Source organism: Anoplolepis gracilipes, chromosome 4 (genome assembly GCF_047496725.1).
Source record: "Anoplolepis gracilipes chromosome 4, ASM4749672v1, whole genome shotgun sequence".
Classification (NCBI taxonomy): domain Eukaryota; kingdom Metazoa; phylum Arthropoda; class Insecta; order Hymenoptera; family Formicidae; genus Anoplolepis; species Anoplolepis gracilipes.
The window spans coordinates 4,811,232-4,955,410 of record NC_132973.1 but is presented as its reverse complement, the minus strand read 5'-3'; the positions used below and the strand labels follow the sequence as shown (position 1 = coordinate 4,955,410).

Below are 144,179 nucleotides of genomic sequence, written 5' to 3'. Positions count from 1 at the left end.
TATATTTAACTACGCTATTTTTCATATCAACTACTTTTCACTTAATAGTGAAAAGAAAATAAAACAAACTTATTGTTAGTAAAAAAAATACAAGTAGAAAATTGTCCTGGACACTATATCTATAACTTTAGTGTTACTTTAATAAAATTTGAGTTATATATACAAATTTATGATATAATAATGTTGATGCAAGAAAGTATTCGGTTTACATTCTATCAATTCTTTAGCATTCTCATCGCTCAGAAGAGGTTAGATAACACCGATAAGATGAATGGACTACAATTATGTAAGCAAGCTATTCATAAAGATATTAGTAAAATCAATATCAAAGAATGCCAGGCGATGCAAATTATACGTATACGAGATTGCTCCAGTTGCATTCACAGAAACGATAATTAATTAGTATCAGTATACGTCGTATATCTTTCGTGTCGGGACGAAACGTTGCAAATTCGCACTTTCTCTCTGGCTCCCTCCCTCTCTCTCTCTCTCTCTCTCTCTCTCTCTCTCTCTCTCTCTCTCTCTCTCTCTCTCCCTCTCTTTCTTTCTCTATCTCGTGACGAGTATCATTAGGCGTCACAAAGTTGCATCGACAAATACGATGATTCGTGCCCGCCATTCGGAAAGATGCCATCATGCTTCCACTGTCGCGAAACGTGTGATTAACGTTATCATTGTTAATACTGGGTGTGCCGTCATGAAAACGTGCGAGCTACATTTTTTTCGATATTTCGATCGTTGAAATAATTGAGTACAAAATTTTGAAAAATTTCGAAAATTTTGTCTGATTTATTAAAAACCTTTTGACTTGCATTACACATTTGGCTCTTTTATTTGATTATTTTTCATTTTTTCCAGAAAGCTTTGTTCCTTCTTGAAATCTTTCTGAATTATTTTGTCTTTTTTTCATTTAAAAAATATCTGAAAATTCTTTCATTCTATTGAAAAAAGAATTTTTTTAAGTTAAATTACGTGATAACATTTTCAAATTATTTTATTCGAGCTTTAAACTAAATTTTTGCAATTTCGTTAATTTTATCTGCAATTAAGGTTTTTCACGTACACTAACTTTTTATATTTACTAACATTTTCGAGTTTGATTGCTTTGAAAGCGATTAAATCAATTTGCCGTAAACATACGTTTGAAAAAATATAAATTATAAATTTGATTAATACACTACGCAAAAAAATTAAAGAGCCACTTTCTTTCATATAAAAAAAAGCCAATTTTCAAGTTGTAACTATTTTAAAAATAATCGGAATAAGATCAATAAAAAACCGTTTCAAAGCTTGAAGTTTCTAGTATTTAGAATCTTTAAATGAATTTCAATTCTTTCTATTCGTTACAAAATTACATTGTAAGAAAGCAACGTCCGTCGATTGAACAATTTTTTCAAAAATTCGTCCAAGAATATCGAATTAAAAAAAAATCCTAGCACGATTTCATTAATTGACTGTTGAAAAGCAGAGTTTAAGCTTTAATTTCTTTTTTTAATGAATATTCTATGATTTTTTTGCCCGAGATATTCACATTATTAAAGCAAAATCGAGCTATTGACTTTGAACGCTAATAAGTAGTGAAAAAATGATCGTACTATAATCATTTATTAAGTTTTGAAATGTACAGAAAAAAAATTTAACACTTCGGCTTTTTGTTCGAGTAACTGGAATGCTTTTTACTTGTAAATATTGCAGAGTTCATGAAAATTTTAACGTTATTTCGTTAACTTTCATTGATTTAAATAAAAAAAAGATAAAAGTGCAATTTTTATTTGATTTTTAAATAATAATTACGCTTTAAACATAAATAATGATTGGGAAAACGATAGAGGCATTTTAAAGTGCTAACTTTTCTCTTTAAATTGTTTTTTTAATGATCATTGTACGATCATTTTTCACTAGTGAAGCGTTCAAAGTCATTAGTTTGATTTGGATTTAATAATGAATATCTCGTCGAAAAAAAATCATAGAACATTTGTTAAAAAAAGAAATTAAAGCCAAAACTCTGCTCTTCAACTTACAATTAATGAAATCGTGTAGGATGTTTTTTTAATTCAGTATTCTTGAACAAACTTTTGAAAAATTTAAAGGCCACTTTCTTCCATATAAAAATAGGCCAATTTTGAATTGATTTTGAAATGATTTTTAAATAACAATTACGCTTTAAACATAAATAATGATTGGGAAAACAATAGAGGCATTTTAAAGTGCTAACTTTTCTCTTTAAATTGTTTTTTTAATGATCATTGTACGATCATTTTTCACTAGTTAAGCGTTCAAAGTCATTAGTTTGATTTTGATTTAATAATGAATATCTCGTCGAAAAAAAATCATAGAACATTTGTTAAAAAAAGAAATTAAAGCCAAAACTCTGCTCTTCAACTTACAATTAATGAAATCGTGTAGGATGTTTTTTTAATTCAGTATTCTCTCTCTCTTGAACAAACTTTTGAAAAATTTAAAGGCCACTTTCTTCCATATAAAAATAGGCCAATTTTGAAGTAGTTTCAACTTCTTTAAAAATAGTCGCAATAGCTTGCTTTTGCTTTAATAATGAATATCTCGGCGAAAAAAATCATAGAACATTTGTTAAAAAAAGAAATTAAATCTTCTTTAACATCCAATTATTGAAATTGTGCTAGGATTTTTTTTAATTCGGTATTCTTGGACAAACTTTTGAAAAATTTGTTCAATCGACGGACGTCGCTTTCTTACAATGTAATTTTGTAACGAATAGAAAGAATTGAAATTCATTTAAAGATTTTAAAACTAGAAACTTGAAGCTTTGAAATGCTTTTTTTACTGCTCTTGTTCTGTTTATTTTTAAGGAAGTTGCAACTACCTAAAAATTGGCCTTTTTTTACATGGAATAAAGTGGCTGTTTAATTTTTTCGTGCAGCGTATGAGGACCAACGATTTCATTTCTTCAAAACGCGGTGAAAGTTTGCCTGACTCATTCGTTACATCTATTCGGTTTTGTACACATTGTATAGACTCACGCAGGCAGAACGGAGGAGACTTCCCTCATTCGTAAGGAAAGAGACGAAGGCGAAATAGCGGGAGAAGAAGAGAAGGAGGACGGGCTCGTCAGGCGTATCGTAAAAGTGGGTAACCACCGGCCGGAACATTCATGCTCTAGTGAAATTAAATACTAGCGAGAAAGCACACGACAAGCGAACCACCTCGCGGCTATTTAAACCGTCCGGAGGCGATTACGCTCGTCGGTGGGCTTTTCTTCAGCGGCATAAATCTCGCGCGAGACGTCCCGCAACCACGTGCGTACGCCTCGTACGATGCGATATCCTATCGCGAAATCGTTCTAAAAAGATAGGCAACGAGACTAAAAATACAGTCTAACGCCATGCGAAATATTCGTAGAATCTCTGAGGCTGCTTTATACATATTTTTAATTTCTATGATTCTTCTGATCTCAAAATATCTCCAAAAGCAATTGGAAATTTCGAGAATTTGCAATACGTTTCTTGAAATGCATCTCTCGACAAATATGTGGTATAAAAATAATCTTTATAAAATAAAAACATCCGCTTTCCCTTTTAATTGCGAATAAGTAATTTAAATTGTGTTTTGACATTTTGTTGATGAATGAAGTTAAAACTCAAACGTAGGAAATTAAAAAGTTGAAACGTATCATAAATTCTCAATTTCACTTACAAGGAATTGTTTACAATGAATGAAGGTCTGATGATAGCGCGAGATACGATGGTGAAAAATCGAACGATTACGTAATTGAAGGTTTGGCCGCGCGAGTCAGGCGATTCCTCTTTTTTTTCGACAAAGCGAGTTATTTACTGCTATATGTGTTGGGTGAATAGTAGCTCGTCGATTGATGCAAGAATCAAATATATGCAGATAACTGTGTAGTGCGAAAAAGAAAATAAAAATCCATGGTTACAAAGATTGCAGTCTTAATCGTGGGAGAATCAATTAAAATCTCTCTGCCTCGTTTTTGCATTTAAAATTGAATATACTTGAATATAATTACAAAGCATCTACATTATTTACCTGTTCGTTAAAATGAAGTTAGTTTATTGTTAATTTTTTAAACGTTTTAATTATTTTGCTTCTTTATTCATTAATTATAGTTTATATGGCTTTACATCATTTTTGAAAATCTTACAAATTATATACATATATATTTCCGATTTAAAACATGATTAGAGATTTACTAGATATTAAACTTCTACAAAATAAAAAAAAATTACGCCGCTTGATAAAACGGATTTATCTCTGATCCTTGCAAGTTGACTTTCAATTTCCATATCAGACATCGTTTTATGATCAATAGAAGAAGAATATTAAAAAAAAAAAAAACAATTATATAGATACGCTAGAATTAGATCGATTAAATGCTTGTGAAAATTAAAATTGATGTCCGTACGAAAAATTAATTAAACGAAAAATAAAAAACTTGGAAAACAACTTTTTCTTAAAACTTAAAATTGTTTTAATAATATCTCGAGATATTGAAAAAATGTCTGGAATTTCTAACAATAGGAAAATCTCTCCTCCTATCTAATTAACATAAGATAAAAATCATCGAAAAAAAGGTCGATAGAAGAAATTCATACCACTCGCTCGAAACTAATTGCTACGTCAATGTCATTACTGGTATAATACTGGTATATCATTTCGACTCTCCAAATTTTTCTACCAACGGATACAAACGCCATAGGAATCCTGTTGAACGGCAAAAGAAGGCACATTTCCAACTCCCATGTTTCCAACTCCTAGTAGAAAGCTCTACGATCTCGTTGGTAAATTTTTAATTTTGTTTTTTTCTTGCAGAATAGTTTTTAAAATAATCGATTAATGTTGGCATTAACTATTGTAACCAGATATTAACAGTGTATTATTTCATTTTTACATTTATTTAATATTAAATGTGATCATTAAATATGAAGCTTTATCTAATCTAATATTATATGTATTTATATTGATAGTCGCATCGAATGTAATTTTCTGTTTTATCAGATTTAATTTATATATTTCTATCTATAAAACTTATTTCTTTCTATTTTTTTAAGTAAAAAAAAATGAAAAAAGCACATATATATGTTTTCCATTTTTTTTTTACGTTAGTTTTATAGATTACGCTAATTACAGAACAAGCAGACATCATAAATGTCAAATGTCGGCAAAACTCACGTGGCCATTTAAAAATTAATAAATGTTAGCGATCTTTTCGCTAACATATCTGTACAACTCGATAAATGTCAAACGAATGCATGTATCAAATTATAAATCAAATCGTCATAACTGAATTACAACAAGCTATTATTACATGAAGTTTTCTTTCAAACAAAGTTTGTTAAAGAGATGATGTATCCGACGCCGTAATAAAAAAAAAAAAAAACATTACTACATGTGTTTATGAGTCTGATTTATTTCAGAGAATCTCATGCATTTCACGGCGAGTACTATCGTGCACGTATAACGATGCACTCGCACCGTGTCGTTTGTCATACCCCAAGTTATACGCACGGCAACATCCGGTCGCGGAGTCGCAACCGACCGTGGTCCCGTAACAAACGCCGCGTATCGTCGCGTACGCATTGTGTAGTAAAAACGTAGTAACGCGTAAACGAGGCGAAACTCCACACGGAGCTTCCATGCATCAAGGACATTCCTAGCTCTTACGTGGCTCCACTCCCACTTTAAACCTCTCCTCCTCCCTTTGAGTCACAGCGGGTCTCCCAGGACCCACCTTTTTTTTCGTAGTTTTTTATTGTTTTAACTACTTTTTTATCAATAAATACCGGATATTTTGTTTCTATAGTACAGAGTCTCTAGAACATCAATAAGTGTAAAAGAAATATAAACAGTCATTAATTGTTAATTGTAAAAATACCAGATATAAACAAACAGTGAAAATTAGTACTTTTTTACGAAAAAATGCATTTTCTACTAATCTATTATGACAATAAATACGGCAATTTTTTTATAATCTTAGTACACTCTAAAGTATTTTTCAGAATTTTTTTAGAATTTTCCACCGTGTTGTTTTTGTTAAATCCTCCTTTTTTCCCCAAAAATCTTTATATACCAAATTTTATAAAATATTGACAATTAGAAAAATTCGTGACTTAATTCTCGCTCGTCTCACAACCGATCGCTCCAAATTATTCACCGAAAGAGATCCTTGCTTTTTTTTTGGTACATATCCAAGGTTTCACAAGTTCATAGGGGGAGTTTAAAAAAAAAAAAAAACATTAAGTCATATACAAGATTTGAATCTTATAGCAAAGCTGCGTATTAATTGACGTAATTATGGAAATAAATGCAGAAATATTTAGACGTATTCTTCTATCAAGTGTGAATTTTAAACCGTTTTCTTCTCATTCCTGTAACGTTGCGATTTCGAATTTACACCTTTGTGTTAGGTTACGAAACTCTCGATATGTAAGAAGAATTTTTAAAATCAGCTAGTAAAAATTTAAGAGTTTTGAAAAATTCAACGAGGTTCGATTAACATGTCAATGTATAAAGATAACTCATAAACATTACCATTCCTCTTGTCGGATTCGTCGAATATTTTCCACATATTTTCTCGAGAAGAATATCAAAAACTGATAATTTTGTTAATCTATAATCGATTGAAAACAATAGACAATACTTGTAATTATCTTATTATATTGTTAGATTTGATTTTAATTGTCAAAATATTTTATATTAAGCAATAATTTTACGAGAAAAGAGAGTGTGAAGATCTAAAATTATTAATAAATAGATATTTTATTGAGAAAAAATGAATTTTTAATTTGCTTAAAATAAATATTAACAAAAATTATATTTTTTAGACATAATTAAAATTATATTTTTTAGACACAACTGTCTCTTTTTATTTTTATTTACGAAAACTGCAAATCCATTCAAATAGTTGCTTACGATAGAGGCTTCAGTACGTTAATAATTTGAAGAGACAGGAATTTTGCTTATGAAGCAAATTTCTTTGGAAGCAGGACACAGGTAAAAAAATCCCGTTTCTAAATAACGTTATTTAATTCGATACTCTAATTATATGTTTCCCAGAGTTTCCTCGCATTCATTAAAAAAATTAATTTTTAATGAAAAATATCACTTCGTAAATACCGTACACGTATGGACGAACAACACATGTAATATCTTATTTTATAAAACTATTTTATTCGAGTTTTTAGAAAAAAGTATTTTAGGACAACCTGTGTGTCTTTAAAGATCTCCTGTCCTTGATTATTTTGATTCGAAAGAGCGACGACAATGAGAAACGAACTCGCTAAGAGCCAAGCCCGGAGAGAGGCCTCGTTGGCGAAGAGCAACGTGGAGGAGCTTCAATGTCTCGAATGAACGAACGAAAGCGAATGGGACCGAAGTTGACCGAGCTGCTTCATTCGTTCAGTGTCGGGTCGTATTCAAACGGGGCCCCCAAGGCCGGCAGAATCGAGCGAGAGAGTACTAAAAAATACGATATTTAACTTTCTCACGAAGAAAACGCGCGGCTTTGCGAATATTTCTGTTACGACAACTATTACGTATGAAGCGCAAAAATGATAAATCGATTATGAGAAACAGAAAACTGGCTTTTCAAAACTATAAATGACAGTTAAACAGGCTTTTACATAAAGTTGCATGAGACTTGATGTTTAACATTTTTATAATATTTAAGATAATTTTTTATAACACGATGTTTCTTCTTCCTTCAATGTTTGGTGAGAATATAAAAAATGCATAATTAAAAGATAATATAAAATCTATGATTTATTTAAGAGCCAGCTTAAATTGCTGATCGGCAACATGTTGACAGGTAAAATCATTTACATGTAAACGCGTATAAAACTTTTTCTTTTTATACCCCAAATTTAAACTTAAGACAAATAATGTAAACACATCTTAAAATAAAAAGTGTTTAATTCTTTAGATTTGTAGTCTTTTTTAATTATCATATGATTTACCACTTTATTTGCGCGAAGAATCAATCATGATGTTTCTATTTTCTATTTTTTATTCCTTTTTTCTGTTACATATTTTTTATTATATTTATTAATATTATGTACATTTCTTTTCATTCTCGTATATTTGTATACTTATTTCTTATTTTTCTTTCTATTTCGTCTTATTTACTCTAATTCTTTCTACATTTCCTTTGTTTTAGTCTCATTATGTTATCTTATTTCAATATTACATTACTTTACTGACATGAGATTACACCTTCTATATTATTTGTATTTTTAGAGAAATATATATATTATATATACATACCCGGAGAGATCAAAATAAACAACTAACTACACTTCGAGTACAAAAGTTTTAAATGCAATATTCAATCCTTTCTTCTAAAGAGTTCATGACTGAAATTAGATGCCAAAAATAGTATCGTATATAATATACTTGTAGAAATGTCACATAGAAACAGAGTAGATTTTCATCTATAATCGAGGTTTTCAGAGATGTCGAATGCGCGGGCATGATGTAATAAAAAAAAAAAAAAAAAAAAAAAAAAAGAAAAACCCATCCACCCCGCTGCACCGTCGTTCGGCGACTGAACCGGCGCCACGAATCGCGACCCACGACCCACGACCAGGCTCGCGTTCGCCGGTGGGGGGGAGAGACAGTTAACGTTTCACGTGACACGCTGGCGCCGCGGTGGTGGGGGAAACCGGCAGCGGTCACGTGATCAGCTGGCGCCCGCACTGGTGGGGGCCGCGGGACCGGCCGTCTCTGCCGTCTTGCGTGCCGTACGACCAGAATCGCCGGCATTCTGACCTGTTAAGTCGTCAGTGTTGGATCGTGAGAAAGTGGAGAGGGATCCTCGCACCTCGTAGGGACATTTAAATCGAAACTTCGGACCGCAGGTAGACGGACCGAGAACGGATCTGAAACAAAAAGAGGAAAGCCGCTTTCGCTCGCGCTTTTGTCGGTCTCGTGTCACAAACACAAACACACAATCGCCGTCTCTCCTCCTGTGCACCCATCCAAGCTCTCGCCCTCTCTATCTCTCTCTCTCTATCTCTTTCTTTCTCTCTCTCTCTCTCTCTCTCTCTCTCTTCTCTCCTCATATGATTTCCCCGAGAAAATAAACGAACTAGTCTCGCTCGTGGACTCGACAATTACGGATCGCGCGACGATCAAGTGCCGAGAAAAACCTTCCGTAATAACAACTACGCTTATTTATTAGGATCCTCGAAACGTCGCGCGAGGCATTATTTATTATTCGTTTTTGTGATTCGCGGAATAAATTCGTGTGACGAACGAGTAAAACGAATTGTAAGAAACAGAGGGAGAGAAGATATTTTCTCCGGAAGGGGCGAGGAAAATGTGTGAGTAAGAAAGTAAAGTGAGAAACTGATCGAACGAACGTGCACAAATACACGTGTCATCGTCGTCATCGTCATCGTTTCGCGAGGTGAGTGATCAGCCTCGTCCGGTGTGAAAAAAAAAAAAAGTGTTGAGTGTCTCCTACGCCTCTCTCTCTTTCTCCCTTCTCTTCTCTCGCGTTGTGGAATTTATCTCGAAAAGATTTGGAAGAAAAATTCCCCGAGAGAGTGTGAACACGTGGACAGAAGACATTCCGAGATTCCGAGAAACGTGGCGAGAAAATCGATTGACACGTCTCCCTTTTTTTGTGAGCCATCGCCATGGATCTTCTGTGCTGCGAGACCACCGAGAGTGAATGCCGAGCTTACGCAGACCCTGCCCTCCTCGGCGACGATCGGGTTCTGCAGAATCTTCTGCAGACCGAGGAGCGCTACGCACCCAGCAGCTCCTACTTCGAATGCGTGCAGAGGGACATCTCGCCGCTCATGCGCAAGATCGTCGCCGAATGGATGTTAGAGGTAAGCGATTGTTTCCGGTCCACGTGTAAATATACATATGTATATATCGCGTTCTCGCTTTGCGACCCGGCCGGGTCGGGCGATCGGATCAGATTATTCTACGAAATGTGTAGACTGCCGACTCGACGCAGCGTAAATCTTGCCAACTGGATAAGAAATATCGACAGGATATAAAGATTGATTTCCAGCTTGATTAATTTTAATAACCTGTAAAGGTCACATGATTATCGATATTTCAACAGTCGAAGGTGTTAGTCATTTTTTTTTAAATATTTAAAAATTATGTTTTAACTTTTCTTCAACATGATTATTTTCTATAAATATTAAGGAATGTATATAAATTTTTTTTAAGCATTTTAACAGTTAAAACTGCGATTGTGATCTAAATGTCATTAAAAACAAAGATGTTAGTGGGATGATAAACGGTGACGATTTTTAATTATAATATAATGATTTAAGTGCTATTTTAGAAATATTTATAATTATAATATATAGATAGAATAGAATAATAGCACTTTAACCAACTGTTTTTCAACTGTTTCTCTATCTCTTTAAAGATAGGATCTGCAAAGTGATAGTGAGACAATTGAACCACGATTAAAGTTAATTCGATGTTTAAGAAATCGATTCCGAGACGAAATGATTATGTATTTTTGACAAAGTCGATTTACACAAGGAAAAAAGTAACGGCAAGCTAAAAATAAAATCGACGCTGATGACCTATGATCTGACAGACTGACGCCAGTTTTTTTTTTTTTTTTTTTTTTTTTTTTTATATAGACAAAAGAGAAATTTTTTCTTTTTTATTACGCAGTAAAATTATCATTAAAAAAATAGGAATAGAAAAGAGACTCAAAAGAATTACCTAATAATAGATACACACATACACATACACACACACACTAAACTGTCTGAAAACTGTTAGAAAGGATTCGTCGCGGTATTTTAAATTGTTTCCACTACAAAGTTAAAAGTCTCGAGCGAATGTTGTGGTTGTCGTTCGAAAATCTTATTCTTAGACATGATCGCGCGCGACAATGTTAATATATATTATTCGTCGAATTAAAAACTTAACAAAAATAACACGGCTGATCGGTGCTCTTAAAGAACAAATTGAATCGATTTAGATCCAAATATATATATATATACCTCAGAGACGACTGAAGGTCAAGTTTGCGAGACGTAAGTTTCGAATCGCAACTCGATGTCTGTTTTTTTTTTCTTATAATCCACAAATTAAATGTTAATCTTTCATATTACGTCCGACGATAAATTAATTAGTAAGTTGAATTTTCTAAATTTAATTAGAGAATCTATTAATTACTGGTTGGCAGGGCTTCGGGATGAAAATTAAAAATTAATGTACATAGGTGTACAGGCGTTTGCGGCATAAATCTCGTAGATATCTCTTTTTGCGTATTTAAATGCCTCTTATTTTTGTCGATCTTTTCTCGCGGGCAATGATTTTTTTAATTTCAACTCACAAATTAATTACGCTTTAAAGATTAGGAAATAAGATGGTATTTTTTTTTATTTTTATCTAAAATGAATAGCTGTCTTGGATTTAATAAAAAAAAAAAATATATATATACATATATATATCATGAGACGAAGCTTGGATAGATGGCGTGAGCGTGAGTGGCACGTGTGTATATTATAATGAGACTAAAAATATTAGTCAAGATTAAAAGCATTCGATACAATACATCGATTCTTGTCGAATGTTTCGCTCGAGAATCTATTCGATCGCTTCTTTTGTCACGAGAACATTAAAGTCCCAAGTTTACATTTTTACAAAATTCTTTGTCAATATATACCGAAACATAATAGATGTTATTTATATTGTTACATAATGTCTCTTTCAATCGATCTGTCAAATGTGAAATATTTTTGTACGCGATACGGATCAAAAAATTAATTCACTTTTAAATTTAAATATTCTCAATATATAAAGAAATTTTTTAGATGTCATCACAAATGTTTAGATTTCAAAAACTAAAAATATATGTGTAAATTGTGACTTTTTCCAACCATTATACGCGAATTATTCGTTTCGAACCATCAAATAACATTGACATTTGTGAGATCTTATAATACATTAGAATTTGCGTGTACATCAAACTTGTAGGATGAATTTCTCTTTCCATGCGTATTTTATATATATTATTATTTTTTACCGTAAATTTGTCACACACACAAATGAAATTCTTCGCAGTGAATTTAGAGGAAATCAATTTCTTTGGCGATGCAAGCACGTAATATTTTTGATATTTGCTGTCATTGAGCAAGAAATTCGGGCCATTGTCGATAAACCCTTCTCCCCTGTCCTCTCGTCTAACTTACGTCACCGAAGCTGCCGATAAGGGAATTGTATTCTGTCGCGATTGACATCATCCACGGCACATTAAAGAGCAGAAACGGCAATCGTGCGAGCAAGTACTATCTACGTGCTATCGTGCGGATATCGAATTCTTAATCTAATAATGACGATTTAAAGATAGACGTGCATATAACACACAGTTATTAAACGACAGAGGTATTTATTTAATACTCATAAGAACACAAGATACATTCTTGTTTGTTTTATTCTCAATTTCTCTTTAATGATAACGATATTGCAATGCCACATCGAGTTATCACGGGTCATTTGTGTGGTTTAGTTTAATTACATTCGACAAAATTAAATATATTCTTAGAAACTTGACATTAAACAGGCCCCTGCGTGATAACGATTTCGCAATTCATCAATTTAACTGCAAATCGAGGAAAAAAACTACACTAATCATTTATGTCAAAGGTAATAAATATCTAATACATTTCGAGATTCATAAATTTGATATTGATAAAGCATTTTTCGCTTTTTAAAATATAAAATTAATAATTGATTTGTGAGGCAAAGTAAAGCATTAGCCTTGTACAATTAAAATTTTCAGTTTTATAAATTTTTCGGTACAGTCACTATAAAAAGTTTAGTTTGATATAAAATTATATTTTACAAATCTTTCCTTTAACTCACAAATTAAATATTAATTTTGTATGTGAAAAAAAACTAATCTTTTGCGCAAATGTATATTAACTTTTGACAGATGATCCGTGTAGTTTCCCTTTAAATGTCCGAAATCTTCAAAACACAGTCAAAATAACGTATTCTCAATAAATAAAACTAATAACAAAAATAAATAGAATTCGGTGACAGCTGAATTAATTCCCCCATCTCTGCCCGCTTAGACTTCCTCATTCGTCGGATATGGTAATGAATTCCTCCGCTTCCGGACCGGATTCTCGTGTCGTTGTGTTCCTTCGGCATCCCGCTTTACCTCGCTCTTGTTTAAATCAAAATCGAAATGACAGAGATACGAATATATCGCTCTCGACTCACGCACCGATAGCGTGTGCGTCGCTCGATACGCACTCGGCTCTTTCGCCCAGGCACAGAGGTCTAAATTGTTCCTCTGCAGTTGTCGAGAAGCGTCTCCGATGACAATGACGAACGTTTGATAAGTCGGTTGTGTCGGCGCCGCCGAAGTCGCTAACACCTTGTCATCGTTCATTGTTCGATCAGTCATACAATGCGTATCGCGATGGATTACCTGCCCTTTTATTTACAATAATTTATAATTATTGTAATAGAATTATATTAATGTCATATTTTTCCTATTAGCAGAAATTTTTATTATTATATTTTTATTATCGATATTAGCAATGAAAAGCACTATTATAATCATTAGTAACGATATGAATTATAATAAGATATTCTGAACACTTGGTTTAAATCGCGTGAAACGATAAAATTCGAGATGCTCTCTTTGTTACATCACAACTGCCAGGGGACTCTTTCGCAGGCTTTTTTTTTCGTTGTATCGATATCGCGCTCTTTTTTTCTCGAGCATTTAATTGCTCTCGCGCCCCAGACATTTAATCGCAACAACCGAATTCACGCGATGACCTCGACGGCGTGTTCCGTACGGTCGAAAGCGAGTCGCCTGGGTCGCGCACGCCAAGTCGGCAGCGTGCGTGCGTGTATGCGTGCGTGTGCGTATGCGTGCGTGTGCGTGTGCGTCTACACGCGCATCGCGCTTCGAATTCTTCGACATTACACTGGCTCGTCGATCTCCAGCCGGCGCGAATGACAGGTCGTCGTATGCGTTGATGGAACGTATTCGGCTTTTAAAAGCTATTGCTTAAGTTAATTAATTATATAGGGTGTTGTACTAAGCGCTCACTTATTCCAGCTTTCGAAACTAGGAATTTCGAAACTATCACTTTTCGATAAGTTGTCATTTTTATCCAAAGTTCCAATTTAAAAAAAGTACAATTATAATTTAGCTTTATAATGTAGCTTTTATTAAATATACAATAAGTTTGATATATATAAAATCCAATTTGCTAAAATAGTGGGTGGGAACTCTCTTTGAGTTTTGAAATTGATTTTAAATTTGAGGATTTAATCTCATTTTGAAAAGACATGCAATCAACTATTCGATACGCCAAGTATTTAATTTTTTTTTTTTTTTTTTTTTACGAAACGAAGAGAAGCACTTTGCATGATAACACTTCTCACTTATCACCTTGTATATAATTCGCGTAAATGTTGCTGATAGCAAAGATATTAAATTACCGGCTCGCGGACAATTCGCATCAGATTTATACTTATTCCAAACTTCCTTCTTCTTAAAAGTCCTGAATTTTTATCCTTCCTATAAAATAATATTTTTCGATCGAAAAGCCTCGATTATTATCGATGTATATACGAAACGTAAAAGACCGGTCGGTATCGGCTTTATCAGCGACAGTTCTGCTTAATTGGCGCCGAACTTGTAAGAAAGATCAGTGCGTTCGATAAAAGTCACGCAGATAAGAGTAACCAAATTCTGAGGCAAATCATCTCGCAAAGATTCGAGACATCCGTTATCGGTTACCAATTAAAAGCGAATCGCGAATGTAAATGTAGAGCCACGTTTCGGTGCAACAACTTTGTTAATTGCTTCACTCAGTCAGCATTCGATGAATATTTTTCGCGGGTTTTAAGTATCGTTTGCATAAAGAAAATCATATCGCTGCAAAGAATATCTTTTTTGGTACAAATTTGATTCGACTTTTTTTTTTTTTTTTTTTTTTTAAATAAATTTATATTGTTATGTAATGATTACAAGTGTGTCTGAACTTGTAGAAATTATTAAGAACTTTTTATATATTTTTATATATTTTTTACAAGAAAAGTATATAATATATTATACTTATCTAGTACCTATTTTACTTTATCCTTTTTTCTTGTGCTTTCGTAACCTCTTGATGTAAATTAGATTTAATTAAATTAATTTTTTTTTGCAATGTTTGCCACGTATTTTTCATATTCCTTAGCTGATATATAATACGCAATAAAATTCTATATTATTGAAAAATATTATGTAGACTGCAAGTCGAAAAATTGCAAGAGTTTCTTTTTTGATTTGCGGCTCCATTTCGTCGCTTCCTAATTTCGTCTCGTTCGACTTTCGTCGCGATGTTTGAACAGATGCACGATAATTTTTCAAACCAATTTCGTTCGAAGTGTCGTTCTCTCTTTGTCCCCGTCTTTATCGACTTTGAATAATTAATATGGACCATTTGCAGAAGGGCTGGATATGGCAAGCTTTTTCAGACCGTCGTTCTTAATAGCGATTATTTCGCCAAAAAAAAAAACAAAAAAACATTTTTACAGTCGCATCTCTTCTTTGTTCTCTCTTAACAGAACTAATCTTACGTACAATTTTCGATGGTCAGGTTAGCGCGATTATTTTGTTAGGTCGGTACTGTTGTTAATTGGCGGTGGTGGCTATGGCGGAGTAATTACGAGAGGGTACATATGCGTGCGCGCGTGCATGCGTGCGGCCGCGAGGGCTGGCCAGCAATCATTGGTCACGCTCAATAAATTCCTCTCTCGCACTTTGATGATGCACACGATCACACGTAGCCGCTCGCCCTAAGACATTCGAGCAAAATTAAGGAGGAACTGGACACGGATCAGCTACGTCAACAATTAATAAATCTATTGTAATATATTTCGAGATTTATAAATTTTATCGCGTCTTTTAGCCTGTTAAAATACAAAATTAATAATTTAAAATAAAATAAATTTTTTATTTTAAATTATTAATTTAAAATAAAATTAATAATTAATTTGTGGATTTTTAAAGCAAAGATATGTCTTGTAGAATATAATTTAATCTCAAAATAAATTGTAAATATTATTGAATTAAGTCTTCTTTTAATTACTGCATACTAAAATTTTATAGAATGACTGTAGACAAAAATTTATGAAAATAAACATTTTAATTTTACAGAGGGCAAATTTTTAACCTCTACTTTAACTCTGAAATTATTTATTTTATATTTTAAAGGGCTATTAAAATATAATGTCAAATTAAATCTCGAAATGTATTAGATATCTAATTTTTGTAGCTGATCCGTTCTTCGTTAGTTCTATGGTCCTCGAAACTTCAAAAAGTCGTTCCAATTATTGCGCGTTTTATGTAAACATGCAATAATAAACAAGCGGTAATAAACGCGATAATAAAAAACGCGATTCATTCGTTGTTACGACTGCTGATGCATGCGATAAATTATTATCGATAAGATATTAGGTAATGTCTTTATTGTTAAATTATTCTTACGATCGGTAGAAAAAGATTATCGGAAAGGCTATGAAAAATTACAAAAAAATTTGTAAGCACGGAAGTTCGACTAAAAGAGAAATACAAGTGATTATACCTCAAAGATAATCGATTCCTTTTTCCATGAAAAAGAAGTAAAGTTCTACTCTATTCTATCTTTAGATTTTTCCTTTTCCATTAGTTCTTTCAGAGAGATTTTCAAATTTTATGGTGACATTTATACAAGAAAATAATTCCAAAAAAGAAAAATCTTCCGACGACGATCGATATGCAATCACGTTGTGACCACGCTTAAAATACGATCAAAGGAAATCCGGTGAGATATCTGTATCCTACGCCTATGTTTCGAGCAATCATTGCGCGAAAAAAAATCGTTTTTTTTTTCTCTGACACACACAGCGCGTCTTGTAAATTCTTCAAATATTAACAAAATTAAAAAGAAAAAATTAAATAAAAAAGAGAAAGAAATTGTATCGACTGACAATAATGAGTCATGTCTACAAAAAAATACAAAGAAAGATACTTCGGCTGTTATTGATAAAAATCCACCTTTAATCTTTTGCGCACATAACGTTTGATATTTTTACGAGAGACACATATTACGATTTGCAGCGTAACTCTTGGCGATGATGCGGCAGCGAGCTAAATTTGCATCGCGAATCGCTCGTGTTCGGAACGTTATCGCAGCGACGACTCCCCCGATCGTTCGACCTTGGAACGATCTCATCGTTGCCTTATCACGCAAACGTATTTGTTACACACGTCTCTCTTTATCATTTTGCGTATGTCATGTTGCAGGTATGCGAGGAACAAAAGTGCCAGGACGAGGTCTTCCCGCTGTCGATGAACTACGTCGATAGGTTCCTGTCGATCTGTCCGATCAGAAAGTCGCAGTTGCAGCTTCTTGGTACCGCCTGTCTACTGCTGGCGTCAAAGCTACGCGAAACGTCACCGCTCACGGCCGATGTTCTGGTTTTCTATACCGATAATTCCATCACTCTGGACGATTTATGGGTAAGTGGGCGATCGTGAATGTTAGATACATCACATTTGCCGAGCGATTGATATTTTATGCAACGATTTGACGGTTACAAAATTGCGTATCAACTTTTTGACCCATATAGACACAAATCGCAACTTTATCTTATCTCGCGAAACCGTTTAAAGCAACAAGCGAATTATCTATATAAGAGAGGACCACTGCACAAAATATAATAAATTAACAATTTTTAAATATTAATCTACGCTAACGCAAAAAAATGCTCCCTTTCTCTCTCTCTCTCTAAATATTTATATACGAGAAAAAATTAATTTCATGCGTAATTTTTTTATATACACTAGGCAAAAAAATTAAAGGGCCACTTTCTTCCAACTAAAAAAAGGCCAATTTTCAAGTAGTTGCAACTTCCTTAAGAACAATCGGAATAAAATGAATAAAAAAACTAGAAACTTGTAGCTTTGAAACGCTTTTTTATTGATTTTATTCCGATTATTTTTAAGGAAGTTTAAAGCAACAAGCGAATTATCTATATAAGAGAGGACCACTGCACAAAATATAATAAATTAACAATTTTTAAATATTAATCTACACTAACGCAAAAATATGCTCCCTCTCTCTCTCTAAATATCATTTATATACGAGAAAAAATAAATTTCATGCGTAATTTTTTTTATATACACTAGGGAAAAATATAAAGGCCACTTTCTTCCAACTAAAAAAAAAAGGCCAATTTTCAAGTTCAAAAAACTAGAAACTTGAAGCTTTTTTATTGATCTTATTTCGATTGTTTTTAAGGAAGTTGCAACTACTTGAAAATTGACCTTTTTTTAGTTGAGAAAAAGTAGCCCTTTAATTTTTTTGCGTAGTGTATTTTGCTACGAGACCATGAAAATTTTTCAATCGTATATTCTTGTCTGCTGAATTCTAGTTTCTCGTTCTACTTAACACACGCGGACAAATTCGGACGATTTCTTGACACGTGCAAACGAATAAAGTACACGCACGATCCCGCTAGTGCGTATACGCATTGCCTACTTGTTGCATAATTCTTCAAGTAGATGTCTTGTTAACGCTAGCGAGAGATCGAGGAAGCGATTTTCGCGATTTCTACGGGAACGATTGAAATCGGATATGCGATTTTATTATTCTCTCGTACATGTAGAATGTAAAGTGATAACAAATAAAATGCACGAGAAAATCGCGCTTGTACGATCGCTTATCTCCAGATCCATACATGTATCTGGGTTGACGGATTGCAAATATGAACTTCTCTCTCTTTCCCTCTCGTAAATTTAAAGGTATTAGATGTAGATACAAAGATATTTCTGCCGCGTAGATCGCTAGAAAAATATTGAAAGTGACAGTTTTTTTATCAATTAGTTGTCAGAAGTATTACTCCAATACCTGTATTATTAATTTTAATTAGAAAAAATCAAATTTTCCTTGTAATTTGTAATACCAAATAAATCTTCTAATTCCTAGAAATTAATCAACGTTAGAATAACAAGATTCGAGTGATAAATATCTTCTAACAAACACGTGGTATTTGTTTTACGATTTGTTTAAACGATATCAACTTTTCCTTTGCCATCTTGATTGATCAAATGTTTCTTGTATTAATATCATGAAACTTTTATAAGAGAAATTTAAGACACGTATAGTCGAATTTGTTGTCCAAATTCAGGTACGGAATTCACGCAGTTCCCATTTTTTATGCAAGCTATCCTGAAACAGAGCAAAATCATAATATTTGGATTTCTTTAATTCCATTTTGCGGCATTTTAAGAAGAGAAAGAGAAAGATAGAGAGCCTATATTGTTTGTTTTCATGATCATTGATCCGTCATATATACTCATTGTGTATGTACATACTTGAGCTAACAACTTTCCAAAAAAAAAAAAAAAAAAAAAAAAAGACAATTGATTGCTTGATATAACTTGACACGTGCTTGAATTTTTCACGAACGTGCACAATCTTTCTAAAATTTGTAAGCAAACTGTAAATCACACAAGTTTGATATATTTTTAAATCTAAGATATATATGATAATTCAAATAAATCATAACTCGATTCAATTATTTGCGAGAATGGAAAATCTAAGTTTATAATTTCTATAAAGATAACATTTAATTTTTATAAATATCTTTGTCTGAAAATATCAAAAAAAGAATCTAATAAAAAAGGATTAGCTTTTGTGATTCAGGAGACGGAACAAAGGGGCAATTGTTTCGTAGATCATAAAAAAATTATTCTTTATAGTTCTCTTCGATATCTCTAACGAAGATCTGAAAGAAAATTCGAGAGGTTTAATTTCATCCTTCAAAAAACTGGACGCGGTCTCGTAAACCGGTCTTGGAGCACACGCTTGAATCGAAGACGCAAATTTTATATATTAAATGTGCACCTCTCTTGATCGTAATCTCGTTGTTTCCACAATAATCTCAAGTGGGCTACATCGTCATCAGTAGCAAAAGAATTAAATTGCGCGTGTCAACTGCTCCGAAACAAAGATGCAAAAATCGTTGGTCGGAGATCGCGTTCGTTAGAGACGAGCCGTAAGGCTTGTCCAGGAGTACAATTTTCGATGCGAGATGGTCCAATCGACGGTGACGTGGCTTCATGTGGACTATTTTGGGCCATGCCAGGCGGTCTTTGGTTATAATGGGATAGCGATCGTCTCTCGTCTCTCTCTCTCTCTCTCTCTCTCTCTTTTTTCTCTGCCGTCGCACGATTTTTTTGCGACCTCGAAAGTTAAATACCTTCCGTCTCGTACATTTTCACGAAGGTATTCGCGCGTGATCGAATCGTTATCACCGCCAAACAGACGGACCAATTAATCGTGCATTGATACTCTCTCATTGGAATAACTGTTTAAATACAATCTGCGGTTTCCTTGGAAATCATTAATTGTATTGGCGATGACAAAGTTTTCGCAATAATTCCATGCGCCGATATAATGTCAAAAAGGTTAAAAAAACAATTTTGAGACTTGTGTGAATGGATTTCTGAATTTAAATGGATTTTATTCATTTAAATCAGAATGAAGAAAGACGTTGGTTCAGGTTTTAAAAATACACAGAATTCATTATTCAAGGAATTAATACAATAAATAAAGGAATAATAAAGATAATGTGACAAACATATTGTATAACAAAAAGGAATCAAATATATTGCAATTATTAATAAATAACATTCCGAAAAAGAAATAAATTGTTAATTAAAACAATATTATGTAATTTTTTAAAAATTAACTTTAAACAACTCACACTCCTGTTTTATTTTCACTTCAAATTACTCGCTTACAATTTTTGCAAATTATTATTATTCGAAAAGACTTCTGAATGACTGACGTCATTATCATACCACGTAACATCCAGGATTATCCTACTTATTGTTCCATTCAGTGCTCTGATCGAGCACTTTTCGATGAAACGTGAGAATTACATCAGCATTTGCTCCTCCGTTTTACGAAAGTACAAGGATATCTTGTTTAAGCGCTCCTATTGGTTGGATGCCAGATAACTCGTCATCACTTTAGCATCAGTAACGTATCTACCGACACGATCTCGATCCGATCGTTATTTCTATGAATCATTGGCGTCATTTTTTTGTTAACTATAGTGGTTCTAATCGCAAAAAATTGGCGTATCATGCAACGTTTTGCTTCTGAAAACTTCTTAAAGAAAGAAATATCGTAGTATTATTGACCTTGTAACATACAATCGCTTGCTTCTGAGAAGAGAAAAAAATTCTCCACTATAATGAAGGCAACAAGACATTGCTCCTTTTTTTTTCATTGACAGTTTTAAATATATAATATCAGAGATACACAATTTTTTTTCTCTTAAGGTTTCTTAAGCTGAAAATTTTTTAGATTATAGATTAGATATATTTCATTAGAATTTTTAACCAACATTTTAATTAGAAGATTTTGCAATAAAATTTTTAACAAGAGATAATCTCAATTACGTTTCCACTTATTATATTATAGGGTAAACTCGGGTAAGATGACCATAGTTTTTTACAACCCACAAAACATACTTTAATTTTTGTTATTTTTTAATAGTGCTTGGCATATTATCTTCACCGAAGCTTAAATTACGTAATATTATCGAAATTAAAAAGAAAATATTTAATAGAAATTTTATATTATCAAAATAGTACAGCATTGGCCATTTTACACAACTTTTAAGGAAAAGATGACCAGAGTGACGGAAAGATGTATTAATAATATTTATAAAAAAATAGTGAAAACAAAAATAAAAATTATAGGTCATATAAGAATTAACATATCTTTATAATATATCTAACGTCGATTACGATAGCTTAACTGTAATTTATTCGACGTTATAACAATTTCTAGTGGACAAATGAAAAACTTTGCAGGTAGGCAAAAGTAAAAATATGATATAAGATTCACAATATCGTTATTTATCGAATAATGTATGCACATAAACTACTGTAAATATCGATTATCTTTGATAATGACTAAAAAAGCGCACTATATAGCGATTATTGAAAAAATTACAGCCTATGGCCATCATACCCTAGTTTACCCTATACATTACGCAAAAAATTAGAGGGCCACTTTCTTTCATATAAAAAAAAGGCCAATTTTCAAGCAGTTGGAACTTCTTTAAAATTAACCGGAATAAGATCGATAAAAAAGCGTTTCACATCTTAAAGTTTCTATGATTATTGTACAATCATATTTTCAATTATAAGCGTTCAAAGACAATAGCTTGATTTTGTTTTAATACTGAATATCTCAGCGAAAAAAATTATAAAACATTTGTTAAAAAAAGAAATTAAAGCTAAAACTCTGCTCTTTAACACTCAATTAATAAAATCGTGCTAGGATTTTTTAAAAATAATTCGGTATTCTTGGAAAACTTTTGAAAAATTTGTTCAATCGACGGACGTCGCTTTCTTACAATGTAATTTTATAAGGAATAGAAAGAATTAAAATTCATTTAAAGATTCTAAAACTAAAAACTTCAAGCTTTGAAACGCGTTTTTTTTTTTTTTTTTTTTTTATTGATCTTATTCCAATTATTTTTAAGGAACTACTTGAAAATTGGCAATTTTTTTATATGAAAGAAAGTGGCCCTTTAATTTTTTTGCGTAGTGAATAATGTTCTGTTACATTTCTACCGCGATATAAACCGCGACAACAAACCGATTTTTTTGCAGAAATTATAATATCTCATGAGTTCTGGTTACTGTGAAACTCAAGATGATAATCGTGGCGAGTATCGGATATCAACCTACGCAGAATCTAGCCGTTCTCGTCGTATGGTCGCATACCTCAATGAAATTACATTCAATTAATAAAATTATATTTAATTCGTTTAATAAAAATTCAACTGTCTCTTTTCTCTGAAATTTTGTATTAATTTTTTCAAATTCTCAAAGAAGCGGCTTCTAAGTTACTGTCGCATGCATACTGGACCCCTTCCTGTTTTCGTGGAAGAATCCTTGAATGGTAGGTATGCGACGATACTTCTGAGTCATTCTGTATAACTTGCGGGACGTCATAGGGAAACAATGAATTTTCTCACATGCTGCTCGAAAAAATTCCATTCACTACTAGTTGACGCCCTTGTCGGAAGGGCCGATACATCGTCTCGTTTGTGACTTCGGCGACCGTTTCCTCCGTAAATTACATAGTTCCTGCAAGTTGTACAAACAGACTGAATCGACCGACACGCTGTTGTCCACGTGAAGAGAATAGGCTTCGTGAATTTTAAATGCTCGTCCAACACATGATGATACAGTCTGTGTGTATCTACGCTCTATGTGTGTGTGTGTATGTGTACATGTATGGCGACGAATTTCGAGTTTCTCTCTCGAGAAACACCAGGCAGAGAACGCAACAACTCTACTCTGCTCCCGGGCAAACATGCGATAGCCTGAGCAAGCCTAAATAGATAACAGTTGATACGAGAAACAGTTATTTAATTTTCAGTGACTTTCTCTCTCTCTCTCTCTCTCTCTCTCTCTTTCTCTCTTTCTCTTTTGGTCCCGCAACTCGTCATTCGTATATTATATGCCAACGCTCGAGTCTCATTTAAACTGCCATCAAGGTTACACGAAATTCTCCTGCTTCGCCTACTACTGACTTTTGAAGTATCTTCAATCTTCTCAAGTTGCTACCTTTGTTATGTTACCGGTTAAAGTATTCCGCGATCGTTTCGATAAACAGGAGAGTGTAAGAGTATACAATTTCACGAGAATACTCCATACTTTTCTTGCAAATATTTATTAGAAAAATAATATATGTGATTATGAAACGAATAATACTTTAAATTACAAATTTCTAATATTTTATTTAAATTCAATCTTGGGCATCGGAATTTTCTTTTTATTCGTAATAAGTAATATAATCAAGCTCATTAAATCTAATAAAATTAATAAAGAATAAAAATTCGAAATTAGAAGAAATGATATGAATCGCGTGATTTACAAAATTATATTCGTCTGTCGCGTGCGATTGCGGTTGAATCGTTAATAAGATGTTAAAGGGAGTGGAACGATGTTTCGAATATAAGAATGCAGCTGCAGGTGGAAGCAAGAGGGAGATAATCAACGCGAAAAACAGTCGAGGGAATAATTGCTGCTTTTTTTTTTTTTTTTTTTTTTTGAGGGCCATTCAGCGAAGTCGTAAAAACTGCTGACTTTTCACGCTTAATGCTCTCCGAATCGTGCAACACGTGAAAAAAGTGACTAATCATCGATAAATAAACAGGAAGGTGCTAAGGGTGTGACGCACCTGCATCACGGTACTGTGCACACGCGGTTCAAAACACTCTGTCGGAATGAATAAATTTTCATCGAATCCACAGGTATTTAGAATTCGAAAACGCACACTTGTCTGTTCTGTTGGGGGTGAGAATTTCCTAAAATGTATAATTTCTTGTGATAACTTTTATATTATCAATAATTAATAATCTTTAATTTGTATTTTACCCGTGCATTAATAATCTTCGATTAGTATTTTATCCGTTTACCAAATTTACAATGCATCGTATTTGTAAATCTTCAAATTTACTAATATCTTAAATAATTAAAAATTGTTTATTTATTTATTTTTTTTATTCATTTTTTTATTCATAATTAATAGAAAATCAATGACAATAATAACAGAATTTTTAAGAAAATAGAATTTTTTATATTGAAAATAAAAGAATTAATAATCTTTAATTAGTACTTTATCCGTGGATTAATAATCTTCGATTAGTATTTTATCCGTTTACCAAATTTACAATGCATCGTATTTGTAAATCTTCAAATTTACTAATATCTTAGATAGTTAAAAATTGTTTATTTATTTATTTTTTTTATTCATTTTTTTATTCATAATTAATAGAAAATCAATGACAATAATAATAGAATTTTCAAAAAAATAGATTTTTTTATATTGAAAATAAAAGAATTAATAATCTTTAATTAGTACTTTATCCATGGATTAATAATCTTCGATTAATATTTTATCCATTTATCAAATTTACAATGCATCCTATATTTGAAAATCCTCAAATTTACAAACATGTGAATAGTTAAAAATTGTTTTTTTATTTATTTATTTTTATTTATTTATAATTAATAGAAAATCAATGGCAAAATAATAACAGAATTTTCGAGAAAATAGAGATTTTTATATTGAAAATAAAAGAAAAAAAGGGAAAATATAGATTAGAGATTATAAATACGAGGTCGAAGTAATGGATCGGAGGATTATCTTCTTCCCTAGTTTGTTTAGAGGAATCTTCAGAAGTTCACAGGATGTTTGTAGAACTAGAAATATTCTTTGAAATATTCTTTATACTTTCAAAATATTATCAATGCACACAGACACATATGTACGATAGTTATTATCAATATTAGCTTTTTAAAAAAACACAACTATTTAATATTAAAAATTAGAAAACTGCTTCTGCGATTCAAAGAGAAACCTCGTCGTCTTGATTGCGCAAGGAGCGGAAAGTCAGCTGGATGTCGAAATCACGTACCTACCGACGTATCGTATATACAATGCGCGATATTAGAGATCTAGCGCATTATATATATATATATATATATATATATATATATGGCACAACACATATATGTACATACATGACATATCGTCGCAGGGCCCGGTGGATGGCGATGTGTGTTTGCCGCGAGTATTGAGAGGATCGGGAGGGTAGAGGGGAGGGGGAAGCAGGTGAGGGCCAGGTGCGTGCCCGCGGAGTATAGGTCTTTCGAGGGGTGCACCGGGCCCGTGCTCGACGCGACGCCCCGCGGCAGCTGCATCTGCCGTGCGAACCGGTGAATATGCACCCCTTGCCCGAGTGAGAGACCTTCTCTCCCCCCGCGAAGTCAGGAAACCCCTGGTGGAAGAAGCGGCGGGGCCCGTTTTCTTCTGCTCTGAGAGACCGTCTCCGTTGCCTAGATGTATATATATATATATGTATATATATAACGGGCGTGCAACACGTGCGAATTTGTATGCGCGCATCGCGTCGCTCGGAAGTGCACGCGCACCGCCAGGAGGTGAGCAAAGAAACAGAGAGGGAGGGAGGGAGGGGGCATCTTGGTGCAGCTGGTGCCTTTGACCCCTTCTTCTTTTCGGACTTTTGTCGAGAGAGGTAACCCCCCTCTCTTCCTCCCAGGCCTCTTTCGGATCACGCGAACCCCCAAGAAACGTCTCTCGAAGAGAAATGCTTATGATACTCCTGACGGATATCGAGATATCATCTTTTAAATTCTTAAATTTCGACACTTTCAGGAATTATACTCTTTAACCTTGATATTAGAAACTGGATGGTAAATCAATATTACCAATTTTCAATAAAGCTTGATAATATTTCAATGATAATTCTGAGACACTTATATGCAATGTTAATTTATATTAATTCTTAACTCTTGAATTATAATATGACAGATCTTTTTTTTCATTATATTGATTTATTATTTTTATTATTAACTATGCAAAAAAATGAAAGGGCCTTTCTTCCATATAAAAAAAGGCCAATTTTCAAGTAGTTGCAACTTTTTTAAAAATAATCGAAATCAGATCGAGATCAATAAAAAAGCGTTTCAAAGCTTCAAGTTTCTAGTTTTAGAATCTTGAAATAAATTTCAACTCTTTCTATTCGTTACAAAATTACATTGTAAGAAACCGACGTCCATCGGTTGAACAAATTTTTCTAAAGTTTGTCCAAGAATATTGAATAAAAAAAAAATCCTAGCACGATTTCATTAATAGAGTATTAAAGAGCAAAGTTTTAGCTTTAATTTCTTTTTTTAACTGTTCTATGATTTTTTTTCGACGAGATATTCATCATTAAAGCAAAATCGAGCTATTGACTTTGAACGCTTATAACTAGTGAAAAAAAAAATGATCGTACAATAATCATTAATTTAGGTTTTGAAATGTACGAAAAAAACTTAACACTTCGGCTTTTTGTACGAGTAACTAGAATGCTTTTTACTTGTAAATGTTGTAGAGTTCATGAAAATTTTAGCTTCAAGCTTCTAGTTTTAGAATCTTTAAATAAATTTCAATTTTTTTCTATTTGTTACAAAATTACATTGTAAGAAAGCGACATCAGCGTTGATTGAACAAATTTTTCAAAAGTTTGTCCAAGAATATTGATATTTCTAAATTTCTCAATTTTTATCTTATTAAAAATTTATTACGTACATGTGTAACATAATAAAAAACAAACTTGTGGCATTTGTGTTTTACGTAGATAAGCTAAAAATTGCATGAGGGGATTAATATGTGCCTTTATCTGCATCTGCCATCATTATCAAAAAAGGATCTTATCATCACTTGCGATAAGCGCGATTAATAAGAAGAAGAACGAAATAAAACGTGGGCCACTGTTATATCGATATTTTCTCGGTCTTGCACGACGATCTCGCGAAAAAAAAAGAAAAAAGAAAGAAAACGAAAAAGAATTGTTTGCATGCACCTGCCGCGCAACGAATAGACGCAACAAGCGACGAATTCATTTGCTCCGATGTTCCGCTTTGTCTTGCGCAAGCAGAATGTCCAGCGGAAACCATCGCGGCATGACGGCTGCCGCCTTGTTTTTCACGCAACATTTTGCTAGGTCGAAAACTCGAGGGTCCCAGGATAGGCTGCATCGGGTTGCACAGCTGCCCACCTGCCCCTAGTAATTAAGCGAGCACGCGACTTGAGTGCACGCGCGCCTCGCCGCGGTTATTCAGCCCATACTAAAAAACGTTATACGATTGGAAAAAAGAGAATATATTTATTATTATTAAATTATATATATATATATATATATATATATATATATATATATATATATGTGTAGTATATAAATTTATACTCTAAAAATTAAAATAGTTTAAAATTTAATTGACAGAAGCAAAATATATTATTATTTATACAATATTAAAATTTTAAATATATTAACGATCGGAAAAGAATATAGATTTATCATTAATATTATTAAAAATTAAATGTAATAAATAAACTTATGGTCTAAAAATTAAAATACTTTAAAATTTAATTGATGGAAGAAAAACACATTTTTTATTTATACGATATTAAAAATTTTAAAATAATTTAAAATTTAATTGACATATAAAAGAAAAATATATTATTATTTGTACAACGTAAATTTAAATTATATATTCTTAAAAAAATATTAAATTCCATTCTTAATATAGTTTGATCGCTCTATAAAAACTTCAGCAACTCTAAATGGAATCATGACAACAAGGAAACATAACATGTGCGCACAAAATCAGTGTCAAATTAAAAGCTTAATAATTTGCTTGATGTTAATTTGAAATTGTTATAATTCCTATATTTACAATTTACAGCCTAAATAAAACAACACTCTGTTTACATCTCTCTCTCTCTCTCTTTTTCTCTCTTCGTAAAAGTAATATCGAAAATTATTACAATTTAGGAGAGATCGTCCTAAAATATCGTGGCCACATGTTACCGTAACCTGTTGCGTCCGTAGCGTGCACACCTTGCGTCCTTTAATCTACCAAATAACCCTTTCTCGACGTATTCTATCTTAAGATGGACGGAAGACAGGTGTGTCGTTTTTTCCGCAGAATTATTTCCGTTTTGGAAATTGGGACAGACGCTAATGAATATTTCATGTATTAATTCGTGACTTATCCGATATTCAAACTTTTACGAATGGGAGATATGTAAAGAGATAATATCTAATTAACAAATACTCAAACAGGATTTTATTGACGGTCTATCATAATAAATCTTTAATTCTGATAGAATAAATTTCCAATGTTATAGGTAAATTTTATTTAATACATCTCCACAATGAAATTTATTAATATTCCTTGACATCTGGAAAGAAAATGATCATGAAAACCAAAAGAGTTAATAAATAAGTGGAGAAAATTATCGACCATGACCTTCTGTAAAAGAGTTAAAAAATAAATTTTAAACTTTTTTTTATTAATTAAAGAATTCTATTGTTAAAATATTGATAGGTACACAAAATGACTCACATGTGACCTTTAATTAAGAGTTAAATTGCAGAGCAACAGGTGCGTCGCGCGCGCGTTTCCGAACTTCTTTTTCTGACGAAACTCGCAGACAAAAAGCACTTATCTTTCCGGACATCTCTTTTTTTTTTCTTTATTTGATGGGAAGGTTCTTTTTTTCCGCGACGCGAAGGAAACACGATCTTTTGTCCCCGTAAATTGTCGATTTGACCTCGGCTACTTCATGAACTTCGAGTACGACAGTAGTCAATACTTTGAAGATAAATTTTTTGTCCCAACAATTCATTATCAATATTTTTGCATCTCGTAACGTTTTATTGCACAAAAAAAGATAAATTAAAAAATGTTTGCTAATTAAGATTGGTCTCAAAGCATTTTCTTTTGAAGAGTTTATTTTTGGAATTTATTATATATTTGTGTGTGTGTGTGTGTTTGTGATGGGCAATTTTTTAGAAAAAATTGATTTTTTAATCGATCTTGAATCGAAGTAACTGAGATCGATTTACTAAAAAAATCGGACCAAAAGGATCGATTTTCTAAAAATCGATCTAAAAAATTAAAACTACATAACAAAAACTAAAAAGTCTTGATTTTGTAAGATGGATTATATTTGCATAACTATAGTAAATTATGTTTTACTTTAAAATAATTTGATTTATAAAATTATTTGACATTAGTTTCGGAGATACTCAAAAATATTTAAAAAAAGAATAAAAATATTTTAAAACATTTTTTTTTTTTTTTAAATATATTTATTGAATTTTCCATTCGTGCGTAGATTGAAAAGCGCCACTTCTGGCACCACTACGTATAACAAATATCAAATATCAACAGATCGAAATTTGATTTTCTACAGAAAGAATCGATTTTAAAAAATCGATTTTTTGAGGAGAAAGATCGATTTTCTGAAAATCGAATCGAGATCACCCATCACTAGTGTGTGTGTGTGTGTGTGTGTGTATGTATGTATGTATGTATGTATGTATGTATGTATGTATGTATGTATGTATGTATGTATGTATGTATGTATGTATGTATATATCATTTTTTCCCTAAAATATATATAATATATTGATTAAATTAAGTAATTGATAATATCATACATTAAGTTGATTTTTGCTGTCAATTGTTTTTGTCAGAACTTATTTAGTCCAAATTAGATTGTTAATATTATTATTACTTTTTTTCGCTAAATATTTATGCCGAATAAAAATTGACTTCAAACTCGTCTAACTATCATCAATGCCAAAAAGAACCGCGATAGTGCTGACATACCAGATACACAGCGAATTATCTTTTAACGACGTAGTTGCGATGTCGTGAGAACGTTCCACAGGCGGTTATGCAAAGTAGTATGAAACGCCAATGCCAGACAACACTGGAGTCGCACACATGAGACCCTTCGGCGAAATGAGCGCGATGAAGTAATGTCGAGCTCGGTCCCTTGATCGAGTAGAGAATAAATCTTGATATACAGTTGATACGGATTATTTTATAAACGCGTTCTGGATTTCAAATATTAACTTTGCGATGTAAATGATATTTTTTATTTTATTGCCGGAATCGGGAAGGAGAATACTTAAGAATTAATCGTACGTGCAGAAAGGTTTTCCAACGAACGTCGAAAGGAAACCTTGTCAAATTCTTGAACGATAACACCGATGATTTCCAGCTAGACTAGAGAGCTGGCCTTGCGAAAAGCGATGGTTAAAACGGCCTCGAGTCGGTCACCGCCCCCGCTTATGATGCCCTCACGAAGAAACTATGTCTAATGCCCGCACCGGACGAAGTATCGTCATCGTGACATGATGCGACACAATAGATTAAGTGTCGAATTCGAAAGGAGAGTACCTGTGCACGTGTCCGATTCTACGGAAGGATATCCGATCCGCGAGATGTCCTCGTCTATCTCAGCGAAATCAACTGTGTATGAGGAAAAAAAAAGAAATACACTACGCAAAAATATTAAAGGGCCACTACTTGTCTTCATAATAAAAAAAGGCCAATTTTTAAGTAGTTGCAACTTCCTTAAAACTATTTGGAATAAGATCATTAAAAAAGCCTTTCGAAGCTTCAAGTTTTTAGTTTTAGAATCTTTAAATGAATTTCAGTTCTTTCTATTTGTTACAAAATTACATTATAAGAAAGACGTCCGTAGATTGATGCACAAATTTTTCAAAAGTTTGTCCAAGAATGCCGAATTAAAACAAAAATCCTAGCACAATTTCATTAATTGGATGTTAAAAGAGTAGTTTTAGCTTCAATTTCTTTTTTTAACGAATCATTAAAAAAACAATTTAAAGAGAAAAGTTAGCACTTTAAAACGCTCCTTGTAATTTTTTCAATCATTATTCATTTTTAAAGCGTAATTGTTATTTAAAAATCAAGCAAAAATTTCACTTTTATCTTTTTTTATTTAAATTAATGAAAAACGGTAAAACTTTCATGAACTCTACAACATTTACAAGTAAAAAAACATTCCAGTTACTCGTACAAAAGGCCGAAGTGTTAGGTTTTTTTCTGTACATACCAAAAACTTAAATTAATGATTATTGTACAATCATTTTTTCACTAGTTATAAACGTTCAAAGTCAATAGCTCGATTTTGCTTTAACAATGAATATCTCGGTGAAAAAAAATCATACAACATTTGTTAAAAAAAGAATCGATGGATGTCGCTTTCTTACAATGTGATTTTGTAACAGAAAGAATTTAAATTCATTTAAAAATTCTAAAACTAGAAACGCTTTTTTATTGATCTTATTCCAATTATTTTTAAGGAACTACTTGAAAATTGGCTTTTCTTTATATGGAAGAAAGTGGACCTTTAATTTATTTTAACTCGATTAAAGCGTGTCATCTTACAATTAAATTATATTTATGAGTAAAAATTTAAATATTTCTTTTCTGGAAGATTTTTTTTCATATCAGACACACACACACACACATTTTATTATATTGACGATATAATAAAATATAACAACTACAGTGTGCTTTTATCTCGGTACCTTCTAATTCAAAGAATAAACGTGCGGCTGTGGAATGTTGCTCGATTGCAGACATTCGAGGACAAGCGACTCTCTCGCTTTGAACTGACTTTCTAACTTTGTAAGCTAATAATAGTCTGTTTCTTTCATCACTTTTAAATACGGATGCAATAGAAATAACACAATATATTAAGATAATCTTTTCTAATATTAGTCCCTAATTCGCAATAATGCCAACCGATCACATTATAACTAACATTTCCGCTATCGATAACAAATGGAACGGCATGATGATGTATAGAATGACAAATAATAATATTAATTATTATGTAATACACAACAGAGAACATACACGAGCTACATGAATAAAGTTACATCGAAATATTTCCTCTCTACGGTAAATCTGCGTAAATATTGGCCGAGTCGAGGCCACGCGATATGTCACGAGTCGCCTTTCTAACTTCTAAACCAACAGGCGGTCGATTCTTTCGTTGTCGCGTCGCGTTGGCCTCGAGTGCGGATGTGACGTGACGTATCGGTAGCATAACCAAATCCCGCCATGTGTGCGATGCGAAAAAGTCAGAATGAACGTTCGACAAGCCCACGATTATCCTGGAGAATTTTACTGAATTAGCTTTTCTCCATTAACCCTTTGAGTCACAGCGGGTCACCCAGAGACCCACCTTTTTTTTCGTAGTTTTTTATTGTTTTAACTACTTTTTTATCAACAAATACCGGATTTTTTGTTTCTACAGAGTCTCTAGAACATCATTAAGTGTAAAAAAAATATGAACAGTCATTAATTGTTAGTTGCAAAAATATTATATATAAACAAACAGTCAAAATTAGTACTTTTTTTTACGAAAAAATGCATTTTCTACTAATCTATTATGACAATAAATACGGCAATTTTTTTATAATCTTAGTACACTCTAAAGTATTTTTCAGAATTTTTTTAGAATTTTCCACCGTGTTGTTTTTGTTAAATCCTCCTTTTTTTGATAAAAAATATATAAAAAACAATATTTTCTGTTCTAAATTGAAAGTAACAGTTGTATTCTTTTTTAAATATTTTCTCTGAAAGTTTTTTTTTAGATCGCAGAATCTGAATCTAAAGGAAAAAAAATTTAATTTCCAAAATTTAATATAGGGATCCAATATGACAGAAGTAAAATTTTGAAAATCTCCATAAAATGTATTCGTAAATCGGATTCGTAACGGATTCGTAATCAGCGACCCCAAAAACCCTTATATACCAAATTTTATAAAATACTGACAATTAGAAAGATTCTTGACTCAAAGGATTAAACTATACGTCACTAAAAAAATTAAATTAAATGTACGGAGATTATTTTATAGTAAAGAGATATCTTTTATGTGTGTGTTAGAAAGTTTTAATTTTAAAAAAAGTTTTACAAAAGATATCAGTAGATATTCTAATTAAAATCTCTTGGCTAAAAGATTGTTTTATTTTTCTCTTCAAAGAAATTACGTATGAAATTTGTTTAGATTTTTAAATGAATAGCTTGAAGATTTGTATTTCTTGTTTACAATAACACATTCTTGCCCACCCGTTATTTGTTATAACAGTATTTCGCGATATTCCATTCGGAGGCGAGCATGTTTGGATCGTTTTTAATTTCGTTGTGAGACAAATTTTTTGTGCCTGTGTCTGATCCGCTATGCGGGTACCCGTACTCCAGGTACATATATACGTATCGATATTTTCCCGGAAAGCTTCTGACGGGTCTTAATTAAGCCCTGTTTGTGAGTCATATTATTAAGCGACTGTCATGGAACAAATGGAGATTTGTGATGACGTCGTAAATCATATTTGACGTGAACCAAGGCGGCCAGTATGTTTAAGAACGGATGTTACATGTTCCTTCCGGTAATACATAATTTCCGGTAATTTATTAATTTATTTATTCAATTTTTGTAATTACTTATAATACAGCCTTGCTTTTGTAAAAGCAACAATAATACGATATAAATTTTTTAATAAATCTTGCAATAATTTTATTATTATGATATAATCTAAATAATCTGATGTTTTATCATAACCGCGTATATAATAAGAATATTTTTGTATAAATGAATATATAAAAATATATAAAGATATCTCTCTCGTGCACAACGATATATATTCCAAGAACTTACGCGCAGTCCCCGCTCTGTGAATGGAGAGTCAGTAGTTACATCCGGCGCTACGTCAGACGCGCCGAAGCCGATGCCGTGCCTTTCAAAAGCGACTTATTTCACCGACAAGAACTAGTGATGAGCGATCTTGATTCGATTTTCAGAAAATCGATCTTTCTTCTCAAAAAATCGATTTTTTTTAATTAATTCTTTTCTGTTCGATTCTTATACGAATCGATTATTGAATAAAAATATTTTTAAAAAAATGTTTTAAAACATTTTTATTCTTTTTTTAAATATTTTTGAGTGTCTCCGAAACTAATGTCAAATAATTTTATAAATCAAATTATTTTAAAGCAAAACATAATTTACTATAGTTGTGCAAATATAATTCATCTTACAAAATTATGGCTTTTTAGTTTTAGTTTATGTAGTTTTGATTTTTTAGATCGATTTTTAGGAAATCGATCTCAGTTACTTCGATTCAAGATCGATTCAAAAATCGATTCTTTCTAAAAAATCACCCATCACTAACAAGAACACTCTATTTTAATCGATTATTTGTTTCCTTATCAAAACGTAATATATTTTTAATTTCGTAATGTTTATATATATTCATATTTTTAAAATAAAAAAAAAATTTACAATTATTGATAACAGGAAATAAAACTTGATGATTGCAACTTTAAAACGCAAATGTGTATTAATTTATGTCGGTGAATTTATGATTTCTGCGAAAAATTAATAAATCATACAAACAAGTTGTCGATAACAGAAAGGAAAGTTTTATACGGTCATAATTCAGAACCTGAAATCTAAATCGTGCTGAGTCCCAAAAACCCGGATTGAGCTATCTGCAGGTTTTTCAATTTTTTTTATTGCTTCGTTTAATATTCCTGGATTAATTGCGAATTCATTAAATCGTCGGCTTATAACTTCTGTGAAAATTAAAATCCTGCCGGTCGCAGGAGAAAATAAAAGAGGATGAAAACCGGTCATAGAGCAGTGTTCCGGTCCCGGTCCCGGTCGAAGAAAAGGAAGAGAGGAGGTTTCTTATGTGCGAAAAAGGACCCGGGGTACGCTCCGGTAACCGGAGCAGATGTGTCCCGCAAAAGGCGGTTCCTAGAAGTAACCTCGAGAAGAGCCCGGCTTTCATTGGCGTAGCCGACGTCAATTAAATCGAATCTCCCCGGGGTCCTTCGAGGGAGCCCCGTCGTAGTGGAGGACCTCCTTCCTTCCTCCTCTTTCGCGACGGAAACAGACGTTGAAATTTCGACTATCGGCGTTCACCATAATTAGCTTTGTGTGTCGGCGACAACCACTGATTTGCGATTAACTGCCAGACGCATGATTAGATTAAAGGCTACTCAAACAAATGGCGTTAAAATTGTATCCTATGTAAGAGGATAAATTATATATAAAACATTTGAGTTTGCTATAAAATAGAATTATAAAATAATTTTATACACATGGGTTATTTTAAAATATATGTGCGATTCTAAGATTTATTTTTTTCTTATTTATTTTATATAAATTAATAGCTACTACATTTATTGTATACATTCGTTTACACAATAAACATTATTATTTTACTAGAGTTAGCGTTGATTTTTTCTGACATAATTAATCTCACATATACTTTATATTCTTTTTTCTTCTTGCATATATTTAATCTTTTCTGTCTGTCAAACTATATCATATTTATTCTTTTTTTTGTTACATATATTTGATTATTTCTACCGAACAAAAGACAGTCTCTTTATCTAATATATTTACTTATTTATTATTTTTTTTCAACTCGTAGTAAACTCGTTGCAGATAGAAATATATCACTTGCTTTTTGTCTAATCGTAACTAAGCCGAGCCACGCCAATGGCGGACGAGGAATGCATGGACGGTGATTCTGGTTTTTGTTGCCAGTTATGCCGGGCCGAGAGGGAGAGTCCTGGTCTTTGTACTTTATTTTTGGCCAGAATGGTAAACACCTTGCTCTCACACAGGCGCCGCCCTTCGATCCTGCGCCGTCTTCTTCTTTCCTTTTGATTTCTCCTCTATCTCGCTTCTCCTTCAATATAGACACCTGTGAGATTCCGCGCTAATAGAATTTCTCGAAGATAGTAATAGATTTCGGAATCGCATAATTGCATTCCCCCCTCCCTCCCCCTCCTCCGAAAAAAACTTCAAGCGCGTAATGTAATGTCATATTTATCTCTCTTTTGTCATATTGGTAATTTTTAATTTTCTAAAAAAAAACATTTAAAATACCCAAGTGCCTCAAAAATGCAAAATTATATTGAATCATTCATTTATACGATACATATAAAAATTAAAAATTTTTAATTTATTATTTAAACTTATTAAATTTATTATTTAACCTAGAATGCATCATAAAGATTGTAATATTATTTAAAGAATTCCAGAATGAAATAAATTGTAATTTTACTCTTTTAAATTATTAATAAAGCAAAGAAATGACGCGGACACACAGTTATTTAATTATTTAATTTTGATGTTAAAATTCGCATTATATAATTCTTTGACTCATGTTGAAATATAATACATAATTATTCCCTATTGCGTTTTGCCTTGTATCGATCCCTTATTGCGAATCAGATAAATCGAAGGCCCTACCTTCTCAGAATCGACCAGGTAGCGCGGCGCCGACACAATCGCCTCACCTTTTGGATCTTTTCCTACTCCTGTTTGAGAGAGTTTTTGTTTGAAGGAGCTCCATTGTTCTCGCCGCTTGCATAGCATATATATTTTTGATGAACTAAAATTAAATTTTTAAACTATTATTTTAGAATAATTTAGAATTATTATTTTAATTATGTATTTTAAATTAGAATTATTAGTTTATTAAATTATATTTAAGTAAATTAAAGGAAATTATAATTCAAATATGTGTAAATTTACATATTAATGCAGCTATTTATTTAATCTCACACATAAAGGTTAAAGGGAAGCGTCCCTTCTGTCTTAACGAAGGACTACAAAATGATGAATTTTCCCTCACTTCTCCCTCTTCAGCCCTTTCCTCTCTCTCTCTCTTCGGGATATCCGCCGACCACCTGTCGCGGCGATTTCACCACCCACCACCCACCACCCAAAGCCAAAACTGGCATCTGGACGTTCTAACTGAACGAAAAAAAAAAGAAAAGATGACACATCATCCGCGCGGTAATTACGATTAATGATCATAATTACTTACGCGTTTTCGTTCGCGTTAGCCATTATCGCGACATACCATCTTTTTTCTCCACGTCACGATATTCGGCGTACCTAACATTGAAAAAAAAAAGAGTCACATGGCGTTCATCGGAATTATCTTTCTCACGCTCGGGAAAACGGAACGCGATTCAAGGTGCGCGATTCAAACCGTGCGAACGCGATTGCTCGCGCGCGCATGAATGACACGGATAAATAACACCCCATGCTCTCCCCTCATTGATCGTTCGATAGTTATTGACCTAGCTGCTGATATACCAGTTGCGGCGAAATCGAGAGCGATTATAAATTGTAGACCGGAAATGCAAACGTAAATAGCGTGGAAATTTTTATCCTTCAGGTGCAACTTAAGTAAAATATAATCACATTACCTGTATACGGAATTGCATTATTAATATATTTATATTTTTTTATCATATAACATTATATAATAAATTCTTTCTATTAAAAAAATTATATAAATATAATTAATGTACCAAAAATAATTTGGAAATATTGTATAATTAAGCGAATTTTTATTATTAAAAATTTATATTTAATCTAATTTATATTTAAAAAAAGATTTATCATTTTAAAAAACAATAAATTTATTTTTAAAAATTGCCGAAATTGCATATTAAATCTTTTTTTGTGTGTGTGTAAACAAGATTTTTATCATGAGTAGCTAGAATATTCAAAACAGAAAATTAATATTGAAAATTGATTTTCTTTTAATAAAACTTGTAGACTCGAACGAGATACTAATAAATTTATTGCTCAATTTGCAACCCCTCGAGTATTATCAGTTGCAAGGCTCTTCTGGCCCTTATTAGCTTTGTTTTATTCCGACTGTCGTTCATATCTCGAACGCGTAATAAATGGCCCACTGCTTCATTATTCTTTGCTGCATAATATTCTACCGCGTCGTTGCCGGTGCACGTCACATAATATGAATCAACCTTTATCGCGTACACGCGATTAAATTGCGTGTGTTTCACTACGCATGCTTGCGTGTTCCGCGTAAATCTTATCCGCGCTCATATATACGTTTCCAAGCATATGTGCACGCGCTTTAATAAAATTAATCTTCCGATGCATTATTCAGTTCTCTCAATTTATTCGAAAGCAACATGTAATGTACTAAAACAAATAATAAATGATGCATGAATGTAAGAAATCTAGGTAATCATTTTTAAAGTCGATATTAAAAATATGTGCAAAATTAGAAGTTTGGTATGCAAATTTTACATTTATTTCCTCTTTGTGTATTTTATAGCAAAATATACTTCCACGTGCAAAGATTTTAATGTTTTTAAAATACAAATATTAATTTGACGATTCATAAATTTTAAACGAACAAAGAAAGAGAGAGAGAAAGAGCTGTTTGTAATAATTAATAGAATAAATATATTATGTTGCAAATCGTATTATCCGTGACACTTAATGTGCATAATATAATATAATGTAATGTAACGTAATGTAACGTAATGTAACGTAATGCAACGTAATGCACTTTAATGTAATGTAGAAATTAGGTGAGTGATGTATCACAGAGGGTGAAACACGACGACGGTGAATGGACTCTCTTTATCATTAAAGCGACGACGATGCGACGCGAGGCACGCTTATCATCGCTCCGATCGTCGATTCAACAACTATCCCTGAGGTAGATCGTCGTTCCCCTCGTTGTCATTACGTGTCATTACGTTACGTACGCGCATATCGTAGCGTGCGTACACGCGCCGTGAACGCATCATAGACATTCTGCACTCTGCACGAGCTCGATGACATTGCTTGGAACATTTTACCTGCCAGACAGATCAAACGCAGTCATAACATATTTCTCGTACTATAAATATTTACATCAATTCATGTCTCATAAATTATCGATTTTATAAGTATACAGTTTTTTTTCAAATTTAATAGTGATGATAATTTTATAATGAATATATGACAATCATATTTTTTTTCTAGACAAATTATATAGATTGATAGAATTATTTCAATTGAATTGATGTACATCATATAAATAATATAATAGCATAATTATATAATATATAAAAATAATTTTGTTTTAGTTTTAGTTTTAGTGTTAGTTATAGTTGTAATTTTACTTTTAATTTTAATTTGGATTCTGATTTTGATTTTGATTTTAATTTCAAAAATTTTCAAAAATTTAAAATTTTTAAATTAAATTTTTAATTTTTAATTTTTAATAATTTTTAATTTTTAACTCTGATCTAATGTAATGTAATGTGATTTAATTTAATTTAAGTTAATCTTATTTAATGTAATTTAAGTTCATCCAATTTATGTAACCGGAAGTCATCCAAGCCGTAAGGCAAGAATTAAATAAATAATAATAAAAATAAAAATAATATAAAAATAATATTAAATAATATAAATTGAATAAATTAATATAAATATATATCTGATCTCAAAGCAGAAGAATATAATAAGATATATAAAAGAGTATAAAGAGATAATGTTACAAGAAAATAACGGTACCAAACGAATTTATCTACATAATAGACAATAGTAGTTAAAATAAACCAATTGACGTCATCAAAAAGGGCAAAATTACAAGAGTGTGAAATGAAAGTAGGACACATTACAATGATCCGTTCTGCTTAGCAGAATATAGTGTATTATAAACTACCGCTGTTATTCCACATTGTCTCTGTCTTCTACTCTCCGGTGTGTACGAGCCTTTGTTTCATTCACCGGTTTCCCGATGTCCGACGTACGAGAGATGTTTAAAGACGAAAGAGAGAGAGAGAGAGAGAGAGACTTGTTAGAAGGAATGGCGAGCGTACGCACGCACGTACGCACTCGAGCGCGGAACCCCTTCAAGGATGAGAATAAGTCGGAGAAGAGGAGGGACAGACTCCCTTGGTTCATCTTCCTTCGAGCGCATATCCTCTTCCATTTGGCGAGGACTTTAATTTGGCTCGTATGCGATGACTACGACGACTAATAAGTCGCCTCCTTTCCATTCTCCTCGCGAATTGCGAACATAGGTTTTTTTTCGGTACGAATATTATATTTATTCAATTTTTACATGTTATATAATTTACGTGACTATAAATTGTCTGATTTTTATTTGAGAATTATATTTTAATTTGTTATGCAAGAGAGAGAAAGAGATTAGTCATTTTGTGGTTTTAATTTTATAATTATTACTTTAAAGCTTATTTTAAAATAATTTATAATTTTTAATGTAATTTTGTGTGGAAAAATTTGAGGAAATACACATGTATAATACGAGATACATATCAAAATACATAGATACATCAGAGAAAAGGCATATATAAAATATTTATATTTAGAATTCTATCCTGAATTAGGTCGTAAATTACAGATCGTTTAAAATAGGTTTAAACGAAAACCATATGAAATATTCATTTTGTATGGTTTCGAACCATGACTAATATTATTAACATGGGTGCTTTTTAAAATCATATCTTGGACATTTAACAGTTTCCGTTTGCAGTAAAAGTTATAGTAGTTTCATAATAAAATCCATCATAAAACTAAATGACTAATTCTGTAACGTAGATGATATATAACAAAAATGTAACAATAAAATAAAACGATATGTGAAAATATGATAATACAAAATATAACGACAAAATATTTTTTAAAAATTTAGAAATAAATGCAACGTCAGAAATCTAATATATTAAAAATAAATAATGTTAAATAAAGACTTTTTTACATAATTCTACAAAAATTAATAATTATATGATGTATGTATACAGCTAACATTAATTATTATTCTCTATATAAGATATTATGGATCTCAAAATATATATATATATATAAATATATATCATTTATTAATATGTATATATATATATATATATATATATATATATATATATATTCATTAATTAATTACATAGAGAATAATAATTAAACATTAAGTATTTTTCTGTATATAAAATATGGATCTTGTATATATATATATATATATATATGACGTGTATTAATTCTCTAAGATTGTGTGAAACACGCTTTCACGCTTGAAACGGAACCACGTTGCCCGGTTTCGTCACAGCTGAGCGATGGGAAGCCTCGCCGAATTCAATGGACTTTTAATCAAGACGAAGGACACGTAGTACTCGTCGCGCGTAACTCCCGCCGTGTAATTTCACGGTCGAAAGAGAACGGGGGTATTACTACGACGTACTCTAGAGAGAACGGACGTAGTAATCTCAGCGGAGAAAGGGCAAATCTGTCTCTGTCCTTTTTCCTCTGGCTCACTCACTCTCTCTATCTCGTGTTTAACACTTGAAACGAAGAGAGATGAAGGCTGCGTGATTTTTGACGGCGCTGCCGCCGCGCGTGATTCGTTGTCTGTCGCACCTGCGTAATTAAAAACGCAATTATTTCCGCGTTTTTAAAGGGAAGCAGTTGACTCGCGCGTTTTCCATTAATCTACGATGAAAGGAATTATTCTCTTCCTCTTTTCAATGGACGTAAAAGGATCTAATGGTTTTTTTGTTCAATATAAAGCTACATCTTACAAAGTATCTTGCGAGCGATGCGCTGTCACTATCGTGTTATTAATGGCACGCGTGTTATTGTAAAAATACAATACTGTGGGAAACCATACAACAGATATGACATATAATGGCAGATAAAAAGAATATATACGAAATATGCAGCTAATATATTTAAAATTAATTATTCTACTTTTTGAATGTAAAAAAAATAATCGAAACGCACCGATAATTTATACGAGATAATTTTGGTCTAAGATATCGATGCATAATTTACCGACCCCCTTTCTTCGATGATGAGAAAAAAATTTATCCTAATCAGAATCCGCGTTAACCCTTTGAGTCACAGCGGATCACCCAGAGACCCACCTTTTTTTTCGTAGTTTTTTTTATTGTTTTAACTACTTTTTTATCAACAAATACCGGATTTTTTGTTTCTACAGAGTCTCTAGAACATCAATAAGTGTAAAAAAATATGAACAGTCATTAATTGTTAATTGCAAAAATACCATATATAAACAAACAGTCAAAATTAGTACTTTTTTTACGAAAAAATGCATTTTCTACTAATTTATTATGACAATAAATACGGAAATTTTTTTTATAATCTTAATACATACTACACTCTAAAGTATTTTTCAGAATTTTTTTAGAATTTTCCACCGTGTTGTTTTTTGTTAAATCCTCTTTTTTGATAAAAAATATATATAAAAAACAATATTTTCTGTTCTAAATTAAAAGTAACTGTCGTATTCTTTTTTAAATTTTTTCTCTGAAGGTTTTTTTAAATCGCAGAATCTGAATCTAAAGGAAAAAAATTTAATTTCCAAAATTTAATATAGGGATCCAATAATGACGGGAAGTAAAATTTTGAAAATCTCCATAAAATGTATTCATAAATCGGATTCGTAATCAGCGATCCGAAAAACCCTTATATACCAAATTTTATAAAATACTGACAATTAGAAAAATTCGTCACTCAAAGGGTTAAATTGTCACTAATGCAACCGATGAATGTCATCTTTTCGTCTTTTCGATCTTTTCTGTAGAACGAGAATAACAAGTCTATCGAGAAGTTAATCGAGCATCTGTCTCCTGATTTGTTGCAGAGGTGGGAACAGCTGGTGGTCTCTAAGCTAAAATGGGAACTGTCCGCGGTAACACCCGGCGACTTTTTGATGCACATCCTCAACAGATTGCCGATGCCACGCACTTGGGACACCGTGATGGTCCGGAGGCACGCGCAAACCTTTATCGCCCTCAGCGCTCGAGGTAAGAATTAGTTCGTTAATAAAAAATCTAGAAGACTCGAGATATTAATAAGATACGATACTGATAAAATTAATAAGACTATTATTAGACATGTTTGCAAAGAATAATAATTAAACTGGATTAATTCTTCTTTTTATTATCTATTCGTCATTATTATTGCTAAAAATATTATTGACGGAAGAAAGTATTTGTATTTTGACTTCTCTTATTTTCTTTCGTTTCGAATCCAAGTAATTTTCGGTTTCCTAAATATATAAAAGTGTACATAAACCATAAACATTTCTAAGCGGGTCAACGAGCACCTCTTGAAATGCACTTCTTCACACGTTGCACGTGTCGTAATCGTGCCACGCACATGTGTATATGTGCGTGGTAAACAATCTAAGACTTATGTATATTGTTAACATACACATTAATGAATATATGATGCATCGTGGAACTGACGAGGGAAACTGTCACGTAATTGTCAGTTGCAGGAGTCACCTCTTTTCTTTGCTTTTTCTCTCTCTCTCTTTCTTTCTTTTGTTAAATAGGCCACGCATATACATAAAGACGAGGTCACCAGTAACAAACAACGTGACTCGAAACGCACTTTTAAAAGGAATAATTCGTTTATTATGTATTAGTATTGCATATTTTCCATTATCACATTCGCGCTCATTTCGAAAGAGATTAGGAATTTTTTTTTACACACGATGACATTGTTTTTCTTTTCTTATTATTTTTTTATTGCTTTTTATATTTTTTATTTTTGTTAAATATAATTACTATTATATTTCAGGTCTGATTTTACAATATTTGACTACGTTAATAACAGATTTAATAATATTGTCTGTTATAGGCTAATAAAACGTCATAAATAAATACTAATTATTGCACAAAAAGATGTCTATTTTTTCATCTTTCTTTCATTTTAAAATCCAAAAATTTAAAAGCTACGTTTGAGCGAATCACGACGAATGTTGAAAACATTTTGTCTCGATATCCTTAAAAAAGCTTTAAATGTCCATTTAAATTTTAAATGCCCGGTTCACGTTAGGTATGGACGAATTCGATTTCTTTGGAATCCATCGTGGAATTTCGCCGCGTTTTCCTCTCACAATAACTTGCGATTGCAATCTTATGAATCAGCTTGTATTGTGTATTGTCGAATTAATTAAACCACAAATTAAAAAAAAGACAGCTTGTAAAGAATATTAATATTATAAAATTGGAGAATCAATTCGACTTTATAATTTTTGCAATTCATCTACCGTCTATTTCTTCTCAACAAAGATGAATTTAAATGTTAAATTAATATTTTCCAATAAAACCTTTTCAAAAGTCATTTTTAAAAAATTAAATAACACTTATCACATTGACATATCTAAGATAATGCAATAGTCTCATATCTATATAAAAAGATATTTATTTTTCAAGAATTATCATAAGTAGATCCTCAACGTGACTCATATACACACACACACACGTCACGAAAACGAAGAGAAAATAAGCCAGGGAAGTACGCGACAAGAGATAGGCAGACTAAGATAGCGCGAGGCTAAAAAGGATCGCGAAAACGAGTTGCGTTTAAATGTCTAGATGTGTCTCCGCAGCCGCAGGCACATCGTCAGCATAACTTGCTTGAATCTTTCCTTCCTTTTCCACCTACTCGTCTCTGTCCTCTCGTCGATTTTTCATCTGCATCGGTCGGTCGGTCGGTCGGTCGGTCGGCAAAAAGAACGGAAAGGCCCTTCGTCCTTCGTCATCGGTCCTAGTACTTGTGTTGGGTCTCGACAATCCCGACAGAAAGAGAGAGAGAGAGAGAGAGAGAGAGAGAAGAGCAGAGGACGAAGACATGAATCGTTTCTCACGAACCAAACTAGGCTGCGTCTCACTCTTGGATGACATTTCGAGTTTTTTTTTTACAAAGTCAGCGAAAAAACGAGTTGACAAATCGTCTCGAATTTTTCAACGAAAAATCGTGAAAATATTCTCCTCGAAGATTGCATATTAATATTATAATTATTATTTTGAAATTTGCACGGAGATTTTGCTCGTAAGATCGCGCACGCCGCTTTGATTATGCCAGCTGAAAAAAATTCTCTCGTGCGGGATTGAATTTCGGTTTACGCGCAAGTACTCTGGTGCACACACGCGATAATTTCGTCTGATGTTCACATTCCACGGCTATCTACGCCCTACCTCGCCGTCTGTATTCTCCCTTAAACTGGTTTACGTATACATTCACGCTGTGCACGCTCTTAATTTCAACGGTTAATAATCAAGACACACTAGCTTTCTCTCCGAGCGATTTAACCGTCAATCGATGGCTTCAACACGAACAAGTACGTCGTTTGCATTTTTATTAAAGCGTTTTATTAACGGGTTTTTTTTTTTTTTTTTTTTTTTTTTTATAATAGGTTTGTCCAATGTGTAGATTATCGTAAAATTTGGTCAATATAAAATTTTTTTCCTCAACATTAATTAAACACCTTTCCAACAAATTCCCGACCCACTTGATATTTATAACTATTTTTTAATTATTTAGTTCTTAGAAATTAAAACCAAACTTTATTATACGAAAAATCAATTAGCTTACTTTTGGAGCAGTGACAAAATAAAGTTTTGCTAATTAATTACTAAATCTTGCAGAGAACAATGTGTCTTACATAATTATAAAGATGATCACATAGTGTTGCTGAAATAGCTGAGCTCAGTGTTATTCAAACTTTTCTTTCAGTATAAAAACATTACTAATTAAATTACTTGTATAAAATTATTAGATAAATTTATGCAATCTTTATGAAAATAATAATACTATGATATTTTTATCAAGTCAAATTACAACTTAGTGAGTTAAGTTAATGTATAACAAAATTTCAAAAATAAATAATACAATATCATTAGAATTGAAATTTTTTTCTAAAGCTTTTTAAATCTTAATTTGATTATTCAAATTGTAATTTAAATATGCAAATCCTTTTGTGCCTCTGGATTTCAGTCTAAAAAGCACTGACCTAAATGGTGAATTCTCGTCCCGCAGCTCTAACTTTAAGAACTAACAATAAGTTGAAAATCATGGTACCGTTAAAAAAAACCAGATTTAACGACACTTCGACATCCTGGACCCCTCGAGAGAACTGGATTGTTCCGATTTACGTGGCAACATTAGAATCTTTTTGAAGAAACGGTGGAAATGACGTTTCGCGCGGAGACAATGGATCACCATGTTCCTCTACTTCCGCCCATTCTCGTCCGCTTTAAATATCTCAATATTTTCGACTTCTATTCGGAAATATCTGTAAAAGAAGTTCTCTCTTTTGGCGGAAGCTTTGTTTACTAACCCTCGCAGCGTGTGGTGCAATAAATGACGAGAAGGTATGCTTAAAAATGAAATAAATGCTCGTAAAAGTCATTTTTAAAAAAAACACAATTAGCTTGAAATTGTAAATCCATAAATAATTGACAGGAGATACGCAATACCACTTTCTCCCGTAATTTAAAAGACCTTCGACATTGCGTATTAAAATTAATACAACGTGCTCTCAATATATTGATCTCGTACTTTTCTGTGATAATTTTAGTCTCACCACTAAAACGTGAGTGTGAATTAAAGTAATAATAAAATTTATATGTAAATTATTATTATAATATTAATATTATAAATAATATTTATAAATTAAATAATAATATTAATATATTAATATTAATATAATAATGATAATGATAATGATAATACTGTATTATTTTTACAAATATAAATAAATTTATATATAAATAATAATAATTATATTTATATGTATAATAAAAATTTTTTTAAATAATACAGTATTATCATTATCATTATCATTATTATTATTATATTATTATTATTATTTATATTTATAAATAATATTTATAAATTAAATAATAATATTAATATATTAATATAATAATAATAATGATAATGATAATACTGTATTATTTTTAAAAATTTTTATTATACATACAAATATAATTAATATTATTTATATATAAATTTGATATGATAAATATAATGTACACGTCTTTAATGATTATCCTTATTTTATGTGCAGAATACAAGTTCTCCATGTACACGCCTAGCATGATAGCAGCAGCGAGCGTCGCGGCGGCGTTACACGGATTGGACTGGACCGGGAAAAGCGGCTACGGGTTAGCCGGCCTCCTGGACGAGCTCACCCGCATTACGGCTATCGAACAGGTTAGTAGCCTGCGTATCGAAAGAGCATGTGTGAAAAAAAAAGATCACGCGTCCCCCCATCTGTATTATCTCGATTTCGCCGCTGCTTTGCAAGATTTCGATTTGGCGATGTGTGTTGCCAATGTTCCGGTGCCGAGACACCGAGAAATCGGCAAGAAAAAAAAGGATGATAGAAGAGAACTTGCCCTTCGCGCGAGTCCACCCGTGGAAAGACAGACTCGCGGACCTCGCAAAAAACACGACGGGAAGTGCGCGGGAAGAAGGAGATATGGTGGAGCAGGTGCCGGGCACATGTTCGCGCGCGCGCCGAAGTGGTAGGGAAGGGAAAAAAAAAGGGGAGAAAAAAGGCAACCGGGGTCTACGGGCCCCGTATGCGCGTCGAACGATGACACGACGAGTCGCGAGGATGAGCGGGGTGTCTCGCCATTTCGTCTCTTCTTCTTTCTCTCGCGTTCTTCTTTCCTGCTTTCTCCCTCCCTCCCTCTCTCTCTCTCTCTCTCTCTCTCTCTCTCTCTCTCTCTCTCTCTCTCTCTCTCTCTCTCTCTCTCTCTCTCTCTCTCTCCATCTATCGGCCTAGTACAAATAAACGCGAATGAATGGCGCGGCATGGGGTCTGTGACCCGTAAAACGCAATATTTTTAAGAGAGTGCGGTTCACTCGCTCTTTCCCCGCGTTCGGGCCCCGAGAGCAGGAAGATATCCTCGAGACATCCGGTCTCCCTGGACTTTCATTCATGACCTCGGGTCACAGCTGTAGTCCGCGAGACATGTCAGTCTTTAGACTGTCAAGTTCGAACGAGTTTTATAAATATATACTTTTGAGAGTTGGAGGAAATATTCTTGATAAATAATTTTAAAAAATTACTCCGACATTATCAGAAAATTCTTTTGCGCAGGATTATCTGCAAGGCTGCCTGGAGCAGATAGAGGAGATGATCTCGCAGGCCGCCCACGTGAGCACCGACAGTCCTGGTAGCGGAGGCGGTCACCAGACGATGAGCACCGGAGTCACAAGTGCCCCCCAAAGGCCGCTGGGGGACCAAAACAACACGAGTCAGGAGAAAATACTGGAGCACGAGAAGGCGGGCACGCCGACAGACGTCAGGGACGTACATTTTTGAAAACCGCAGTAGGGGGACACTCCGTAGGGGCCGATACACCGGTGAGTCTCACAGCCGAGGAGGAGAGACTGCCCTCCTCCAGCGAAGAGGAGGACGACGATAACGGACAGCCGGCAAAAAAGCAGAAGATAATTCTGGAAGAGCAACGGGACGAGGAAGTTGATGCTGATTGTCCTCCGAAGCGAAAAACTCCTCCCGAAGAATCTCGAGGTTGAACCTCTGATCGCTCGCTGATCGCGCGTGTTTGATTGAAAACTGCGACACGAATTATTAATTATTATTATTATTATTATTACTATTGCAAACCAAAAACAGGTAGGACGCATGTAGGATTCATTTTGAATAAATACGAGGTTTATTTCGATATGTGATTGACGGAACGTACTTATATGCAAGAGAATTTTTATATTCTTGGATTTACGCACATTTCGAGATGTAGTTACGTATGCATACAATATGGACTAAAGAAAAATTTTGGTTTTCTCATAGTTGTCAAAATAGTCCAGCTAATGTATCGATCATGATACATTTTTATTGACATATGCGTTCATCATCGAGATCAAATTTTAATAGTGCTTTAAAAGTTTATTTTTTAAAATCGCTAACTGTGACGAAGAACAAGGTTGGTTCATTGGTTTTGAAAACGAAAATAAACAAAGAGACGAACGATTAAAGGTATGTAGACTCGAGATGATACGAAAAACATTTGAGGGATTGAGAACCACCGGGCGATCCATTTGTGTCGAAAAAATTGTGCACTGTTCCAACGTGTGTCGCCCGTAAAACAAAGAAAAAAAATAAGAATACAGAAATCAGAAAGGCGTGCTGTTTGGGGGAAGGCAATGCAATACGCTTTACGCATTTGTAATTTTGTAATAGGAATGTACATATATTCTTAACTAAGTTATATATACATATACATATATACGTATATATATATATATATATATATATATATATATATATATATATATATATATATAAAACTTAACGTTTAGGTGACGAGATAAGAAATTACCGAAAAATACGACAACGTAATAAATACGGGGGAATTTGCCCTCCGCGTGAGCGCATTAAAAAGAAAAAAAATTTCACTTAGTCATATCCAGAGTCATTTAGCGTTTTGTACATATATAGTATGCGTATGAATAAATGAATATATATATATATATATATATATATATATATATATATATATATATTATATCGAAAAAATTTATCTATATATAGATGTGTAAACTGAAAGAGAGAGATAAAGAGGATGAGATATTGAGAATCGTACAAAATGAATGCACGATAAAAACGGAAAAGTGAGAGATAACAATCGGTAGAAAAGAGATATCGGACCGTGTTGGACGTTTAACACACACAATGAAATAATATTCTAACAACAAGAATTTGAATGTGTGATTTATTTGAGCGAAATGTCAGTGCTAGACAGTCAAAAAATCGCCAAGATCGCTTTATCTTTTTTTAATCTCTACTTCTAAGAGATTTATTCTCGACTCGAGAAAAAAATGCCTAAATATATAATACATAGAATATTTCAAGAATGAATACACGTGCAGATATTTTTTTAAGACAAAGCAAAAGTATTCGTTCCTTTCGAGAGAAAGATGCTGATAAACCGAAACGTGTCTGTGATTCTATCAAATGCGAAATAGAATGTTGTCTCTTGCAGTTTTTTATCGCGCGTTTTTTTGCGATGCAGTTACGTTTCTAATTTTGTGTAAAGTTTTTGTTTCACACTCTACGATTAAGGTTTATCCAAATGATGAGCGATGCGCGAGTCTTTATATTATCGAAAATATTATGAGGCGCGATCGTTCGCTTATCCCGCTCGGTTCCTAAGAAGGGTTGTGCCAACCCCCTCCCCTTCCCCCCCGCGTATGAAATGTAATGTAATGCGAGAGTGAAAGAAGTGAATAAATATTATATGCGTGTACAGCTTTACTACTTTACTAGCTCCATGTGTGCGAAAGGGACGAGAGTGAAGAAAAGAGAAAAAAGGGAAAAGAAGAATCGAACGAAAAACCAAAAAAAGAAGAGAAAAGCTGACTATCTCCCTCCTTTTGAGTATATCGTTGATGTGTAATAATCCGTGGTACATATATATATATATATATATATATATATATATATATATATATATATATATGTCTCTCAAGGAGATGTTCACCGTTTACATAGATGGCTGTATATACGTGTAGGTAGATATAGATAGGTAGACAGTACGATTAAATAAGATAACGTGTAGCGATTTTAAAGGGGAAAAAAGGAAACGAAGTGACAACGAATGGAAGATGTCAAATAATGTGTCGAGAAACGAGAGAGGACACGAGACTCGATGATGATGATGATCGTGTTTTGGAAGAATTCCGTACAAAACTACAATGAAGGGAAATCGAAATCTGATCGATGCTTTCTTTGCTACGTCAAACGCGTATATTGTCTAGAAGAGTACTTTCTATCTTTCAAGGCTGTTGTAAAAAGGATAATCTCGCTCAGACGAGCTGAATGTTTAAGTCCTATGCGAGATTATTGTCACATGATAGATCATCCTGTCTTATGTTAACGGTGATACCTTCTGTGACTCTAGATAATATCCGTAATGACGCAGCAAAGCCTACAATCGTCGAATATCCAAAAAAAGGAAAATAATGGAATTGCTAGTACTTAATGAGAGTCTCAAGAAACCGGTCTCGAACGAGAACAGAATCACGCGTCAAATCAAAAAAGCGACGTCCTGCAACTCCGTGAATTCTCATGTCGCGAGTCGACGCGAGGAGTTTGGACGTGTATACTTATATATATATATATATATATATATATATATATATATAAGTATACACATATATATATATATATATATATATATATATATATATATACTGGAAGAACAAATATCTCGCACAAAGAATGTATATTAAGCATAAGTGTAAGGACTTGTCGAGTTGACCTGGGTGACCGAGCTGGTCGAATCGGTCCCATAATCGGTGAAACGTGTGAACAGACAGGTTCACGTTTGTGCGAACACTTTGATCATCTCTGTACGATCTCGCGAATCGATCCGGATCATTCAAGCGAGCAGAGAAAGCCACGAAGGCCAATAGATTGTTGCGTGGATCGCTCGAGTTTATGCACGAATGTTGTTGCGTCGAAACTGAGGGATTTGACAGAATCCCGAATGTGCCACGAAGTGGAAACTAGTTAGTACGTAAAGAAAAAAAAATTGTTAATTGACCAAATCTTAGTACAATGTAATCGGAGTCGAATAATGTAAAGATATTACACGGGAGATCTGCGCGATCTGATCTCTCATTTTCTTTTCTTCGTCCGTTTTTTCTTCTCATCTTCTTTGTAATCATCGTCGAAGATCGTTGACGATGCATATTTTCATCGCACTTTATATTTTGACGTTAACGTCGTTGACGAGCACGATTAATTTGATTCGACGATAAGAGATCGTGAAATCTTTGAATTGAGAAAGGATAAATAAGCAAATATATTCTTTTTTTTCGAAACTTGAGTTCCAAATAAAAACGAAATTTTTCAATGATAAAAATATATAATTATTCAATTACACACGGAAAAGAGAATCTAGATAAAATGACGTCAATGTATAAAAATGAAAAAAAAACTTTCTTTTCTCAAATCGAAGAAAAATCGTTTAGTATCGCAAAATCACTGCGAAATACCAATTGAGAATTATTAACTGCGTTCGATTTTTATATTTAAGGAAACGACGGGGTGACGCGATTGTATTCACTTGTGTAGTCGCGTGTGTACATATATATAATTAATGTAATTCACAAAGAGCGTTTTTTTTTTTAAGAAACAAGATATTCCCTCGCCGTGCGTGCGATGATTTATTATTGCGTTAATATGTAATACCGCGTAATGTCGCAGGTTCCTAAGAAGAGACAGAGGTTGTTTGAGAGCGAATGAAAGATGTAGGAGACGAGTGTTGATGCGCGTGTTTAGCATTTAAGCAGCGAAATGTATATAAAAAAGCGATAGAGAAAACCGATCTACGAAGTCATTGTAATATTCAGTCCATTCTATTTCATTAACTTTTCATCAACTTCAATCAGACAAGATTCTTTGATTTTTAACAGAAAAAATAGATTTGACAATATCGTCTAAAATAAATTTTATTTTAAATGCTTGAGGAAAACTAATGAGAATCAATCAATAAAAGTCAGAAAATCAAGATCAATGACAAGAAAATTGAAAGAAAAAAAAATTAAGCGAGCTCGATGTAAATAAGAGCGATAGTAAATCAGAATTAAGTTTTCTTTTCTTTTTCTTTATAAAAACGAGAGGATCTCGTCGAAAATTTAAGATCGAGCCTCTTAAATAAGGAAATATAATCTCCCATCTGCATAAACGGAAATTATACTCCGATTATTGATTCATTTATCACAATTTTACGTTTATAAGTAAATACACCCACACGATATATATACACAATCCGTTAGATGTGTATATGTCACGTAATATATTTCCAACTTTTCACCGGTCTCTATCAAGACCAGCCGACTATTTTTTTTGTCTCTTCCTTGTTCGTTTTTTTAATAATAGCGCGCAATAGAATACCACTGATATACCTCAAATCACACTTCGCCCGAGATATTCATCAACTGCCTGATGTATCCGATCATTACCGTTTAGCTTTTACCAAGTCAAAAGAAAACGAGACATTTATAATGTGTTATTTTTAAAGCTAGCACGTAAATTACTTCTTTTAATGCATAGATGAGAATTGTACTACGTTAAATAATCCGACGTCTGTGTACATATCTTACGCATCCTCGCGGCAACGTAAAAGATTGAAAATAAATATCGGTATTTTATACAAATGTCATGTATTTCATTATTCGATCACTCTCCCTTCGCCTTCGCAATTTACTCTCCCTCCACCTTTCTCCAAAGTTTTGAAAAAGGACACAACACAAAAATATAATTTTCCTATAAAGTTTTGTTTGTTCAGTTTTATTCAACAAAATCAAGCAATATAGAAAATCAAAAATATATTTATAAATTATAATATACACTATGCAAAAAAATTTAAAAAGCCATCTATTCTTCCACATTAAAAAGGCCAATTTTCAAGTAGTTGCAACTTAAAAATCATCGGAATAAAATCAATAAAAAAGCGTTTCAAAACTTCAAGTTTCTAGTTTGAGAATCTTTAAATAAATTTCACTTCTTTCTATATACCACTTTATAAATCACCTGTATTTTGACAGTATTATCATGAACACACTGTAGTATGCACGTAAATATTGTAATAAAAACACTATCCGCATATATAAGGCATAAATTAATAGGTCCGTAAACAACTTTCCCCAAATTAATAAAAAATTGAAAAAGAAAAAAGTTATTTATTACGCTCTTTCAAAGTAAAAAAAAAAAATATTTGGAAATAAGAGAGATGATTCCCAAATTTTTTAACTTTCTAAAATTTGGCTTTTAAGAATAAAAATTATTCTATAAAAAAGAGAGAAGAGGGAAATATAGAGAATGCAACTACGAAATAATATACACTACTGAAAAAATTAAAGGGCCACTTTCTTCCATATAAAAAAGGTCAATTTTCAAGTAGTTGCAATTTCCTTAAAAATCACCGAAATAAAATCAATAAAAAAGCTTCAAGTTTCTAGTTTTAGAATCTTTAAATAAATTTCACATTTTTGTTCGTTACCAAATTACATTGTAAGAAACCGACGTCCGTCGGTTGAACAAATTTTTCAAAAGTTTGTTCAAGAATATCAAATTAAAAAATAATCCTGGTACAATTTCATTAATTGAGTATTAAAGAGCAGAGTTTTAGCTTTAATTTCTTTTTTTAACGAATGTTCTATGATTTTTTTTGCCGAGATATTCATTATTAAAGCAAAATCGAGCTATTGACTTTGAACGCTTATAACTAGTGAAAAAATGATTATACAATAATCATTAAAAAAGAAATTTAAAGAAAAAAGTTAACACCTTAAAATGCATCGTTTTCCAATTATTAGTCATTTTTAAAGCGTAATTGTTATTTAAAAATCAAGTAAAAATTGCAGTTTTTTTATTTAAATCAATGAAAGTTAATAATAAAAGCTAAAATTTTCAACAACTCTACAACACTTACTAGCAAAGAGCATTCTAGTTACTTGTACAAAAGGCCGAAGTGTTAAGTTTTTTTCGTACATTTCAAAAACTTTAAAATCGTGCTAGGATTTTTTTATATTCGGTATTCTTGGACAAAGTTTTGAAAAATTTGTTCAATCGACGGACGTCACTTTCTTACAATGTAATTTTGTAACGAATAGAAAGAATTGAAATTCATTTAAAGATTATAAAACTAGAAACTTCAAGCTTTGAGTCGTTTTTTTATTGATTTTATTCCGATTATTTTTAAGGAAGTTGCAACTACTTTAAAAATTAGTCTTTTTTTATATGGAAGAATAGATGGCCTTTTAAATTTTTTTGCATAGTGTATATATTTTTTTTATTTTAATTATATATTTTTGCAGGGTATATTTTTATATCGATATTTAAAATAAAAAAAAGAATATTTGGCAAGCATCTGTTAAACAGAGGAAAAAAATAACGGGGTCCTACCACAGGCTCAATCCTGGGACCTACACAAGTAGGCACAACTACGAAATATGCCGTTCAACCACGTAGAGCATTTTAGCATCCTATTCTTTCTCGCTCCTGGGACTATCACAGCCTCTTTCTTGGTTCACACCTTCAAGATAAACGTTGATCCGAATTTCCACAACGGTTTCAGTTCCAACCCTTTGGAACTATCACGCACCCGTCTTTTCAATTCTCATCCAGAATCCTCAGGATAAGCGTTAATTCGAAATCTCCCTTCTTGAAATCTGTAAGCATGTCCTGAACAGAGGAATAATCCTGGCTCTACACGAGCTCGATCCTCATCCAAAATCTTCAGAGCAAGCGTTGATTCGAAATCCCCCTTCTTGAAATCTGTAAGCATGTCCTGAATAGAGGAATAATCCTGGCTCTACACGGGCTCGATCCTCATCCAGAATCCTCAGGACAAGCGTTGATTCGAAATCCCACTTCTTGAAATCTGTAAACATGTTTTGACCAGAGGAAAAATCTTGGCTCCACATGTGCTTGATCTCAGGATCAACACCACAGTAGGTAAGGACTTTGCCGCTCAACCACATAGGACTCCTTATTAACATACTCTTTTTAATCGCATTTTTTCTGATATATATATAATTTTTAAAATATATACAAATAATTATTCTATTTATTAAATGATTATTTTATTATACACATGATTTTTTTTATTTATTAAAATTCTATTTATTAAATTATTTTTAATCTCTCTATGTAATATTATTTATTCCTAACACAAGTGTTAGTAACAAATGTAATAATAAATTTTTATTTCCTTTTAAATATCGATATAATTAAATACCTTAAAAGTATATGATTAAAAGAAAAAAATATGTGTATAAAATATATAAAAAATATATAATAAAAATATATTATATTTTTAATTAAAAAAATATAAATGTATTTTTCTATTAATAATTTATTTTAAGAAACATCTTTGCTTTATACTATTGTATTGTCTTGATTAATATAAGGGGAGCGCAAAGTATATTTTCATTAAATAATAAAAACAAAGATGAATAAATTCTTAATCCTTTGGATAATACTTTATATTCTACTCTGTCTGTGTACATAATATACCTTACATATATACATCTTATATAACGCATGCTTTGTAAAACTTTTTATACACGAAATTTTAATATAATTCATGCATGTATATATATATACACAATACGGCAACGATTTTACGATAATGAACGAGATGGTAGAAATTACTAAGAATTACTGCAATGAGTATTAAATCGGTGGTTATTGAGCTCGGAAAGTATCGCTGCCGTGGCCTCTTGTATCGTTCTTATATAGATATTGACGTCGCCGAAAAGCTTTATTTTTACAATTTTGTACTCCTCGAGTTTATATTACAAAATGCATATATATTATTTATATAACACTAATGACGAAGGATACATAATTCGAAGTCTACGTATAAAAATTTGTCATGAAATTTCCTGATCGCATGTTTCATATCAATGTGACAAGACGTAATACGCAGTTGCGAGATACAATAAATCTGATTATTACAAAGGAAACACGGTGTATATATTTAACGCAAATAATAAATGGATATATTATTTCTTATTTTTTATCTAAAATGATCACATAATATCGGCTACAAAACGCAAGCTTTCTTTTCAAATAACGCTTACCCATTATTCTAGGAAGAAATTATATTCTTTTACAAAGATGATATTCCGCTTTAAAAGACTTAAGTTATTGTAAGGCTTTCTAGATGAAGAAAGATTTCATTTATTTGCTGAAGGAGACCTAAGAGCCGTCCTTCATACAGCTATCTCTCGATGAATAACAATTTCTTATTTATAAATGTATATACATATGTACATACACATGTGTACGTACAATAAATAAGAAATTCTCACCAAGAAACGATTACGGACTGTCCTTCGCTTTTTCTTAGCAATATTATGTCGATTAACTATAATAATAACGATAACTGAATAATAATTTAATTTTTTTATAAAAAAAAAGATTATTGAAATACAAAATTTCTTCCTTTTAAATAGTACAAATTATAACACTAAATGTATTTAATTACATTTGTAATAATAATGAAAAAATCAGAGAAAGATTATATATACACTTCTTTTATATCTTAAAATATATATTTTTTAAATTTATAGCTCTTGGTGACCTTAACTCTGATATTAGATCCTTTACTTTTTGACATATTGTATAAAAAAAGAGGTAAATTTATATTGATCTTTATACTACAATACTCTATATTTTTTGGATAGCTACAAACTTTGGGATAGACTGTGGAAGAGTAAGATGCAAGGATACTTTGGTATTATGGCTCTAACATAGACTTAAAATAAAAATTTATGTATCTTTTATTTATTATCCAGATATACTATAAAGATACGACATTATTTATGAAGTGACTAGATATATAAATAACTCTAATTGTATAAGATGCATTCTACATATGCAAGATATAAATCTAGCAAAAATTAATTTACTATAATAATTGGAAATAATATAAAATAAAATAAATTAAGATGCTGAATAGGTGATAGTGGATCTTTTTAAATTATCAATTCCTTACATTAAATATATTTCGACAACGAAATTTCAATGCAACTAACAAGTGAAATAGCTAAGTTAATGACACTATTTTCTAATAAATTTCTTCTTTATATACTATTAATTATAGTACAGGATAAGAGAAAATAATAGGAAAAGATAATATAGGAATAAAATACGAATTGTCTCAAGAAACAATATTATATTGTCCTTCGTATAATATCACTCTAGGATTATACGAATTATTTATCAATTTTTTGCAAAATTTGCGACGTCGAGTTTGCACTACTTTTCAAAATAAGAAACTTCTTGTATACACATTTTTAATTTATCCATTTTTTTAGTTTCATAAACTTGCTCGGTAATAATTACATGTCAATAATTATCCTTAATATAATTTTGAATATTGTAATAAAAATATTAATCAATATTTTCTCGTAAATATATTAAAGAAATTTAATAAAATTTTACAAAATAAATATGCAAAAATTCAAAGACACATTCAATTTGGAAACTTCTTAAATCGGTACATCATCCTTGTAAAAGAAGAATTATGTATATAGGATAAATGCAAAAGTCAATTATAATCTCATATTTGGCCAAAAAACTGTTTGATAATTTTTTGCGCACAATATACACATAATTAATGTCTTAATTCTACGATATCAAATATCGAGATATTTATATTATATTAGTTTGAAAAAAATACCAAACAGTTCTTGATTCTTAGATGTCCAATGAAGTTCTGAGTCAATGAGAAATATTTGTAGGATTGTACTTTAGGAATTATTTTTTACAATAGACACAATATTATTATCCCATGTTACTTAGAAAGACCATATATATATCAAATTTGTAACAATAGCTTCTGATCACCACCAAGCAATATTTAATTGATCAAAAAGTTAATTTATCATTTCATGAGTTGTACAAAAAGACAAACAAATTTTTTTTTATTAAATTGTTTGTATTCAATTTTTTTTAAATGTGCAAGAATCTAAACATATGATTACGTCATTTGGTCCATTTGCGATGAAATTCAATAACAGTTCTCCTGTTTTCTCATATTGCGATTACGATTATAACATGAAGATAATAAGTTTGCGTTACTTAAGTATAAACTCATAAAACACCCAGACATACAAAAGAATTTAAAAAATTCATTCTTTTAATGAAATCAAAAGATTTTTACATATATGATTGTAACTTAGAATGTATATATATCTTAAAATTTGTAACAATAATTATACAAAAGAGAGATAGATTAATTAGAGCAGTCATCTGATAATTAATAGAGTTTCGATTCCAGTTCATATACCATCTCACAGATTAAAGTTTAATTTGAATGGGATCATAATATCTCTCATTGAGATAAAAACAAAATCTATGAAAACCGAAGGTGGAACTGGATAAAAAAAATACTCACGAAAGCTCCTGAAAAACAAATCGCGATAATAGAAGAAAACGTGATAATCACTTTTTTTCCCCTATAACATAAAATTGTCATGGTAGTACTCACACGATTAACACAAGTTATATTCAATCTCATAGCATGCAAATATCAAAGCACAGCCATTAAAAAAAAGTATGTAATTCTTTCCTATCTAGTAATCATTGTTCGAGATTCAAGAGATCGTACATATGTACGTGAATATTTTGATAATTTTTTGCATAAGATTTTAAACATTTTGTTATTACAACAAAAAATGATAATTAATCTGCAAGCATTCAAATGACATATGACAATATAATCTCAAAGAAACTTAATACCTAATAACAAAAATTAATATAAACTGATAACTCTAGATAAATGGGATCACATCTTTGGTACATGATTCGTCACTAGTATAAATATTTCAACAAACTCCATCTTTATCGCATTAATAGTTATGGCAAGATAGGGCCAAATATATTTCAATTAATTTTTTTATCCCCGACAAAATATTATATTATCATAAGTTTTTGAAATAGGACGAGATCTATATGTTCTTCTCATTTAATCTTGTTATATCTAACAAATCTCGCATTATTTTTCGTCTATAATTTCTTGTTTATAGACGCATATCGTACAGCTACATCCTCGTAACAGTCTTTAGTTTTACTATTAAATCTTTCTTAATTTTTCTTATTGATAAAATTTGTCGAATCTTTCATCGTCATACGTAATAACAATTGAGTTCCTCATTTGTTACTGTTTAGAAGAATTAATTGGCTTTTCTATTAATTCAAAGTTTGTTCCTGCGTTCCTGCTATGAAAAGCTCTTAGTCATTCTAATTTCGTCAATAATTAAAAATCCCACGGTAACAAATACATTCTTATTATATAACGTTGGAAAGCTTGTGACATGACATTCTTACGATTATAAATATTTCATATAACTCGCAACACTTACCGAAGGAACACAGATTATCTGCAATTGATACCGTTTGGCAAATACTAACATATACTAGAGATTCCATGAGTCAAGCTCTTCTCGAGGACAATGTGAAACTCGCTCAATGGCTCAAGAATATGAATGAGGAAAGTTAATAAAGTAGGATTTCGTAAAAACGAATTTTCCTCGTACATGTCCGCCGTGGAACGAGCATCGCTCATCGGACGCAACATTGGATGTAAAAGCTGTTCTCTGAAAAATTATATTGATGATTAAATTTAAATGAAAAACAAATCAAAGATAGATTAATTTATGTATATATCGTCAAAAATATTCCGTAAATTTACCTCGCCGCTAAACAGATAAATAATTGAAACTTTCCATCTTTCCCTAAAGTTTGACTAAACATATTAATTTGATCGATGAGATGACAGTAACATCTTAAGATAGTAAATCTTTGGCTGCTTTGCGAATATACTCTTCTATCTCGATTGAGTCTTTGAGAATATTCGTCCATTTCCTCCAGCAAAGAAATCTCAAAATTCTCTTTCACACGCACTGCAACAGGATCAATTATATACTGTTGTAATATTTTTTATTTCCTAATGAATTAAGTATACTCACAGAGATAGTCCCATACATAGAAGTTTCTTCCGAATATTCTTTGATTTTTAAAACCAAATAAAAATATTTGTTCTAAAGACGGCACAAGACCGCCTTCTCCGCACAATAAAGCCGTTAAAGAACCGTCTTGACACTCTCTTCTATAGTGATATTTCACTATAGCATTTACAGCCTCGCCTAATATAAAGTTATTCAAAATTATTCCATTAACATTCCATTTTTTATCTAATGTGAATCTTTAAATTAATTATATTAATTATTATAATTAATTAAATTATATTGTAAATACATAATTCTATTATATTAATTAATCATATTAATTATTATAATAAAATTAATTTTAATAAAAAACTTTTATCATCTTTCGCTTTATCAATATTATGTGTGTAAATCTTTCGTAATTTTTTTTCAACATTATATAAAATTTGTCAATAAATTTTTTTTTAATAACTACCTTTTTTAATTATTTAATAACTTTGTACATATAATAAAAGATTAAATATTAACATAAAGAATAAATTTGATTAATATTAATTTTACTTAATAAACAATAAATGTTCACAGATAAATACAATATAGAATTAGAATCAATAAATGGTTATATTATTAATTTACCGAGCATGTGTTGCAGTTCGACTTGCGACAGTATGGGACGTCTGGGTATACTCGGAGATCTACATCTCGGAGGCGTGGAGCATGATTCCACTAACTCCTCGCTGTCAATGCTGCGTGGTACTAAAGCACCCACTAATAAACGCTCGGTAGATCCGTCATCTATTCCTCTGCCAAGCCAACGACCGCAGGGAAATTTGAACGTGTGTCCGGTTACTTCATTCCTCACCACAACATGTTCCACCATCCATTTCGGTGACAATCCTGTATTGTCGTGTCCAATTCTTAACGTAGATAACACTCCTAAATTTTTATGCTAAAAAGGAAGAGAAATATATAAAGATAATTATAATAAACTGTGTCTATTCTATAAAAAAATAATTAATTCAAAATAGTTAATAAATTTAAATAGAACTAATCGAATTAAAATTTAAGAGAGACTTGATAATTCTATTTAATATAGTATTAATAAAAAATATAGTTACATGAAATACAAATTCTAATGCTCCCTTAGGTATGGGTACGGGATTGGTTTCGCAGAGGGTGCCGGAAATAGCAATCCAACTATTAGCCGAAGTGGTAGCAGCGCTTGCTTTTCGGCTGGGGAATATCACAACTCGATACGGTAATTTCGTTGTCGGATAATTGTTCGTAAAGCAGAAATAATCGACGGCATTCAGAGTCAGAAGGTGATACAGAAATTGCTCTTTTTCCTCCTCACAGCGTAAAAATGCTGATCGTTTATACTGACTCCTAATAAATTATCGAAAAATAAGTAATTATAATTATTTCAATACTCAAAGAGATCAAATCTATTATTAATTACGCAACGGGATTATGAAAGTAATAAAAAAATTGTTTGTTCTGAAATAATGAGAATCAGAATCTTATCTTTGTTGCATATGCATCAAAAAATATTTTATAATAATTTAAAAAATATATATTTATAAAATTTTTTTTGCGTGCCTCTTAATATTAATTTCAATAGATATATAATGTATAATTTATTTTTGCAGTAGCATAAAAAATTTTCATGAATATCCTACTTCTTGAAAAACTAAAAATCTTTAACAAAGATATGATCAATATTTTTTTCATATATTTGCATCGCTTTCATAATCACTGATATATAAACCCAGATAGCCCGAAATATTGATAAAATATTTACAAAATATTGATAATAATTATTTAAATATTTATCAAAATATTTTTAAGATTTTAGATTAAATAGATCACAAATATTTACCATAAATATCTTAGCAAATATTTGAGAAATATTTACAAAATAATTACTATAAATATTTGTTTACTTATCATAAATATTATATAAAATATTTCATCTATATTTTGAAAATATGTCGAATAAAAATTTTAAAAAAATATGTATAAAATATTTATATAACGTTTCAAAAAAATATATTTTCATAAATATTAATAAATATTGTGTGCAGTCTAGAAAAGATACGTACATCATTCTAATTATTATTTATATGGTTTCATATCGTGCGTGAAAATGACTAATTATTTTTTCTATAAATATAAATACCTCAATAAAGCACTATCCGACAATAACGTTTTCAAATGGCGGGACAACAATTTTTTCTCAAGTGCCAATCGCACCCACGCTCTCGCATATCCAATGTGTGTCTTAATATCAGTCATCGCTTGCACGTTACGAATGTCGAAAATTAGAGAGTCCGGAAGAGGCCTCAAGTGTTCCGGACCGACGGTTTTCCTCTCACCGAGAGATTTATGCTTGTCCGAACCCCTCGTGGGCGAAACGTCCGTTTCCAATTGTAAATTAGACAAATCTGTCGCAATATATAAAATATTTTTAAGATAACAGACATTTTCCTTTCCAGTCAAGCAAAGAAAACGAACAAAACGAATAAGAACAAGAACAATATTCTTTTTGGCCAAACAGTTCATTCTTTTTTGATTGTATTCAATACATTCTTTTGCAGATACAATAATATGCACATGCAAGTCCGAAATCATGCTTTACACGACTGTCAAAAATAGATACGCACACGTACACATAGTCTTTATAAATAATTTATAAAAAATATCTCATAAGTATCATGGTAATTTAACATGCATTTGTTTCCATAAAAGGTATTTATTAAAATAATATGTAATGCAAAAATATCTCTTTATATGTAAAATATAATTTATTATTGAAATATTTATTAATCGAGCACATATTTACGATGCAACAGGATGCAAAGAAAAGAAAAAATCATGGCTAACACTCAGTTAGTCCGCATGTTTCTTTTTTTTTGGCAAGCCAACATTCGGGCTTACCATTTAAATTTTCCTTGATGTAAGAAGCAATTTCAATAATACTTTTGCCTCTCAAAGATGAAACCAAACGATCCGGTATTCCGAAAAACTTACTCGGCGATTTCTTTGCTAATTACAAAACAAAGAAATAAAAAGAAATAAAACAATATAAAAAGAAATATAAAAAACGAAAGAAAAATTAAACTTAATAACAGAATAAAGAAAAAAAAATCTCGCGCACAAATTTACGTTAGTAGTGTGCCAACTTAATTTCATATTTGCGCTAATATATCTCTGTACTCAAGTAACACGTGCGACGCAGCGTAAACACGTAATATGAAACTATTTTGGTGGATCACTTACAAAACTAATAGTGCAGGATATCTACGTACGAAGAATACTAATCTCTACTTTTTATAACACTTTATCTTATTATAAAACGGAGACACGTACAATCGAGTCGTTTCCGCAGCACGGACCAAGCTAGCGCTGCATTTCCGCAAAATAGTGACATTTAATTTGCGATCGATGAATTACTATTTTCTGTGTGTTATATTTATATTACACAAGGATGTATAAATACTTGAAAATATATTAAACCCGTAATTTTTAACGCGACAATGAAACACATGCAGCAAATATCTTACCAGGGGAAAGAAAGTTTGCGTCTATAGACTTGGTCGCGTCGTTGCATTCCTCCGATTCTTGATACATAGTTAAATGCGACCAAAGAGCGCTTTTGCCCTGCTTGTTTTGCAGCCCGTGACTCCATACTCGTTCCAATAGATCACAGAGACTAGCGACTAGAGTGTTCTCCTCGACATCGGACAAAGATTCGCCTCCGTGACCAAGCGCGACGGCTTCGGATCCCATTTTCTCCACCAACATTCTCTTTGTCTTGGACTTACAATCCTTATCGCAAAATAGCACACTTGTAGCAACACTTTACTTATAATAATTATATACAAATAATAATAATGAAAAATATATTTAACAGATAAAAATAACTGAAATAAAAGGCATTCAGTAATTAAATGTTAAATAATTAAATAAATTATTAAATTAAATAAAATAATAGATAAGAAAGCGAGTACCTTGAGCAATTTTTCCACGAACGTCCAATTAGCTTGCGCTATTAAAGCGGGACTCATATCCGCCGAGAGTTTAGTTTGAGGTCGAGGCGACTGAGATTCTTGAGGCGTTACAGGTTTTCCATTCGTGTCCATGGATTTCATCTTGTATTTCCATTGCGTCTGTCCTCTTCTACTACTGTAGACGAAAGAGCTTAATTAACGAAAAAGTCTAGTCGTATCATTATTAATTTGCGAACACACCACGATTTATAAATACATGCTAAAGTGCATTTCTAAAAGATTTACAGTAAAAATAGATCAAGTATATAATTCTCGAAATAAATTCGAACGTTAAGTGAACTTGCAAAATAAGAGACTTAAGAAAGGCTCCATCATTCCTATTATATTTATAGTAAAAGTTGTTTCTTACCGAAGTATACTACACAGGAAGCACAAAATAGAGGGACAGCAGACATTAATAAATTTGAAAATAGAAGATTTAAGTATAATATATTGCAAATAATCATAACAAACCTTTGAGCTGGCTCTTTATTCAATGCGACGTTATCTAGCAAAGGAAAGCTGCGAAAATATGCGGCTCTATGGGGAAGAATCTCCGTAGGCGGATTTGTCTCAAAGTCCACATTGGTTAATCTCTGTCTGAGTATTTGTTGTGTATCTGCGATGTTTGTGTAAGGCTCGTATCGCATTGTTCGTATGATGCTTTCTCCGACTTTCTTCCTAAGATACAGAAAAAATCAAAAAGAAATTAAAAAGTTTGATGAATAAAAATCGTTAAAATATTCAATAAAGAAAACACAATGTATTTTGTTAAGACTTACTTGAGAGCGGAGATTCTTTGGTCGAAAACTTTAATATTACAATCGAGTTCGCTCCACGTTGACATCACTTTGCTGTCAACGAGAGAGGCAAACATCTGTGTTTCCAGGAATCTCGACAAAAACGGCAGATGTTGCGTAGGCTGGTCGGATAAAAACGTGGCTTTGTCGAAAACATGCATACTATCCCTATTATTTATCCACTCATCTTTGTCCTTCAACGTAAAGTAATTTGTACGTATATTAGAAAATTAATATTTTAAATACTTATGGAGAGAATGATATACATATGTATATTTCTCTTAATTTTTTATTTTTCAGAAACGTTAAATTTTACATACCTGACTTGGCTGGATAACAAATTGTTCGTAACTAGAAAACATTTGTACAAAACGATTCAAAAAAATCTCCCTAACAGCATTATTAAAATCGAGAGTTTCTCGGTATTCCTCCTGTGGCGTGAGTATCTTTTCCGTAGTAGTATCCTCTATAGGATCAATATCATCTACATTTACTATAACAAATAAAAATCAGGAATTTAAAAACAATTTTTAATTTAACATATCTCTAAACACATTAAAAGATTTTACCTGATTTCTTAACAATATCTACTATTCTTTGTAAATTATCAGGTTGTGACTCCGGTTCCGATCGATCCCAATCTAATACATCGTGTAAAGAATGTTTTCTGCGAGGAAGATGAAAACCAGAGCCAGGAAGCGTCAAACTACTAGTCATAATGTCGCCGTTGTAATAATTTATGACCATGTTACCAATCCTAGAAAGGTTTTTGTTCGGTTTAGATACAGAGACAACATCCTGATATTCTTAATCAAAGACAGAGATTAACTCACTTTCCTGAATTTGGTACTTTGTACTTGTTCAGAAGCGTTCTAATCTCAGCAATAAACTGCATTTTATGAGGAAACACAGGTAATTCTTCTGGAAATTGACTACTCTGCTTATCTATATCTACATAACAAAGATTCGCCTGTGAACAGATATGATTAGCTTGACACTTAGCTAATAATAAACAATTGCTTTAATTTTTCATTACCGACAAAATATATAAAAAAATGAAATTAACAATAAGAGTTAAACGTATTATCATTTTGTTTTGATTCAAGGTACATTTTAATTGATATGACAAATAAGAAAAAAATCATTGTAGATCTACTGGACTTTTGAATCTTCATCATGTCAGTAAAAAAAAATATCAAAACAAAAATCATTAATTGTTAATTAAATATCAAAATTAGTTGTTACAAATAATTCTTAGTTGTTAAAATATCAAAATAATAGTTTATTGCAAATCTACATGATATTTTAAAAAAATGATAATATTATGCATTATTATTTATATAGATGCAACTATTTTCTCTCGAATAAACAATAAATAAAAATAAAGTGTAAAAAGATAATTCTAAGAACGCATACTTCGCTAGCAATCTTCAATACGCCGCCCTCGCTTTGCGCATGCAGACCCATTATAAAGGGCACCGGTGCATCCAAGAAGTGATACAGACTGGCGGGCAATATTGGCACGTAAACATGTTGCCAGGAGAACGGAAACAAGAGCGCCGTTATGCATTCGGCTACCGCCATCAGCTTGTGAAAATCAACGCTCCTCAAGAGAACTTGATTCTCCAACAGCACGCACGTGAACAGCTGAATCAGGCAGTCCGCGCCTAGCCACGTGAATACGTCCTTGAGAGGATAGTCCAACATCGGTAGCTCCAGCAACGAAGATGGTTGATAGATGACTAGTTCTAAAGGTGATTTCGCTGGTTCATCATTGGGTACGAAAAACTTCAATGATTTGCCAGGCAACGGTACCGGTACGTTGTACAGAAGATTGTAGACGTAAGATTCTAAGCTAAGACCAGGTCCAGGATGTCTAGGAACACACCTGAAAATATGTTATCTTTAATATCGTATTATCGTTATATGTATACAATATAATATGTACACAATATAATAATATGTGTAATATATGTATATTACATTGCTGCATATATTCTTTGTTCGTCAATTCTTCAATGTATAAAAACAGTAATGATTTTATCACTTCTAAGAAGATCTCAGCTTCTCAAAACAGACTACACAGCAGAATAAGAAGATTAACTCAAGATATTCTCGTTAAAGTATTTCAAAGAAATCGCATAAGCATTTAGAGCGGTAATGCAGCTCATATATAAAGTATTCTCATTACACAAATTTCAATGTAGCCACAATGCAATAGATGCAGCACAAAATATTTGTACAATACATGTGGAACATATTGACTGTTAGAAAAAATTACAGTTAATAATTTACTTTCATTTCTGGAGATATGAAAATAATATCCGATAAGAAAATACTTAACAAAAATTAATAATAACAAAAGAAATAAATTACATGAGAAAAATATATAATTTTTTAAAAATAAATTCTCTTCAATCAAATTATTGCCTTCTGTTCATTAGTTGACAAAATTTAGATATGTAATTTTAATATATAATATTATCAGATTATTCTTTTAACATTGTCTATTATAAATATATAATTAACATTGTTTATCTTCGATATTGTAAGATTTTGTATTATTTCTTTTAATATTCTTTCAAATTTTTTGTTAAAAATATTTGACTAAATAATTTTATATTACATGACGGTTATTTAAAAGAAAAAAGTCAGCTCGTTTTAGATATTTATAGAGATTCGTGAGATTTCTTACTTATACAGATTGGTGAGAAACGTCTTTGCCGCGAAGAGGTAAGGCTGTTGGCATAGCAAAGATATTGATTTGGTCACTAGCAACTTGTCTTTGATAGAATCGTAATATCCTAATGCTGCACCAGGTGAATGAGCTGATAATTTAAAGTGACGTGGTAACGATCTCGTGTTATGTCCGTCCTGGCCCTTCCTCGCACTGAAAAATCCAATCATACTTTAGAAATTTTATACTAAAACTCATACAATAATAAAAATAAAATTGATAGATATGTATATGATTAATATAGTATTCACGTACTTTTCACGAATCATATTCTTTACATTTGAAAATAATTTTTACTTCTCAATAAGAATTAAATCTAGAATTTAATTAACAAGATAAATTATAATCTTTTACCTAGAAAAGAAAAATTCGAGTTTTAGATATTTTTTATATAGAATTATGTCACAAAACTTGTAAAGTACTGATTGAATTTTTTTATATTTCATTTTTAAATAGAACATTGTTACCTTATCAGCATAATATAATAATAATAATAATAATATAACAATAATATAATAAATATTTTTATATTAATATAAATATTGAAATATATATAAAATGTTTTTTAATTTAAACCTTAATAAAAAATTAATATTATACACTACGCAAAAAAATTAAAGGGCCGCTTTCTTCCATATAAAAAAAGCCAATTTTTAAAGTAGTTGCAACTTGCTTAAAAATAATCGGAATAAGATCAATAAAAAAGCGACTCAAAGTTTCAAGTTTCTAGTTTTAGAATCTTTAAATAAATTTCAACTCTTTCTATTCGTTACGAAATTACATTGTAAGAAACCGACGTCCATCGGTTGAACAAATTTTTGTAAAGTTTGTCCAAAAATATCGAATTAAAAAAAAATCCTAGCACGATTTCATTAATAGAGTATTAAAGAGCAGAGTTTTAGCTTTAATTTTTTTTTTTAACGAGTGTTCTATGATTATTTTTTTTTTCGCTGAGATATTCATTATTAAAGCAAAATCGAGCTATTGACTTTGAACGCTTATTTTTAGCATTTTTTCGTTAATTTTCATTGATTTAAATAAAAAAAGATAAAAGCAATTTCTACTTGATTTTTAAGTAACAATTACGCTTTAAAAATGAATAATGACTGAAAAAAAGATAAGAGCATGTTAAAGTGCTAACTTTTCTCTTTAAATTGCTTGTTTAATGATTATTGTACGATCATTTTTTCATTAGTTATAAGCGTTTAAAGTCAATAGATTTAACTTTAATACGAGTAATGAATATCGTGGCGAAAAAAAAAATCATAGAACACTCGTTAAAAAAAGAAATTAAAGCTAAAACTCTGCTCTTTAATACTCTATTAATGAAATCGTGCTAGGATTTTTTTTAGAAAAAGAAATTAAAGCTAAAACTCTACTCTTTAACACCCAATTAATAAAATCGTGCTAGGATTTTTTTTTTAATAATTCAGTATTCTTGAATAAACTTTTGAAAAATTTGTTCAATCGACGGACGTCGCTTTTTTACAATGTAATTTTGTAACAAATAGAAAAAAATTGAAATTTATTTAAAGATTCTAAAACTAGAAGCTTGAAGCTTCGAAACTCTTTTTTATTGATCTCGATCTGATTTTGATTATTTTTAAAGAAGTTGCAACTACTTGAAAATTGTCCTTTTTAACCCTTTGAGTCACGAATTTTTCTAATTGTCAGTATTTTATAAAATTTGGTATATAAAGGTTTTTAGGCTCGCTGATTACGAATCCGTTGTCAGGTTTTCAAAATTCAAGATGGATCCAATATGACAGGCGAAATTTTACTTCCGCCATATTAGATCCTTATATTAAATTTTGGAAATTAAATTTGTTTTCCTTTAGATTCAGATTCTGCGATCTAAAAAAAAACCTTCAGAGAAAATATTTAAAAAAGAATACAACTGTTACTTTCAATTTAGAACAGAAAATATTGTTTTTTATATATTTTTTATCAAAAAAAGGAGGATTTAACAAAAACAACACGGTGGAAAATTCTAAAAAAATTCTGAAAAATACTTTAGAGTGTACTAAAATTATAAAAAAATTGCCGTATTTATTGTCATAATAGATTAGTAGAAAATGCATTTCTTCGTAAAAAAGTACTAATTTTGACTGTTTATATATGGTATTTTTGCAATTAACAATTAATGACTGTTCATATTTTTTTACACTTATTGATGTTCTAGAGACTCTGTAGAAACAAAAAATCCGGCATTTGTTGATAAAAAAGTAGTTAAAACAATAAAAAAACTACGGAAAAAAGGTGAGTCTCTGGGTGACCCGCTGTGACTCAAAGGGTTAATGTGGAAGAAAGTGGCCCTTTTTTTTGCGTAGCGTAAATCTATACAAGATATTTACGCTACGCAATAGAATCAATTACAAATATACTTTATAATTATTGTATATACGGAAAAAGTAGACGTACGTCGGAGGCGTGCCGTTCTGTCCGCTACTGAGCTCCGTGATGTGCATCGCCTGTAACGTTTGCATTGCGGCGCATATTTTCCGATTGCGGCACTCCTCGTAGAAAACAAGGCTGAACCCGTACGTTCTATGACCGTCTTCCTTCGTCAGGACGAAGGAGTGGAAGGTCGGCTCCACCGAATGCTTTTGGGTACGAAAGCGCAAACCGCTTGGCAGACAAAGCTATTATCAATGTAATCGATAAGTTACTCCCCTTGACTGCGCGACGCAAATGTTCTCTGAATCTAATTAACGACAGAGAGCATCGCCAAAAAAACACTACGAATCTCTAATATTCCTCCACGTAATATATAGAATAAAATTTATATGTTTCAACGATAATTATAATTTTATTAACAGCTGAATAAATCAGGATTGGCCAAAAAAGTGGTTTTTCCACTTTTTGGAAAAAACCATATTAAATTCCGGTTTTTTACTGACTCGAATTTTTTACCTAATAAAATAAACTGGAAAAACTATGATGTATGTTAATAAATAATAAATAAAAATATTTTGATAGTAATTAAATATTAGTAAATAAAAATATTCGGCTGTTAAATCTTCCGCTTATATTTTTCAATAGTACAACGAATATACACAAGTGTATACAAGTGCAAATTATACATATGTATATAATCTATATTTATTATATATTAACATACAATTCGAAATGGAATTATAATTAGTAGTTAGTTATATGTACCATGCACACAGCATGTTCGTCGAAAGGATTCCATGGTACCGAGTCTGGATAATGTCCCAATACTTTACTTTTGTATGCTCTATCCAGAGGCGTGCACTGCAATGAATCACCTGCGAAAACAACAGACCTAATGATATACATATCGTTTCTGAATATTTAGTACTATTTGTAGCTTCTAAACGAAAAAAACATGACTCTAGTTTCGGACGATATTTTCCCATCACTTTCCGCTGGATTTCATTTAAGCGCGAAGAGATTAAAGAGCTACGCTCGATTCTCCGTCATAAATATTATAGCTAAACTTCTCTGGCACTTACGCAGTTTTCTTCGTAAAAATGTATAAAGTGAAACTATTTGTGTGATGAAAGAAAAGAAAATTTATCATAGAGCTCAATCTTTCGTGAAGCGACATTTCGCTTGGAAATTCTCTCTCCCCAGAATTATCGTGCAACGAAATCAGCAAGCTGTTATCAAATATACGCTGTGCGATCTTTCTTGGACCAGACTTAAGTAAGACATGGTCTAAGAGGCCTTGGAGTCAATCCAACTATCTCGAAATACAAGAGTACTTCTGTATAAGGTTAATCGTTTGTGATCAAAGAGCCAAGATGGCGAACAATGAATCTGCTCTAGCGAGATGCAAAGAAAATGAAATCACATCATAAAAAATTATGAGATATCTCGTTGGCAACTTTATTAATTACAACTGATAGAATGCCAATTGGGCATTTTGCCCTCGCTAATAACGATAGAAAAGTTTATTTCTTTTAATGATAATGATAGAAAAATTTATTCTTAAAAAAGTATAGAGCTAAAAAAATGTAGAAAATATAAAACAATATAGATTATATAAAAATTATAAATTAAATAATATCTCTAAAAATATAATACGTAATTTTATGAATATCTCTATACAATTTATAAACTCATAATATAAATGCGTTTTGTATTTTAAATTACTCATATAAAACTTTATTTTAATTATTTTAATCAATATTTAACTTTTTTCGGATTAAAGCCGGAACATTTTTCAAATTCGTATTTTGGACTATTTAATTTGCATTTAAGAATCCGAATTATTCTACGGAATAATTCTCGCCGTAGCAATTAAATCTTGTTTTAAATAAATAGAATTATTTCTTGTTATATAAATTCCCTGATTGAATTTATTGAATAAAATTTTATATTACATTTCAATTTTGAAGCGTTAAGATAATAACGATTCATAAGACATTATTTATCAACATTTTTATAATAATATTAAAATATTTATAATATATTTTTTATTTAAATATTAAAATAAAAATATTAATAAAATAATATTAATAAAATTAATATTAATAAAAATATATTTTTTTAATCATATATTCTCTCTACACATATTTTATCATGTTCTTTTTGTACATTAATAAATTATTTGCAAAATAAAAAATATTTAACAAAAATTGTATGTTATATATATATATATATATATCATAATTTATAACAAACATTTTAAATACGTATATATTTTTATAACAGAAGATATGAAATAAACGTTTATGAAATATATTATATAAAGTGCATACGTCTGAATAAATACATGTACAATTGATTTTAATCTAACATTTCTTGATTGACGTTATCAACTAGTATGAGAACATCAACAGTCAATCTCCGCTTGGAAATAACGTTCACAGAGTAACGACGGTGATAATCGAATGAATTCGACTGAGTTCGATCATCGCCGAAATCACCAGTTTCCATTAACAAGTCGATAGCTTTTTTCCGATATTTTCATTTCCCATCTATACACATGAAATCTCCGAATAAACTGCTGTAGTGTAACAGATGTTTCTGCAAGTTTCAGTCTTTTATATGTATATATATTCACTGTCTATTTTTACCTATTTTTAGAAAACTGTGCGACGCAATCATGCGAATATTTTCACATTTTATATATATATATATATATATATATATATATATATCACCTTCTAACACTAACATATTAAAGCAAAAAATATCTTTTTGTTTTTATGTTTTAATGTTGTAAAAAATGGAAGTGAATTTGTATGAAATAATTTATGTAGATAGAAAAAGTGGCATTTATTTTAATTAAAATTTTGTTTGTGATTATGAATAAAATTCGTTGCTTTTCAATTATTTATTATTATGCAAAAGCGGAAGATTCTCTAGAGCAATATACTGAACTGTAGCAGAGTAAATGTGCCATTTATTGAACTGTAGCAGAGTAAATGGCACATTTACTCTGCTACAGTTCAGTATATTGCTCTAGAGAATCTTCCGCTTTTGCATAATAATAAATAATTGAAAAACAACGAATTTTATTCATAATCACAAACAAAATTTTAATTAAAATAAATGTCACTTTTTCTATCTACATAAATTTCACTAGACTTATTAAGATCTTTATTTTTAGTTTAATCAAAATAATGAATTTCATACATGTATACACAAAAAAAAATATTTTTTAAATAAAAGTTTAAGGTGCTTTTCTAAAATCTCTCAAACATTACTTTTTAATTTTATTTATTACAGACAAAAAGATAAAAAATATTTTTTACACTTTACACGTAAAAATCGCGTTTTATGATTCAGCGTCCGATAAATAATAAGCGTTATCGAAAATAATCTACGATCTATTTATCAAAAATCATTGTATACTTCTTTTGAAAATGAGTCATGCACAAATCCGTTGTCATCATGTTTAAGTGAGCGTAGAGAATTGTTAGCCAATCCTTTAGTTGAATACTCGTTTTAGATCTGTTTATAAAAATTCATGATATATTTCACAAATCACGTGCATATGTGGCTGACAAAAATTATTAAGTTATTATAAAAATTACTATAAAAAATATTAATAAAAATTTAATATACGTAAACTTAGTAATTGCAAAACTATATATAGTTCTGTTCAAATAGAACCATAAATTTCGAAATCATTTTCGACAAAATGACTTTCCAAATACTTTGATATGATAAGTTACATGAAATAAAAAAATTGTTCACATAAAATTTAAATAAACCCTGAAATCAGAACTTTAATCTTAATTTTTTTAAATTATCTTAAAGTTAAAAGATATTTAATTGTCGCTTATGAACATCGCTCATAAAATTTTTAAGTTTTTACTATATCTTTTAATTATTACACCAATATATTGTCCTTAAATTCAGATATACATGGCTATATTTTTCATAATATTGTACTTTCTACTCTCGTATACGCTTCGTTGCCGAGATGGTTTCTTATTACGAATATTACTCGTAATTATACTCTTACGTGCAACAATATGTACGGCTACTAACGGTAATGAAATGGGTAATCTAAAAACACCATCTTACGCTTCTTAAATGTTTAACAAGCTTCCTTTTTGCAACGTATAAAACAGATGAATGAAAAGAATGTTATAACAAAGGATAATTTTTTAAAAAATTAAGATTAAGTTCTAGTTTCAGGATTTATTTAAATTTTATATAAACTATTTTTTTATTTTATATAATTTATCATATTAAAACATTTGGAAAGTCATTTTGTCATCGAAAATGATTTCGAAATTTACAGTCTTTTTTTAACAGAACTACAGTTCTGCAATTTTATTAAATTTACCTATATTAAATATTTATTAACATTTTTTTTCACAAATCTTGTTGATCTCGTTGATCTTGTTGATGTTTGTGAACAATTCACGTTGTTGTCTTGCCAAAAATAAATAATAAACAAACGGCGACAGATTTTTATGTATACACAAAGTAATATATGTATAAGATGCAATACAAGCAAATCATAGACACGATAAAAGAAAGAGGAAAGTATGTTTAAACAAGAAAGGGGGAAAAGACAAAACGAGCATTAAATGACCGATAAGCTTCTGTGCTACGGAAAGTATTGATTCGAGAGCATGATGCACATACGAGGCGTCTGGCAAACGAATATTTTCTGTGAATCCGCCTGTGGCATGGTGCGTACACGTGCACGTTCGCCCACGCGTACTTATAAATGTGTATCAACCGCATTGATGTCACGCGACAGCCAGAAAGAAAGAGAGTAGACTTTGCAAAGTTATACAATATACAATATAAAATATCTGAAAACGTATTATACCTACACAAAAGATATATATTATTAAAAAAAAAACTTATTGTACATTTTTAGCCAAAATTTATAATTTACAATTAATTAGCAATTAAACTTAATTGATAAACTATCAAAAATATTAAGGATTAAAGTTTTGGAAAAAATAATTTCTTTAAATAACTCGTAAAAAAACACGCGACAAAGGAAATCTAGAGCAGTTATACTTATTGTTAATAATAAAAAGTAGAAAGAGTTAAATGAAAATTAAAAGGCTGAAATATTAATAAAGTTTTAATAACATAAAAAGATATGTAACTCGTAATAGAGTTTTATGATTTCTGTAAGAGCATTATTATTGGATGAATCTTATCAGTCGTGAAAAATTATCATTGACCCTAACTTGTATACATACACTGTAACTTATCAATAACTACGTTATATGTAATTTTTATTTGACAAAGAAATTTTAACATAACATTTCTTTTTTACAATAAAACAACATAAAATGTTTAAAATTAACGAATTATTAATTAGATAAAATATAAAAAGGAGAAAGATCATTTTCTGCAGCAAAATATTCATTAAAACAATTTCGGACGGGAGGATTTTTTATACAAGAAAAATTTTATCTAGTTCTGGTCTTTATTTCTGGTTCCAACAAAATTTTAATGCTAAAGTGCAAATTATTTTATTATATTGATTATTTAATTGAAAAAAAGAACCGATTTTAATTATATCCTCTTATATCAATATTATAATAATAACACAAAAATTATAATAATATATTTTAATAATACACAAAAGTTATGAAGTAAACATGTGCATAATTTACATCAAAAATTTAATTCATGTTCTAATGTTCTATGTTGATATTTCTCAGTTCTTTCAAAAAATGTTTTAATTGTACAGAATTGAAAGGTACTTTTCGGAATTTTTTATAAATTTATATTTCGAAAACAGATCTGACAATTTATTATCTCTTGTGGCAATTTGGAAATACAAGGGTAAAGCAAATTATTTGTTTTCGGTTTAGCTGCCCCGTGTTCTGTCCAGAACTTCCCTGTCGTCCTGTCCGGATAAGTCGTCTCTCCCCTTCTTGTGAGCATATATGATGTCATCGAATATAGGGTCATTCGTACATGAAGGGACTACCGGGCACTTAAGTATGCGTTTAAAAGGCGGAAATGTGATTATATATATATATATATAGGACCAACACACATACACATAAGTGCAATAAACGTTTCTGCTTCATATAATAATTAGAAAAAAGAAACTCGTTTCACACCTAATCAATCTTCGATCAAAAAATTTATTTTAAATATGAAATCTTAAATGTGGTAAATGTTAAATATATGTATTTGAAAAAATAAAGTTTTTCAAATAAAATATAAAATTTCTTTATGATAAAATATATCTCTAAAACTGTTATTATTTTATTTAAATGTGACATTATTTTAGTAATATTTTTTCTTGCAGTAATATTCATAATTGATATGAAAGATTGTTGTATTATACGTTTAATAAAGTGATATTTAACAATGTAGCTTTCCACAATAAATTTATCGATAGCTAATCCAAATTTATCGATACAACATTTATAAATATTTTATAGTTTGTCATATTAATAATATCGAGATACGTAAATCTTTCTCCAATATACTAAAAATATGTATTTAAGGGTAATACATGAACTCTTCTGCAGATCGTTGCATGGACATACGCAAAGAAGGGCGAGGCCCTAAGTGATAGAAATAAGTACGAGAAAAAATCGACGGAAAATATTTGTAAAAAAAGCAAGGCGTAAAAACTAAAAAAATTTGCTAACAAAATTTATATTAAAGCTTATAAGTAAAATTCACATTAAAGAGATTATTATTATTATTAAAAACTATATTATAATTAAAGCTTTAAAAATAAACATATATTAAGAGAATTAATAATAAAATAATAAATATATAATAATAAATAATAAATAAAATAAAGTAATAGTAAAATAGTAAAAGAATTTAATATATACGCAATATATTTAAATATCTTGATAAGTATATTTGTCCTTTTTTCCTTGATATCGGAAAATTTACATTTCCTACGTCATATCTAGTAGCAACTCTAATATACTTTTCCAAACCAAATAAGAAGAAATCCTCAAAGAAATATTCATCGATTTATACGTCCAATGAATAGTACTTCTAACAAAGAGACCTTTAGTTAGACAACCGAGTTATTGTATTCCATTTGAGAGCAGAAAATGAATAACTACCATAAAAACTAGGCAAAGTACTGTGTTCGTGGATCACTAGTTATTGATATTTGAAAAGACACAACTCAGCAAGTTTGCGGTTAACTAAGAAAGACATCAGTAATATTAATTAAAAGTGGCAGATTAATTAAAGAAATATAATGTATTCTGAAAGAAAATAATGTATGTTTTCACATATACGTTATTCTATATTCTATATTCACACATTGTAATAAAACACATATAGAACATATTAAACATTTAGATTTTTACTATAAAAGCTAGTATTTGAATTGTGAGAATTAAATTTAATTCTTGTTTAAACGATAAAAAAATTAACATTTCTCGAATAGAAATTTCTAATTTTTACTTGAATAATTATATAATGTTTTGTGTAATGGTAATTTAATTAAATTCGAAAAAAATTTGAATTTTTAAACTTTGTCATTAATCTTATTCACAAGATATTAGTTGTTTCTAAGAAATTTCTTTACGAAAATATTCTATGTAATAAAATGGAAATGTTCCCTATACACATGTAAACTTTGACCTTATTCTCAGGGACACTCGTTATCTCTTTTTATGGATATTTTTACACTCTTTGGAGAAAGAGAGAGGCTGCCAATCTTGCTAAGAATTAAGCTTAAACTTTATGTAAATCCACTAATCAAATTACATGTATTATTGACATATGTATCATATTAAAGCCAGCATATTTCTCAGATTTTATTCAATCTGCGAATTTGTATTCAATCATGTGAGAAAGTATAAAAATTTCATAATAATTTATATCTTTATAACCATTCTGATTTCCACTCTAATTTATTTATAATTTTTAAAATTAATTAATAATAAAACTTCTAAGCGTACACAAGAACCGCAAATAATGTCGACACTTCGAACTCTCGGAATTACAAAGACGATGCTGGCCAACAGCTGACAGCAAAACAACTCGTCACAAGATATAAGCGGCTTTAGCCGCGGGAGTTGTCATGGGAGCCTCCTTCAGTAAAACGATCTTTTTCGCAGAAAACCGTCCCGCATGAGTGAGACGACGTTTTCTCGGGAGGATGCTACACCCGGGCGTATTGTAAGGCTCCTTACGTATTCGGGTGGTACACGGTAGCCTAAATGACAAAGAGCCAACGGGATCGACCGCGCGGTCCATTTCTACGAACTCCCATCAGCTATTTCAGAAAGATATGAAATATTAAACACATTCTCTTTATTTATGTTAGGAAAGCTATACTTTCTCTCTATATTGTGTTTTACACTTTTTCTTTCCCGAAAGAGTCCAAGTTTATTTCATTCCGAATGCAGAAAGTACGAGAAAGTAGGCGAACAAACCTACTTTTTTTTAATCTTTATAATATGCCTCCCATTTCGTTAACGTTAATTGCATGGTTTTATTTGAAAAAAAATTATTATTATTATTAACTCATAAAATAAAAAGTTATTTCTCATAAGTATAATCGATTCGCGACAATATATCTCTATATTTTTAATCCAATTTGTTCGAAATTGACACTTGATAGGTCAATTAATTTCATGTATAATATATCATCTAATTGAACTGCAAATAAGAATTTTATTAAGTCTTCTATAATAATTAAAGCTTTTGTTAGATACTTATGGAAAAAAGCTCAAAATTATTATTTCGTCACATTAATCTCCGATGTCTTTTTTTACTTAAATATTATCGATGGGTTCGAAACCTAATATACAACAATAATCGCATCCTTCACTTTGTATACAATTACAGATTTTCTCTTGCAAATTTAAAATTAATATTTTTTCGTCTAAATTATATATAGAACTTTCGTTTTAAAGAATTTTTTTTTAATTATATATTATTTGTCACAAGATTTATTTTTCCCGACGATTGAACTTTACCTAATAATCATTATAAAACACTCTCTCTCTCTCTCTCTCTCTCTCTCTCTCTCTCTCTCTCTCTCTCTCTCTCTCTCTCTCTCTCTCTCTCTCTCTCTCTCACTCACTCACTCTAGTTTTATTACATGCCGAAAATAAAGAATCGTGAGACAGCGATATCAGATCAGACGCAAAGGAGAATAGGAGACTTACCAAAGTACTTATCTGGTTCGAGGCCGGAGTCCTTGTCCAGGCCGCATATGACAAAGTAATCGGCGAACCGTTGCGGATGTTGCTCCGAGCCGCGCGCTATCCCTAAACTCCCGTTCATCTTTGCCGAGACGCGGGGGGTCTTAATCGCAACACGGTAGTTTGCGATTAGTGCTGCCGCACGAGCACCCGCCGACCGCCGAGCGGTTTACTTCACTCAGCACAGAGCTTTACGAAATTGATTTCCACATCACGCACCACCATCGATGACGACGACGCGACGCGAGACGACCGCTGTCATTGAGACAACAGCTGAGCGGGCGCGCACGCGACGACACGCAAGGAACGAACAACCGAGAACCGAGACTGCTCTTGCTCTGCGAAGCGGAGCGCTGCAGAGCGCGGAGTGCGGGTCTCCCGCGGACGATTGATCTTTTACCGCGACGCTTGAAGTTGACCGTAAGGCGCGCCGGGTGCGCCGAGCGCGATTTGGCGCGCGATTTAATTTCATCTCGGAGCACACGCGGACAGTATATTATGATAAATATTTAATTTTCTACTTACCATAAATGTTACGTAAAATATTTATATAATCTATTATATTATTATAATCTATATATTTTAATAATATGTCGAATACAATTTTTAACATTGTTTTCTTTTAAATATTTGAGAAATATTTATAAAAAAATATTACTACAATATATTTATTTTTTTACTTATCATAAATATTATATAAATTATTCATATAATCTATTGTATTATTATAATCTATATATTTTATGATAAATATACGTACATATTTTAACTATTTATTTTTTTTAAATATGATGAAAATATTTTATATACACTGAAAGAAAAAAAATCATAAAAATTATACTCGACATATTATTAAAATATAGATTATAATATAATAGATCATACAAATATTTTATATAATATATAATATTTTTATAATATATTTTATAATATATATATATATATATATATATATATATATATATATATATATATATATATAATAGTTTCTGCAGTAAGTTATTTTGAAAATTTATGTTTAAAATCGATAAAATATTTTGATACATATATTTGCATTTTGATAAAAAAGTCAGTGCTTAGTTTAATTTTATTTGAAACATATACTGCATTTTCTAGATGTATGTCGGTGTTTTTAATACTCTGAAACACATATAAAATATAAATATATCATTATTCAAAAGAATTTTGTACCATCGCATAGTTTGTTTTTTTATCTATATACCAGAGATTTACAATAAACCAGAGATTGCCTACCTTTACAAGAACACTCTGTATAGTTGTATACATAATTAAATTTTCCTAGCTTTGACGTAAATTATTGATATTAGCACAGTTTAATATTGTATAATATTGTAATATCATATATTGTTACCAGAACACTCTGTATATTATTGTTATAAGAAACATTTTTTAATGTTGGCTAATTATTACCTGTACGCATTGTAACAATTATAATTCTATGTTGAATATTCTATGGTATATAATATATGAAAATTATTATATTTCTAGTAAATTTATAGACCATACAATTATAATATATTTAAATATAAAAGAAATATAGAAGAAAACAGAACAGAATAAAATTGTTATATTACTTATTTATTCTAAATTAGGAACAATATTTTAAGGTTTTAAATACAATACAAATTATAAATAATGAAAATATGTTGCAAACAATTTACATGGTTAGTATTTATATAGAAGATAAAATTACCTGAATAACGAAAATTAATATTACTTTTATGATGCAAAGTATTTTACAACAAATAATTAGTATGCATAATTGAGAAATTATTTAAAAGAGGATAAAAAAGGAATACCATGTCACTCATTTAAAAGACTGATATAATATAAAGAAAGGTTGTTTTAATATACATTATATTGTTTAAACCTATTTTTTTCTGCAAAAATAGTCATATTTTAAAAATGTTCCAAGTTTAATAAAAAATGTCATATACTATACTATACTATGTCATATATATATTTTACTATTTACTATTTATTTATTTTACTATAATGATATGATTGCTAGAGTAAGTTAGAGTAAGTTTCCCGTTTTAACAATATTATAGATTATAATGGTTTCTTTTATTTACTATTTATTTAAGTATTCTTTTAACATATTGTATATATATATATAAATTAAAATATTATAATATATCCTTACATCCATATTGTATATATGTATAATGAAAATCAATATTACTCAATTTGTAAAAATCATTGACAGATGACAAATTATTTAAGTGATTTTTATAACAGTTTTGTACAACTTCATAATACATGTATATCGTCATGTAAAAAAATGAATCGTATTTATAATATAAAAAACATATATGTATATGTTATCTTTTATATTATATATACATTTGGTTGATTTTAAACCACACATACATTATTCTGCTGTCTTATTGTAAAAACAGCATATACTTAAATACATTTGCAATATAAGCGATAATAAAACCAAATCGATCAAAATAAGATTAAAGCATATTTTCAAAATGATTATTGTTAATGCCTAAACATTATATACATAATTATATTTAATTACTTTACAAAATTATGTATGTACTTTATCTATATACTTTATATAATTTGATAAAATTTTAAAAATTAAATTTTATACATATGTAAACTTTCAAGGATATAGATAAGAATATAATATAATTTATAATTCATCTCTGTTCACCTCTTCTTGAAAAATGTACGGTCTTCTCATGCTTCCTATAAATAGTGTGACTTTGTTTACTTCAATAGCAAATTTAAATGGACGATTTATATCCAATCTCGCAAAGTTCTTCACTGGTAATGTTATTTCTTTTGGTTCTTTTTTGGTAACTGCAGTTAATTTTTTATTGTAATGTGTTTACAATAAACCTAGAACTTTTTATTATTCATAGATAGATAAGTTACCTGTTGCTGCGATAGAACTTTCTTCCATCTGTACGGAAATCTTTTGAATGATATTGCCCACTTTTAAAGAATTATTCGTAAAATATGGAAAATACTTCTCAAACGGATACATCTTGTTCATCTATATAAGTAGTTAACAATTATTATTAAAATTTATCTCTTCTGTTACAATTTAAAACATTTTATTAAAAATGTTTACCTCTTGTAGGAGATATTTCCAATTAAAAAAACTTTCAAACTTAAAGTTAGGTAAATATAATTCCAAATCGTAGCTAACGTCTTGGGATATATTTCTATAATTTTGATATTCTAAAAAGTTAATTTTTTTTTCCAGGTCATGCAGTTCTATCTCTTTATTCGGCAAAAATATTATCATTTTGGCATTCTTATCCTGTAAAATTATATTTTGATTCAATTTCATTCTTGAAAGTTTTTCTTATAAATAATAATTATTTACCAAAAACGGAATTTCAATAAACATCATATGCCAATCTGGTATTTGTCCACAAATGTATGTCGATATTTCAAATTGAATTGTTGGAACAAAATACTTTTTTATTGGAGAAATATGAAATTCGAGTCTCTCCGTATTTCTTTCATCAAATGCGTTTAACAATCTACTGTTAAAGTGAACAATTTGCACTATCATAATTTTTATATCTGTGTCGATATCACCTGTTGAAAGTATTTTGTTATTAATAATGCTTTGCTTAAACTATAATTTCTTTATACTTAATTGTTAATCAAATGTATACAATATACTTGGAAAAATTATGTTTAATATCTTATTATTTGTTTTTTCTTGGACCCATAAATTAACAGTTTCTGCAGCACGTATATTATCTTGAAAATCTATGTTTGAAATCGATAAAATATTTTTATGAATATGTTTGCATATTGATAAAAAATTAGTGCTTAGTTTATTTTTATTTGAAATATATGCTGCAATTTCTACATGCATATCAGTGCTTTCAATATCCTGAAACATATATAAATATGTCATTATTCAGGAGAATTTTGTACTGTCGCATGGTTTGTTTCTTATCTTACAGTTAACAACGTGATTAGAGTTTCAAATTTGACGTTAAGAGATAGTTTATTTATAAATTGTATAAAAGACTCCATTTCTTCTATTGCCGATTCATCTACATAACCAGGATGTTCAAAAATTAAAGATAATAACAAAGAGATCAAATCTTCCTCACAGATATTTACTGGCAGATTCTGTGATAAAACATAAATTATAAGAATTAGAAAACTTAAAACATATAAAATACAAATACATGGATTACATACCTGATTTTTTATATTAGATATATTTTTAAATTCCATATATGTCACAAGAGCTGTAGATACATTTTTGAAAGTATTTAGCTCGGTACTATATGGTAGAGCTTCAATGAACATTATTAATGTATTGCAGATAATACTAACAATGATAATCGCAAATAACGCTGTAAGAAATACATTCAATTATTTAAAAGTTGATATTATTTCAGATTATATAATATTAATAGTATTATATTACTTTATAATATTACTATTATTTCAGATTATATAATATTATAAATATTATACAATATTAAACTGTGCCAATATCTAGAAAAATTTAACTATGTATATAACTGTTTATTATTGTTGTAAGAAACATTTTTTAATGTCGACATATTATTACCTGTATGCATTGTGACAATTACAATTGTATGGTGAATGTTTTGTGATATATAAAAATTATTATATTTTTAGTAAAATGGATACATTATTAAACTTAATATATGTATAATATAAGTATAATAGCTTCTTCTGAGTTTTTCTTCTTAAAAATCAACCATTATTTTAACTGGCTAAAATACTTCAAAATTCAGAAATTCAGAACTGGCATATTAATTAGTTTTATTTAATCAAAAATTATCTTTTTCGCTGAAAAGAAATTATATTAAAAGAAAAAAACCGCGGATAGAGAACATATGATTTTGTAATAAAATTTAAATCAATCTCACGTGACTATATAGATGAGCTTGAATTTACTCCAACTACGACGATTTTCAACTTTAGGAAAGGAGATTTCCAATACTTCTTCTGCTTCAGTGATTTGGAATATGTTTGTTGAAATTACTGATGACGGCATATTATTTATTTAGTTTATTTTTATTTGTGTCTTTGAAACTTTTAACAATGTTGTCGTTTACGATATCACAGAGGTCATTGGAATTAAGGAAGAGAAAAAGAGAAAGAGAAATAGAATTAATAAATTTTTATTATTATCTTCTTATGCTTTACCTGGAAATTTATATTTTGTTTTTAACATAAAAGTTTTATCAATTCTTCACTCAAATAATGATTTTCCTGAAATTTTTTTATAATTATGTTATAATTCTACAAAGGATATAAATATAAGGAATTTCTCGATTGCTTCGTGTTTATATTTTTAAGATGAGAAAATATTTTTTTTATGTAATGTTATATAAACTTGTTTACAGTGATAGAAGAAACAAAAAGGGCACTTGTAATAACTATATTAACTCTTTGAACGAGATAAATATTATATAATACTTTAATTTTTTATACGTATACAATTATATTTAAAATGTAAAAGGTGACAAAAGTAATGTAGAAGAAAACAGCACAGAATAAAATTGTATATTATTTTTTAGATTAAAAAACAATATTTTAAGATTTTAAATACAATACAAATTATAAATAATTAAAATATGTTGCTAACAAACGTGATTAGAATCCTTGTAGAAGATAAAATTATCTGAATAACGAAAATTAATATTAATGTTATGATGCAAAATATTTTAATAACATATAATTAATACGCATAATTAAGTGTAAATCGCATTGTAGGTATAATTGTTATAATCAAATTAGAATATGTCAGGAAAATATTTTTTGCATATTTTCTCCAGGCATATTCAGAATATTCTCTAAATTTATTCAGGATATTTAAAATGATTTTATTTTGATGTTTTATGTAGATTCATAGATTCCCAGACGGCACAGTAATGTTTTATAAACATATTAAAAATGTACATATTGGACAATTTCTTACGTATTTTAAAACATCCAGTGTTACTTTCCTGGATATTCAAAAAAATGTCCATTTTGGGCGAAACAGACCAAAATTCGATCTGTTTCGAACATTAAAAAAACTTTTTAAAATAGATACAGGTAGAGTATTGTTCAATTTTAATGCATATTAGAGTTATAATTTGTTTATTGTTCAAAATTTATTTATTACATAATAATATATATATTCTAACTGCTACTAATAAATTAAGTTTCTAATATAGTTTTAAAATAAAACTTTAATAAATGGATTAATAACAGTTTCATACAAATTCTCATATGAGAATTTTAGGTAAAAATTCTTTTTATAAATACGTAAAATGGACATTATTAAGACGTCTAAATATAAATGTACTTTGAACGTCCAATAATAATGTATATTCTTAAAACGTTTACATTATATCCATGGACGTTTGGACTAAATAAAAACCAAAATTAGATGTCCAATGAACATTTTGTGCTGTCTGGATTATTTTTTTTTTTTTTTTTTTTTTACTTTACTAGAATATTCAAATATTTATTGAAGGATATTTATAGAATACAGATTTGTACTATCTGGGTATATAACACTTTTACTTGTATTTTTTGTCAAATTTTTAATTTTGTTTTCATAATAATTATTAAAAATAACTAGCTGCTATGTGCTTTTTGATTGGTTTCGCCATTTTTATTCTTGACCAATTAACAAAAAATCCGGGTTTTAATAATCTCGGAAACGTACCATCTGCCATCTGTCATCTGCGCGTATAATACACACATACGTATGTACATACACGAGTGGATTCGAAGTGGAGTCGTTTATTTGTGTGGGTATTTGGCAGTATTTGTTACTTTCGCCGGAAGGTTAGATCTCGATGATCAAATCGAGCTGAACCTCATAAACACGCGGATACGAACGGAGCGATAGCGGCTCCATAGGATTTTCATCTTTTTACGTAGAATGGAGGAGATTGACAATATAATAATTCACTCGTTGCGACAAATAGGCTGGTAAGTGTCAGTCCCCAAACGTCAATTCCCCTCGCGTAGACAGTTGTTCGCTGTTTCTTCCCCGATGGGCGGTGTTTGTCAATTTTCTCGTAATCCAATCTCGTACACGTGAGCTCATCTATCTGACTTACTACGATCTTACTTAGAATTGTCAAATCGCATATAATCAACAGCGAAGAATTTTCATAAACGTAATTCACAAAAAAGGGGATTATTGTGGCAAAAAATTTTATGAAAATATCTGTTATGTGAAACAAATGTATCTTTTTTTCAGTGTCAGTTCCTTGGAGAAAATTTTTACAAATTGAGACTATTACGAGATTCTTTTATTTGAATTAGATATTCTGTAATTTTTCTTGTTTTCAGTGACATTGAAGAGAGCGTAACAAACCTAAGTGGCTTTAATACCGAACTAGTTGTCGAAGCGACAGTGAGATGCTTAGAAGCAATAAGGCCAGGTTTAGGATTGTCTACTGTACTACCTGTGAATATGGCAGCACGTTTTCGACTGGGTGCCACTCTTGCCCAAACATGCACGGTAAGTATTTTTTCTTTTGATAAACTTTCAATTTGGATTTGAAGCACAATTTATTTATTTGACTCCATTTATTTACTGACTTCCATCGATTAATTAAAATTTTAGGAACTTGGATACAGAGGTGACATTGGTTATCAAACATTTCTATATAACTCGGAAGCAGATTTACGGAGGGTATTCATGTTTCTCATTGAAAAACTGCCAAAGGAAAGTGAGAAAACTGTAAACGAATCCGTCAGTAAAGTTGCTTTATTAGAAAAATCAGTAGCATCTGCGATATCGCAAGGACTCTCGATACCATGGTTACCGCATTATTGTCATAAAAAGGGAATCAGGAACAGAGGAAGAGCTAGTATCCCTTATGTATCTGTAAATGTTGAAGTACCAGTCCCAAATATGGAGGATGGTAATGTAATATTAATATAAATTGTATTATTTTTGTTTTTGTTGGAGTAACACAAAATGTGAATACTTTACTGATCAATATCAATGATATTGATCAGTAAAGAATTCACATCAATACTATATCAAGTATTGTATTATTAATTGCAGATTACAAAGACTATTACATGCGCTATTTACAACCAGTGCCTGAGCAAATGCAAAATATTTCATGCTTTTTACCTTCTATGATATCATATAATGCAAGAGCACTTAATTCTTCTTCGATGGATATTATGGATCGCATAAGTTGGCTTAATAGCCAGCAGTCTGAAAAAATTGCTCATTCTAGTACACATAATATTGTTAATGAGCTTAACAAGTTCTCATTAGAGAACAAGACACAAACTTCAGCAGTAAGTATATTTTTTATTATATATCAACTTATCATACAGCAGAATATCTTGCAAATTCAATATGAGCCTTAAATTTTCAGGATTCTCAGGTAGAAGCAGAGCTTGCAACACATACAGTGCTTCCAGATCAGGAGAGATTAAAAAATAAAGCAAAACAGGAAGTTGAAATAGAAAACATGAAAGCAGAGTGCGAAAATCTTAGAGTAAATATAGAAGAAATGCAAAACGAGATTAAAAAGTTAACTGCTAAATTAGCACACGCTACGATCACTAGTCAAAATGAAGAAAAAGAATTAAAAATTAACGAGGAACAAAAGAAGATTCAAGCAAGAGCATACGAATTACTTCAAGATGGACCAGAGAACATAAAGAAATTGGAATGTACAATCGAGATTAGCACAAATAAATTGATTAATTTAGCAAATCAATGGGAAAAGCACAGAGTACCTTTAATCATGAAGTATAGGCAAGAAAGGGAAAAGCATTCCACAAAAGCTGTAAGTAATATGAAATGAAGTTTAAGGTAATAAAAATATCATTTATATTTTATAAACGCGTAGATCTTTTACAGAATGCGAGCCAAAAAAAGTTAGATGAAATAAAATTATTGAAAGAAAAAGACAAAGAACTTCAGGAGGAATGTCGAAATAAGGATCAACAGCATTCACAGTTGGTCGCCGAAGTTCAAAAACTTCCAAAAGAAGTAAATAGATCTGCGTACACCCAACGAATCTTAGAAATAATAAATAATGTTAGGAAGCAGAGAGACGAAATAAGCAAAGTTTTGGCGGACACTCGTGAGATTCAAAAAGAAATCAATACGCTTACTGGCAGATTAGAGAGATCCTTTACCGTTGTAGACGAACTGATATTCAGAGACGCAAGAACGAACGAAGCTTCAAGGAAAGCGTACAAACTATTAGCGACCTTACACTCGGATTGCAACGAACTCGTAAGTTTAGTCGAGGAAACGGGTGCGACAATACGAGAAATCAGGGATTTGGAAGAGCAGGTAAAATGACAATAAAAAAATGAAATGTGTAGATTGATGTAGCGAAACAAATTCTTTATGCTAATATTTATTCAGATCGATTCCGAATCCACCAAGAATGTCGGCGCTAACTTGGAGAGGATAACTGCCGATTTAAAACAGATGAAACAAGAAAGTGCCGCATTAACGGCACAACTACAAAGTAAAGCCTCGTGATTGTTATGTACAGTGTGGTCGCATTTTACACATTGTAATATTCAGGACCAGATGAGAATATATCTAGTACAGGTACAAAAGGTCTTTTTTTTTTTTTTTACATTAACTGTATGATAAATAAGGTAACTGTCCCAGTTGTAAGTCGTCCCAATAGTAAGTTACTTTTGCTTTTTAATTTATTTTATTAAACAATTAATTATTTAACATATTTATCATAGTTAATTATTAAACATATTTAAAAAGAAACATTATTGCTCTATTTATTAGTAAAATATTACATTTTTAACTTAACTATAATATTGCAAAAAAATTAAAAGAATTTTAAACTAGCGATGTTTTGTTTAATCTGAAGTGTAAACGTCAATAGTAAGAAAGACTACATATTTCATAAATGAAATAAGTTTATATTTCTCTGCAAAACAAAAGGTATGTTATTTCATATTGCTATTGGGACAAAAAGATTATTAATAACTTACAACTGAATCATCAATAGATGATTATTAAAATTTTAATAATTATTTTATATACAAATAAAAGCCTTTTTATTTTAATTAAATATGATGGCTAAAATTCAGAGAATTATTATGTAATATAGTCGACTTATTATATTCCTTTTTTTAAACATAAAAAAAATAAAAAGGCTTTTATTTGTATATAAAATAATTAGACAGCTACCTTACCAGAATCATATCAGAAAAATGACTTCATTTTTTCTCTGTAATATTATATAAATAAGTGAAATAGACATTATTTTGCTCTTTTACAGAATACAAACGAATACGATAAAATGCATCAAAGACCAAACATGTTTTACAGCTGGCAAGATATAACGCGATATTGCCCGCAAGAATTTTTGCAAATCTAAGTAATACTAAGTTGGCTGCTGAAAAATGTGCCTTGGCCTGGAATAGTCAGGCACTAGACTTCGACAGCCTCGGGCCAAGTGTATAGTAATGATGCGTTAACATCAATGCTCAATGGAACATCATTTGTTACAAAGCCTAATAATTTTTTAGCATCAAGTTCAACTTTCATATTTCACGCAGCTTGAAAAAGATCTAATTACAGTTGTAAATAAAATAAATGCTGAAACACACATCACTTCTGAGTAAAGAACGTGTAAAAAAATATAAGGTGTACAAATAATGGTAAAATCAATTTTTAATACTTTATACATACTTTCCTTGTAAAAATTATTTGTATAAAGTAAGTGGGGTATGATACACATATAATATTGCAATATGAATTGAAAGATGACAGTTCTGTTGGTTTTTTTTGTTTTAATCCTCTGTATACATATATTTTACATTTCCTTAATTTTATAGCACACTTTCTTTATTTACTTTTACTTTTGATGTCTGGTGGTACATAAGACTCTGCGGTAATCAACGCTCTTAATTTCTTTTCGCTTTTATGCATGTTACGTACTCGTTCGTCCTCTTTGCGTTCACTTTCCTGTATGCGTTCTATTTGTAATTCGAGAGCTTCCTCATTGTCGAAGTACGTCAAAAGTTGTTCTCTCTCCTTCAATTCCTTCTTCATTTTCTCTATATTAATTATCCTTCTTTCTCTTTCTATTGCTTTCATTTGTATTTCTAACATCAAAACTCTTGTACGTTCCCAGTCGGAATAAGTCTAAAAATTAAATAATTAAATGTCGAATAATTTATCAGATTTAAAAAAGGTTTCTTTCATTAATACTCATTACCTGACATTGTTTAGCAATATCCTTCTCAGCTTCCTCCTTTATAGCGACTTGAATAAGATTCTCCATTATTTCAATTAAATTTTCCTTAAGATTTGGTTTCTTCTTTAAAAGGGATAATGAAGCCTCCACAAGTTGAAATTTTTCAAGATCTTCTTCTCGAAGATTACTGTTATCTTTCGATATTAATTCAAATATTTCTTCATAAACAATTTTTTCTTGCATCGTCTCCAGCCATTCCTTTATCAACTTCAACACATCGTCATATTTTTTATACAATATTAAACCCCTCAGTTGGCAAGTTCTTCCTAAAGCATCCGTCCTATGCTTTCCTTGAAAACTCAGAGTCTTGCCAACGAGGTCTCTTGGATCAATAAGATCAAAGTGATCATCAAAGTAAGGATTCCTCAAGTATCTTACGCGCACCTTTATCTCCTCTTTGGACGTATCCTGCAGAATTTCAGGTTTCTTCCAATCGTCAGGATTCTCCAGATACTTGTGACACGCATAAATGCAAAACGCGTTCGTGATAGGATGACCCGGGTCTTCCTGCAACATGACCAAGCTTGCTATCTTCGCAGCGGAGGCATAATCTTTCCTCTTTATAAAATGATCCATGAGCACGTTGTAGTCGAAATAATCGGGGAAGACGCCGTAGTTGAGCCTGTCATTCAACACCTCGTGTAGTTCCTCGATAAAATCGTGCCGCAGGAAATATCGTATCGCAGCGTGATGGGTACTGCCGAGGGTGTTTGACGTTTCTGTGGACTGTCTAAGATTGTGCAGTATCTTTATCACCTCGTTGACGTACAAGTCGTCGGTGATGCTGTTCACGAAAATGTCGACGTCGACGGCGTTTACCTTGCCCTGCCTCCCGTACCTCTGCTCCAACTCGACGAACATCGTCGTCGGCTCGATCTTCTGCAATAAAGGCGACTCTAATCTACGATTCCACGCCTCGTCGCAGCGATACGCTTCTGACAGAAATAATCTTCTCTGCGTCACGTTTCTAGATCTGCCACAGAGCCTGTGGCTAAATCTAAGGGTTTTCAACATTTTGTTTATTTGTTGTTATCGCACTATGTGATCATAACCTTATATTATGATAATTTTTCTTACTGATTGAGGTTATGTTATACAAAACACCGGGTTCTTCTCTAAAGTCAATTGTAATTGGTTAATTTCTTACGGCTTAAGGCTTCCTACATCTATTGTAGACCTGGCCTAATATTGTGTGTGCCCGTACTCTAATATCTCTATGGTGGAAACGCACCCTTATATATTATAATTATTTTTCTTGGAAAGGCTTCTCTGTTATAAATTTTCTTTATGCCGTATCAACATAACCTATTTTGCTGTAATTATTTATACAATACAGTGTACACAAATTTTCATATTTCTCTTATGATATTTTTTTGTGCTTATGATATTTAAAAGTGCGCTTGATAATGTTCGCGTTAATGAGAGAAGTGATTTTCTGGAGCTTCGATGACAATATAAGCATAGAAGATACGGATTTTGGTGCATTCAAGTAAAAAATCTCATCTATTATTAATAATAATTTCTACATTTCTTGCTTTGTACTCTATAATTGCACTATTGCAATAATTTGATTGTTTCTAATTTTTTATAGATATCATGACAAACGAATTGACGGCATGTATGAAGAAGGTAAAAGATCTTATTGCAAAGAACGTGGTATGACTTATGTTCCAGAAAACAAAAAGGGAAACAAGTTGAAACATTCTATTAAATATTTGGAGGTATAATAATCCATTAAATGTCTTAAAAATAAAGTTTATAAATAATATATACTATAGAATTTTTATCATTTTATACAGGATCAACTCAGAGATAATTCTGTAATTTATTGTCAATGGTACAATGATTCTATTGTACAATTAATGCTCAGTAATGGTTTATTGATACAAATACAAGTTTGCCTCTTCAGTGGTGATATACAAGAAATTCATTTTGATAAGTATCTTGTAGGAAAATTATCAGAACATATATCTGATGGTAATGGATTACTTTATTTTCAACAAAAATTATCTTACTCTGCGTGAAAGATAATATTATATCTTTCTTTGTTCACAGTCATTATTACTAAAAATCATTTAGTTTGTATATACAATGATAATCTAGTGACACTGGTATATTTTACAAAAACTAAAACACATGTCTTTGACAAGATCAATAAATTAGAACCTAAATTAATCACAACAGATTTATTTGTACCTAATGGACGTAGACTCGACAAGAAAATTCAAGTGAACAAATCTAATGACTTGGTAACTAATCTCTCAATAATTTTTAAAATTATAAATAAAAAATATTTGATAATCAACCTGTAAAAAATTATGTATCTTTATAGATATTAATTTGGCGAAAATCTACAATGAATGAAGTTTATCCATGGAGTCCTGCTATGAAACAATATCATCGTGCAAACATGCATCTGTTTCGACTTATGGGGTATGAATATAAAAAAATTTACTAGTTATGTCATGCTTTTTTAATCTTCTTCATCCGTTTCAAAAAATATACAAGCTTGCTTGTCTGTTTGATCTTCTTTTGCTGTATCTTCTGATGACTCTATAATTTCTGCTTTTTTCTTATTAGTTTTTATTTGTTCCATTTGCTTGCATAATTTCTGCTGTTTCTTTACATATAATTCCCATGAATCTTTCTTATACTGAGGAATTGTTGATAATTCTTTGACAATACTTCTGGTAATCTTCTTTGGCAAATTCCATGTGCCCTTACAACATTTTTTATTATAATTTTTATTTAGTGTATAAAACTTTAAGAGATGTGTAAAACTTTAAGAAATATATTATATTAAAAAATTAATTATTTTATATGAATATATAAATAATTTAAATTTATGAATTTTTAATGCATTTGTAATTTTATACAAACTTTATATGTTCCCCATGGCGAATGTTTGTCTTTTTTGACATCATCTAATATATGTCCATTATCATCTGTGATAAATTCAGTAGTGACACAGTGTTTGCTTGGCATATAATTTGGATACCATTTAGAAATTTCCCAATTTCGTAATCTTTTTGGTGTAAACGCATGGTCTGTCCAATAACCCTGCCAATATTGAGACATTTTTATGCAGTTTGTTTTCCTATAATATTAATATGCACTAATTTTATGTAACTATATTACACCAATTCTTACAAATCTTTCTGAAATTTCAAACTATGTGGTTAGTTATGCATGTCGTTATGCCTGTTGCTATGGTCATTTAAATCTATCATTATATATATATATATATATATATATATGTGTATGTACATACATATATACAAACATTATGGTATATGTGTCTACATACAAAAATGTGTGTGATCTAATGATTCATATTTTCAGAACAAAATTAGAATTGTTATGTTATATACGTACTGAGTTTGATCCTTTGTGTATTACGTTTGATATATGTGATGACAATATTATTCATTCTGTAGAACAAAAAGTTTCAAGGAAGGTAATTGTTGTGCATCATTCATAATTTTTTTTTCTTTTAATTTAATTTAATACAGATTTAATTACATGTTTTATTTAAAAAATTTCTAAATATATAAATATATATAAAAATATAATATACAGGGAGAAGTGACTGTAGAATGGCGTACTTACGAAGTTTCTCGACAAAATAAATTAAAAAGAATTGCCGTCATCTCCATACCACTACCAACGCACACAAGTTGTGTGAGATTTTCGCCTCGTCAAGAATTACTGCTATTATGTTGCATCGATGGTACTATTATGATATATGATCAAGCAAAATCAACGACCACCAGTGTAAAGGCCGCGTTTGTAAGTCTTAGATATACTATTATATATTACATATACTTAGTATTATATATATTGTACTTAATATACTACATATACTAAGTATACTAAGTATATATAATATATATATGATACTAACAAGAGCGTATACTAGTATTTGTTAGTATACTATACATATATTTAGTATATATATATATGTATAGGGTTTCCATAAAGTCTCGTCTCACCCCTATATTTCGGAAACAGCTCAAAATTTTGAAAAATCGCAAAACACTTGTTCAATCATTTCGAGGAGCTTCTCTTTTAAGGGGGTCGGGAGGATCGCTCCCTTAAAGGGATACAAGGGGAGCCCCCCAACTTTAAAATTTTAAATGGAACCCCCTATTTTTTATTGCATATTCTTATAGCTTATCTCGAGAACTTTTCAAAACACTATAAGAAAATATTTTTTGAGTTATGAGGCTCAAAAGTTACAATATTTTGACAAAAAATACAAAATATCTTGCAAAACATTCAGTTTTCGGTAATCTTATCTTAATACTTATGCACAGAATAATGAGACGAGTTAATTGGTGTAAAGAAAACATACAGTTGTCCTAAAGAAAAAAATATGAATTTGTAACGAGCAGCTACATATTTTTTTCTTAAAGATAACTATGTGTTTTTTTTTGCACCAATTGATCCCTGTCATTAGTCTGTGCATAAAAGTATTAAGGTAAGATAATAGAAAAATGAATATTTTATGAGATATCTTGTATTTTATGTCAAAATATTGCAACTTTGAAGTCTTATTACTCGAAAAATACTTAATGAAAAATACTTTATCATAAGTGTTTTGCAAAGCTTTCAAGGTAAACTACAAGAATATGCAATAAAAAATAGGGTGTAGTAATATATACAAATATACTTTTATATTATGTATATTTTTGTTAGATAATGCACATACACATTATAGAGAAAAAACTAATATATCCTTTCTCTCTCTCTTCAAGATACCTACTTTAGCTGCTTGGCATAGCGACGGTATAATATTCGTAGTAGGTAATGACAGAGGCCAGTTTCAACATTTTGATATCACTTTAGCATGTATCAAAAGCCAGACATTGAATGACGAAGCGACGCCAGCGAATATTCTCGACTTGTCACCATATTTCAAGTATGAGCAGTAAAATAATATTACAGATATACTGTACTAGCAAAAAGATTCAATTCATGAAATAGTTATATACAAAACAGGAATCAGCATACCTTGTTACACATGGAATGGAACAAAAAAGATGACACGAATCAAATTCGCTATTACAATAATAGCAATGCTCTGTTCTTGTTGCTTTTCGAACGGTAAGAATCACACATGTTATGTTTCATATAACAACATATAAATAAACGATGTAATAATTTCTGTTATGTATCAACAGAGGACCAATTGGCGTTATTAAAGTAATCGAAGGCGATACTCTCTCCGGGGACGAACTAGTCAGAAGATATTTGTCCGAGTCTCGAATAGAACAGGCAACTGCTTTATTATTATCGATGAATTGGGACACACATTCACATATATGCATGCAATCGCTCAATAAAATTTTAAATTATTTGTTCAAGTTACCGTTAACAACGGAACGCGAAGGTAAGATAACATTTCGTTATTTCTGTGATCTACTGGTAAACTACAAATGGCTAAAAAAATGCAATTCTTATTGATTGAAATAGGTCTGATACAAAATGCCCTGGGTAGTTTTCATGTGCCTATTAAACCGATAAGCCAAGCGGTCGAAGAGGAATATGGAGATGAAGTGAGAGACTTAACAAGACGATTCTTTTATCATTTATTGAGGTAATGAGGTATTCAATACGATATTAGAGTATTATATTGAATAAAGTTATTCTAACGATCATAAATTTTGTAGATATAGGATGTTTGAGAAAGCCTTTAGACTAGCTATTGATTTAAACGATCATGATCTCTTCATGGACATACATTTCTATGCTGTGGTTCTAAATGACATGGAACTGGCAACTGCATCCAAAGAGAAAGCTGAAAGTATTCTGAGTAGATCAAACAGTTGCAATGACTCTCGTAAGAATCGCGTAAAAGATACATTGAAAAAAATATTACAAAATATGGTACAGCTATAATTTTTTATAGATTCGACATGTTCGAGAGCATCGTGTTCTCTATGCTCTGATTCAAGCAATGAGAAAGGCGAAGAAGAAGAGGAGGAGGAAGAAGAAGAGGAAGAGGAAGAAACGTATAGTGAAGAGAGCGAAGATTCTCGAAAGGAAGAACGAGTCAATTTAAAACAATCGAAAAGGCGCCATTATAGAAAAACTTCCAGTCAAATTCCACCCTTACCAGTCGTCCATCCTCATCACAATATCAAGAACGCGCTCTCTACATCCTATAACAATATTCCATCCATTAATAAGACTGACTATACTCTAATACCTTCGCTCTTGGATACTTCCAATAGTATTTTAACTTCGTTTAATCACTCTTCGCACGTTTCGAATCCATTTCTAGCATCAACTTCGTTCAACAAATCATTATATAACATGCAATCGAACTTCACACCAGTTAACACGAACATTATCAACAGTTCTTCGGCGTTTAATAATGCATCAGACGATTTAATGACCACGTCATTCGGCAGTGTTTCTCTCACCGAATCGGAAGTAGTGGTCGACGATCAATCCAGCGGCAATTTTGACACTAGATCATACGACAAGTCGTTACTTAATGAGATACCATATTCCTTCAATGGTTTCACTACCAATGCAATGACAACTTGCTCGCAGGACGATAGCTTCATCTCAACTCCCTTCAACAAACCAGTGTATGAATCCGAAGATGTTGAGTCTAATTATTTGACAAGTCCGTTAAATGTCATTGATAATAACATTATGTCAACGTCGTTCAGTACTCGAATCACGAGCGCTCCCGTTTCGCATAGTAACTCCTTCAGTACAACAACAACGAATAATAATTCCGAAACAACTTCCATGTTACAAAGTGCAAAGTCCTCGAAGGTAACTGATAAGTTACTAAACAGAATTCTTATTGATACCGATGCTCGTTCGCCTCAAGCTCAATCGTCTCTTCCAGACAATATCTGCAACAATTTGATGTCTACCTCGTTTAACTGTCTCGAAGGCAGTAATACAGCTCCTGAAAGTAGCGAAATTGTGTTTCCCAATAGATTCAACGACCAAGCCATTAAATTACAACAGTTTGGAACAGTGGAAGAAAAGGAAGCGGGCGTCGATATTCCACCACCGCCCTACCTGACAAGTTCTCTCACTAATTACCTTCATAGTGGACCGAGAAAAAATTATCCTCTGTCTAAAAGCGCTCCAGGTTTATCTGACATCACGACAGAGGAATCGGTCCACAAGTTTTCCTCGAGCAAAGCGACTTATGTGCCGTCACGCATTTTACAAAAACAGACTTCCAACATATCTCAAAGTCAGAAAACCTTGTCCCCGTCTTTCAAAACTTATAGGTACAATTACGATCTAGATTATGTGCCGTTTCATGGCACTTGCGATGACACAGACTTGCAACATTCGCAGACGATCGGCAAACAAAGTTATTCCTCACAAAATTTTCATCCAAGCTACAGATTATTCGAGAATAGATATTCGTCGAGGTCCTTTCAAAATGTTAATGTAAATAAAGACACTAGAATATTTTCCAACATACCACCTCTGCCTGTAATTAATACGTCTACTGCCAATCCGACGATTTGTCCGCCATTTACTGACATGCCAATAAGTTCCAGTGAAAAGCCAAAGGTGAAGTTCTCGGATACTGTCACCCACATATTAGTACCTGGTACAGTAAGTATAGTTTCTAACAAAGATATATCTTGTATCTCTAAAATATGTCCTTTTTTTATCCTTTAATCTTTTCTTTATATATATATATATAAAATGTATGTGTAATGTATAGATTCAAGTACATAGGCAGAAACGACCTGCTACACAAGTACACGTAACGGATCCCAAACGTGAACTAGCTGAAAGTCTTCCACTCTGTCTGGGTAATGAAGATTATCTTAAAGATTTTCAACCATTATCTAGTAAGTATTTTATATTAGTAGATATGTGTTAAGAAGTAATTTATATAAAATATGGTTGTATCATTTTCTTTTTTTTATACTTGCAGAAGACAACACGGACGAGAAAGTAAAAGACTCTTCCAAATCTGATGACAGTACAAAGATTAAAGTTGTGCATTTTGGTTTATTGTAAATCTACGAGTAGAATATTAAGAGAATTTATTAGTATTTACATAAATATACCATTTTATGTTTATGTGTATTATTATGATAAAACGCAGAAACAAGATAGAGGATAAAGGTTGTCAATCAAGCATAAGTCCAGTCACAGAAAAAGAGATTTTCTTAATTCATATCTACCTGACTTTTTAGTTCTTTTACAAAATTTCTCGAGAATAATCTTTTATCACACATTATGATATATGTAAACATATTTTTATATTGTATTTTCTCAAAGAGCTAAGAACCTTTAATATCAGAAATAAGATCTAAATATAGATAATATATTGTATCAAACAAATGTATACATTTCATTTCCAATTTGATTCAAAAGTTTAAGCAATTTGTGAACAAAAAAACCATTTTTTCTTCTTAAAAATAATACACATTATATTATTATTTTAGACTTTTGTATGTTAGTTTGTTTTTTGTAAAATAGTACTAACGAAAAGAATTATGAACAAATATTAATCTTTTTATATCTTAATTTTATATTATTTTATTATGTTTGTATTTATTACTTATATTTTTATAAATTTTATATATATATATATATATATATGTATCAAGAAATGGAAATAGAAAAGTTATTTTTCGACTAATTTTGGTGTAAATTCTTAAATTTATATTATATTTTAAAAATTTATATATATATTGATTGAGAAAAAAATATTCTAAGTTTTATAATGGAAACATATCTTTATACATAATATACATACAAGAGCATTGTATTTGCATTTAGATTCTATATCAATTGCTATAATTTATATTATATTTAAGCTTTGTTCTTCAGTGTATCTAATGTAGATTTTAAATCTAGTAATGCTTTGTCAGGTACGTATCTCTTCTTCTCTGTCGCAGGATCAAAAATATCTACATTAAGAGTAACGCCCTGTGGAAGGGATGCTTCTAATGTCCTGATTAAGGTGGAACATTTGATACTGGATATTTCTAACATTTGTGTATGTCTTTCATAAATTTTAAAATTGTATTCAGATATAATTGCTGTTGTTCCCGTTTTATATTTATGAATCTTCCATTCCTGAGGTGGTAATGCCCAGCTGAAGGGAATTATGATATTAGAAAAATTGAAGAAACAATATTTAAATAAATTAATGAAAATTTACCTGTTTTCGACATCAATTTGCATGATATCTGCCAATTTATTCATGAAACATTGATAACTTTCAAGCACTGAATAATCGTAACCTTTAATTTGTACATTTATCTTAGGTAAAAGTGGAAATATCGATTTTCCTGTCTATAAAAAAAAATAAAATAAAATTCGAAAAAATATCATAAAACGTTATATATATATTTCAAATATTTTTACGATGCAAAAATCTAACCTCTAGATAATCAGGCTCGTACAAGCTTCCGGTATAAAATTTTGCCGATAAGATTTTTCTTATAAGTGGATGTTGTTTAATTATACTCTGGAATATTAAAACAATAATCAAATACAATTGTAATACATAAATAATATAAAAATTGCATTTTCAAATTCAGGTTATTTTTTTTTATTCGGTTATAAAAATTAGATAACTTGATCATCATAGGAATAAAACCATACCTGTTTGATTAGATTTAAAGCCATTTTCCGTGATGCAAAAAAATAATCGATCCTCAAAGAACTTTTAATTCAAAAATCTAAATGTCAAAAATTGTCAACTTTTGTAAAAGTATTAAATTTCTTCCAGTCGATCAGCTGATCGCTCGCGTCCTTGTCTGCCTCTTGTTCGTAAAACTGACGTTGACGATCCTGCTGTGTCGTTTCATGGAAATTCCATTCAATTCTCTCCTAAATAAGTTAACCTAGCGTTTGTCAAATTTTTACATGTAAAATTTATATAGTATCGCGATATAAGAAAAGGTTATTTATAATCTTAATTGATAAAAAGTATTCTTCGAGAAAACTAAATCATATTATGAAAAAAGGATCGTATTTAATTATGTAACATCCCTAAAAAGGTGACACCTGCCACCTGTCAATGTTTCATTTGTGAAACTAATATTTTGCAATAAATGTTAATCCTGATATCATCTGGCTTGCTCAAAAAATCATGGATATCGAGACGGAAAATGTAATAAATCTGGTATTTCCAGAAAGTATTCCAGGTAAGCCTAGTCTTGCTACTTGGAAATTGTTACTATATTGCTCACAATAATTGTATTTTATATATTGTTTTAGAATCGTGGAAAGAAAATCCTGAATTTTATCAGTACCTCTCAAAACTTGGTGGTTTTGATGTAGATCAGCTGAGTAAGGATATTTTTTATTAATTTACTTTGAATTTAAACTTTGCATTAATTGCATCAATAGCTTTATTCCATTCTAATTCCAGGCAAAGAACCCAATCATTTGTCCGATGAGAAAAATACAGTACTTCAGACTACACAAGAGTTGGTTTTTGCAAACTACAAAACTTTTATCCAAACGGCAGAGAGTTCGCGAGAGATACTCAATCATGTAATTTCAAGGAATATAGGCTTAAAGAATGCATTAGATTCTTCTCTAAAATAATTATATTAACAAATTGCATTATTTTAGTTCAATGAGACTGAAAGTCGTCTTGACAAGCTTGTAGAAAAAATCCCAAAATTTGTTGAAAAGTGTCAATCATTTTGTGACATTTCAAAGGATATTAATGCGCATCGAAGATTAAACAGCTTAACCCTGACACGAAATGCAGAACTACTTGAAATTCTTGAGATGCCCCAACTAATGGAATCGTGCTTGAGAAGCAATCAGTATAATGAAGCATTAGAATTATCTCAATACGCTCGTCAATTGGGAGTGAAACATGGAGATATCCCTATTATTTCGGTATAAGCTTCACTAAAATTCTTCGACATATCTTTCCTGTATATTTTTATTTTGACCTAATTTCTTATCGACATTTTAGTCTATAGTAGCAGAGATTGAAAGTAGCTGGTCAGGAATGGTAGGCCAAGTAGTCGGATCTCTAAGAGGTGATCTACCGCTTCCAAGATGTCTTCAGCTTGTAGGTTTGCTACGGTCAATGGATGCGTTTACAGAACCAGAACTTCGTATAAAGTTTCTTCAAGCAAGAGACAGCTGGCTCCAAGGCTTGTTAAACGCGATACCGAAAGAAGATCGTAAGAGTGTTTTTTCTTATCTGAATTACAAGTTACTATCAAAAGAATTATTGATCTATCATTGTAAGACCTATTGATTTTTTTTATGCTTGCAGCTAATCTTCACATAGCCAAAACGATAGAATTATCCAGGATACACTTGTTCAATATAATAACTCAGTACAAAGCCATGTTCAACGATGACGAATTAGTAATCCCCGGTCGCGACTTGACGCTAAATGAAGCTGCGATATTTTACCATTGGCTGGAAGAAAAGGTAAATGGGAAACGGATATAACATTGACAGAAATGTATAATTGGGATTTTTTTTTTAGATATCGCAGTTTCTTGCTACATTGGAGCAAGATTTACCGGGTGTAACGTCCATAGATTCCATTCTAGGCCAGTGCACGTATTTTGGATTATCGTTTGGTCGAGTAGGCGTCGATTTTACTGGTCGAATATCGGATATATTTGTGCGTGTTATCAGCGAAAAATTTGAACAAGACATTCGTAGGACGACCAAGAAGTTTGAGAAAGACATGGAAACGTTCACCTTGATCAATAAAACGCAACGGCTCGATATAAAAACGGAACCTGCAATTATTTCTGTAAGTATAAAATTGTATCTTAAAAAAAAAAAAAAATACATATATATATTGTTCTATGTAATACAACTATTTCTTATCAGGAAAATCCGCCTGAACAATTGGTAGAATTTTATCCTCTGGCCGAATATTGTAACGGAATAGTAACAGCGTTCAATGAATTGAGACTGTGTGCACCAGTGGCACTCTCTACTTTGTGCACAAAATTGCTGCAGGAATCGTTGCATAATGTAGCGAAAGCTATGCTGCTATTTTACAAACAAGAACAGCAAGTAAGTTGTCTTGGTGTTTTTTTTTCTCCACAAGTTAATTTGGTATGCTTAAAAAATGTGTTCTTTTACAGGCTTTTGCAGCAGCGGAACGAGAGAACATGGTCAAGTTTACGGAATGTTTGAGCGAACAATTGATTCCTTATATACAGTATTGTATACACTTGATTTTTCCACCTGCTCAAATTGCAATGCATTTGGGAATATCGGTCAATGTACTCCAAAAAGAGGTATATATATATATATATATCGCAGTAAAATATATATATAAAAATAGATATATATCTACAATAATGTAAAATTATTTTGTAGGAAGTTACGTATTTAAATAAGCAGAGTATATTAGAACCTGTGGCTGTACTGTTGCCCATTAGAAAGGATCCTTTAATCTCCAAATTAAATGTGTCTAATATACAACCACCATTAATATCATATGATTCAAAACCTTCCATTGCAACAGTGATATCTTTGCCAACAGAAAGTGTGGATTCTACCTCAAAGACTATTGTATTTGAAACTGAAGAAGCAAAAGAGAAAGAAGTTATTCAAAAGGGAGAGATATCGAATCATGATGTACAAAATTCGAAAAATTTTGTTGATAATACAAATCAAAATATTTAATTGTTAATTTTTAACACAATTGCTTGTTGTTTTACATTTGTGTACATATATTATACATAGATATACAGGATGTCCTGTAACTGGTAAAAAACCTGCTAGTGCAGATCATTTGAAGACGATTTTTTTCTCATCGAAAATATCGAAACATCCATAATTTCCAAGTTATAAGCGATTGAAAAAAGACGCTTCTTGCAAACTAAACTTTTGAATTAAAAAATTATCAAAACTACATTCTTCAGTTAAGTTAGTCTTTCAGATTTCGTTTACTTTAATAGAATTTTAATTTAAAGATTAATTACAAAGATATATAATGACAAAAATTGGAAAAATGATGACATCTCTCGATATGTTCGCTGAAGAAAAATCGACTCAAAATGATCTCAAGAATCTGCCGTAACAGGTTTTTCATCAATTACAGAACATCCTGTATACATATATATTGGAAGTAGTGTAAATAAAAAAATTTTTACGACTATGAGCAACTTATTTTTAATACGTGAAAATGCATACAGAGAAGATAAAAATTCAATAGACGAACCTGCGAGAATGCAAAATACTTGAGTCTTAAAATAGACGCAAAGCGATTAGGCTTCACCACGGATATCGAAAATATTATTTATTCTTTCATAGATTCCTCCGTGACTTGACTCGGCTGCGCTGTTTCATTCTCGTTTTTCTTCTTTTTGATCCCGGAGACTATATCGTCGATTCTTAGTAACAGGATTGCGGTCTCGATCGCCGTTTTGTACGTCTGTAACTTTACAGATAACGGCTCCCATATACCGTATTCCTTCATGTCAACCAATTTACCCGTTTCCCCATCAATGCCCCAAGTGGTTCCTTCCGTCGCGTGTTTTGCGCGTAATGCTGTTAGAGTTCTAATGGTATTCGCACCGCAATTCTGCGCCAGAGTCCTGGGAATGATTTCTAAGGCCTGTGCGATCGCTTTGTACGGCCATTGTTCCATACCTGCAAGACCCGCCGCTTTTTCCGTTAATAATCGCGATACAGCCATTTCCACTGCTCCGCCACCTATAAAATAAAGAATTATAAGGTAAGTATGAGATAATTTTGACAAACATAAAATAATAATCTTATACATACCTGGTACGAGTTTCGGATCGATGAGAAGATTTCTAGCGACATGCAACGCATCTTGTAAATTTCTTTCAGTTTCATTCAGGACATCTTTACTGGCTCCTCTCAGAATAATGGTACAGGCTTTAGGATCCTTGCACTCTGTGATGAAACAGAAATAATCGTCGCCGAGTTTCTTGATCTCGAAAAGACCGGCTCCCGTGCCAACATCCTCTTCCTTTAATTCCTCTGTACGATTCACGACGGTGGCACCGCAGGCACGAGCGATTCTATTAATGTCGCTCTTTCGTAGCCTGCGTATCGCGGATATGCCGGCTTTGACAAGGTAATGCTGAGCAAGATCGGATACACCTTTTTCCGTTATCACGACATCCGGTTTCACTGAGATAATATCTTCGCAGATCTTCTTTACATGTTCCTCTTCTAATTCTAGAATCTTCGTGAAATCAGTATCCTTCATTATCTCTATATTCGTCTGAGACTCGCCCTTCTTGTATTCCAATGGGCAATCCAGCAGCACTATTCTCGGATTTTTTATGTAACGTTTCATTTTTGGATGTGTCACATCCTTATTGATCATTACACCCTTTAAGACAGTACTGTCCTCTATCGTGCCACCTGGTATTTTTTCTACCTTGGCATAACGTTTGATGTCGATCTCTCTTCTGCCATTTTCCTCGAGCATTACCATATAAACGGCGTCCAGGGCAATCTGGCACGCCAATTCGGACCAGCGTCTAATAAACTTAGTGCCTATACAGGAATTAATCACCTCGATTAATTTCTTTTTATCATTGCAATCCAAATCAATGCTGATCTGCTCGTTAAGAATCGTGACCATATCTTCTAAGGCCTGACGATATGCTCTTATGATGACAGTGGGATGCATGTTCTGTTCCAAAAATGGTTCAGCAGAGGCCAAAATCTCACCCGACAAGACAATGACTGATGTGGTACCGTCTCCCACCTCCTCATCCTGAGTCCTGGCAATTTCTATCATGGATTTTCCAGCAGGATGTTGCACAGTGATCTCACGTAAGATGGCATTTCCATCGTTTGTCATTACAATACCGCCCATTGGATCCATCAACATCTTCAACATAGCTTGTGGACCCAGACATGTTCTAATGACATCAGCAATTGCCTTGAAAATAAAAATAAAAATAATGAAAATCAAGTTTTGTTAAATTAATGGTATATATAAATATTGTATATATTGTATATATAAATAATCTAAGTTATATTTTTGGATCACCTGCTTAAATTGTATTTTGACTAAATAAGTCAAGATCACAATATTATTTTGTCGAATTTAAAAATCAAACTATATATGTGTCAGATCATATTATAAAAATTTACAAACTATGTACAGGAAGAAATCATTTATACCAATCAATTTATACAGATATATACTATTATAGAATCCTATATGTATAAGTTAAGGAGGAACTAGATGGATTAGTCAAAAGTCAATATACATTTCAAAGGTTCATAAATTTAACATTGAGTAGAGTACTTTTAGCATTTTAAAGTAAAATTAATAATTAATTTAGGAGTTAAAGATTTGCCTTATAGAATATAATTTATAACCTTAAAATTATAAATATTATATCCAATTCTTTTATAGTGCTTATACAATGAAAATTTTATAGTGATTATACCGAAAATTTTATGAAAATAAAAATTTTAATTCTACAGGACAAATATTTAACTTATAAATTAATTATTAATTTTATATTTGAAAAGACTGAAAGTGGCTTGTGTAATGTCAAATTTTTAACGTATCTGATCTGTCCAGTTCCTCTTTAAGAATGATAATATATGAATGAATATAAGTTGATTAATGGTTGCAGCTCAGAATATAATTTATAATTTCAAAATTGTAAATATTGTATCCAACTCTTATAGTGACTGTACAATGAAAATTTTATAGCAATGTATAGAAAATTTCATGAAGATAAAAATTTTAATTCTACACAGGGCAAATATTTAACTCATAAATTAATTATTAATTTTATATTTGAAAAGACTAAAAGTGGCTTGTGTAATGTCAAATTTTTAACGTATCTGATATGTCCAGTTCCTCTTTAAGAATAATATATGAATGAATATAAGTAGAGTAACGATCAGGAATCGCGACTAGATTCACGAGCGGTCAGATCCTTGCCACTTTAGAGAACCGCACGTGGGTGCGAGGAATACCTTATAAGGTGATACTTGGCCGGCTGACACAGTTGAATACTCACCTTGCCCGATTGAATGTTCTCCCTCTGCACTTTCCTGCCGGTGTCCCGTTTCGTGTTCTGGCCTGCAATAATCAGAATATTTGACATGATCACGGTTTTTTATACACGCAAGAAAAATGCCAAGCAACAAATTTAAAAGACGATCGAATAATTTTCAGATCGTGAGATATTTCTGACGCATGCGTGCCCTCCTTCTAGATCCGAGATCGACGATCTCGTGAATGAGGTAACCTTTAACTTACTCAGAACTACAATCGGCGCCGCTCCCGATCCAAACATCGTGTTTACAGCTCTTTTACTTTGTTATTATATGACCTTTCGACAATTGTCGGTGTGTATACCGTGACTTTCCAAAAAAAAGAGAGCGAGAAACGCCGATCGTATATATTTCCGGAGTAGAAAAAGCACACGAAATGCACGGGAAACGGAGACTCACAAAGCACGAATAACGTATTTGATAGAGGGACCGATAGAGTTGTGATTTCGCGAATATCGTAGCTCGATAATGATTGGACAATTATTATAAAGCATGATTTACATAGAGGGTTTTTTTAGAAAATTAATTTTTTATATATGTTATAAGAAAGATGTTTTATATTTTAGTATATTTACGATTTCTGATTAAATGTTAAAATATATGCCGAATAAAACACTTATTTTCTTATTATTACGTCACGCTGGCGATAGTCACGTGTCAGTAAAAAAAAAAAAAAAAAGAAAACGTGTAGTTTATACGATAAATATGTATTAATTTTATAAATTATTAAAAAACATTAATATTTTTTATAAATATAAATATGTATATAAATATAACAGTTTACATTGTAAATCACACTTAAGGCATGTTATATATCGCAGTAAAATAAATTAGCATCAAAGGGAATATTTGTTGATTTTCAAATTTCCATCGAATTTGTTTGACACTTTTCCATAGCATAATTGATGTGATTAAAAAGAATTCCTCGAAATCTTAGGAGAATCTCAATGTATATATTAAACATTTGTATGATAAAAAAATATAGATTATTTATGATCGTTCTAATCAAATTCCAATTAACTTAATCAGCGATTAACTTGAAATATTTTCATTGATATTGGGAGAGGAGTTATTAATTTTTCATTGCTTTGTATCCCGTGAAAAGATAAGATTACGAACGCACGAATTATATTGTGGGAAATTTTGCAATTCTACCAGTTGAAATAATCTCCTTAGATCGTATCGTTTAAAATAATTTATCTCGATGCAATGTAATGTCAACGATCAGCTGCTTCGTACAATCTTGGCGGGCTAAATTTATCCTGCACGTGATTTCTCCTCTGATGAATGACATACGAATGATGTGCATACGCTTGTGTATTATTTACACACTTGCGTTTACACACTTGCCAACGCGAATTGCGACAGTATCACAGACTGTGGCAGTATTGTGGATGTGATGCACAGTGTGATGGAAAGGGGCAGGTTCGCGTCGAGTTTTTGATTAATTGACATCACCATGATGGAGAGTACGAGCGATAAATTTTTCTACGTGTACAGTTCTTCATTAGATACCAGGATACAAGTCAAGATGTAAGTTTCGACATTCGTTTTACGTCACTTTTCGATCGACCTCAGGTTATCGGACGATAAAAGTACATTCTTTCCGTATGATGCAAAGATTAATTATACCAGTGTGAAATATAATCGGATCAGAATAATTAATGCAACAATATGGGTGTATCCGACCGTCTGGTTGTTGTCTTTAATACCAATTGCACATGTAATTTGTAGGATGACGTCCTTGCGTTTAACTTGTCTATTAGACACGTAATATTGCTCTATTATTTCAGAGGTACCTTAGAAGGCAAGAGACACAGACCTGAATATGACGAGTTGCTTCTCGATCCTCTACTCAAGTACTCGGGTTTGTATGAGACGGGTGGGATTCGTGGCGATTTAGCCGCATCTCTTCAAGTATGGGCTGGTGGTAGACCATTAGCTCTGCCTGTACATACAGCCTACAAGCACTTCACATCTCGTTGGAAGTAGGTTGCATTTATAATTTTACATATTGTTAGCATTAATTGTGATATCTTTAGTTGGAACCAGTGGGTGTATCTACCTATCTCTTATACGGATCTGCCACGCGATGCACAGCTATGCATAACTCTGTACGACTGCGGAGGACCTGGCAGACAGCTTCCAGTGGGTGGCACAACTATTTCGCTATTTGGCAAGCATGGAGTATATCGACAAGGCATGTTGGATCTTAGAGTATGGCCTGGAGTGGAAGCTGATGGCAGTATTTCAACCAGTACACCAGGAAAAGCCAGAGATCATGGAAAAGAACAAATGCAGAGACTCGCTAAACTAGTTAAGAAACACAGAAATGGCCAAATAAATAAAATTGATTGGCTGGATAGGTTAACTTTCAGAGAGATCGAATTAATCAATGAGAGGGAGAAAAGAGCATCAGAATACTTGTATTTGATGATAGAATTTCCAGAAGTCACAATGGATGGTGTACCGGTATAAAGCACAATTAATTTAAAGTACTTTTTGTATATAAAAAAATAGTGTGTATATATATATATATATATATATATATATATATATATATAATTATTTTTTCTTTTAGTATTCAATTGTGTACTATGAAAAAGATGGTGACGAAGTTTTTCAACATAGATTGCAACCAGACGTTGTAACACTTCCTGATTATGAGATTTTACAAGTAAGATTTTATTTAAAAAATATCATGCTTCAAGTTATATTGAAATAAAAGAAAAAAATTAATAATTAATTTTTCTTCCAGGAGAATCTTGTAGAGGCAAAACATCATAAATTAGCTCGTAGTTTACGCAGTGGCGGTAACACTCGTGAATTAAAACCTACGTCGACGGTGCGGGACGCCTTAAATACGATATTAGGATATCCATCGACAACTGCACTTTCTACCGAGGAACAAGATTTAATTTGGAAATATAGATTTTACTTGTCTAACCAGAAGAAAGCGTTGACCAAGTTCGTAAAATGCGTTAATTGGAAAGTCGCCGGTGAGGAACGTCAAGCCTTGGAGATGTTAGCTTTATGGGCACCACCAGATTCTGAGGACGCCTTGGAGTTATTGGGACCCGCGTTCACTCATCCGGCCATTAGAAGATACGCGATTAGCAGACTCAATCAAGCCCCAGATGATGATTTAATGTTGTACTTGCTGCAATTAGTGCAAGCATTGAAATATGAAGATTTTGAAAGTATTAAAGCTGCTTATCAAAAAATGTTGAAGGAGAAGGAAGATAAATTGGAGTCAAAAAGTTGGAATACCGAAAAATTGGAAAAAAGCGAAAGATTGGAGAAAATGGAAAAAACTGACAAATTAGATAAAGACATAAGAAATAGTGATTCCACATCTACTCCAGTTACAACTGTAAGTTGTCAATCAAACATTTCTCTATTATTTTAATATCATATCCAACGTAATATATTATATTTCTTTGCAGTCTAGTGAATCGGAGAGTCAGTTATCAATGAGCCAAGAGCCGCTTATGGATCTAGCATCGTTTTTAATTACACGTGCTTGTCAAAACTCGATGCTAGCTAATTACTTTTATTGGTATCTCTCTATCGAATGTGAGGATCAAACTGATCCCGCGATAAGCGCCAAACAAGATACTCGAGTCAGAGAAATGTACGTCACTGTAATGAAAATGTTTTCCATGACGTTAGCACAAGGGAATACCATTTGGCAAAAGAGAAGAGCGTTTCTTTTACGACAAAAAGTGTTCATCGATCAGTTGGTATCTCTGGTAAAAGCCGTTGCGCGAGAAAGCGGAAACCGTAAGAAAAAGACTGATAGATTGAGAACATTACTCACGGATCCAGATCCAGCATTCAAGATTAATTTCTCGAATTTTGAGCCAATACCTTTCCCACTGGATCCCGAGATTTGTATTAAAGGAATTATTCCAGAAAAGTACATACTCAAATTATTCGATTTATTATTTATGTTAATTTATACATATATATATATTATACTCAAACTTACTTTATATTATTTTATTCAGGGCAAGTCTCTTTAAGTCTGCACTCATGCCATCAAAACTTACATTCTTGACAACAGATAATACCGAATACATAGCTATCTTTAAACACGGAGACGATTTACGACAAGATCAATTAATTTTACAAACAATAGCACTTATGGATAAATTATTAAGAAGAGAAAATTTAGATTTAAAATTGACTCCATATAGGTAAAATTTTTTTACATAAAGATACATATTATTTTACATAAAGCAGTCGTTTCATGATTTTTTAAATTATTTCAGGGTACTTGCAACAAGTACTAAACACGGTTTTGTACAATTTATCGAATCCACAACGGTCGCAGAGGTTTTAGCTAATGAGGGATCAATATTAAATTTCTTTCGAAAACACCATCCTTCGGAAACCGGACCTTACGGAGTGGTACCTGAAGTTATGGATACTTACGTTCGCAGCTGTGGTGAATATAAATATATCTATTTTTAAAAAATGAATGACTTATTGTTATTTAATTAATATTCAAAATTTCAGCTGGCTATTGCATAATTACATACGTATTAGGCGTCGGCGATCGTCACTTGGATAATTTACTTCTCACAGCATCAGGTATAATTTTTTAAATAAAAAAACTTTATATAAAATTCTACTTTGTATAATATATGTATTTTTTTTCCTTTACAGGCACACTCTTTCACATCGATTTTGGCTATATCTTGGGTAGAGATCCGAAACCTTTACCTCCTCCGATGAAACTTAGTAAGGAGATGGTTGAAGCTATGGGCGGCGTCGGTTCCGAACACTATCACGAATTCCGGAAACAATGTTACACTGCGTTCCTTCATTTACGCAGGCACGCCAATTTAATATTGAATCTATTCTCGCTAATGGTGGATGCTAGCGTTCCCGATATCGCTCTGGAACCGGACAAAGCCGTGAAGAAAGTCCAGGACAAATTACGATTGGATTTGACCGATGAAGAGGCTGTACATTACGTGCATAATCTTCTGGACCTGTCTGTCACCGCAGTGATGGCCGTGTTAGTGGAGCAACTCCATAAATTTGCGCAATATTGGAGAAAGTAATGAGACGAAACATACACCAATGTACAGCGAATTCATGTAAAACTGTGTTCCTCTTTTCTATAGAAACGCGACTTATTGCTTTATATTGTATATAAAACGACCACAGTATGTTTATAACTTGTTAATATAATTTATTGTATTTTGGGAGTATTTTAGGCAATAAATATTTGATAAGAATTATCACTTTTATTGCCTAATATTATTTCAGCCAAGTTTGATGACAATATTATTAATGAGAGAGAGAGAGAGAGAGAAAGAAAGATAGAGATAGAGAACGATTCTTGAATGTATATAATTATTATATCTTAAATATGTGAAAAAAATTATTATTAAACTTTAGACAAATAATTTATAAAGTATTATATTTCATGCCTTACTTTATCAAAATTTTAATAAAAGTGTGCCTCTAATTGTAACTATTATTTTTTTTTTTTACTCTACGAAATATGATTTAATTGGTAATAGGATTATTAATCGCATAGAAACGACAATATATATTCATTGTACATGTAATCTGTTATGTAAATACTCGTATATTTATTTTATTCTTAATTACAATCGTGTATGTGGTGCACACAATAGAAATATAAATGTAAATAGATTTATATTGTTAGTGTTGAAAATATTAGATTGTTATATATGTGAAACGCAGAGTACTATTTTAATTCTTCAGTATCACTTTTTATGTCATTTATGAATTTAATGAAGTCAAAACATAGCATTGTATACATGTAGCATACATACATATCTCATTTGTATCAGAAAATTTTTCTTTAATAGAAAAAATGTAGTTACATATATATATTTTCTCATCTTACAATACTATATGCTATTTGTAAGTATATGCAAATTTTAATATATATATATCCAAAAAAAAATTATAGAACATTAACAATTCAGTCCATCCCCGAAGATTTCTCAGGTTCTTCTTATATTCTATGATATTATATAGAGTTGATCTGTATTAATGTGATACAATAATTCATAAAAATTTATTTCATCTTCCGATATCGACGTATAATATGTATGTACATACGTGGCCATAATTAAAAAAAACGCCACGTGAAATAAAAACAGATTTATTCATGAAATAACACAAAAGGTTATAAAGAATATAGTATATTTTTTACGACATTTTGTGATAAATCTGTCTTGCTTGAGGAATGCACGATAAATATCCTCGAAATCATGTCTACTCTGCATAATTAAAAACTTCACCTATCGTTAAAAATGCTCCATCTCTGAAATAAATCTTTTTATTTAAGACAATATAGATTCCAAGGTAATTTAGGCATCTCAAACACGATAGATTTTCTGCAATAAAATTTCTACACGCGTTCCTTTTACACATCAATTGTCTCATTAACACATAAGATACACATTATATTAGATGAAATAATAAACATTTTTATTTTCCATATATATGTTGTCTATGTAAACTTTTTATCCTACAAACTAAAAACATAAATCGCTAATAATAGAGACCGATCCTCGTTTCGCTCAGAGCCTTGCACACAATTTAAAAAATTATTACATTGTTCGCATATATAATTGAGCAAAGCGAGGCGTAAACTTATCCGCGAAAAAGTTAAGTCTTCAAATGAGAAAGTTCTCATTTATATCTCGCATCTCTGCCAAAGTATATTGTTTGATATATAATAAGACATATTGTGCCTTTTGCATCAGTATAGTAAACTGGGCAGCACTCAAAGTACAAACTACTAGAAGGATACCAAAACAAAAGAAAATGTCAATTTCGATAAATGTTAAAGTCAAGTGTATTGCCAGAAGCACCATTGGATTCACTACAGGTTCTATTCTTTTTTTTTTTTTTTTTTTTATATAATTACATGAGCTCTCTTTCTCTCTATCTCTTAGTACTGTGTTTTATAAATGAACTCCCTTACGTTATATACGATTGGAGTAGAGCAGTGAAATCTTGGGATGTCGATTATAATTCTTCTCCTTCTTTTTGGTTTTTTTCGAATACTTCACTTGAATTATGATTTTATTATTCGTCGATTATTAACATCTTGTTAAAATCCTGCGATTTTCACTTACTACTACATCGTAAACACACAGAAATATTGATGGAGAAAGCGAAAGTCCTCCATCTCTCTGACATAATCTTTATATTCTAAAGAAAGAATAGTAATATATATTCTTTACATATACAGGTTGTTCCTGTCACCTTCTCAAATAATGATATAAAAGAGATCTAGTCTCACATATTTTTACTTAATACATGTTAAGCTAGGTGTTTTTTATCCACCGTTCGAAAACGTGACACAAAAAATACATCCTGTATAAATAGTTGGTTTAATTTTTACGTGATTATATATACATTTCCTCGTTCATCATATCAAACGTCGATGACGGTAAAAATCAAGATATAACGATATAACGCAATAATGAAACCATATATGTATGTGTGTGTATGTATATATATATATATTATATATATATATATATGTATATATATATATATATATATATAATATATATATATATATATATAATCCTTTCGTAGCGGATAAAATTCTAAAAACGAGTTACACATATTCGCAATTTTTTTTGTTTTTCATTTTAACACGCATAAACACACGCACGCATGGGCGTACTTGTTTGTGTACGTAGGATCTAATTTTACCTAACGATAAACCTTAATACTAAATTTTATCTTAAAGTGTCAGCGCTTACTTAATACATAATAATTTTATCTTAATATTATAATATTTACATTTGAAAGTAGACTAAAAAGTCTGTATGTTGACGAGCTGCGACCGATAGTCTATTTCAAGCGGGGACTCTTCCTCGTTACTATCTTGTCCCCCGCAGTATATTACCTGTCCATAGGCCTGGTGGCTGGCACGGAGCTCTCCACGAGGTCGTGCCTCTCGATCGGCGAGTTTTCCAGCGTGTAGTCCACCGGATATCCTTCGGAATAAGTCGGCGTGGCCTCACCCTGCTGCCTCAATCTCAGCTCGCCCGATCTCTCCTGATAAAAGCTCTGCGATGCCTCGATGTTCGGCGATGAGGATGACGACTGTTCCGTCTTACCGTCCAGATCGTCCGTGGAGTAGTAGCTCTGGCTCGCCTCGCTTTCGGGTCTGCTGGGATCGTAGTAGCCGGACGAGATACTATGGCTGGTGTAATTGGGCGTCTCCTCCTCGGCCGGCGCGAAATAACTTTGACTCACCTCCTGTGGATTGCCCTCGTAGTAACCGCCAGCTGTGACGTGCTCCTCGTGCGGATCCTCCTCCAGTCGGGAATTTGCGTCCTGGTCAACGGACTCGTAGTAACTCGCCGTTACTTCCTGGTGATGGGTGTAATAGCTGGATGGCTCGTTCCGATGATCGCCACTTTCCGTGACGAAATTCTGCGAACAGGTCTCCTCCAGGCCGGGCATAGAGATCGGCACCTCGTATGACGTCGACACGTTCTGCTCGACTATTACCTGGTCGTCGTAGCTGGAAGTTGGCACGGAGTCCACATGGTGAGTCGACGTGATGTCGGGATTCAAGTTGTACGACGAGGAGGTCGGAATCTCCGGCACGCCGTTGTCGTGGATACCGGCGTGCTCCGCGCTCACCGACGTATCTGGTATTACACTGGACGAGGCAATGTTGAGTTCCTCACACGGCGGAATTTCGTAGGACGACGTACTTATCGCGCTCTCCTGATCCTGATCGCGCTCCTGGTTCTCGGGTGTCTCCGGCACGTAGGACGAGCTCGCCGTCTCGTCCTCATTCAATCCGGAATTGTTCGTCGACACGGACGACGTGCCGATACCGTCGGCGCCGATGTCGTTGGACTGCGACGGTATATTGCCCTCTTGACTAATCTCGGCGTCAGTCTCCATGTCTTCCGTCATGTTCTCTGCTTTGTCGACCTCGTAACTCTGCGTGGGAAAACTCTGATCATCGATTGCCTCGTCGACGATCGGTCGTTCCCCTTGGCTTTGTATCTCGTTGAAGGATTGCGTCGGTGCGTTTACGTTGGCCTCCGCTGAAGCTTCGTACGACTGAGACGCCTCGTTGATCTTTGAATGTTCGAAGGATTGAGTCGGCGGTTCCGTCACGACGGTCTCCTCGTCCGTCTCCATTGACTCGTATGCGATCGATTGCGTGGCCTCGCCCGACGAGCTCTCCAGCTTGCCGGCGGACTGACTAGGTAGATCCGCGGAGTCACTGCTGATGGACACGTTGAACTGCTCGTATTGAGATTGCGACGGCGTCTCTTGACTAGCTTCCGCGATCGCCACCTCCTCTTCCTCGAAATGCAGTTCCATGCTCTGGCGCAGACGACGCCTGTCCGATTCTTCCTGCGACGACGGCTCATCCTTTTGAGTATCTTCTGCGCCTCGTTTGTCACTCGTGCTACCAGCATACAACTCTGATTCTACCGCTTCGTCCACCTCCATAGGCGTCACGTCGTTCGTGGCATTTAACAACTCGGCTGGTAGAATTTGCGATGCTGTTCGAGTCTCTTGGTTTGACGTACCAGCTACCTGTTGATCTATCAAATCAGTTTTACCTTCGGAAAACGTTAGCTGCTTTAGCTTGCCTACTGCATCCGCTTCATGTGATTCGGCTTTAAGCTCGCTCGAATCAGTCACTTCAAAACTAATCTGTTCTATGGACTCTATTCTAGAATTTGATTCGGATGTAACCGAGATGGTTTCGTCTATTATCGGTAGACTAGTCAGCGATGTATCACTCTTCTTATTGTCGCCTTTTTTTTCTCGCGCCATTTTCATCGTACTCGAGGCGCTATCTTCCTTAGCCGGTTGCTGTAGAATCAACTCTTCCGTGATAGGAACTTCCTGAGAAGAATATACTTCCTGCATCGTCGCGATCTGTTTTTTGTCAAAACTCTTGGACTTGTCGATCGATGTAACCGATTTCTGCGAAGAAGCTGAAACTTGATGTGTGGATATGATCATTTCTGATGTTTCCGCGATGTCGTCCAATGGCACATGTTCCACGGAAACTGTTGGCGCCTTGGAGACCAGCATCTCCGAGACCGGTACATCCACGAACGTTTGTTCGGCGAATTGTGAATTGTCCGCATACGTGTCATCGATGATCGGCATCGATGGAGTTGTTTGTATCTGTGGATTCTCTAAGACTATACTGCTCGGCATGGTAACCGTGTACGAGACCGATGGCGTGATCGTGATCTCGGTGTTCTGTATATTTTGCGTCTCTGCGGCCGTGATGTTATTCTCCAGATGTGGGATGACCAAGTATTGAGTGCTCGCGGGAATCTTCGCGCAATCAATATTTCCGCTGCTCGCTGCCACCGCTGCCGAGCCCTCGATAATCTCGCCAATGTCCGGCATCGAGTTGCCGGGAATCTGAATTTGCGACTCACCCGTAGCAGATATGTAGGAGATGCTGGGATTCGTAATAGTGATTGGTAGCTCGAGAGAGGACGGGATAGTGGATACTACCGATGTGGAGGTCGAGTCCGTCGACTGAATTGGCAGGTTGCTTGGTACTTCTAGCGGCGTCATGATCGGCTGGTTCAGAGTCAATGAAGTTTCCAATACCGATGGCGATGATATCGGTTCCGTCGGTGGTATAATGGTCGACTGTAATATCGTCTGATTGATAAGACTCGTCTGAGTCAAACCGGTCTGGGTCATGACGCTGCCAGATGCTTGATTCTCTGGCAGGTTGATCTCTTGTTGGAAATCCGTGTTAGCGAGAGCAGCCGCCAGTATGTCTTGATTCGACGTCTGTATGACCTCCGACGGGGGGAAACTTTCAGTTATAATTGTCGTTTGACTAGCCTCCGTCACATTGGTCTGAATATTCGGCAAAACACCGTTGTCGAATTGGAGAACAATGTTATCCAAGGTTCCAGCTTCTCCCAAAGAACTAGGATCTATATATAGGGTTCTTGTGCCGTCAGGATTCTGCGTGGTTCCCTCCAATGACATAAGAGTATTATTATCGAGTGGCTGTATCTGACCTTGTTCATCAATCGTAACTAACACGTATGTTTGTGTACCATCACTGCTTTCTGTCGGCAGGGCCATGATTTGTGGTTGCGCGGCCACTTTCGGTTCTTCAGTTTTTTCGGTCGCATCGCCGCTGCTCTTCTCGGTTTGAAGTTTCTCAATTTTACTTTGTTCTTTTTGAATGATATCCGGAAGCTGAACATCTGTCTTGACCTTCTTCTCTCTATCGCTGATCGGCTCCAGCGGAGGTAACGCCACAGTTGTAATGATATTTGCGTTCGTCGTGACAGTGCTTACCGAATTCATAGCGATATTCAGCAGATTCTTCTGCGCCTTACTTGAGGCGTGAGATTTCGTGGAGGACTTCGGAGGAGTCGCGAGGGTTGTCTGTTTCGATTGGGCGACCGTTTTAGCAGCGATCGGCACGTTAGCTGTCGTTGCGGCGATTGTCTGTTTCGTATGGATACTCTGCATCGTCGTTACAGCTGGTTCCTGCATTTTCTGAACGATAAATTTCTGCTGAGATTTCGTCTGGCGACCAGTTTTCGGAATAATAACTTTTTGCACGGTTGTGGTCTTCATTTTTGACTGCACTTGCTGCGGAACCATGTTTACTGTCTGCTGGCCGCCGCTTGACGAAGCAATGTTAATAGTGGCAGCGCCTGGTTTCACTACTGCTTGTTTACTGCCTTTCTTACCATGCGACGTGCTCTTTTGAGCCTGTGTCCCTGTATTTGGCAGAATCAAAGTACCAGCTGGTGATTTTCCGGATGATTTCGCCTGCGAGCCTGCAGCCGATATCGGCACCTTTGATGACTTTTGCAATATAGGTAGCTGTACCTTTTGTTGCACCGATTGATACTGTACTTTGCCGCCTTTGACCGGACTTTTGGCAGCAATGGCCTTCACCTGTTGGCCAGTTATCGGCGTCAGGATAGTACCTTTGCTGCTGACGATGGCCTGCGGATTTAATATAGTTTTACCAGCGAGAGCTTGAGATACCGGTGTTAAAATCGCTTTCGAGCCGCTTAGATTTTGAGTTTGCGGAGATAAGAGAGTCGCGCCGCCCTTCGCAATTAAAGTCTTTGAGCCAATAATAGTCTTCCCACTCAAAGTCGAGGCACTAATTGGAGTATAAATACCACCCTTGGTGAGAATTCCCTGGGGTAATGTGCCTAATAACGCCGTTTTTGCAATAGTACCTGAAATTGGAGTGAGTACACCTTTGGAAGTGATTATGCCCTGCGTATTAATAATCTTATGACTACCAGTGGCTAGTTTTGATGTGGTGGGTGAACCAGCGACAGCGGTGTCAGCTTTCGGCGCAATAATTTTCGAAGTGATTATACTACTCTGCGGACTGATCGGACATAATATCTGGCCCTTGCTCGTCACGATTCTCTTGCCGCTCAGAGTCTTAGAAATATTTAACGGTACCATTTTGGACTGACCTGACGTCAGTATGACGACTTTGTTACCTTGTTGAATCACTTGTGCGTTGCCTGCTGCTTTGCCGGTGGTCGGAATGGTAATCTTCTGTTGAGTACCGGATTTGCCTTGAACGCTGTAACGCAATTGTTGAGCGCCCGCCGTCTGTACGACGACGTATTTACCTTTCTGTGTCAAGAGAGACGGTGCTTTGCCGGTTGATTGAGCGTTCTGAAACTTCAAACCCTTTACACCGCCAGTGAGCGGTGGTACCAGTGTTTTAACGCTTGTGATGGTCGGTTTCGCTTTGCTTTCTTTTTTCAATATCGCCGGCATGCCACTCTTCTTCTTCGTTGGCGACGTCTCGGCTGTAGTGGTCTCGTTCGCAATCTTAAATTGAGTCTGTTTAGTGGGTGATATTATCTGCGTGGTCGGAGTAAAAGAAAGTGTTGCTGGAATCGAACTGGAAGCAGGTATGATGGAAGATATCACGACGGGCATCTGTTCAATGCTCTCGGGCGTTAACACATCTTCGCTGAGGACAAATGGCATTGAATTGATATCCAGCTCCATTTCCGCCAGACTTTGCGAGCTCTGTTGTATATACTTCTCTGTCACCGGTACGGTTACGATAGTTTGTGTCGTGGGCGCGCTGCCTTGTTCCTTGTTCTGCGTCTCTAAAAATGCACCTGTCTCCTCTGTCTTTAAAACTTGTAGCTTCTTAGTCAGAGACATTTGCGGACTGGTCAGATTGGACTTTATAGTTTTTAACTTACTATTCGAAGGTAAAGTTTCTATCTTCATTATCTTCGCCTTGGGTCCACCCTTTTGATCGCTTTTCTTCATGACATCCATTTCCAATTTATGTTTTATACTCTTCTGTGATAGTTTGTTCGATTTCAAAATTTGCACTGGTTCAGTCAAGGCAACATTTTCTATTATTCGCGGCATTTCGCGCTTTTTTACTGGTACACTGATATCGGATAACAGAGAAGATGTAGATACAGATGAAGTTTTCGGGATTTCGCCCAATTTTTTAACATCAGAGACAGTTTTAGCATTATCTTCGGAAACAGATGTTTTAGACATAATAACAAATTCGTTGGGCGATGAGCCAAGCAGAGTATCAGTAGTTCCGAAACTACTGTCTTTAATTTTGTTTTCAATTGCCATCTTTTCCTCGATAACTACTTCGATATTTTCCAAATTACTCACAACCGATACATTTGATACATTTTCTTCAATTGAAATATTTTCAGAAATTCCTAAAACTTTATTCGGTTCGTCAATTTTTGTACTTTGTACAGGTAGAGCAACAATATTTACTTTAACTTCTTCAGTTTTCTTCTTGGTAGCCTTCTTTTCCTTCTTGCCTTTAGGTGACTCAGTACTTTCAATAATGATCTTCTTCTTATCGATTTGTAAAGTCTTCAAGAAAGCTTCCTGGAATGTATTGGCTGGCCTTTCTTCCAAAAACAAATCTTTGTCTTTTTTTCCTTTACCTGTTTCTGGAGTGAATTTACCTTTATATCTTGTTTGCATAGGAGATTTCTTGGGAGTTAATTGTTGCTCAGTTATCGTTTTGGTTGGACTCTTTGGTGTATTTTCCGCAACATCTGGTTTGGATGCAGCAAATGACTTTTCCAGTGGTTTTAATTCAAACTGATTAACATCTTCTGATTTTTGCAATACTTCTGTCTCATGTTCCTTTTCATTTAATTTATTTAATTTTTCCTGTACTTCAGAATTTTTCAGAGTTCCCTGCTCTTCTCTTTTGGTGTCCAAAATTTTTGCGATTTCATCCGTCATTTTACTTACTGTTGCTTTTATCACTATTTCATCCTCTTCATTTACTTTTTCTTTAACATCATTCTGAGATTCAGACGGACGTTCAAGTTCGATTTCAATCTTATTTTCAGACTCAAGTTCAGTCGCTACAGTTTTGTTAACCTCCACATCTGTATCAAAAAGATCTACTTGCGATGACTCAAATTTTTTCATTTGAGACTTTTTTGGCGGTAACATATCCACACTTGTTTTTGAAACATCTTGCTGCGTTTCAATTTTATCGATGACATCTTCAGTTTGCTCTAGATTTGAAGGCTCCTTCTGATCCTTAAGATTCTTCTCAATATCTTTATTTGGCTGTAATAAATTTATCTTTTCTTTCACTTCTGATAAGTTCTCGACAATTTTATCCGAATCAAGTTCTATTCCTTCCATTTTATTTGCAGTCAACACTGCAGTCATTTTTACATCTTCCGAAGAGATATCTATATCAAGTTTTGTGACAGCTGTTTCATTCAAAGCTGCTTTTATTCGTTCTTCGAGTACATCGCATTTTATCTCTTCAGACTTTCCTTCTTCGGATGTTTCTTTTTTAGAGACGCTATCAAAAATTTCGTGTTTTATATCGATTGATGAGACGTTGGTACTGTTTTCAGCAACAGCTGATGTTTGATCTGATACTTCTATTTCTTCCTTATCCCTTTGGGTGACGAGTCCGCTGCTCTTCTTGTCAGCGTTTTTTGGACGTCTGCCTCTTCTAGATTTAGTTATAATTCTCTCGGAAACTTTAGTTTCACTTTCAGATTGACTCTCATCTGTCTTGAACGCTTTGTAATCATCAGGATCTTGAACATATATATCGGATTCTAAATATTTCTTATTCGGTTTACGTCTTCTACCGCTGTATGATCGATCTGTATCAGAATCTGAAGTCTTTCGTTCGATTTCGATTTTTTCGTTCAAACGAAATCTCTTGCTTCCCTTACTGATTTTTGCTTTCGGACTTTTGTCTGTAGCACTTTTATTAGCCATTCTCGCATTTTTCCGTGGTCGCCCTCTTCCCCTTTTGACTAATGTCTGACCAATACGATTACTTGAGAGACTATCATCAACACTTTGATCCCGATCCAATAGATCAATGTCTGAATTTTCGCTTTGTTCAGGCATAGTCTCTGCAGATTCGGACACGGTTTCATCTTCCGTTTCCGTAGTAAATCGTTCCGATAAAGTATCGTCCGCTTCTTTCATAAACGTGTTATCATTAGATTCTACGATCGTGTCCTCTGAATCAGCTTTCTCAGACTGAAGCAATTTGTCATTGTTATGTTTCACATCTAATGTTTCACTCTTTTTCTCCAATGTTTCATTACTTTTTGTTGGTACATCTTTTGTTGGTGTGATAATTTTAGATTTCTTTCCACTATGCTTTGGAGAATGTTCATTATTATCTCTGTCTTCAACTACTTCTACAATCTCCAGTGCAGCCTCAGAGGTGTTAATATTAGACTTCTCTTGATCATTTTTTGATTGAATATTCTTGTTTTTCTCTTTATCTTCAGGTTGTCTTACTTCTGTTTCATCTTGTATATTCTCATCGAGCTTTTCATTCGCTTTGGTTTCTTTCTTATCTTGTTGATTGTCACTTCCTTGTATTATTTCCATTATTTCATCAGCTTTTAATTCCATATTTTTACCTAGTTCAGATATTTCGGCTTCTCTCTTCATTTCATTTTTCAAAGCTTGACTCATTGCAAATTCCTTGATAATTTCTTTTTTCAAAGATAAATTTTTTTCACCAAATACTCTTGGAATTTTTCGTACGGGTATAGAAGGTTCACTCAAATCATCCTCATCAAAATCGAAACACGATAACCGCGATTTCTTGTCATCTTTGTCAGAGACATTTTTGCTTTCACTGTCAGAACTTGAAACGTCCTTTTTTGGCGATTTATTGGATGTTTCATTGGACACACTGCTAATTTTAATGTCTGTTTCAGACTCGGATTTTTTATCAAAATTACTCAATCGTTGTATCATTTGTATTGATGATAATTCTTCAGTGTCTTTAAGTAATTTCTCTGTTTCCGCTATAATGTCATTATTCTCTGCAGCACTCTCATTGTATTCTTTATCGTCGACACTTGATTGATTCTTCATAGGTGAACTGCTATTCAGAGCATTAATTGTTTCTTCATCTGATTCATCCTCCCAATCGGCTAACAGTTTTTCACGTAACTCTGGATCGGTCTTCTTCTTCTTACTGGCTTTCTCATTCTGTTTCGAATGTCTTCGTTTACCTGATTCCAAGCTACTCTCACTCTTCTTTTTGCTCGATTGGCTCTTATCTTTTCTTACATATTTGCGTTTCGGTGTACTCGTATCGGAAATTCTACTGCGCGATTGAGAATATGTTTTCACCCTCGATCGCGGCGGCGGCGATTCGCCAGATCGATGACATTTTATGTGACATATGATCACATTAACGCGCGAGGAAGTAAAATTACAGAAATGACAACGATACACTGGGGAGCCTGTATTAGTCGGAGTCGATGGTAAACTGGTGGGCTGCTGACGAATGCGAACTTCATGATCGCTTTCACCTCGCAAGAAGCGCGGGTGTGTGATCTTTTTTATGTCCGCGCCATCGCTTCGTCTGTGTCCATCTTCACGCTTCTTTTTCGGAATCTTCTTCTCGCCGAACAGAGCAGAAATATCCGGCTTTTCTTCTGGAGAGAATTTTCCTTGGTTCAATATGTCGGGATCTCCTCCCGTTAACTTTTCCGCTGTCTCTACATCGCCTGGGAACTTGTCCATATAACTGCTACCATCTTTACTTTTGCTCCTATATTTATCTATTAAATAAAATTTAATGAAACTTAATTTATGAAGAAATTACTGAAGAAGGTAGTCTGCTTAGACAATCAAATTAATATATTCAAGAGAAAAAAATGTTATGATGCTTACCTAAACCCTTTCTAATAAATTCATCTTTGAGCGTACAATTGTACTTGTAGATCTGTTGATAGTTCTTTACAAATTCACTAAAAAAATTAATTATTTAAGTTTAAGTTACTACTTTCAATAATTTATTTAATGATATACGCTAAAGTTGAGATTTCTGTTACTTACTAGGTATCCTCTTGAAAAAATTTCACAGCAGCAATGATCGGCTTCTTTTTAAATTCTATTTGTATATCTTCTGGCAAATTATTCAATCCAGTAACTTGGCCAGGCCACCAGCATGCCCCCAGTTTAACCCAAACAACATCTCCATCCAGATAGTCGATTTCCGTTTGCTCACACATCTTGGCTTAATATTTGATCGAGTTCTCTCATAAAATCAACATTGGTAAATACCAAACAATTTCTTATAAATTCTATTCTTATAGAAATATCAGCAATATCGCCCAGGATCAATATATGCTACATGACAAAAAAGTTTCTAGGATTATATTATGGTCTTAATATATAACTTATTGAGAAAAAAACAAGATGCCTTTACAACTACATACAAAAATGTATATATGTAAATAAATGCGAAATTACAGCATTTGATAAGATGTACAAATTGCACTTTAAAATTATACTCTTTTATGTTTTCATAGTTATTTCTTTACTTTCACAGTGTCTAAATACAAGAATCATCGAGCACATTATATGCATAGATTCTCTCCATAGTCAATGTACAATATCAAAATACACTTACAGTCACCAGAAACTGTTACTGTACATCCCTCAAAACGTTCTCTCGCATCTGCAAAACACACAGCAACTGTCTTTCAAACAAATCTTCTTCTGGAGTACTCAGCATACTCCTTCGTAGCTACAAGGAGACAAGGCTAGAGCTTAGCTTCGGATAGTAGATCTCTCTCGACGTTCTCGTGGAAAAGCAGAAACGCACTCGGGGTTACGTGTCTCGGTGCAAACGTTTCTACATCCAACAGCAGCTATGTCGGGCATCTTAGCCCGCGAGTCGCGTGACAAATCCTGTCCGTCTTCGGTTCATGCAGATTCCTGGTCGTCCGCAAAAATCCGTCGTGATTCGTTCCCGCCGATTTAACGCGAATATATACAGGCACGTTCACTGTGTGTGTGTGTGTGTGTGTGTATATATATATATATATGTGTGTACACAGTGCGTCGAAAATTAACGCGAGCGTCGTCCCAGGAACGCAACGGTGGAAGGCGCGCGCGCGCGCGCTACTGGCTCTTTCTCTCTCTCTCTCCCTCCCTCCCTTTGTCCCCCTCTCCCTCGCGCTCACTCGTTCGTTCTCGCGGCACCTTGTTCGGACTCTCGGCACGTAGCACTAGGAGGCCGCCAGAAATAACGCCTCGACGCGCGATTCCGCGCGCATGCAACCACCAAGGGAAAAACAGGCGCCAGCTGAATTCAGGCTACGCCGAAATTCTGACGAAGGCAACGTAGTTCAGAAGGCGCGCTACGTCGCTCGCGCAACACAACATACGTAGTACATGGTCTCAGTTACCCGACTTGCAACGGGGCCCCGCACGGTGGATAGATGCGACGTCCGAATGTCTGAATGTGTAGACCGAGTACCTCCCTCTCTGTCTCGAACGTGTTGTCGCAGACCTGCCAACTGCGCCGCGAGTCACGTGCGCGCGCGTTTCGAGTTTGACTGGACTTGCAGGTTCCGCAGGGTGTGCGAGACGATATGCTATTCCTCCAGAAAATTTTTATAAATCGAATCGTTGATTAATTTGGAGCGAAATATGTGACAGCTGATTATAAAACGTGCTTTTATCTCGTACAGATGCAAGAATGTATTTAGATATTGATTAACATCCGATATGTATACATAATAATATATAAAATATATATGTATATACGTATATGATAATGAGTCTGTTGTTTCACTCATCTGCACTTTTTACATCTGCACTTTTCTATAATATTTTTGTTTCCTCTCTTTCTAGATAAAATTGATACGTCATTTGAAATAGACGGAAGAACACATATGCTGTGGAACAGAAGATCATTGCATTTCTTATATATGCATCCGTTGATGATGCGCGGCAATAATGAAACTGATATAAGTTCTGTGACGAAAAGGTAAACATTTGATAAGGAGAAAGACGTTTAACTTTCATCCAATTGGAGGCTGCAAAGTGAGTGTGTTTATAAATAAATTATATGATATATTGCATGTTCGTTGATTATAAAATTCACATTTTAATATGCGCCTGAAAACATAATAATAATATTATATAACTAATTTTTATTCATTAAATAAAAATGCAGGTTATATATTTATGCACTTTCAAGATTGTTGAATTTAGACATGTACATTAAAAAATTTTTTTCTCGCGAAAAAGAATTTTTACGTGTGTGTATGTGAATCGTTTATTATTATGTATTATCTATATCTAATACACATGATATTAATTATTTTCTATTTTATCTTGCTATTATATTTTATTTCTCATAATCTACAAGATTTTTTTATTATGCAAGAATTTTTAGCCAGATGGTATTTGAATTTTATATCGCTAATTTTTGTTGAAAATAACATTTGTTTCATTTTCTAATAATATACACAAAATGATTCAGAACGAGTGTGTAACAAACTTTGACAAATTTTTCGAGAGATTATTAAAAAAATGTTATAATTTAGGTCCTACTCTCCACACTCAATATTCAATAGTTTTTGTTTTTCAAAAACTATTTTTCACCAAGCATATTATTTTACACTATATATATATAATAGCAGCAAAATTTTACAAATTCTTTAATTACATGTAAAATATATATTGAGATCTAATATATGTTATTTTTTTTATTCGGATTCAAAATGACCTGCCAAAGTTTCTTACATTCGTTCTGAATCACCCTGTATTATTTTTTAATTTTGTTGCAAAAATTTGTAATGTTTGAATAAATGTTTTAAAATTAATAATAAACTTTTAGAGATTTGGCAAGTTAACAAGTCATTAATATAAGTTTTACAAGTATATATATATATATACTCAAAAAATGATAAAAATTGCATAAATTTAAAAGAATTTACTTTTAATATAATTTTAATATAATTAATCTTAATTCTAACTTTGATATTAATATAATTCAATATTCATAATTATATATACATATAAAAGATAAGAGAAATACAAAAATTGTAATTTTCTTTAGTTTTTTCTTGATTTGTGATAATTTTTTACAACAAAACATCGATACGGTAACTTTCAATCTATATTTATATAGTCATAGGTCAGAGTTCGTACGCATTTCGCGATGGCGCGAATTCGCTCGAAAATATATATGTATCATTTTTCATCCCGGTGCAATTGGCCGGCCTGTGTCGCCGGGTGGCGCGACACCGTTGATCGCCGCGACGTGGCGCTGGCGTCGCAGTTCGCTTCCGGTGATACGTCGTCGACGTATTCGGCAGCGCCAATTTTTCTCGGCGCGCGTTCCGTTTTCCGGTTGCCCCGCCGGTTTTTATTACCGCGATCACCGCGATTACAGGGACGGGGGTTGTTTTCGATTCATCTGAGATTCGCTGCTTGATTTCGCCAATTTTGCTCGCCGAGCTCGCCTCCGCCCTGACATCAAATTGACGTGTACCATTCGCGACGTCGCTGTCAACCTGCGTCGACGTGCGTTCTCGTTAGCTGTCAGACGGAAAAATGGCGACCGCCATGCCATCGCGATTCGCCGTCCTTAGTCTCGAGGACGACGATTTCAAACCGAAGAAGACTCAGAAGAGCGCGACGACGAGTAAGACTAATGCAAAAAGCAAAGGCGACAAGTCGAAGCAGCAGCAACAGTCCCAACCGCAGCAACAGCAGCAACAAGCAAACAAAAAAAAACAGAACAAAGTACGATCCATGCGTCCATTGTTGTTGAGTTTATGTTTTTAATTAACCGGTGAAACGTTAGCCGGATGTGATGTCATGGCGGGAAATCTGAATATTTCAAATTTAATTTTTTTTTTTTTTTTGTTTTTTGCCAACTGGATGAGTTTTATATTTCTTTTTGGTTTTAGGGAAAGAAGAAGAAAATTAATAATGATGATCAGCAGTGGGAACAGTGGAAGCAAAAAGATACGATGGTAAAATATAATCTTTGATGGAATTGTATATGTAAGATTTATTTATTTAATAGTTTATTTTTTAATTGCAAAAACTTATGATACTTAAATAAGTATTTTAGAAAGCATTTGTTTTTTATTTATTAATAAATTTTTAGTAATTTTATTAAATTATCGAGTTGCATTTAAAAAAATGATAAAAGGTGCATAAATTTTGAATTTTAATTTTTAATATTAAAATAATTTAATATCCATAATTATAGTTTTAATTTTATTTATAATATTTTGCAATTATTTATAATTTTATCTTGTATATCATGTGATTGTTAAGGCTATCGAGGAAGCATTTGAACAGGAATTACACCAAGCCATCTTGCTGTCAAAATTAGCATACGAAGAACAATTAGTCAGCACAGCAAAGAATGAAAAAGAACAAGAACAGATTAAAAAGTCTGGTAAAAAGTCAAAAAAGGCGACTATGTCTCTAATAGAATTCAATAGTCTGACATCAAGTCCAGTAACAGCACCAATTGAACCAAGTGAAGTTGTAGACAATAAATCAAAAGGTGATGATTTATGATAAAGTAATGAATTAAATAATTTGAAAATGGATAGAAAAAATATAGTATAAATGTAGTATAAAAATATGGCATAAAAAGAAATAAAAAATATTTAAGTGATAATTTTTCTGATTTTTGTAGAAATTGACGCAGAGTTTTTCGAGAGGGTAGAGAAGGAAACGAAAGAAGAAATAACAAAGGGAAAAGAAAAGGATATGCTGAAAGCTAGATTAAATAAAATCGATGACGATATAACGTCGGCACAATTAAGAGTAGAGATTGAAAAACGTGATGAAATAATCGGCCAATTGAGAACCGAATTACACACGCTAAAGGAAGAGTTAACACAAGTTAAGGAAAGAAATAAAAAACTATATCAAATATTGTCACATGGCGAAAGTAAGTACTGCATTTTTATAGAGCAAATGATATACATTGTCGATACTATAAGAATATATATACATATGTTATATATTTGAAATTATTTTTTCCTTTTAGTGAAAGATAAAGCATCTGTATTAGCTGAAGTAGCAAAATTGCAAGAAATACGGGACGAGTTAACATCCGAAGTAACTTCTTTACATGCTCAATTGGAGCAAGAAAGATCTAAAACACGTACATCCAGTGCAGACTTGAAAACATCTAAGCAAACTGTAAGACAGCAATTTAATATACCATGTAGTTTTATACATATATGAATATACAATATTGCACTTATGCATCTTGTGTATTTCAGAATAAGAAAAGGCCGGCCAATGAAAATGCCTAATTCGCTTTTTGCGAAAAATTGTACCATTGTGATCTAATTTTTATTGATGCTACATACATTAAGTCATAATCTAAAGAAACATTTGCAAAAAGAAAAATCTCGATCTCCTATAATATATTTTATATTTACTTGTTAAATGTAAGTTTAAGATACAACTAGATGACAGCTCTTGTTAGCTCGATTGTTTCACAAATGTATAGTATGAATATAAGGTTACAGCCTATATTAACATTACAACTTTCCAGTTTCGTTTCTTTTTGAAAGTCTGCAACATGCTTTATTTTTTGTTTTAACTGTTTAACTGTAAAAATAATCTCTTATTTGCAAACGGAGTACATATGTGCGTTTTTTAAAACTAAGCATTAGTTTATTGTACATACTACAGGATACTATGGTCTCGCATATAGCGAATGATTTACAAAGTGTTGCAGCCAAGAAATGAATAAGAGAACGTTTTTTTTTTCTTTTTAAATTTGGCAATATTAAATGTTGTGAAAACAATTTTACTATGTTTATAAATAGCGCATTTGGTTGGTGCATTAATGCACACTGGTGCACATTAAAAGTTATTAGTACACAAATTCACAAAACATAAACATAAGTAATTAAAACAGAGGTCTGCAAAGGCTCTTCCAGAATAAATATTTTATAATGTATCATCTTCCAAACTGCATATATACTAATATACATGTGTGAATATAAATATAAATATAAAAAAAAATATATATATACACACATTACTTAAAATATTTTGTAATAAACACCTTCTACATAATTCTACTTTTAATCATTGACCATCTCTATTTATTTTTTTTCATATTTTTATATGATCAATTAAAATATAATTTAACAAACGTAAAGAAAAATCTTGATCATTTCATTTTTATCAATTTGTACAAATATAATTCTATAATTCTTATAATTTTTTTCTAATCAGTTTTCAAATATATTCTCTGCGTAAATTTAAATTTATTAGATTTTCTATAGATTTTGTAAAATGTATATGAAAATAATTTTACTTATAATTTACAAAAAATATGATATAGGAAATGCGATCTTTATTTTAACAGATATATGATTTAAAGTTAATGCTATGCGATTTCCAAATCGTGAATTTCAGTCTCGCTTTATACGATTGTCATCATCTCTATATCTGCCAATTTCCAGTCCTTTCAACCATTCCAGTGGGCGCTACATCCATTCGCACGATACTAAGCTTCATCCGGATTATACGTGCGGTTGCGCATTTTTATGGAAATTTTTTTTGTTCGCTTTTTCTGCCTCGAGTTATTCCGCGTGAATTTTTTTTCGAGCTCGCTCCCGGCGACTTCAACATGCAGTTCGATACGTTATACGTTTCGCGATTCTTTCTTTCTTTTTTCCATTTTTTTGTACGGCTTTGCTCTATTCGTTCTCTTCAGCGTGCATAAAAAAAAGGTTTTCGTATTCCGTGTTAGCTTTAAATATGAATTATGTTTTACAAGGAAAAAAAACAGATGGTCCCTAAGCGAATAATAAAAATTAACAATTATATATATATATATATATATATATATATATATATATATATATATATATACATATATGTGTGTATATGTAATTCAAGTCTTCTACTTTTAATATAAAAAATAAAATCTACAACTCACTGTCAAGTACGATTTTATTGAAAAAGCATGATTTTTTAAAATAGATGTATCGTAAAAATCACAACAATTTAATATATATGTGTCGAATAGATGGCAATTAATATGATGGTTTAATTTTACCGAATGACTGATATGTGGTAGCGACCTGAGGTACAAGCGCGTACTCATCTTCTGACTGAAATCTTGACCAATAAAAGGGGCATTAGCGCTAAGTGGACGCCTCGCCTACTCGGTCATAGTCCTGTTTGCTACTTGAGAGCAGAGGGTGGAAAGTGTGAGGGACATATTTAGCGACAGATATAACTCGAATTTGTGACAGCTTCTGCGCCGATCAAAAATTAAAAAAAAAAAAATAAATTAAAATAAACACGATGATTTTTAGACGATACACATTTGCATACTTTTCACAAATTTCATTTTGTATCTTTCACAATTTTCTTACTAAATCTTATTAAAAAAACTATATTATATCATCAAATGCTAATAATTTATTAAATTAAACAATTCTTCAAATATGAAAGATAACATTTGACAAGATCTGAGATTAATTCGATGATCTCTTTGTGTTTCATATTAATTAATTGTCGAAATTTTTCCTAATGATGTTTGCGTTTTCATTTTTATTTTTAATACAAAATTAATTTTTCGGGAAACAAAACGCGACTTTCTCGAATCCATCGCTGCGCAGGGAGAAAGACGAGCGTAAGAGGGAAGGGAGAAAGGGTGAAAGAGATAGGAGTGGATGGATATGAAGAGGAGGGGGAAGGAAGGAAAGGGGGCGACGAAAGGGAACATGGTAGATTGAGGGTTTTAGGACGCGTAGCGGTATAGGGGGTGACAGTGGGGATTCATTATCTGACAGTCTATTGTCATTCCTGCGGGCTGAGATTTTGCTTGGGCCAAGAGTACCGCGCGGCATTACTACTTTCTCTCTCTCTCTCTCTCTCTCTCTCTCTCTCTCTCTCTCTCTCTCTCTCTCTCTCTCTCTATAAATGTATATGTGACAAAATGTGTGTGCGATATCTTGAAAAAAAACATGTTTGTTGAAAAGTCGAGGATTTCAGTGGGCTACATTTCTTCTTACGCAAGATGACAACGATGCACATCTCTCTTTCTCTCTCGCTCTCTCCCTCTCTCGTGCGCGCTTTTAACCCTTTGAGTCATAAATTTTTCTAATTGTCAGTATTTATAAAATTTGGTATATAAAGGTTTTTTTGGGGAAAAAAGGAGGATTTAACAAAAACAACACGGTGGAAAATTCTAAAAAAATTTTGAAAAATACTTTAGAGTGTACTAAGATTATAAAAAAATTGCCGTATTTATTGTCATAATAGATTAGTAGAAAATGCATTTTTTCGTAAAAAAAAGTACTAATTTTGACTGTTTGTTTATATATAATATTTTTGCAATTAACAATTAATGACTGTTGATATTTTTTTTACAGTTATTGATGTTCTAGAGACTCTGTAGAAACAAAAAATCCGGTATTTGTTGATCAAAAAGTAGTTAAAACAACAAAAAATTACGAAAAAAAAGGTGGGTCTCTGGGTGACCCGCTGTGACTCAAAGGGTTAATTCATTCATGATTCACGAATGATACCGAACTCGACGTTTTTCGCTGATACCGATAATGGAATGCGCCAAGCTCCCCAAAATCCTCCTTATTACTGACTATCTTGAATTTTTAATTTTAATCTTTAATTTAAATCTTATAATTTTAATATTTTAAATTTATAAGCAACGATATTATTTAAGGATGTTTTGGCTGTATAATAGAAGCAAAAGCTATCAAAATTAAAAAAAAAACATTTCTTACTTTTATATTGGTTGAAAAATCAAATAAATAGGTCTGGATTATCTGGAACTAAAGGAATTTAAATATCAGAAAATAAAATGAATATAAAAAAATAAAGTAAATTTTTTTAAATTTAATTTTTAAATTAAAATTATTTAGGAATTACAGAAGCAAAAATTTTTGATGGTGACTACCTCCTGAAATCAACTGCAAGAAATGAAAAAATGAAAGATGCACACATACACATATTTGTGTATGTGTATGTGTGCACACAAGCGCGCACACACATATATATATATATATGTACATTCATACAATATAAAGTCATTAAGCAATGATCATATTTTGTTACAATTTTTAGTAAACAACTTTTAAACGAGTAAATGAAACTAAATCAAATTTTGAACAAATATCTATTAAAGTTTTTTAATACATGTTAAAGTTCTTATTTCACTGGCAATTTTTTCCTTATCAAGTTTGACAATAAGTGTTAAAAAAATGCAATTTTCCATAAGAATCAGTAACTTTAAACTTAAATAATTTTCAAATCGTTAAGAGAGTTGTGCTCAAGTTTTGCACAGATACTTAGAAGAAACAATCAGCGAAATTTTCATACTTTTGTCGATGTTTTGACATATGACCAATACATTCTTCACAATCGTCCCTCGCTTTCTCAATATTCATTCATCTACTAATAAGATTTGAGTTTTTAAATTTCAATATACGCTTCTAAAGAATGTCGAACAATTTTTGGAATTAGTTTCGCGAAATTAAGTTATTGAGAATGAACAAAAATGATTACAAAAAATTATAAGAACACAAAAAGAAAGAGCTCGAACGATTACGTTAAAGCTCTCAATTGCTTTTATTTTTCTTTCATCGTAAAAAAATATAGCATATTCATGCAAGAAAGGCCGGTTGTTATTTATCGAAAACGCGAGATGGAAAAGACGAGCGGAAAATTAATTCGAACATTAGGCAGGAAAATTAAGGGGCCATGGAAGGCTCTCGTTGTCGCGATGTTATTCATCCGTGGTGCGTATTCGCAGTATCATTAACGCTCTTTCGTGGATATAGTGGCGCGCGCCAAGTATGTCGTCTTTGTATACGGATACAGTAGCAGTCAAAAGTATATTACATCACTTATATAGAAACAGAGATGCCCTTACTTTAATGAACAAAAATATAAATATTATTAACTTATATTTTATTAGTGTTTGTTTTGTACTTTAATATCGTAAAAATTAAAAAATTAAAAATTATAACAGAAATATTAAATTCTTCAAAGTAGTGTGAAACCTATTAATCAAAAACAACTGAGAATATTTGCAAACATGCTGAAATTAAATATCAGTAATTTAAAAAAAATGTCAAAAATACTATGCGCGGCAGTATTTAATAGTATAATAAAAGTAAGCTATTTTTTGAATAAAAAATATTTCTATTATTACAATTTTTAATTTCTTCGATATTAAAGCATAAAATAACGGTAATAAAATATAATTTTGTAATATTAATGTATGTTTTAATTTATTAAAGTTTTAACAAATCAGGCAATATTTTTGAGAGGTACTGTATATATTGTCAGGCGATGAAATTAAGACTAACGAGGAAAGTATTTCTCGCGTCGTACAAAGGGGATGATGACTTACCCCGATGACGGAAAGAACTAGTTTTCTGCGGAGGATAATGAGATCGCGGTCGCAATCCGCGATCTTTGCGCCTCATCGTTCGATCGAAATAATATCCGGAGAGAGATAAATCAACAAACGGCATCTGTGTAATTTGATACAATCAGGAGCGAAGATACTCGGGAATCTCGGCAGCGCGAGGTCTGATTGTACATCTGTTTTGCAAAAGCAGGAGAAGTAGAAGGGGAGAAAGATGGAGAGAGAGGTAAGGTAAGACTGCAGACTGCAGGTGTAATTCAAATAGATCGTGTTAGTAGTCCAACCTAATGCTAGTCCATGTTGTTATAAATTTCAATTATAAGTAACTGTCCCAGTTGTAAGTCACTTTTGCTTTTTAATTCATTTTATTAAACAATTAATTATTTAACATATTTATTATAATTAATAATTAGTAAACATATTTAAAAAGAAACATTATCATGCCATCTATTAGTAAAATATCACATTTTTAACTTAACTATAATATTGCAAAAAATTAGAAAAAGAATTTTTAACTGGCGATGTTTTTGTTTAATTTGCAATGTAAACGTCAATAGTAAGAAAGACTACATATTTCATAAATGAAGTAAGTAAGTTTAAATTTCTCTACAAAACAAGAGATATATTGTTTCTAAAGGATTATAAGTGACTTACAACTGGGTCATCAATAGACGGTTATCAAAATTTAAATAATTATTTTATATACAAATAAAATCCTTTTTATTTTTATTAAATATGATAGCTAAAAGCTTAGAGAATTATTATGTAAAATATATATTCGACTTATTGTATTCCTTTTTTTAAACATAAAAAATCGTAGTCAACAATCTTAAATGACTTATAACTGGGACAGCTACCTTATAGTACTCAAATTCGTCCACGTTTAACAAGCAATATCATGAAATGCAACGATTTGTACGTTGTTTTAAATTCTGGCTGCTTTTATATGAACTGTCTTTGTAGAACAGCCATTTGTTTACAGAAAATTAATAGGTAATTATGTATATTTTTAAATAAGAAAATTTTTAGACTTGTATGGACACATTTATTATGTTTTATAAAAAATAATATAAGTAAAATTCTCAAAAATAATAACAATAAATAATAAAAAAATAATTAAAAAATAATAAATAAATAAAAAAATAATAATTTTTCAGGGTTTGTATAAAACGTGTTCTTATTAATTACACTGTCATTTGAAATTTCATTCATCTTTTTGTTTTTTAGCTTTCTAAATAATCCCTAATAATCCCTAATAATACAAAAGTAATTATTAATAAATAACACAGCCACAGAAACTCAATATAAACACTGCAGGAAACGTCAATAAAAGCACGTGTCATTCATAAAACAATTGAAATAAACCAACCAGAATCCAAAATGATGTACAAATCGTTACATTTGACAATAATTTGACAATAAACATTTCATTTTTAACTATGATTTAAGAATGTGATTGCATTTTATAAAATGTCTATATTAAAAAAAAAAAAAAAACGAATTTTGTAATCTGGCTACGACAGGTATATTTCTTTCAATATACAATATGAATTTGAATATGACGTCATAAGGAGATATTGTATCACGAATATCCTTCCCGAATAATAGTTTAAGTTAAGTTACTGAGCGATGACAATCGTCTGGACCATTAGACCTTTGAATACCTAATATGTCACTAGTCAGATTACATTTGACCAAGATCAAGTAGATCTCGCACAATATATCAAACGATCAAATCACATCCATATTCAGTACACGGTTCGGCAAATTGCCGCTTAAGATAAGATACATCTCCGATCGGTCCATTGGGTGAAACCTTACATCGTAAGCTTCGATCCCTTCGCGACCCTGTCGTGTGTTGACAGAAAATCTAATCAGTCGCTTTATAAAGAGAGATATTCAGATACATCTCCCGTGCGAGTATCGCTGTCGCTCTTTTACATCATAATGATGTACGTTAAAATCGCCCATTCCACGGCAAGCTTTTGCCTTTACGATTCTGCCTCGTTATAAAACGAAACCCCGCGAGTAGAGGATCGTAAAACTAAAAAGGTCGCGAAAAAAAGAAGAAAAGGCTGTGGAAAAAAAAGAAAACATAAAACGTCACGCGTAAAAAATGCTGGATCTCTGCGTGTAGACCTCGCGACTTTGATTATCGCACGAATTCGAATCGAAGGGGAGATATTTTTACACCCCCCTCCTCCCCCGCAGGGGTGCCGATGCGACGCGTAGCGTCCATCCGTTCGTCGATGTACGCGCACGCGAAACGATTAAAGTTTTAGAAGTATCGATTCCACTACGGCGTTAGCCGTTGACAGACAGAGGGATCTCGTCAAAGAGCATAATAATTACTGCGGGCCCGTAGAGAAGAGAGGTTCCAACCCTTTGTTCTATAGTCATTTTACGGAAAGGGGGGACCGACGTGCGCGCGGGGAGGGGGTGGGGGGGGACGCTGCCTCGCCGCGAAGGGGTCGTTCGCGGTTGGAAAGCATCCGTTTCTACCGCGCCATTATGTAATTGATCCGGGCCTTTCGTATGAACGCGATCTTTCCTCTCGTGTATGAAAACGTGTTAGAGAGGAAAGAGAGATTTCGAACATTTCGGAATCAACCGCGAAACAAAAAGGGACTTTCCCGTATCAACTGTATGTAAACGAATTTCGAGAAGAAAACGAAATTCTGCTTTCTTTCGTTTTGTCATATTTTATTTGGAGAAGACTAAGAAAATGTATAAATTTTCTTTCTTTTTTTCTTTCCACGCAACAATTATTATTTATAAAGATGACTAGAATTGGTCTCGACACATAAATTTATGTTAATTTTGTTGTTAATCAATGCGAGAAAATTTTTAACATTTAGCTCATTCTTGTATCGTTTTTTTTTTTAATATTGAAATTCTAGATGACGCGCGGATATTAAGTTAGAAAATCCGCTCGTTATAAAGATCTTTTTGTGCGTTCACACACAGGCAGGATGAAGGAAGGAGAGGGGAGGGGAATCGGGGGTTGCATCGGGGGTGCGAGCCGCGGGATTCCCGAATTCGTCAGAGAATCATAATTAACAGGGGTCGATGCCTTTAACGATGGACACAATTAGAAAATGGTACACACAGCGCAGATTCCTCTTTCTCTCTTTTTCATCCCCCGTCCTTCTTCTCTCTCTCTCTCTCTCTCTCTCTCTCTCTCTCTCTCTCTCTCTCTCTCTCTCTCTCTCTTTCTCCCTCTATCGCTCCCGTCGATACGGTACGATTAACGCGCCCCCTTCATTATTCATTTTCGTTTATATATTCGCGACGACGGCCACGGTTGCGCACTCCCTGAAAAGACAATCAAATGGGAATTATATCACCGGTCCCGCGAATTCGCCCTCTTGTCGCGCGCACACACACACACACACACACACACATACACACGCACGCACGCACGCGCGCGACAGTAGATATTTAATTAAAGTTGTTTGCGCGACCAAGTTTGGAAACTTTGGGGGATAACTTACCGTCCGGGAAGCAGCCCGGATCGCATCCCCGGGGAAGGGGAAGGAAGAAAGGGTGGGAGGAGGGAAGATCGCATTTAATTGTCCCAGCATTAAATGCGTCCTTTGAGTTATGCTCGTCATCGTGTCACCGGAACTCGCAATCGGGCCGCATGCATCACCGTGCGCGGGCGCGCGACGTGAAATTTATTAATGCCCGTCGTCCAATTAATCCTCTCCCCGTTTTTCGCCCGAACGGGCGCAACGGGAGAGAGAGAGAGAGAGATCATTACAGGATAAATATAATATAATATTCCATTTTTTCTCACAATTCTGTCTCCTCTATTTTTTATATCTCGCGAGAAAATCGGCTAAAATTCATTCCCGAGTTTCACAAATGATGCAACTATTGTCATTTTTGTTTCCAAACTAGATGCCAGAAATAATCTTTAAAAGGAAAGATTTTTCGAAAGGGAAGGTCGTCACAGATTTTGCGGGAACGAGATAAAAGACAAATTGGCGGTATATTCGCGTGGCGGTGGCACGTCCTGAGAAACGTGAGGCCACGCGAGATCCCGGTAAACGTATTCGTGTCAAAAGCAGCCCCGGTCGAGACCCGAGTTATCCTCTGTGACCCCACTCTGTCATCTCGAACTTACCTCGTCTCCTTTCAACCGCGCGCGCTCGTCGGGATCGTGGGCTGTTATTTCATACGTAATATTCTACCTTCTCTCGAATATTCCGTCGTTATTTTTTTCTTCATCTCGTGAATAAAACGCGAATTATATTATCGAATGTACGCTCCGGCAGCGTACGGATCTTTATTCCGATACGGTGTGTATATGTGTAAATTAAATTCATATTCGAATATTCTCTGATTTCGGTTCGCGTAAAAAATTTTTTTTTTTAATCCAGGCGGCGTTTAATTTATAGAAATTGTATTTTGCGTAAGATCAATAATAGACTTCGTCTGTTTAAATTGTAGATTTGATCTCTTTTGGATTTTATCCGACCATTATCAATTTTTTTCTGATTCCTTTCTCGATGTACGTAAAATAATATTAGGAACGAGATGCATTCACGCGTGACATCGCTATCACACTCGCGATTGTGCTTTATTTTCACCCCCAAAAAAATCTCTGGCACGATGCACTTTCAAGTCTCAGTCGTATACTTCGAGTGCAAGTGCATGCATGCAGAGAACATTTTGCACTCACCGTGATAAAGCTTCTGTCGGTTTTACGATGTTGCTCGTCGGATCGCGTGAAAGATCTCCGAAAGCCTGCACTGGCATTCGCAATGCGCTCGGATTATCGCGCCGATTATTCCGTCAATTAAAACGCGAACTGTCTCTATTAAAAAATTATATAAAAATTATATTCCCTTGAAAAATATTTATCTCCGTTATTAACAGTATAACATCAGGTTATACCGTGCTGGCTTGCATGTATGATACCATTTGGAATTCGATACTTATCACAAATCCGACTCACTCGATATTTTCCAAAATGTGTTTCTTTTAAAATGACGATATAAATGATTTTTAATAATACTACTGTGTTGAAAAATATCACTTTTGTAATAATATCGAATAAATGATACGTATACATATATAAGAGAGAAAATCATTATTTATTCCATATATAATATATACCTTCATATTGCATTTTATTTCTACATTTGTATTTCTTTATTTTAAATTGCGATAAGAGTCTTATCGCTAATTTCTAAATGAACAGATTCCGATAGCTTGGAATATGTTTGGTTCATTCACTTGCGACAATTCAACGTGCAAAAAGCGCGAGAGAGCTGTTGTTCTGCTGGAAGAAGAAGAAGAAGAAGAAGGTATCATTGATATCGATAAATCTGCAGTCGCAGACACATCTCGATTTTGAAGTATCGAGATGGCTTTGAGAGCTCATCTCGCATCTCTTGCCTCGGAGGGCAAAGCGGATCCGCAGGATACGTATCCGGCAACCTGCCGACAACAAGGACCCAATACGGGAAACGCGCGGCGAAAGCCGGGGAAAGCTTATACACGCGCGCGCGCGCGCGCGTACGTGTGTGCGTGTGTGCGTGTGCTACGCATGCATGTGTGTCACGCCAGGCGTGAATATGCGTGCGTGCGTTGCGTACGTGCGTGCGCGTGGGTCGCGTTAAGCGTAGCGTATAGCTCTATGATTCTCACCCATCTCGCCTCGTTCTATCCACCCACTTTCAACCCCCGCGGAGGAGGGGAAGGGGGAGGGGGAGGAAGCGCGCGAGGGAACGCTTCGCAGCCCCTTTCCAGCGGCGCGCGCGCGCCCGCGCGCCCGTTCCCCTCCCCTCGCGCGCTGCCGCGTCCCCGGGTCCACCCCTGTAAACCGCCCCATGTCGTTCCCCCCGACGTCGCACCACGTCGTCGCTGTCACCGGGCTGGCAGTCGCATCGTATCGCAAACAAAAGACGAGCGAGCGCGCGCCACTCATCGCTCGCGCTCGATGCGACAGCGAGTGACGTCCCCCAGCACCCTCTGCCTCACCCTTGTCGAGCCCACAGGGTCCGGCCACCCCCGTACCCTCGCTGCCCGCCTCGTTTGCCTTTCTCTCTCTCTGTCTCCCTCTCTCTCTCTCTCTCTCCCCTCTCACTCTCTCTCTCTCTTTCGTGTGACGACTTATTCTCCTCGTTGCTCCAATTCACACCCTTCTACCCGATCCGACTCGGATACAGAGTTAGATGGAGAAGGAGAGACGGACACGATTGGAACGACGGGGGGACAGAGACGGCGGCAGAGACTACTACTCTTCCATCCACTCTGCCTTCCATCCGGTCTCTGTTGTCACCCTCTCCTCACCCTCCTCGTCGCTCTTCCGCGGTTCTACTACGATTCCTGCCTGCCTGCCTGCCTGCCTGTGCCTGTCCCTCAACCCTCCCTCTGGCCTACTCTCTTCAAGTCTGATTCTCCCGCTATTCACCCCTCTCTCTCTCTTTCTCTCTCTCTCTCTCTCTCTCTCTCTCTCTCTCTCTCTCTCTTTTGTGTCTCCCGTTTGCTGCCCCCGTTTTCGCCTGCTTCTCTTATACCACCCCCTTCCTCCCGTCAAAACTCAAACCATCGACGACCACCACCATCATCCTAGTCACCCACACGCCGCGACAGGCAGGCGTACACCCAGAGTACAGCAGAGCTATCTGTTGTTATCACCAGTTATTTGCATCCCTTCGTAGTCGGTGGGGCGGCCGGCGTTCTCTATCGTTCTGCCTGCTTGCGAGAGAGGACGAGTAGTGGGTATAGACGGGATGAGAGAAGAGGAGGGGGGAGGGGGAGGTTTGAAATTCTCGGGAGCTTTACTTCCCGGGAATATTACGCACCCCGCTGCGAGCTCTCGCTGCGAGCGCGCGACTCGAGTGATTCCTCATCTCTCGCCCTTTTCTCTTAAAACCGCCCGCTCACCTCCTCCACCTCCTTCTCTCACTGCTGCTGCTGCTGCTGCTGCTCCTCCTCCTCCTCCTCCTCCTCCTCCTCCTCCTCCTCCTCCTCATCGTGTCTCTTTTGCGCGCGTGGGACAGATGCGCAACAAACGGGGATAAATCTCGATTAAACGAGCGCGCATGGTCGTCAGCCGACTCGCGCTCGACTGACAATGAGATCGCGAGTCAAGATCTATGATTTGAAACCAATGCAAATAGAGATTTAGCTGATTTTTGTGCTTTAAATAGAAAATTTCAATCAAATTGAATGGAGCTTAGTTATTATAAAGCTTATCTCATTCTTCCATTATATCTTTCGAAATTACGAAACTTGTTTATATTTAGATGCTACGATGCGCTTAATGGGATGCAAGATTACCTGAAGAATGTCAAGTATCGCATCGAAATTTTAATGAAAATTTCACGAAGATGTTCAAGACGTGTGATCAAGATAAATAATAACCGTGATTTAATGCGCATTCGTTAAATGCACATTATTACTATCACTTTCACCCTATTATCCAGTCCTGATGCGCTGAAGCTCGGATTAATTAACGAGGGTTCGGAATGAATAATCAGATTTCAGAGCTGCGTCCTTGAAGGAGATGCTCTATCGAGAGCACCGGACGACGATGTCCTCGATTTTCGCACACTGACAAGTGTGAGAGTTGCGGAAGAGAAGAGGAGGGGGGAGGGGGGCCGAGGGGGGCGGAGATGTCAAAGAGATCCAACTGTAACCGCATTGTGCCAAGTACCCTATATCGCCTCGGCGAGAGAGAGGCGCTCTCGAATTCCGCCTGTCGAAGGAAGGGGAGTTCGAGAGGGAGAAGAACCAGAGGAACGCGATAGAAAAGGAATCCGGACTGATGGGAAAGGTGCGGGGGCGAGGGGGAGAGGGGAAGGGAAAATGGATGCCGAGGAAAGAGCACTGACGAGTCGTCGCGGTGTTTAAAATTCCCATGAGGCTTCACGGTTTCGCGTTCTCTTCGTCGCGGGAGAAGAAGCCGGGCCGACGTTAGGGAATGCGGGAGAAAGAAGCGGGAAACGGGGGAGACGAGAGGGCGGGGGGGGTGGTAACCGAAAAGAGGTGGTGTGATGTCGGTGATGGTGATGGTGGTGGAGAGAGCGACGACTGGGAGAAGGGTTGCAGTCGACAGATTGCCGCGGGGACAAATAAGAGTGTATCCAGTCGCCAAACGCGACGAGGCGAATTTCGGGTAAATTGTTTCCCCGTACCCTTCCTCCCCCTCTCCCTCCCTTTCGCCCCATCCTCCCTCCGTGCTCTACCTCTTTGTGCTAACTCTTCGGATACTCGAGGCGACTGGTAGAAGAGACACTTGGTACCGAATCGAATCGTCGATTGAAATTTTAGGGTGCACGCTCTCGTGAAGAACGGACTATCTCTAACTGCGGATTCACGGCCGCTTCCGAAATACCACCCTTTCCCTTTCTCCTTGTCTCTCTCTCTCTCTCTCTCTCTGTCTCTCTTAAGAGCCAGTGAATCTTTGCCTCTAATTTACTCAGAGGCACTCATCGTCAAAGGAGCGATCATTAAATTAGAACTGAATCGAAAACACAAATTAAAGAAATAGGGGAACGTGGGGTAGAACGGTCAACATATAAGCATTGAGCAAGTTTTCAACATATTAAACAAAAATAAATCGATCTTTTTTTACTAAAAATATTTTTTGGAATATCCACTATAAAAAAAAACACAAGTTTATTATAAAATAATAGTTTAAATAGACGAGATTATTGATTTAATAAAAGCTTAGATTTTCGTGATATGCTTTTCATGAGGGGTATAATGGACTACCTCCAAAACTTGTTTATTTCATTAACATTCATGTCTAAAACTTCTTAAAAGTTGTATATTATAATATGATATATAGAACATAAGAATATAGATTTATATTTTTAAATGATAACTATAAATTAATAAATAAAAACAATTCTCTTGTTATAATAAATATTTTTTTCTTCAAAACATGGAAAAAATATCCTTTAATGTAATAATTTTTGGTATTAATTTTTGGTATTAATTTTTGGTATTAATTTTGAAAGCATCTATGTATACTCTCTTTCTTTCTCTAGTATAAAAATAAAAAGTACAACATTTCGTGGGCTAATATTTCATTAAGCCTCAAAACGTATTTATTTACTTTTGATCATATAAAAAATTATAATTAATCAATATTTACATAGACACAGTATAAAATTAATAAGAAAAGATTATTTTAAAACATAAATGTATTTCGGTAATAAAAAATAGAATTTTATCATTGTTCACCTTATGTAAATATATCGAAGAATTACAACTCAGTCGCGGAGAGCACAGCAAGCCTATTAAATAATTTATAATAACTTTCAACTAAAAATATTGCGACCACTGATAACAGCAGGCAAAAAGAGACACCTAATAGCAATAATTGCAATATTTCATGACATGGTAG

The 144,179-nt window shown here is 32.8% G+C and overlaps 12 protein-coding genes across 18 annotated transcripts; 6 read left to right on the top strand and 6 right to left on the bottom strand.

Moving 5' to 3' along the window:
- Window positions 1-8,730: 8,730 nt before the first annotated feature.
- On the top strand, window positions 8,731-51,255 carry Cycd (cyclin D). The gene is made up of 5 exons (XM_072889631.1): window positions 8,731-9,830; window positions 17,282-17,497; window positions 42,938-43,100; window positions 47,159-47,304; window positions 48,200-51,255. The coding sequence occupies exons 1-5, from the start codon at window positions 9,633-9,635 to the stop codon at window positions 48,422-48,424; spliced, it is 948 nt and encodes a 315-aa protein (XP_072745732.1). The 5' UTR covers window positions 8,731-9,632; the 3' UTR covers window positions 48,425-51,255.
- Window positions 51,256-56,082: 4,827 nt separating this feature from the next.
- On the bottom strand, window positions 56,083-80,148 carry Pns (DENN domain containing pinstripe). Of its 6 annotated transcripts, none has more exons than XR_012046494.1 (20): window positions 79,745-80,148; window positions 71,340-71,449; window positions 70,599-70,819; window positions 68,136-68,330; window positions 66,857-67,328; window positions 66,274-66,410; window positions 66,010-66,197; window positions 65,761-65,933; window positions 65,423-65,634; window positions 65,115-65,321; window positions 64,602-64,776; window positions 64,155-64,419; window positions 63,529-63,636; window positions 62,771-63,035; window positions 61,710-61,977; window positions 61,228-61,540; window positions 60,613-60,789; window positions 60,336-60,546; window positions 59,133-60,240; window positions 56,083-59,047 (listed from the first exon to the last, which is right to left on the bottom strand). XR_012046494.1 is itself a non-coding variant. In XM_072890230.1 (20 exons), exons 1-19 carry the CDS (start codon window positions 79,860-79,862, stop codon window positions 60,051-60,053), a joined length of 4,005 nt encoding a protein of 1,334 aa, XP_072746331.1. In that variant the 5' UTR covers window positions 79,863-80,148; the 3' UTR covers window positions 56,083-59,331; window positions 60,007-60,050. The 6 variants fall into 6 exon arrangements, 5 of the variants coding, with proteins under 5 accessions (XP_072746331.1, XP_072746332.1, XP_072746333.1 ...); XM_072890230.1 differs by having other exon boundaries at window positions 56,083-59,331; window positions 60,007-60,240; XM_072890231.1 differs by having other exon boundaries at window positions 60,007-60,240.
- A 2,116-nt stretch (window positions 80,149-82,264) lies between these two features.
- On the bottom strand, window positions 82,265-84,857 carry LOC140665286 (antichymotrypsin-2-like). Of its 2 annotated transcripts, none has more exons than XM_072891197.1 (9): window positions 84,694-84,857; window positions 84,369-84,613; window positions 83,990-84,147; window positions 83,744-83,917; window positions 83,456-83,672; window positions 83,151-83,368; window positions 82,893-83,084; window positions 82,694-82,814; window positions 82,265-82,504 (listed from the first exon to the last, which is right to left on the bottom strand). In XM_072891197.1, the coding sequence occupies exons 2-9, from the start codon at window positions 84,376-84,378 to the stop codon at window positions 82,449-82,451; spliced, it is 1,146 nt and encodes a 381-aa protein (XP_072747298.1). In that variant the 5' UTR covers window positions 84,379-84,613; window positions 84,694-84,857; the 3' UTR covers window positions 82,265-82,448. The 2 variants fall into 2 exon arrangements, with proteins under 2 accessions (XP_072747298.1, XP_072747297.1); XM_072891196.1 differs by having other exon boundaries at window positions 82,266-82,618; window positions 84,694-84,853.
- Window positions 84,858-86,549: 1,692 nt separating this feature from the next.
- Window positions 86,550-90,556, top strand: LOC140664428 (coiled-coil domain-containing protein 22 homolog). Its single transcript, XM_072889511.1, has 8 exons — window positions 86,550-86,755; window positions 87,122-87,293; window positions 87,399-87,699; window positions 87,846-88,090; window positions 88,171-88,587; window positions 88,662-89,102; window positions 89,178-89,369; window positions 90,064-90,556. Exons 1-7 carry the CDS (start codon window positions 86,706-86,708, stop codon window positions 89,295-89,297), a joined length of 1,746 nt encoding a protein of 581 aa, XP_072745612.1. The 5' UTR covers window positions 86,550-86,705; the 3' UTR covers window positions 89,298-89,369; window positions 90,064-90,556.
- Window position 90,557: 1 nt separating this feature from the next.
- LOC140664430 (uncharacterized) lies at window positions 90,558-92,157 on the bottom strand. Its single transcript, XM_072889513.1, has 2 exons — window positions 91,006-92,157; window positions 90,558-90,932 (listed from the first exon to the last, which is right to left on the bottom strand). Exons 1-2 carry the CDS (start codon window positions 92,056-92,058, stop codon window positions 90,633-90,635), a joined length of 1,353 nt encoding a protein of 450 aa, XP_072745614.1. The 5' UTR covers window positions 92,059-92,157; the 3' UTR covers window positions 90,558-90,632.
- A 63-nt stretch (window positions 92,158-92,220) lies between these two features.
- Window positions 92,221-99,107, top strand: Frtz (uncharacterized). Its single transcript, XM_072889509.1, has 15 exons — window positions 92,221-92,533; window positions 92,636-92,765; window positions 92,844-93,021; window positions 93,100-93,293; window positions 93,377-93,477; window positions 94,387-94,501; window positions 94,624-94,833; window positions 95,802-95,965; window positions 96,046-96,150; window positions 96,228-96,436; window positions 96,520-96,643; window positions 96,717-96,886; window positions 96,956-98,646; window positions 98,759-98,888; window positions 98,975-99,107. The coding sequence occupies exons 1-15, from the start codon at window positions 92,451-92,453 to the stop codon at window positions 99,058-99,060; spliced, it is 3,690 nt and encodes a 1,229-aa protein (XP_072745610.1). The 5' UTR covers window positions 92,221-92,450; the 3' UTR covers window positions 99,061-99,107.
- Window positions 96,212-100,816, bottom strand: Mrpl48 (mitochondrial ribosomal protein L48). The gene is made up of 4 exons (XM_072889514.1): window positions 100,660-100,816; window positions 100,436-100,522; window positions 100,214-100,347; window positions 96,212-100,147 (listed from the first exon to the last, which is right to left on the bottom strand). Exons 1-4 carry the CDS (start codon window positions 100,681-100,683, stop codon window positions 99,862-99,864), a joined length of 531 nt encoding a protein of 176 aa, XP_072745615.1. The 5' UTR covers window positions 100,684-100,816; the 3' UTR covers window positions 96,212-99,861.
- Window positions 100,817-100,876: 60 nt separating this feature from the next.
- Cog8 (conserved oligomeric Golgi complex subunit 8) lies at window positions 100,877-104,158 on the top strand. Its single transcript, XM_072889510.1, has 10 exons — window positions 100,877-101,204; window positions 101,278-101,349; window positions 101,432-101,556; window positions 101,638-101,913; window positions 101,993-102,206; window positions 102,302-102,462; window positions 102,521-102,796; window positions 102,877-103,065; window positions 103,137-103,292; window positions 103,375-104,158. Exons 1-10 carry the CDS (start codon window positions 101,150-101,152, stop codon window positions 103,681-103,683), a joined length of 1,833 nt encoding a protein of 610 aa, XP_072745611.1. The 5' UTR covers window positions 100,877-101,149; the 3' UTR covers window positions 103,684-104,158.
- On the bottom strand, window positions 104,157-107,471 carry Cct3 (chaperonin containing TCP1 subunit 3). Its single transcript, XM_072889512.1, has 4 exons — window positions 107,270-107,471; window positions 107,028-107,089; window positions 104,788-105,925; window positions 104,157-104,715 (listed from the first exon to the last, which is right to left on the bottom strand). Exons 1-4 carry the CDS (start codon window positions 107,304-107,306, stop codon window positions 104,300-104,302), a joined length of 1,653 nt encoding a protein of 550 aa, XP_072745613.1. The 5' UTR covers window positions 107,307-107,471; the 3' UTR covers window positions 104,157-104,299.
- A 462-nt stretch (window positions 107,472-107,933) lies between these two features.
- On the top strand, window positions 107,934-112,541 carry Pi3k59f (phosphatidylinositol 3-kinase 59F). The gene is made up of 10 exons (XM_072891607.1): window positions 107,934-108,597; window positions 108,858-109,052; window positions 109,107-109,536; window positions 109,646-109,741; window positions 109,823-110,437; window positions 110,511-110,983; window positions 111,075-111,263; window positions 111,339-111,514; window positions 111,586-111,660; window positions 111,736-112,541. Exons 1-10 carry the CDS (start codon window positions 108,524-108,526, stop codon window positions 112,134-112,136), a joined length of 2,724 nt encoding a protein of 907 aa, XP_072747708.1. The 5' UTR covers window positions 107,934-108,523; the 3' UTR covers window positions 112,137-112,541.
- Window positions 112,542-113,199: 658 nt separating this feature from the next.
- On the bottom strand, window positions 113,200-125,536 carry LOC140665453 (uncharacterized). Its single transcript, XM_072891606.1, has 4 exons — window positions 125,027-125,536; window positions 124,450-124,743; window positions 124,285-124,361; window positions 113,200-124,172 (listed from the first exon to the last, which is right to left on the bottom strand). The coding sequence occupies exons 2-4, from the start codon at window positions 124,623-124,625 to the stop codon at window positions 114,979-114,981; spliced, it is 9,447 nt and encodes a 3,148-aa protein (XP_072747707.1). The 5' UTR covers window positions 124,626-124,743; window positions 125,027-125,536; the 3' UTR covers window positions 113,200-114,978.
- A 2,011-nt stretch (window positions 125,537-127,547) lies between these two features.
- On the top strand, window positions 127,548-130,473 carry LOC140665455 (G kinase-anchoring protein 1-A). The gene is made up of 6 exons (XM_072891608.1): window positions 127,548-128,157; window positions 128,325-128,390; window positions 128,701-128,935; window positions 129,071-129,328; window positions 129,428-129,582; window positions 129,666-130,473. Exons 1-6 carry the CDS (start codon window positions 127,966-127,968, stop codon window positions 129,696-129,698), a joined length of 939 nt encoding a protein of 312 aa, XP_072747709.1. The 5' UTR covers window positions 127,548-127,965; the 3' UTR covers window positions 129,699-130,473.
- The last annotated feature ends 13,706 nt before the right edge of the window (window positions 130,474-144,179 follow it).

What these genes read in the sequence shown, in the direction of transcription:
- Cycd (XM_072889631.1), top strand. Translation starts at nt 9,633, where the DNA reads ATGGATCTTCTGTGCTGCGAGACCACCGAGAGTGAATGCCGAGCTTAC. An exon ending in TCGCCGAATGGATGTTAGAG is followed by an intron (nt 9,831 to 17,281) that starts GTAAGCGATTGT and finishes GTCATGTTGCAG; the next exon opens with GTATGCGAGGAACAAAAGTG. An exon ending in TATCGCCCTCAGCGCTCGAG is followed by an intron (nt 43,101 to 47,158) that starts GTAAGAATTAGT and finishes TTTTATGTGCAG; the next exon opens with AATACAAGTTCTCCATGTAC.
- Pns (XM_072890229.1), bottom strand. Translation starts at nt 79,862, where the DNA reads ATGAACGGGAGTTTAGGGATAGCGCGCGGCTCGGAGCAACATCCGCAA. An exon ending in AGATATTGTTAAGAAATCAG is followed by an intron (nt 65,934 to 66,009) that starts GTAAAATCTTTT and finishes TATTTGTTATAG; the next exon opens with TAAATGTAGATGATATTGAT. An exon ending in CTATGTATGGGACTATCTCT is followed by an intron (nt 60,547 to 60,612) that starts GTGAGTATACTT and finishes ATCCTGTTGCAG; the next exon opens with TGCGTGTGAAAGAGAATTTT.
- LOC140665286 (XM_072891196.1), bottom strand. An exon ending in CTCTAATCACGTTGTTAACT is followed by an intron (nt 83,673 to 83,743) that starts GTAAGATAAGAA and finishes TATATGTTTCAG; the next exon opens with GATATTGAAAGCACTGATAT. An exon ending in AAGTTCTATCGCAGCAACAG is followed by an intron (nt 82,619 to 82,693) that starts GTAACTTATCTA and finishes AATTAACTGCAG; the next exon opens with TTACCAAAAAAGAACCAAAA.
- LOC140664428 (XM_072889511.1), top strand. Translation starts at nt 86,706, where the DNA reads ATGGAGGAGATTGACAATATAATAATTCACTCGTTGCGACAAATAGGC. An exon ending in AGTCCCAAATATGGAGGATG is followed by an intron (nt 87,700 to 87,845) that starts GTAATGTAATAT and finishes TATTAATTGCAG; the next exon opens with ATTACAAAGACTATTACATG. An exon ending in ACAAGACACAAACTTCAGCA is followed by an intron (nt 88,091 to 88,170) that starts GTAAGTATATTT and finishes TTAAATTTTCAG; the next exon opens with GATTCTCAGGTAGAAGCAGA.
- LOC140664430 (XM_072889513.1), bottom strand. Translation starts at nt 92,058, where the DNA reads ATGTTGAAAACCCTTAGATTTAGCCACAGGCTCTGTGGCAGATCTAGA. An exon ending in ATATTGCTAAACAATGTCAG is followed by an intron (nt 90,933 to 91,005) that starts GTAATGAGTATT and finishes TTTAATTTTTAG; the next exon opens with ACTTATTCCGACTGGGAACG.
- Frtz (XM_072889509.1), top strand. Translation starts at nt 92,451, where the DNA reads ATGTTCGCGTTAATGAGAGAAGTGATTTTCTGGAGCTTCGATGACAAT. An exon ending in ATTCTATTAAATATTTGGAG is followed by an intron (nt 92,766 to 92,843) that starts GTATAATAATCC and finishes CATTTTATACAG; the next exon opens with GATCAACTCAGAGATAATTC. An exon ending in TTCTTTTATCATTTATTGAG is followed by an intron (nt 96,644 to 96,716) that starts GTAATGAGGTAT and finishes TAAATTTTGTAG; the next exon opens with ATATAGGATGTTTGAGAAAG.
- Mrpl48 (XM_072889514.1), bottom strand. Translation starts at nt 100,683, where the DNA reads ATGGCTTTAAATCTAATCAAACAG. An exon ending in CTTTAAATCTAATCAAACAG is followed by an intron (nt 100,523 to 100,659) that starts GTATGGTTTTAT and finishes TTAATATTCCAG; the next exon opens with AGTATAATTAAACAACATCC. An exon ending in CAAATTGATGTCGAAAACAG is followed by an intron (nt 100,148 to 100,213) that starts GTAAATTTTCAT and finishes AATTCCCTTCAG; the next exon opens with CTGGGCATTACCACCTCAGG.
- Cog8 (XM_072889510.1), top strand. Translation starts at nt 101,150, where the DNA reads ATGGATATCGAGACGGAAAATGTAATAAATCTGGTATTTCCAGAAAGT. An exon ending in GAGATATCCCTATTATTTCG is followed by an intron (nt 101,914 to 101,992) that starts GTATAAGCTTCA and finishes TCGACATTTTAG; the next exon opens with TCTATAGTAGCAGAGATTGA. An exon ending in CGGAACCTGCAATTATTTCT is followed by an intron (nt 102,797 to 102,876) that starts GTAAGTATAAAA and finishes ATTTCTTATCAG; the next exon opens with GAAAATCCGCCTGAACAATT.
- Cct3 (XM_072889512.1), bottom strand. Translation starts at nt 107,306, where the DNA reads ATGTTTGGATCGGGAGCGGCGCCGATTGTAGTTCTGA. An exon ending in GGCGCCGATTGTAGTTCTGA is followed by an intron (nt 107,090 to 107,269) that starts GTAAGTTAAAGG and finishes TGATTATTGCAG; the next exon opens with GCCAGAACACGAAACGGGAC. An exon ending in CGATCCGAAACTCGTACCAG is followed by an intron (nt 104,716 to 104,787) that starts GTATGTATAAGA and finishes TTTATTTTATAG; the next exon opens with GTGGCGGAGCAGTGGAAATG.
- Pi3k59f (XM_072891607.1), top strand. Translation starts at nt 108,524, where the DNA reads ATGATGGAGAGTACGAGCGATAAATTTTTCTACGTGTACAGTTCTTCA. An exon ending in TTAAAATTGACTCCATATAG is followed by an intron (nt 111,264 to 111,338) that starts GTAAAATTTTTT and finishes AAATTATTTCAG; the next exon opens with GGTACTTGCAACAAGTACTA. An exon ending in TACTTACGTTCGCAGCTGTG is followed by an intron (nt 111,515 to 111,585) that starts GTGAATATAAAT and finishes TCAAAATTTCAG; the next exon opens with CTGGCTATTGCATAATTACA.
- LOC140665453 (XM_072891606.1), bottom strand. Translation starts at nt 124,625, where the DNA reads ATGTGTGAGCAAACGGAAATCGACTATCTGGATGGAGATGTTGTTTGG. An exon ending in TTTTTTCAAGAGGATACCTA is followed by an intron (nt 124,362 to 124,449) that starts GTAAGTAACAGA and finishes TAATTTTTTTAG; the next exon opens with TGAATTTGTAAAGAACTATC. An exon ending in ATTTATTAGAAAGGGTTTAG is followed by an intron (nt 124,173 to 124,284) that starts GTAAGCATCATA and finishes TTTATTTAATAG; the next exon opens with ATAAATATAGGAGCAAAAGT.
- LOC140665455 (XM_072891608.1), top strand. Translation starts at nt 127,966, where the DNA reads ATGGCGACCGCCATGCCATCGCGATTCGCCGTCCTTAGTCTCGAGGAC. An exon ending in ACAAAAAAAAACAGAACAAA is followed by an intron (nt 128,158 to 128,324) that starts GTACGATCCATG and finishes TTTTGGTTTTAG; the next exon opens with GGAAAGAAGAAGAAAATTAA. An exon ending in GGAAGCAAAAAGATACGATG is followed by an intron (nt 128,391 to 128,700) that starts GTAAAATATAAT and finishes GTGATTGTTAAG; the next exon opens with GCTATCGAGGAAGCATTTGA.